Source organism: Microcebus murinus, chromosome 2 (genome assembly GCF_040939455.1).
Source record: "Microcebus murinus isolate Inina chromosome 2, M.murinus_Inina_mat1.0, whole genome shotgun sequence".
NCBI classification, from domain to species: domain Eukaryota; kingdom Metazoa; phylum Chordata; class Mammalia; order Primates; family Cheirogaleidae; genus Microcebus; species Microcebus murinus.
Genome location: NC_134105.1, coordinates 21,833,038 through 21,975,199, shown reverse-complemented (window position 1 = coordinate 21,975,199; position 142,162 = coordinate 21,833,038). Strand labels below are relative to the sequence as shown.

At 43.9% G+C, this 142,162-nt stretch overlaps 3 protein-coding genes and 2 pseudogenes across 5 annotated transcripts; 4 read left to right on the top strand and 1 right to left on the bottom strand.

Moving 5' to 3' along the window:
• Positions 1-27,941: 27,941 nt before the first annotated feature.
• FABP3 (fatty acid binding protein 3) lies at positions 27,942-39,901 on the top strand. Its single transcript, XM_075995972.1, has 5 exons — positions 27,942-28,033; positions 31,610-32,224; positions 36,166-36,338; positions 38,592-38,693; positions 39,659-39,901. Exons 2-5 carry the CDS (start codon positions 32,152-32,154, stop codon positions 39,710-39,712), a joined length of 402 nt encoding a protein of 133 aa, XP_075852087.1. The 5' UTR covers positions 27,942-28,033; positions 31,610-32,151; the 3' UTR covers positions 39,713-39,901.
• A 742-nt stretch (positions 39,902-40,643) lies between these two features.
• ZCCHC17 (zinc finger CCHC-type containing 17) lies at positions 40,644-98,774 on the bottom strand. Of its 3 annotated transcripts, XM_012765472.3 has the most exons (8): positions 98,665-98,774; positions 85,214-85,334; positions 76,653-76,710; positions 67,576-67,676; positions 65,669-65,760; positions 57,675-57,775; positions 55,714-55,859; positions 40,644-41,557 (listed from the first exon to the last, which is right to left on the bottom strand). In XM_012765472.3, exons 2-8 carry the CDS (start codon positions 85,277-85,279, stop codon positions 41,396-41,398), a joined length of 726 nt encoding a protein of 241 aa, XP_012620926.1. In that variant the 5' UTR covers positions 85,280-85,334; positions 98,665-98,774; the 3' UTR covers positions 40,644-41,395. The 3 variants fall into 3 exon arrangements, with proteins under 3 accessions (XP_012620926.1, XP_075852086.1, XP_012620928.1); XM_075995971.1 differs by lacking the exons at positions 85,214-85,334; positions 98,665-98,774 and adding an exon at positions 98,526-98,544; XM_012765474.3 differs by lacking the exons at positions 76,653-76,710; positions 98,665-98,774.
• Positions 98,775-98,890: 116 nt separating this feature from the next.
• Positions 98,891-126,897, top strand: SNRNP40 (small nuclear ribonucleoprotein U5 subunit 40). The gene is made up of 10 exons (XM_075995970.1): positions 98,891-99,130; positions 101,532-101,661; positions 103,032-103,125; positions 104,340-104,505; positions 112,399-112,521; positions 116,929-117,049; positions 120,024-120,106; positions 121,047-121,108; positions 125,275-125,378; positions 126,169-126,897. The coding sequence occupies exons 1-10, from the start codon at positions 98,987-98,989 to the stop codon at positions 126,216-126,218; spliced, it is 1,077 nt and encodes a 358-aa protein (XP_075852085.1). The 5' UTR covers positions 98,891-98,986; the 3' UTR covers positions 126,219-126,897.
• A 4,491-nt stretch (positions 126,898-131,388) lies between these two features.
• Positions 131,389-131,859, top strand: LOC109729276 (large ribosomal subunit protein uL14-like; annotated as a pseudogene).
• Positions 131,860-134,498: 2,639 nt separating this feature from the next.
• Positions 134,499-134,564, top strand: LOC142869816 (uncharacterized; annotated as a pseudogene).
• The last annotated feature ends 7,598 nt before the right edge of the window (positions 134,565-142,162 follow it).

Genomic DNA, 142,162 nt, shown 5'->3' with positions numbered 1-142,162 from the left:
ACCTCTCTGAGCCTCAGTTTCCCTGTCTGTAAAGTGAAGCTACATACCTCAGAGAGCTATTACAACACATGGTAGATGCTTGACAAATGTGAGTCCCCTGTCCCGCTGTTCCTTTTAAGACGCCAGCCTCACACTCTTCAGCCGCCCTCCCCTGCCTCCACCTCTTCAAACCTCTGATTCCTAGCAGCCTGTCCTACGGCACCCCTGCTCGGGGCCCATCGCTCCCCAGGGATGCCCACGCCCTGGTCCCTAGCCGAGGAGGTCAGGAGAGGTGAGTAGGTCACATTCCTGGCAGGTCGCCCCCCAGGGGTACGTGTAAGAGACCCAGAAGCAGGGCTCTGTCATTACTGTGCACTCACCCACCAGCCCTCTCTGCAGCCAACTCCGAGCAGGATAACGTGAGGGAAAGAAGGCTTCCTGCCTCGCAGCTGGCCCCAGGGCCACAGATGCGGCCCGACTGCATCCGTGGGTGATTCACGGAGTGCCAGGCTTACCCATTAATTGTGCCAGGACTGTTCCACGAACACACCCTGCACTTTCCCTCCTCCACACTTTTGCCCACACGATGCCTCCTCCTGAAAGTCCTTCTCCTGGTCCCTCTTTCTCCCCTTCCAAGCCTTGCTCACATCCCAAATCTTCTCAGGGAAGAGAACCACCGCCATCATCCACAACCCACTACCATGTGCGACCAGGGAGTAAAATTCTCCCAATTGCCCTGTGCCCCTCAAACAGCACGGGCCTCCCTTCTGGCCTCACAGATAACCCCAGCATGTGCCAGACTCTGTCAGCACATGGCACCAACCCAACCCCACATCAGCCCTCAAAAGTAGATTAATTTCCCATCCCACCCCAATTTACAGATAGGGAAACTGAGGCTCAAAGAAACAGTGACGTGCTAGACATAAACTCAGCACTGGAGACCGCTGGCTGTGATCACTGTGGTGGCTGTCACTGTTGCTCGAGGCCACACAGCTCAGAAAAGCAGAGCTGGAAGGCCACCTGGTCTGGCTTTGACCCTAATGTCTTACTGCCTCTCTTGGAAAGTGGAGGTGACACTATCCAGTCCACCTCTTTTTCTGTCTGGTAATATTTCAGTCCTTCCCTAGTCTGAGGCCCTTAGACATTGAACCACCTGATGGCTGTCCGGTCCCTGGCTGTCCCCCGCCTGCCCGGGCACAGCACGGGGCCTGGTGCACTGTAGGCAGTAAAGGCTTGCTGGCCGCGTCTGAGCTTTCCCCACAAGCCCACTTTCCTCATCCTGCTGTGACTGACAGTCTGATCCCCCAAACAGCCCCACACCATCACCTTCTACACAGTGACCCTCTATGCCTGACATGCCACCAAGCGGTCCGAGGTGAGCCCTCTGCACACCCTCCCAGCCCAGGGGCAGCAACCTTTGACACTTCTGCCGCAAGGGCTAAATTTCCCATCCCCCACCCTCCCTTCCCGTGACCTGGTACAGTAGAAAGCGCCCAAGACCAGGAGGAGCGACAGCCGGGATTCTCATTCTGCCACCGACTCCCACACCCCATGCTGTCCTGGAAGGCCACTTCGCCTCTCTGTACACCCATCCCTACCCTGAAATAGTGATGGTCCTTCCGTTTACCCTCACAGAACAATTGCAAGCTTCTAAGAAAGCACTCTAAGAAATAGGCAGTTATCTGAATGGAGTGAGAGATTAATATGACTGGCTGTGTGTATAAAGGGACAGCCCACTGGCTTTAGATTGAAATTTTCCAGAGCAAGGCAACATGCTGCCATTGTCCTGGCCTCCCCCCTGCCCAAGAGCAAGGCCAGCCTGGCTCTCACAGCCTCCTTCTCACCCTACACAGAGGGGGTAACTCACTGAATGGTTTGGTCCCGGTGATTCCTCCTCTCTCAGCCTCACGCTTCTCATCTGTGAAATGGAAAAAATTATTTTTGCCCCAGCAATCTCAGGGGACTATTGAGGAAATGAAATGACGAAGAAGATAAAGTCTTCATTTCTTGGTCCTGGCCAGCCTGTCAGCCTTTTCTTCCAGCCTTGAACCTCCTGCATGGGGCCCGGATAGCTCTGTCTCTCAGACCCCCCAAAGCAAAATCACAGTCAACAGCTGTGTGACCTAAGCAAGCCACTCAACCTCTCTGAACCTCCCTGGAGGGTTGGGATTCAGGATTCTGCTCTTCCACCCAATGCCATGGAAACTGTGTCCATTGAGAGAAATGTGCAGGGGTCATTTGGTTTGTCCCCCTGTGCCCATCACCCTGCCCAGACAGAAGCTCAACTCTGCAGTTCCCAAAGGAAGTGGGCTCTGGCTTCTTAGGCCACTCACCCCAAGGGTTCTTTAGTCTGATCTCATTAGGCCTCAGTTTTCAAATCTGCATTATAGGAACAAACCCCTGCCAAAGCCCCCAGCATCCTCCAATATCCTCAATGCATTCTTGTCCCACCCCCACTCACCATCCTCCCATCCATGAGGACTCAGATGCTCTCTGGCTCTGGGCCTCCTGTCCCCTGGACCTCACTCTCTGCACTGGCCTCCACTTCCTGCTTCTGACCCATTTACAGAGCAGGGCTAAGGCCATCCCTCATGAATATGCATGAAGGATAATGAGAGCCTGGGATTGGGAGAGAACCTGGGGAGAGGCGTTCACACAAGCACCATCCACCCCACTTCTCCCCATACACACCCCCAACCAAGGCCGCTCTTCCTCTCAAAGGGTGCATGGTCAAAAGGTTGAAGTAACAATAATAATGTCCACAGCAACTATTTTTAAGAGCTTACCACATGCCAGGCACCCTGCCAAGAGCATCTCCTGTAAGATGCATTTAGGGTAAGAACTATTTCCCCTACTTAGCAGATAAGGAAATTGATGCTCCCAGAAGGTAACTTGTACACAGGTCATATATATGTGGGACATGCACGGTGATTACGTGCAGAGCCACGATGGAACTTGGGTTTCCTTGGAGGGATGGAACTCTAGCACTGGTGCTGTAAACCCAGGTGTTGTAAACCCAGATGTTCAAGGCCAAGCCAGGAGCCCTGAGCTCGAGGGCACAGGGCCACTTCTAGATGAGCCTACCCAGGCCTTGTGACAGGCCCCAGGTCCTGGAAGTGACTCCATCTGGAAAGTATGGAGACAGGCAGACACAGTGCGTGTCCACGTTCAACACAGAGAAGCACGCTCGAGCATGCGCACACGCAGGGTGTTCTGTGCATGTGGGAAGCGTGTGTGCCGGGGGTGCCCTGTGGCTGCTCAGTGTATGCCCCTCAGCACCGCGCGTGTGCCTTTTTCACAATCAACGCTTAGAGAGGGCCGGCGCTGGGCCAGGGGCGGGGATGCGGCAGGAGCAAGGCAGACGCAGCCCTGCCTGCGCGGAGCAGATGGTCTGGGAGGCTTTGCTTTCCATAAGCAGTAACACTCCAGAAGGAATCCGATTCCTGTGTGGGAAGTGCCTACGGGGTGAGAGAGAAGACTGTGGTGAGAGTGGAAAAGGTGGGACATTCGGGACCGGGAGCTGCTCGGGAGGCTCTGGCACTTGCCAGAGATGTGGTGGGGGAGAGAGCCGGGACCTGGCACCGACTCCCAGAGAGTCACAGGTCTGAGGATCCCCGAAGGTCCCCAGATGCCTCCCTTACAGACGTGGAGGGTCTGCCACGTGTGCACACACGGGTGCGGGGGAAGGGTTAGGTTTGCTATGTGGACACATGTGGACATGCGCATGGAATGTACATGTGTGACTTTGGGGACTCGAGTACTTCACAGGTGGTGGGGCCCATGTGGTTTTACATGCAGGGGTGCGGGTGTGGGTGTGCCTGCGTGAGTAGCAGGGCCTGTTACCGTGGAGGAGGGGGAGAGAAGACAGCATCATTTGGCCCAGGCCTCATGTTCATAGGCCCCAAAAATGAGATGCATAAATGAATAAAGGGAGAGGGGGCACCCACCCTGAAGGTCCAGGACCAGGGTGCTCCTCTCCACTCCTCCCATCCCACCCTGCAGCTCCCCTTCCCCCTTTCCAAGGGGAAAAAACAGGGAAAGAGGGCTGGCTGGCTGGGCGGATGGCGAGACGGATAGAGGGTTGGATAGAGGGGTGGATATGTGATAAAGTAGATACCACAGACGTTCATTGCAGACTCCAGGTGGTGAGTGTGTGGATGTTCACTGTATAATTCTTTTTTTTTTTTTTGAGACAGAGTCTCGCTTTGTTGCCCAGGCTAGAGTGAGTGCCGTGGCGTCAGCCTAGCTCACAGCAACCTCAAACTCCTGGGCTCAAGCAATCCTCCTGCCTCAGCCTCCCGACTAGCTGGGACTACAGGCATGCGCCCCCATGCCCGGCTAATTTTTTCTATATATATATATTAGTTGGCCAATTAATTTCTTCTATTTATGGTAGAGACGGGGTCTCGCTCTTGCTCAGGCTGGTTTCGAACTCCTGACCTCGAGCAATCCTCACATCTTGCCCTCCCAGAGTGCTAGGATTACAGGCGTGAGCCACCGCACCCGGCCCACTGTATAATTCTTTCAACCTTTCTGGATGCTGACAACTTTTCACAGCACAATGTACACTCAAAGTGGGCCGGATGTCTACCCCAGAGACCAGGGACCAGACCGAAAGACAGAATGCTCATCATACCATTTTAAACTTGCATCCCATTGCCAGACCACACGGCGCTGCGAACACATACTTTTCTTAATTCCTGTAATTATCTTCTGTGTCTCTCAATTGCATTGCCTTGGATGTGTATGTGGGTTTGTGTGCATTTTAAAATGTTAATTTGCTAAATAAAAACAACGTAAAACATACCACAATTGTGACCATCCTGTTTAAGCCTTTCTTCATTTTTAACTTACTGGGAGCCTCTAAAAAAAGTGCTCTGGGCCTCTCTCTGCCTGTGGGAGCCCCTGGTATTCAGGGTGTGCGTGTGGGTTTGCACATATGTACACGTGTCCGGTATAGGAGCTCATGGGACTGGATCAGACCAATGCCCACCTGAGCGCTTGCACAGGGACCTCAGCCTCCTCCAAGCCTCCATGAGGCCAGCGCCATTCCTGGGACCAGTAGGATGCCCTGGGACTGAGGAAGGACAGCCACCAGCCCCAGGGCAGCCTTGGGGACCAGCAACTCTGTCATCTGAGGCGTGGACACGCTCAGGCCAAGCGGCGTCCCCTGGCAAGCAGTGAGAGTGTGGGAGGCTGAAACTGGGTGTGTCCTGGAGGACGAGGGGCGAAGGCAGGGCGTGCTGAGCCCTCCTGGATCGCGGCAGCTCCTCCCTTCTTCCCCGTGCATTCATGACCACTTGTCTGGGCCGTTCCTCTCCCCTGCCCAATGCCCGCAGGCCCAAGCTGCCGATACCCCCTCATTGTACACGGGAAACTGAGGCCTAGAGAGAATGCAGCTACTCGGGCTACACAGCAAGTCAGGGCAGGCTCAGATCCAGCCTGGGTTCCATTCTCCACACCTCCTGCCGGCACCTCTGCATCTCCCTCTTTCAGTCACTCACCCACTGGCCACCGCCTGCAGGGGCCCTGCCGGAGGGGGTCCGGGTCCAGCTGACCCAGTCGGGGAGGCCCAGGGTGCCCTCCTGCCTGTGAAGATCACACACAAGATCCAGGAGGCCAGGTGGGCACCAGAAACAGCACATGAGGCCGGGCGCCGTGGCTCACGCCTGCAATCCTAGCTCTCTGGGAGGCCGAGGCGGGTGGATCGTTTGAGGTCAGGAGTTGGAAACCAGCCTGAGCAAGAGCAAGACCCTGTCTCTACTATAAATAGAAAGAAATTAATTGGCCAACTAATATATATAGAAAAAAATTAGCCGGGCATGGTGGTGCATGCCTGTAGTCCCAGCTACTCGGGAGGCTGAGGCAGCAAGATTGCTTGAGCCCAGGAGATTGAGGTTGCTGTGAGCTAGGCTGATGCCACGGCACTCACTCTAGCCTGGGCAACAGAGTGAGACTCTGTCTCAAAAAAAAAAAAAAAAGAAAGAAACAGCACATGGCTGAGAGTTAGTGCCTGGGTTCTAACCCCAGCTCAGCCACGGACCCTGTCAGAGTGGCCCTGGACAGCTCCTACCCCTGTCTGGGCCTCAGTTTCCCTGTCTGTAAGATAAATGGGTCGAAGTACAGCAGTGGATTTCACATAATGTTTTGGAGCAGCAGCCCTAAGCAGCTCTGAGAGAAGCTGCCCTGGTGGGTGCAGGGAAGGCAGGTGTATCTCCACCACTCGGCCCCCCTCACCTTCCACCAAGACGCTCACCAAACAAAGTCCCACTGAACTGCAGAGCCAGCGGATAAGAGATCAGCCTGCAGTAGACAACCGGGACCCAATTCTGGCTGGGCCACTTACCAGCCGTGTGGACCAGGCAAGGCTCTCCAAGCCTCAGCTTGCTCATCTGTAAAATAAGAGTAACAATCCCAACCTCCTAGAGTTGCATGACAATTAAATGAGATAATTCATGTGCAGAGCCTGGTGCATGGTGAACACATTAAAACTCCAAGTAACAGTGACTATTCTTATTCCCAGATGAGAACCACGCATGAAAACACTAGCTTCATCATGAGTTGGATGTGTTGTTCCAGACCCCAAATCCAATGGATTTTGGCAGCTGCTACCCCAAATTTCTCAGCCCCGCCTACTTCTGCAGCTGCTGCAGAACAGCTGGGCATGCAGGGGCTGCTGCCAGCCCAGGCCTGCGCCCCAGGGAGGGGAAGCGCACGGCTCCCTATAATCAGGCCAAGCCTCCCAGCAAGGCCCATTTCATCTGGACACCCAAGCCCCGGGCAGGCCATCATTAATGTCCCACCCACACAGCACTGGCCTTCACCTGGCTGCTGAAGCCCTGCAGAGAAGGCGGCAGGTATTTAGCCGAAGCCTTTCATTCCCAGGCACCCTCCCAAGGCTCTCTCTCTTGGGGTCAGGGAAGGGTGTCTGGTGACACAAGCAGAAAGGAAAGTCTGGGCCAGGCCCAGGGCCCCCACTCACCCCACCAGGCAGCTGTCAACACCAAGGGCTCACAGAGAGCTGGCATGGAGAATCCCACAAGCTTGGAGCTGAAGGAAACTCAAAAACCATCTCATGTATATACATGCAATGCAATGCTATTCCACCTTTAAAAAGAAAGAAATTCTGACACATGCTACAATGTGGATGAAGCTCAAGGACGTTAAGCTAAGTACATAAGCAAGACACTTAAAGGACAAAAACGGCACAATTCCACTTACACGAGGTACTCAGAGTAGTCAAATTCACAGAGACAGAAAGTAGAATGGGACTGCCAGGGGCTGGGGGAGAGTGGAATGGGAAGTTATCAAAAACACAAGGGGAAAGACAGCCCTGGTGAGGATGTAGAGGAAAGAAAATGTAAATTAGTACAGCCATTATGGAAAACAGTAAGGCGGTTCCTCAAAAAATTAAAAATAGACCTCCCATATGATCCAGCAATCCAATCCCACTACTGGGTGGGATCCAAAGGAAATGAAATCAGTAAGTAGAAGGGGTATCTGTATTGCCATGTTAATTGCAGCATTACTCACAATGGCCAATAAGGAATCAACCTAAGTGTCCATCAATGAATGAATGGATAAAGAAATGTGATGTGTATACACAATGTAATACCATTCGCCTTTAAACAGAAGGAATTCTTGGCCAGTCACAGTGGCTCATACCTGAAGTCCTAGTACTCTGGGAGGCTGAGGTGAGGATCGCTTGAGCCCAGGAGTTTGAGGTTGCTGTGAGCTATGATCACACTCCTGCACTCCAGCCTGGAGTGCAGGAGCAAGTGACAGAGCAAGACCCTATCTCTAAAAAAAAAAATAAATTAAAAAAAGATATTTTAATATATCGTATTCTCATCTAATGCTTAAAGACTTTTTATTTTTTTTTCCCTTCTCCCATCCTTCCAAGATTGTTTTTCTGGTTTTTTTTCTTTTATTTTTTGTGTACTGCTGGCTCCCAGCACACAGTCCACTTCAATACACATCTGTGGAGGGCCTGGGGTGCCAGGCACAATTCTAGGCCCTGGGAGCACAGCAGTGAACAAAGCAGACAAAAGTCCTGCCCTCATAGAGCCTGCATTCTGGTGGGAAATGAACCAGTGATGGAATGAATGTAACTATCCCCTGCTGTTGGACATTTTGGTCAGTGCTCCTTAAATGTTCCCTCTGCAGTACCCCCAATGGACCACAAGGAGGAAATTCCTCTATTGTCTCATATTTTATCATTAAAATAAATGTAAAGTCTGACCAACAGACCGACTTATCCTGTTTTGCCTGGGACTTTTCTGGTTGTAGTACTGAAAGTCTCATGTCCTAGAAAATTTTTTCAATCCTGGGCAACCTGGGACAGTTAGTCACCCTAATTCTAGGCCATATCATATCCATAGTTATTTTTTTAAGTAGTTTATTGAAATATATTTCACATAAGATAAAATTCACCTATGTTAAATTGCACCATTCAGTGGTTTTTAGTACATTCACAGGGTTGTGAAATCACCACTATCTAATTCCAGAACATTTTCACCACCCCAAAAGGAAACCCCATACCCATTTAGCAGTCACCCCTCATTCACACTCCCCCCAGCTCCCAGCAATCACTCATCTACTTTCTGTCTCTATGCATTTGCCTGTTCTGGACATTTCATATAAACTGAATCATACAATATGTGGAGGTTTTCTTAAGATTTTTGCTTTAGTTTTTGGTTTTATTTTTAGAGCTGGGGTCTCACTATGTTGCCTAGGCTGGCCTGAACTCCTGGTCTCAAGCAATCTTCCTGCCTCAGCCTCCAGAGTAGCTGGGACTACACTGCTCTGTGTCTGGCTTAAAACATGGTTTTTTCCCCGTCTATCTTCTTTGAGCTAACATGATGTTTTCAAGGCTCATCCATGTTGTAGCATATATCAATGTATCATTACTTCATTCTTGTTTATTGCCAAATAACACTCCATGGGATGGATATACCCCACCTCTTGTTTATTCCATGCATCGCTGTTAAACATTTAGGTTGCTTCCACTTTGTGGCTATTATGAATAATGTTGCTGTGAACATTCGTATACAAGTTTTGTATAGACGTATGTTTTCCCTTCTCTTGGATATATACCTTGGAGTTGAATAGGTGGGTCATATGGTAGCTCCATGTTTATTTTTATTTTTTTTGAGACAGAGTCTCGCTTTGTTGCCCAGGCTAGAGTGAGTGCTGTGGCGTCAGCCTAGCTCACAGCAACCTCAAACTCCTGGGCTCAAGTGACCCTCCTGCCTCAGCCTCCCGAGTAGCTGGGACTACAGGCATGCGCCACCATGCCCGGCTAAGTTTTTTCTATATATATATTAGTTGGCCAATTAGTTTCTTTCTATTTATAGTAGAGACGGGTCTCGCTCTTGCTCAGGCTGGTTTCGAACTCCTGACCTTAAGCAATCCGCCCGCCTCGGCCTCCCAGAGTGCTAGGATTACAGGCGTGAGCCACCGCGCCCTCCATGTTTAACTTTTGGAGGAACTGCCGAACTATTTTCCAAAGTTGCTATACCATTTTATGTTCCCAGCAACAATGCATGAGGGTTCCAATTTCCCCACACCCTTGCCTATGCTTGTTATCGTCTGTCTTTTTTACTTTAGCCAGCCTAGTGCTGTGAAGTGCTATGTCGGTTTTAATGTAAAGGTTTGGTTCTAAATACTTATCAAATAAAATCAACCGTGCACCATGTCTATCATATGCCGAGAGCACCCCCAACACACCGCTCAGTACTCGTGAGGGCAAGGGTACCAGCCTGAAGCGTGTGGGTTAAAGCCATTTACAATGTTTTTATTGTAAATAACACTGTGATAACTAGCCTTGTACAGATTTGTGTGCCTTAGGAAAACTTCATAGGAATGGAATTATTTGATTAAGGGATACACATTCAGAGCCTAAACACATGACACAAAACTTCAAAGGGTGGTGGGGGGGGGAGTAAAGTTTCCTTCTTCCCCTCCCCCAAGGTCCCCTCTCCAGAGTCAACCAGGGACGCCAGTTTCTTAAGTATCCTTCCCAAAACAACTTAGGATGCACATTTTGAGGCTTTCGAAGCATATTGGCACCAGAAGCAGCACCAGCTAATTGATGAGCCCATTGCTAGTGGGGAAGTTTCCTTTTCACCATTTTCCTGCATTGTTCTTTTATTTTTCTTTTTGCCATAGTATTCTGATTGTTTTTGTCTTCATTTTTTAAATGACTAGTAAGGTAGAACTTCTTTTCATGTGCATTTTTATTTTTTTATATTATCATTTGTATTTTTTCATATGTTCATTATTTATGTATCTTATTTGGTGCCAGAATGATCTTTTTTTTTGAGACAGAGTTTCATTCTGTTGCCCGGGCTACAGTGCCATGGCGTCAGCCTAGCTCACAGCAACCTCAAACTCCTGGGCTCAAGCGATCCTCTACTTCAGCCTCCTAAGTAGCTGGGACTACAGGCATGCGCCACCATGCCTGGCTAATTTTTTCTATATATTTTTAGTTTAGTTCCAGTTAATTTGTTTCTATTTTTAGTAGAGACAGGGTCTCGCTCTTGCTCAGGCTGGTTTCGAACTCCTGACCTCGAGCAATCCTCACATCTTGCCCTCCCAGAGTGCTAGGATTACAGGCATGAGCCACCGCAACCGGCCAGAATGATCTTTTTTTTTTTTTTTTTTTTTGAGACAGAGTCTCACTTTGTTGCCCAGGCTAGAGTGAGTGCTGTGGTGTCAGCCTAGCTCACAGCAACCTCAAACTCCTGGGCTCAAGTAATCCTTCTGCCTCAGCCTCCCGAGTAGCTGGGACTACAGGCACGTGCCACCATGCCCGGCTAATTTTATATATATATATATATATATATATATTAGTTGGCCAATTAATTTCTTTCTATTTATAGTAGAGACGGGGTCTCGCTCTTGCTCAGGCTGGTTTCGAACTCCTGACCTCGAGCAATCCGCCTGCCTCGGACTCCCAGAGAGCTAGGATTACAGGTGTGAGCCACCACGCCCAGCCAGAATGATCTCTTTAAAAGAAAAATCTGGGCGGGTGGGAGGGGGTAGGGGGGCATGGGCAATATGCGTAACCTTAACATTTGTACCCCCATAATATGCTGAAATATATGTATATATTATCAAAAAAAAAAACAAGAAAGAAAAAGAAAAATCTGATCATGCCCTTGTTTAGCACCATTGGAGCTTCCCCACTGTCCATGAATGAAGACCCAACAACTCCGCAACTGGCCTACAAGGCCTCGCACACTCTGACTCCAGCTGCTCCTGTCCCTTTTTCTCAACATTGTCGGGACAACTTGCAGTTTCCAGAAATAGCCCTACGACTTCTCTCCTCCTGGCTTTGACAGTTGTAGACATCACCTCCTCGCTGACCACTTCCAGGCTCACCCCACCACACATCGCCAAGGAATCACTTGTTTGCAGGGCCAGCTCCATGGATGCCTGACCTTTGCAGAGGAGCCCACTGTCAGGAAGGGTCCCTGGCTTGGTTTAATGCTCTGCTGTCACCATTTTAAAAATTCATATTGATATTTGGACAAGGGGGCTCTGCATTTTCATCTGCACTGGGACCTGCCGATTATGCAGCAGGTCCTGCTGGCTGACCGCTGGTGTACCTTTCTCCTCTCACCCAGGAGGAGACACTCCTTGACCTCAGGGCCGGTCCTGCCCCCTCTTGCCTTCCCAGTGCCTGGCAGAAGCCAAATGAATGCCCAAAATTTATGAATGAATGGCTGAAAACAAAGAATGATCACATGAATAAAAGGAAGGACTCTGTTATTCCTTGAAGAGTAAGGCAGGAGGAATTTTCAATGTAGACAAAAATTACGAGGCCATTCCAAGTAGAGGGAACAGCATGGGCAAAGGTACCCATGGGCAAGAATTCACCATGGGGGCCTGGGAATGTGGTTGCATGGCCTCGGCTAACCTCCCAGGATTTGGGGGCAGTGGGGGTGCTGAGGCAAAGGCTGGAACTCCAGAAGGACCTGTTTCCCCAAGGATCAGGGAGAAAGCCCTGGAATCCAGAAGAGGAGGTGCTAATTAGTGCCCTCCAAGGGGACTCTCCTGTCCTTGGGGTTGGCAAGAGGCCAGACCAGGAAGTGGAGGGGCTGGAGGGCCAATGGGACAGCTTGGCATAAAGGCTTGGTAATCTTAATGACCCCAACCAAAGTGCCTTTGGCAACACCAGGCCTCTGACTCAGTGGTCAGTACTTCCTGCCCACCCACCCTGCTTCACCTTCTGGGCCCCAGACTTCCATCCCAGGCCTCCTCCATCCCATGTGGGAAAGGAGGTCATTAGGGTCCCAGGACCAGTGGGACCAGTGGGAGGTTGGAGGCAGTCCCTGCAGTGGGTGCCTCAGCCACCCGGGGATGGAGAGATGATGGCCTCTGGGGGTGTACGGGCACAGGGCTTGGCTCTGCCTGCACAAGGGAAGAGGCCCGATGGCTGCAAACCCCTTGAGGGGTTTTGTATTGCCAGTCTGCAACCCGTCTACTCTTCCCCTCACCTCCTGCCACTCTCTCCCCTCCACTCCTGCCCTCCTAGCCACAGTGGGTTCCTTTCAGCCTTGCCAATATCAACTCTGTGCTCATCTCAGCCTTTGCGCTTGCTGCTCTCTCTGCCTGCATCTCGCATCTCCCGATCTAGGCGTGGCCGCTTCTCGAAGACCACCTCCTCGCTGAGGAAACCAGCCCTTCCGTACCCCATGACCTTGCCTAATTTTCAGACAGCCTGTGTCAGAAGCCGACCTCTCTTAGCTACCAGCTTGCGCAAGTTACTGAACCTGTCTGTGCCTCCGCTTCCTCCCGCACCTATAAAACGAGCATATCAGCAGCACTTACGTTGTTACATCTTTGGAAGTCATAGGCGAGATGGCTCAGGGCCTGGCACATAGCGGGCTCCATACATGACAGGCACAATGACCGTCACTGTCTGCCCCCTCTAGGTCACCCTGAGAGAAGGGGCTGTGTCTGCCTGCTCATAGCTGTAACCTCAAGGCCTAGAACAGGGCTTGGTATATAAAAGGCTCTCCAGAAATATGTACAGAAGCAACTGAGCCCCTTGTTTCTCTCCGGGTCTTTGCCGTTTTCTCACTCTCCCCCTCCCAGCTCAAGCAGATGGCCTGTCAGGCTTCGTGGGGCGGGAGGGCAGGACCTGTGGAGCGAGTGGTAACTGCAGACAGTGTGGCCAGAGCCCAGATGGGGATGGACCAGAATGACCCCAAGCTACATCATGACCTCGACTCAGCAGAATGATTCTAGTACCTTCCAGTAATACCCAGAAGTACAGGGAGATGTCAGCCCCGGGAAGACCATTCAAAACAAAAAGGACAATGGGAGTTGAACGGTGACCCATTCAGACATGTGACCAGGAAGCACAGGGACTCACCAAGCTTTAGCTGTACAAACCTTTATCTCTAGCCAGGCGCAGTGGCTCACGCCTGTAATCCTAGCAGTCTGGGAGGCCAAGGCAGGAGGATTACTCAAGATTGGGAGTTCAAGACCAGCCTGAGCAAGAGCAAGACCTCGTCTCTACTAAAAATAGAAAGAAAATTAGCTGGACAACTAAAAAATATATAGAAAAAATTAGCCGGGCATGGTGGCACATGCCTGTAGTCCCAGCTACTTGGGAGTCTGAGGCAGAAGGATCGCTTGAGCCCAGGAGTTTGAGGTTGCTGTGAGCTAGGCTGATGCCATGGCACTCTAGCAGGGGCAACAGAGTGAGACTCTGTCAAAAAACAAAACTTTATCTCCCACCCCAAAGGAGACACAATCCCAGATTGGAGAAAAAGAAGGTTCTACTTCTTACAGCCTTGAGTCATGCCTGGCACTCAAATAGAAAGTTCCCTTGGTATCGCCCACTGGAGACCTCTCGAGCCTGTTCTGCCATCTGTCAGGGGGAGGCAGTGTCATCATGCTCCTAGGATGCGTGCTCGGGTTTCAGGCATGACAAAAAGTTCCCAAGGACTAGATGTGCTATCTCATTTAATCCTCTCAACAGGCCTGTGAGATAAGAACTATTCATATTAGCTCTGCTAATATGGATAAGGAAACTGAGGCACAAAGCAATTGTGTAACCAGGTCTGAGGTTGACTGGCTGGCCTGAGACTGGCCTGTGACAGTGTTTGGAAAACCACAGAGACCAGTGCTACTTGGGGGGTGGGAGGGAAGGCAGGGAGGATGGAGGACCCGGGACAGAGCGGGGATGAGGCGGGGTGTGGCTCAGCACCAGCCAGCGTCGGCGGAGCTGCAGTGCCAGGCCTGCCCGAGCTAGGCAGGGCCCTGGCTGATGGCAGTCCTCTAGGAGGGAGGGAGAAGCCCCGCCCCCACAGGTGGGGCGGGGGCACGTTCGGCCGCCCAGGCATGCACCTGGTGGGTGTCAAGAGGCCCAGGTCGAGTGCCAGCTCTGTCTCTAGCTCTCAGGGTGACCTGTGTCCCGCAAGTCCCTCTCCGCCCGGGCCACCCGTTTTCCCCCGCGGCCCAAGTGCGGATGCATGAGGGCGCGGAGGCTCGCGAGCCCGCTCTCCTGGCCCGGCCCCGTGGTGCCCCCCGGTGGACAAACTGGCGCATGCCGCCGTCTGCTCCGAGAAGAGGACGCGCGGGAATCGCCCTCCGCAGTCTCGACACCTGGCCCTGGGCGCGCGGAGCAGGCGCCCACAAACCTCATTTCCACAAGCCTCAAGAGGAAGGTGAAGATTCTGGGGAGATCTGGGTGGGCCAGGAGAATTCCCAGGCTCTGGCTCTGCCCTTGTTTGCTGTGTGAGTCTGTGCTCACCTTTCTCTCTCTGGGCCTCAGTTTCCCTGTCTCTAAGAAGGGAGTTAATAGGTTGAGTCCTGACATGGGAGGCATAAGACTTGGGTTTTAGTGCATTAATGAGATGCGTGAGTCTAAGCAAGTCCCTGGCCTTCCCTGAGCCGCAGTTTCCCCAACTGCACAGCAAGTTAATGGGACCAAATGCCCTCAGGGCCCCTCTGGCTCTGACACTCAGTAGTCCAAGTAGGAATTAAGTGTTAAGGGATGATTAATAGGAGGCATAAGGGATTCCAAGGAGAGTTTCTGGAGGGAAGAACTGGGTCAAAATCATTTCCCAGGGCTAATAGGAGGCCACGGCCACATAGCATTGAATATGCATTCAGATTTTTTAATCTTACATATTTATTGAGAAAACACTCAGTGCCAGGCTCTGTCCTTGGCACTAGCCATACAATAGTATACCAGACAGGCTGGGCAAGGTGGCTCATGCCTGTAATCCTAGCACTCAGGGATGCCAAGGCAGGAGGATCACTTGAGCTCAGCAGTTCAAGACCAGCCTGAGCAAGAGCAAGACCCAGTCTCTACCAAAAATAGAAAAAATTAGCTGGGCAACTAAAAGATGGAAAAAATTAGCTGGGCGTGGTGGCACGTACTTGTAATCTCGGCTACTCAGGAGGCTGAGGCAGGAGGATCACTTTAGCCCAGGAGTTTGAGGTTGCTGTGAGCTAGGCTGACGCCACAGCACTCTAGCCCAGGTGACAGAGCAAGACTATCCCTCAAAAAAAAAAAAAAGAAAGAAAAAGACCAAGAGTTTGTATATTGTGCTATTTGTAAATTGTGTGCCACACATCCTTTATATCAGTAAAATTTATAATAAACATATGTACATATATAATGTATACATCTGGATTTTTGAAGAACCAGTTGTCATTTACTCGCAGATAAGTCCAAGTTAAATAAAGTCCTTCCAAAGCAAATTTCTCCTTGGGGAAGCCATCTCCACTAGCAGCATTATTCTCAGGACAGAGAGACAGATGACCTCTTGCTTCCATTGGGGACACTCCCAGGACACTTGTTAGCTGGTGGCTTTGGAGTCTATCAGATTCAAAGATGACAATGAAAGCGACCTACACATTCAGGAGCTTTGTGGCACTTTTTTCCTTTTTTTTTTTCCTTGCTCTGTTGCCTGGGCTAGAGTGGTATCATAATAGTTTGCTACAATCTCAAACTCCTGGGTTTCTTCTTTTTTCTTTCTTTCTTTTTTTTTTTGACATTTTCTAATTTAAGCACCTTAAATAAAGCTATTCTTTGTTCACAACAGGCAGGAAAAAAAAAATAAGGCTATGTGACTATAAGTAACAGAACCTTTCTCAGGCTAACTGAAACAAAAAGCAGGAGCTATCCCAAAGGTGGGGGTGGGGAGCCATATGGCCCACAGCAGGAGGCTGGCCAGCTTCTTTGGCCCCATCCATGTCCCTCACCTTTACTTCTCTCTTCCTTGCCCCTTTAGATAGCTTTCTGCTTCTTGTGTGTGTGTGCAAACCACAGTAAAAGTGAAGGTGGCTGCTTTACAGTTGCCAGGTTTAACGTTCTCAGTTCAGGGACCAGCCCCAGCCAGAGAACAGGCCCTAGAGCAGGGATCTGATTGGCTTGGATCCGGTAGACATTCCTTGGCCAGTCAGTCAGGGAGTCACAGGATACAAACGTGGCCTCAGGGGCCACACCTCATGGGGAGGGCCAGCTCTCCGCGCAGGAGGGTGGGGCATGGGCCGGGCAGGGCAGGTTTATATTAAACTAGGTCGTAAGTGAGGCCCACTGGACACCCTGAACACACTGGCAGGGCGGGTTGCCCTTCATTCCAGCCAGTGAGGAAGTCCTCTATTTTTTTTTTTTAATTTATCATTCTAAGTAGCATGATGAAGAAAGTCCTCTAGACTGTCCATCATCTGACCACGTACACCGTTGGCAGCGAAAATGCCTTCATTACAGATTTGACAATTTTGTTTGTAAAAAGGTAAAAAAAAAAAAAAAGGGATATGTCTCTTGCACAGACATCTTCCAAATATTATAATTGTAATTAAATTAAGTCTCTCTGTGTCTCCAGTCTGGCAACCATCCTGGGGACCCAAGGGGTAGTCCATGCCCCCTAGTCAAGGTGATGCTGCATTAGAATAATCTTTTTTCTGCATTTTGCAAGAGGCCTGCAGGGGCAGCCCCAGAACCACTGGGTCCATAGTGCCTGACATGCCCCTGTGCAGTGACATCCACAACTGACAGAGCATACTCTGTCTGCTGCAGCAGACAACCCGGGTTCAAATCCCAGCTCCTCTTCTTACTATAAGAGCTGCGTGATCTTGGGCAAGTGATTTAATTTCTCTTCACCTCCGTTTCCTTATTCGTAAAATAGAATAAAAAGATGGCCGGGTACGGTGGCTCACGCCTGTAGTCCTAGCACTCTGGGAGGCCGAGGCAGGTGGATTGTTTGAGCTCAGGAGTTCAAGACCAGCCTGAGCAAGAGTGAAACCCCATCTCTACTAAAAATTGAAAGAAATTAGCCAGACAACTAAAAATATATATATGGAAAAAATTAGCCGGGCATGGTGGCACATGCCTGTAGTCCCAGCTACTCGGGAGGCTGAGGCAGAAGGATCCCTTGAGCCCAGGAGTTTGAGGTTGCTGTGAGCTAGGCTGATGCCACGGCACTCTAGCCTGGGCAACAGAGTGAGACTCTTGTCTCAAATAAAAAGTCTAAAAAACTAACTAAATAAAAAGATGGTACATACCTCATAGTGTTGTGAGAATTAAATGAGTTAGTATTTATACAGGGTTAGAACAGTGCCTGGCACATGGTACATTTCAACAAGTGTTGGAGGCCAGGTGTGGTGGCTCACGCCTGTAATCCTAGCATTCTAGGAGGCCGAGGCGGGCGGATTGCTCGAGGTCAGGAGTTCGAAACCAGCCTGAGCAAGAGCAAGACCCTGTCTCTACCACAAATAGAAAGAAATTAATTGGCCAACTGATATATACAGAAAAAATTAGCTGGGCATGGTGGCGCATGCCTGTAGTCCTAGCTACTTGGGAGGCTGAGGCAGGAGGATCACTTGAGCTCAGGAGTTTGAGGTTGCTGTGAGCTAGGCTGATGCCACGGCACTCACTCTAGTCTGGACGACGAAGCGAGACTCTGTCTCAAAAAAAACAAGTGTTGGGCATTATTATTATTACTGGTGTCTCATTCTCAGCTGGGCCCCTGCAGGCTGGCCACCAAATGGGTGGAGGGGCTGGCATTGCCCTCCCCTCCGCCCTCCAGCCCCTGCCCCCAGCAGGCAGGCTGGTGTGGATTGGGGTAGGGGGTTGCGCGGAGCAGGAAGGTGGAAGAGAAGTGACAGCCCAGGCGAGCGGTGAGTATAAGGGTACGGTGCCCACCCTGGCGGGGGCTTCTGGACCCACCCAGCTGGGAGGGCTCTGGCTCTGGGTCCAGGAGTGTGACTGTCTCTGGTTGCGTGTGTCTCTGGCAGGATGGTGTCTGTGGGACTGGGAGTGGTTGTGACGTGGTAGGGGCAGAGCTGATGTCACGGGTGTGAAACCACCTGCGCAGTGGAACAGCACCCTGCCCTCAGAAGGGCCCCGCTCTTGGTGTAAGGCTCTGTGTTGGAGACTAAGACCCTCCACATTCCAATGACTTGTCCTACGCACACGATAGCCTAAGACGAAAATAGCACTCAGCCCTCCAGCTATAGTTCCGAGAAGAATGCATACCATGACGTGCTTGCTCCATGGCATGCTACCTGCAATTGTTCCCGATCCCCTGCCAGGTTGGGGTTGAGTGATCAATCACAAACAGCTGCCGATGCCATTGGGATGCTGATTGAGGCTGATTGGCCCACATGCAAGCCTCATCATCCCCCCCCACTCTATTTTTCTGTTTCTACTTCCTTGTTTTCTGTATATAAAACCTACTAAAAATCCAAGTAAAGTAGACCTTGACAACCATTTGCTTGGTCTCGTTCCTTTCTCTCGCCCATCTCTTTCAGGCACGGTCCCCCTCGCCCCTCGAGAGTAACAAAAGGTCCCCAGGGCCGGGACAGTTCTGTTGTCATCATCCTGAAGTTCTTAATAACTGTTGAGCAAGATGCTCACATTTTCACTTTGCATTGGGCCCTGCCAAGTATGTAGCCAGTCATGCGCAGGGGATATGCGTGTATACGCCTGGGTGTGTGTATGATGTTCTGTGTGGTTGTGTGTATGTGCGTGTAGGGGCCAAGGGAGAATTTCCCCTTTGCCCTCTGAAGTTTCAATGAAAAAATCAACTCACAAAAGGCAGATTCATTGGAGAAAAGGAATACAAATTTCTTTAACATTTATACGTGGGAGCCTTCGGAACAAAGACCCAAAAATACAGGGAAAATTGTCCATTTTTAAGCATAGGTTCAACAAAGTATGGACAGCCGTATAGAAATATGATTGGACAAAAAGTGTATGATCTGGCCGGGTGCGGTGGGTTACGCCTGTAATCCTAGCACTCTGGGAGGCTGAGGCGGGAGAATCGTTTGAGCTCAGAAGTTCAAGACCAGCCTGAGCAAGAGTGAGACCCCATCTCTACTAAAAATAGAAAAATTAGCCGGGCATGGTGGTGCATGCCTGTAGTCCCAGCTACTCGGCCAGCTGAGGCAGATTTTGCTTGAACCCAGGAGTTTGAGGGTGCTGTGAGCTAGGCTGATGTCACAGCACTCTAACCCAGGCAACTGAACAAGACTCTATCTCAAAAAAGATTGAAAACAAAAAACGGTATCATCTGGCTGGGCAACGTGGCTCATACCTGTAATACCAACACTTTGGGAGGCTGAGGCAGGAGGATCACTTGAGCCCAGGATTTTGAGTCTGCAATGAGCTATGATCATGCCTCTGTGCTCCAGCCAGGCAACAGAGCAAGACAAGACTCTGTCTCTAAAAAAAAAAATAAAATAAAAAGGATATAGACTGAGTGGGGAAACCCAGCAAGGCCAGTCTGTCTAGATTTTTCTTGACCTCTCTGAGCAGCATTCCTTCCTTCTGGGTGTGGGGCAGAACAAGGTAGGATACGGGTCAGATAATTTCTTTATGGCCAGTTTTTACCCTGAAAGGCAGAGGGAAAATGAGAGTAATAATTTTAGGTTTTATGGCTGGATTTAGAGAAAAAGGGGCTTCTGGTTTTTATGACCTGCCTTGGGGAAGAGGCATTCCAGTTTCTATGTCTAGCCTCGGGGGAGGATGGGACTGAGACAAGAGGGCAGGAAAAGGCCAGAGGAAAACGTTTGCTTCTGAGGCTGCTTTTGAGGCCTTCCTTTTTGGGTATTGCTTTCTGAGCCCCAGCAATGTGCACGTCTTGGATGTCTCTTCTTCTGGACTGGGAGACCAGAAAATGCTGGTCTCCGAAGGGGTTCCGGAAGTTACAATAAGGCAAACTTATTCCACCCCTACTCCAGACACAGGGAGAATCACTATCCTCGGTTCCTCGCTGCACCTCCCAACCCAACCTCACGCCCCCATGCTGGGACCCCTTTGTTCCTGCAAAAGCCTGACCCCCTGACCTGCTGCCCCCATGGGGAAGTTGGGATGAACTGGGGACCTCTGAGATCACCAAGTCCTGAAGATCCACCATGCACAGAGGACAGGAAGGGGATACCATGCGCTGTGTTCTCTCTGTGTTCCCTGCGTTGTGTGCCCAGGATGGGGGGCCAGTCTCCCTACTCCCCAGACAAGGCTACTCCCCGCACCTCCCGATCAGGGCTGCCTGTGAGGAGGAGCTGAAATAGATTGTCCACAGTCTGGTTTTCATCCTAACTCTGTCCCCAACCCATTCTGGGACCCTGGACAACTGATTCCCCCATCAAAGTCAGTTTCCCCATCTGTAAAACAAAAAAAGTTGGATGTTATGACCCCTAAGTCCCTTCAGTGCTTGCATCCTACCTGACTCTTTGTTGTCCACCCTGACTTTGACAGCCACTCCTGGTTCTGCACCATGGGACCCTGGCCCTGGCCCTGGGGCAACTGCAGGCCTCTGCTCCAGTCTCTGACTCCTGCATCTGGTCCCTGTAGACGGCTGGAGAAAGTGTGGTCTTGAGAGGGGACAACACACACCAACTTAGTGGCTGAGCTCAGGCTCCGCGCCATGTCCTCCTGCCAACCCTGCCCTGTGCCTCCACTGCTGCGGCCACCATCATTGGCTCTAAACTATAAGGAGAATTCTGTCCCTCTTGGGAAACTCAGCCCCCACAGCACAATCTCTGTTCCTGTCCCCACCCTCTCTTTCTTCCGCCAGTCACTAATGAGAAAGGGTTTGAGGATATCATTACACTCATCTGTCATTGTATAGATGGGGAAACTGAGGCCCAGAAAGGTGCAGTGACTGCTCCAGATCACTTAGCCAGGTGGTATCAGGAGCCTCTGGACTCCAAATCCCATGCTCCACCCCCATTTCTCCTCTTCCTGGCCCCCTGCTTAGAACATTAATCCCTGCTAAGCACCCAGGGGCCCTAGAATCTGAGGGCTCTCTGGGGGTGGGACCCCTGTGTCTGAGTGGGGTGAGGCTGGGGTGTGTGGTGCTGGCTCCTGAGGATGGAAAGGCAACCCCAGGAGGGGTGCTGCTTGCTCTTTGCCAAAGCTGCCTGGACCCCCCCACCCCCAGACTGTAGAAAGAACATGCTAAGAACATGCTAACCGGTGGTGGGGACCGGAGAGTGGGCCATGGTGGGGCAGCCCGGCCTGCTGGGGGCCCAGAGAGCGAAGAAGGTCTTTAAACTGGCTTCTCTAGACTTGCTAGGGCCACACGAGTAGGTTCCAGGATCCTTCCTGGCTTCTAACGGTGCAGCTCCCTTTTATTTGTTGTATCTCCTGACTTCCACATAAGAATTCGTTTGAAGACAGGATTAGATGGTGTGGAAATGGCTCTCAAACCATAGCCCTACACTCACATTGTTCAGCTGGGGAGACAGCTCCAGAGGACAAGTGGTTTGTCCCAGGTCACACAGCAAGCAGTGAGGGTTGACCGGGATCCCTACTCCCACTGCCTTTCAGACCTGCCCCTCAGCAGGGCCTGGGTGGGGAGGCTTCACGAAGGCCCAGTGGGGGGCTGGGTCTGGGGTTCAGTCTACAGACTCTGACAGCACACCTGCTTTCAGTGGGGGCTTCTGCTGTGCCCTGGAGGGGACAGAGAGGTGAATAAGGCACAGCCCCTGCCTTCAGCAAGCTCCCCATCTGGGCCTAATATGGGGAGGGTGGGTCCCTCCAAAGCTAACTTAAGCTTCACCTTAAGCTTCTCCTTTCCCTGGCCTTGAGCACTCAATCTTACCATTCTGCCTTTTGCTTGAAGTTGCTATCCTCCCTCCTCCCCTTTCCTCCCACCCCAGTCCTTCTGGGCTCTTCTCTTCCTCCCTCATTACTCTCTTATCTCACCGGGTTTTACAACCAATTCCCTGGGGAAAGGAGCAGAGGTCAGATGAGGAGGCCACAGGTCAGATGAGGAGGCCGCAGGACAGGCCCGCCAGGCTCAGCTGCACGGAGCGGTGATGCTTGTCCTCCCCAGGAGGGGGCGCACTGTCATCTGTGGCCGACACATCCCTCCAGGTGCTCCACTCTGCAGGGTACAACCCAAGTCTGGAGACAGGACTGGCATCCCATCTTCACTATCACCTGGCAGGAAGTCAAAGGCAAGTGAGCCCCAGCTTCTAGAAGGGAAGACCAAGGTCCAGAGAGGGGCAGAGGGCAACTTCTGGGGCCCTCCTCTCTTGGGGCCCCAGAACCTCATCCACAAAAAAAAAAAAACAGAGAGGGGCAGTAGTGGCTGGAGGCCTGAATCACATACCAGCTATGAGTCTGAGCTCTGCTTTAGGTGACCTTGACTCAAAACTAGCCACTCCACCTTCTCCTCCCATGTCCTGGGAGATCTATTGTTCCATGAGGGGACAGGGCCCCAGGCTGGGCTGCCTCTGAAGCTCCTGGACCCTGGGGCATCATTTCTTGGGCTACTCATTCTTAAATTCCTTCTAAAATCAACCCTCCTTTCTTTTCCCAGGACCGCTGTGCCCTGCTCCCAGCCTCTTCTGCCTCAGCTAAACCATGGGGTTTCAAGCAAGGGGGCCACAGTGGCTTGTAATCTTGGCTGCCCTAGGCAGACACTTGCCCCCACGTGGGTGCCTCAACTCTACCTGGGGGGACTCGGACAACACCTGCTACCAAGTCCCCTTTCTCTTACAAACTGAAAACAGCTCTGGGCCTCACTATGTGCAAGGCTCTACTCTAAGCATTTGGTGTGTATTAACTCACTGTACCCTCAGATGAGGAAACTGAGGCACAGAGAGAGTAAGTAATTTGCCTGCACAGCTGGTAAATGGTAAGGCGGGACTTAAACTCAGGAAACCTGATTTCAGAGAAAGACTGTTTTTTTTTGAGACAGAGTCTCACTTCGTTGCCCAGGCTAGAGTGAGTGCCGTGGCGTCAGCCTAGCTCACAGCAACCTCAAACTCCTGGGCTCAAGCAATATTACTGCCTCAGCCTCCCAAGTAGCTGGGACTACAGGCATGGGCCACTATGTCCGGCTAATATATATATATATATATATATATATATATATGTATATGTATATGTATGTAATAATATATATATTATATATAATTATATATTATTATATATATTATATAATTAATTATTTATATATATTTAATTAATTATATATATTATTATATACATATATATGTATATATTATATATATATATATTAGTTGGCCAATTAATTTCTTTCTATTTATAGTAGAGACGGGGTCTCACTTTTGCACAGGCTGGTTTCGAATTCCTGACCTCAAGCAATACACCTGCCTCGGCCTCCCAGAGTGCTAGGATTACAGGCGTGAGCCACTGGGCCCGGCCCAGAGAAAGACTTTGAATCACTGTTTCAGAGACCTCCAGTCCCCTGATATCCATTCTCCCCCTTCTCTGGAGTAAAAAGCAGCCCAGAATAATTACTGTGGTTCCTAGTCTTGCTTGCAGCTAGATGTCACTAATAGATGTGTGCAGTGGCCAGGCCATGCCTTTAAATAGAAGTGTGTCCCCTTCCTGCTGGCTGCAGCAAAGGTGTGGGTGAGCCCTCCTGGGCCATTCAGACTAGGCCTGGGTGGCTGCCACAGCCTCCTAACCAATCTCCACTCCAGCCTCCACTCAGTAGCCAGAGAACTCATCCCATCATAGGAATCAGGTCGTGGAGCTCCCCTGCCCCAAACCCTCCATGACCCCCAACTGCCTTCAGAAGAAAGGCCAGACTTCTGGATGATGGATGGGCAAGGCCTTCCCGTGTCTGGCTCTAAACTAATTTTCCATTCTCATCATTTGCCATTTTTATCCTCTGCCCTCACCCCAGGGCAATCATCAGGAAAATCTCATTCCCTCAACTATTCCTTCTCCTCCGCCTTCCCAATTCCTCTCCCCACACCTGGTGGACTCCTTGTACCTATCCTTCAAGACCCAGCCCAAAGGACACCTCCTGTGTGAAGCCTTTCCTGAGTGGCAGTGAGTGGCTCCCTCCTCTGGTCCAGCCGTCTGTGATAGTGGTGGCCTTCCTGTACTGTCAGAGTTGTAGACACATCCACCTCTCCATCTCTCTATGGGGGCAGGGACCGAGTCTAGGTCATCTGTTTGTTGTCAGTCATCAGCATGGAGCCAGGCCAAACTAGTAGCAGTCAAGTTCAACGAGAGAGAGAGAGAGAGAGAGAGAGAGAGAGAGAATGTGATGCACGTATGTGTGTGCACACATGTGCATGTGAGTGGCCTGAACTGGCTGGAGGCCCCAGCCAAGGACACAGCGAGGACAACTAGAAATAGCCCCACCTCTGGGCCCCAGAGTAGGTAGGCCTGGTGCCCAGATAAACTGACACTAGGTGAAGGGTCACGGGCCCAGGATGGGCAGGAAGAGACTGGAGTGTGGGTTAGGAAGTGCTGTGGTCTTGCTGCCTGGGCCACCAGGGGGGTCTGTTAGCCAAGGCAGATGGGCCCTGCCTACTGGCAGGCAGCCCTGGCAGTCAGACCTCAGTGGCACTCCGGGACCAGTGAGTATTTCAGGCTGGGGCTGAGCATCACCTGCTCCCTTGGCCCCACTTATAGGGCAAAGGGGAGCCTGCCAGCCTACCCAATGATGAGGGGCAGGGACACTGGAAAAATTTGTCCTTTCTCTGCTCTGGCCCCACCTTGCCCTCTTCCCCACTTGGAAGTTCCCTTCCTAAACCATGGCCTGCCAGTAATTGAAGGATTAAAGAGATCATCTGGTCCAACCCCCTATCATGGAGTTGGGAACACTGAAGAAAAGAGACTGGCCCAAGGTCACAGAGCAAGGCGGGGTGAAGACTGTCACAGGGAAGGCCAGTATAGATTATTGGTTTAGCCATGAAAACACTAGAGCCAGTCTGCCTCGGTCCAGAATCCTGGCTCTCATCTGTAAATTGGGATGGGAACAATAATACCTACATCACTAAGTTACGCTCAGAGTTACATGGGTTTAAAGACAAAAAGCTGCTAAGTTCAGTGCCTGGTGGTTGGTAAGTGCTGCATCAATGCTAGCAGTCACCTTTTGCACCACACTTGACAGCATGCAAAGCCTCTCTACACTTCTCTACACCTACGATCTCATTGATTCCTTCCAACAACCTTGAAAGGTCAGACATTACTATCCTCATCACACGGAGGAGCACACTGGCACAGAGAGATGGACTTGCCCAAGTTCACACAGGTCTCATGTCTCCAGACTTCCCTGCCAGTGGTCTTTACACCTCCTCCCCCTTGCCCCAACAGATCATGAACTGGTTCACCAAATTGCAGGAGAGTGTGAGCGGGCTCTTGACTCCTGATGCCACCCCTGGGCTGTTCTCACCCCTGCACTGGATGGTCCCACTCTAGGGACAGGACAACCTGATGCAGCTGATCTCATCTCCTCCTGACTTTGATCCCATCCTTCTAACCTCTTAGTCATCCTACCTCCCACTTTTAAAAGGGGAAATTCCTCACCCTGGGGTCCAGGCCTGATCACCCCCAGACCACTCAGTCCTTCATGCAAATGGGCTCCTTTCTTTTCCTATCTGGTGTCTTTGTATACTACAGAGCCCAGGCGTGCGGCCCCACCAATCCCCCAGAGAACCCCCAGAGGCCCCAACAAAAGCCCAGGCCACACTGACAGCCTTGGCTCTGTACCTGTTTCCTGGATCACACCTGACACTCCTGAGGGCAAGATCCATTCCGTACCAGCCTCTGCCACAGTTTGCCAGCTCTCCCTACCCAGGGACACACGATGGGCATCTGTCCACATCAACCAGGCTTGTCAGTCCTCCTGGAACTGCCTGAACCCTTGCAGAATCTTGGGTGGCTGTTCCTGAATAGGATACACTCTGAGGGGCAGCTATTGAACTGTGTGGTGCCAGGAGAGGGGAAAGAGGCCAGGCCACATGTCACACGAACATGCAGAGACCTCAGAGTGGTGTGAAGTGCTGTTTTGTAAGCATTAAGTTTACCTGTCTAATTATACTTTACCTAATCCAGTATTAGAGGTTATGTACAGTTTTGCAGAGGCAACTTTTTCATGTGATAGAGGAGGAAACTGTAGTTTGGGGAGGGAGCCAGAGTCAGCCCCAAGTCTAAGGCTAGTTTAATTATTCCCTGGGAACAGCTATGTCCCTGCAGAAAGCTGCCAGTTGGGATCCAGGCTACACCCACGCATTCTGAAGGTCAGCTCTCACCTGGGAGAACTTGGGGCCCCACAACACACAGGAAGTGGCCCACTCTCCTGGCCCTGGGAAGGGAGTGAGAAAGAGAACACAAGACAGGATTCTTTGGCAGGAGGAAAGTTAAGAATAGTGGAGAAGGGGCAGATCCGAATTTCAAAATAGAGAACAGGAAGGAGAACAAGTGGCTTTCTTTGCTCTGGAGAGATGGTTCCAGCAGCAACACAGACAGGGTAAGTGCTACAAAAGGGAAGATGGGGCTACCCAGAGGCAGGACAGTTAAACTGCAAGCTGAAAATGAGTAGGAGTTAATGAAAGAGAGCAGGGGCTAGGGAGGAAGAGCATTGTAGGCAAACAGCAAGACAGAAACACGCGCCCCTTCCAGGTACAAAAAGGTCTGAGTGGCTGCAGCCTGGGAAGCTGGGAGAGGCAGGCCGGGGCCATAGCGTGTGAAGCTGAGGGCTGTTTCCAAGGAAGTGGGTCTTGTGCTGAGGGCCATCCAGGGGCAACCAGGGGAGAAGCCTGGAGGAGAACAATTAACCTTGGTGCAGCATTCCTCAACTTGGCCGGCCTTATGTTCTCAAAGTCCTTGGGAGATTGGCTAGGTGGAGATAATGACATGCTTTTATGCTTTTCAAAGATGAAGAAACTGAGACCCAAGGAGATCATGACTTGCCTCAGGTCACAGAGCTGGTATGTAAATTACAGGGCAAGGTTGGAAACCAAGGGAGTCTCACTCCAGAGCCCCTAAAACTAGAGGGAGATAGATTCACCCACTCACTCATTTGTTCATTCATTCATTCCCTATACTGAACCCTATTACTATCTCACTGTTCTTGGAACAGGATTTTAGTAGTAACTTAGACCAAGGAAACACATGAGACCAGGCTAAAGAGTTTAAGCAACAGGGGGATGGGCTGGTTTCTGGGAAGGCTGAGCTGAGCTGCCCCCTCCCTCAGGGCAGGGAGGGCCATTGTTCTTGGTCCCAGGAGCAAACTGCCACAGGCCACAGCTTCTCAGAAGCAAAGTGGTATTGAGCAAACTTTGACCTTCTGCCATCACTTGTTCTCAGACCCATAGTATCTAGAACTCTTGGGGAACAAGGAAGCAGATTTCCTAGTGGCAGAAAGAACACACCAGTCCACCCCCTGGGGCTGCAGTCCCTCTACATTGTGAGCTCAGTGAGGGCAGGGCCTGTGCTCCCCTCTTTACCCTGGGTCCCCACTGAGCACAGCAGAGCCGGGCCAGAGAAGGTGCTCAGTGAAGATTGGTAGATTTAAAGAGAAAGAGATGAGGAAACTTATCTGCAATATCTGAAGGCCACTCCATGACTTCAGCGTGGAGTTGGCCATACCCTTGGATCCTTTCCTACTGATTCAGGGTCATAGGGCCTTGGCTCATTCCAACTGTTCTAGGGAGGAGCCCTGGAAGGGGGAGCGGAGAAGTTACTATTCATTGATATTAAGCTTTCCATTTGTTACATGACAACCCTGAGAAGCCTACAGCTTTCCTCTATTTGGGAGGCAAAGAGACTGAGAAGGGAGAAAGGCCTGTTCCAGTTCTCTACCTAGTAAGTGCAGACCTGGGATTTAGAACCAGGCCTCTTTCCAAAGATTCTGCTCCTGATATACCATGAACCAGGAAGGGGTGTGGAGGGTACGGAAAGAAGGGTTGTCTAAGATTTGCTGATTCCATGGCAGGCAGAGTCAGAGAGAGCGCCTCATGGCCATTACTGGCAAAAGGGAAAAATCCCCAGTTGCAGGTATTAGGGGTGGGGTGGGATGAGGGTGGTCACATCTACAGACTTAGACCCCTGAAGGGCAAAAGGAGGATCTCCAAGTTCCTGGGTTAGTGAAGCTTCTAGTTCAGCTTCTTAGGCCTCTTTCTCTAGGCTCTTTGCTTGTGCCAGTGGTACATTCCCTAGGGAAGGCAGGGAGGGTCCAGGAAACAGCTGAAGATGCTGAACAGGCCTCCCTCTTCCCTCTCCCCATGGCCCCACGGATCATCCGGTGCTGCAGGCTCATCTCATTGGCTCACTCCTGGTTACTCATCTCTCTCCTCTTCTCCATCTTCCCAGCCTGTGGTTGCCATGGGAACATAGAACAGTGACATCACCATAGGGTGAGGGCTGGGGAGATGCTGCTCGTGGCAGGCACTGGTCCTCCTGCCTGCCGGATGTTGTATTCACATCTGAATCTGCCAAGGGCAAGCAAGAAAGGGGAGCAGGAACGGGTACAGGGCTCACATCCTCCCCCAAACTACTGAGTACAACAGAGCAGGAAGGATGCAGCTACTCAGAGGGCCAGGGAGAGAAATGTACATACTTAGAAGGGAGAAGGGAGATTTTCAAATCAGGTAGAAAGGAGATGGTGTTCGGCTTACGGGTCAACGTTGGTGACCTACGTCTGAGCGTAGTGGGGAGGTGGGGGAAGGGCAGTGAGGGGCGTTGGTTGGAAGTTTGTCTAGAGTCTCTCAAAGCCCCATGCTGCTCAACCTGGACAGGGCCCAAGATAAGGAGCAAAAGGGTTTTCTGGCAGTGCCCCCACCTCAACCTGTCCTGAACACCTCCGATAGCTCTTCTTCACAGCTGCAGCAGTTTCTAATCCTGTCTCAGAAATAAGAAAATTGAGGATTAGAGAAGCAAAGCAATCTGACTTGGGTGACTGGCCCAGCAGGTCAGAGGCAGAGCTCGGGTAAGGCTTTAGGTGTCCTACACTATCCAAGGAGATAGTAACAACAGCAGCATGAGGAGCAGCAGCAGTGGACATTTGCTAACTCAGCCATGCTTGGCAATTTAAAAAAAAATTTTTAAGGGATCTTGCTATGTAGCCCAAGCTGGTCTAGAACTCCTGGCCTCAAGCAATTCTCAGCCTCAGCCTCCCAAGTAGCTGGGACTACAGGCATGAGCTCATGTTCAGAATTTTAAATTATCTCATTTGACCCTCAAACTCCTCCATTTTAAAGATGAAGGCTGGGGCCGGGCACGGTGGCTCACGCCTGTAATCCTAGCTCTTGGGAGGCTGAGGCGGGCGGATTGCTCAAGGTCAGGAGTTCAAAACCAGCCTGAGCAAGAGTGAGACCCCGTCTCTACTATAAATAGAAAGAAATTAATTGGCCAACTGATATATATATAAAAAATTAGCCGGGCATGGTGGCACATGCCTGTAGTCCAAGCTACTCGGGAGGCTGAGGCAGAAGGATCGCTCGAGCCCAGGAGTTTGAGGTTGCTGTGAGCTAGGCTGATGCCACGGCACTCACTCTAGCCTGGACAACAAAGCGAGACTCTGTCTCAAAAAAAATAAAAATAAAAATAAAAAAATAAAGATGAAGGCCGGGCGCAGTGGCTCACACCTGTAATCCTAACACTCTAGGAGGCCGAGGCGGGCGGATTGCTTGAGGTCAGGAGTTTGAAACCAGCCTGAGCAAGAGCGAGACCCCATCTCTACTATAAATAGAAAGACATTAATTGGCCAATTAAAAATATATAGAAAAAATTAGCCGGGCATGGTGGCACATGCCTGTAGTCCCAGCTACTTGGGAGGCTGAGGCAGCAGGATTGCTTGAGCCCAGAAGTTTGAGGTTGCTGTGAGCTAGGCTGACGCCACGGCACTCACTGTAGCCTGGGCAACAAAGGGAGACTCTGTCTAAAAAAAAAAAAAAAAGATGAAACTGAGACTCAGAGTGTCTTAAGTGAATTGTTCAAGGCCACACAGCTAGTACCCAAAGAAATCCAGACTGGAATACAGATCTGTGAGCAGCTGTCAGCCTAGCCCCAGCTCTCCATCACTGCACTGTCCAGACCATGCAAGGAGATAGTTCTGGCCCCTGGGTCTCCGCCACTCAGTCCTTGAGAGGAGAGGCCCTCTGTCTGAAGGCTGTGACCCTGAGTCAGAAACCATCCCACTGCCCTCCTCCCCTGGCACCTATTCCAGCAGTGAGGTCACCAGGGCTCAATGCCGAGCCCTGAGGCCTGTCCCTATAGCTTTGGCAGAAATGGGCCTCTTAGTCTTCTGGCAACTGGACTGTCCAAGGGAATCAAGACCTTGGGGGGAGATGGGGCTCTTCCTCCCTGGCCTCCTTCCTGGAACAGTTGGGGGAAGGGAGGAAGGGACTTGCACATGGAGAAACAGATGCCCAGTAGGGCCCACCACACTGTGTGTGAGTGTGTGGGTGGGGGCAGAGCTGGCTGGCCCAAGTGCTCCTGTGCTGGCTCCTGAATACCCATCCTGGACAGGCCTCTGCTGGCTGAAGCTCAGCTCAGCACCACTCCTGGTGTGCAGGGCCTCCTCCTACGCCAGCAGTCCACTTCCTCCCGCCCTCTGAGAAGCTTCTCTGCGCCCTTAGGTCAGGCAGTCACCACACTTTAGTAAGCACACTTGTGTTTGGCTTCACAGAGGTGAGCTACTCAAATGTCTTGTTCCCTTTTCTCCAAAGCAGGGCTTGGCACAAAGTAGGTGCTTCAATAACTGCTAAAGTAATGAATGGGCTCCCTGGAGCCTCTGTTTGTTCATCTGTAACAAGGAATAATAATACAGCTACTTTGTGGATTTTGTTCCACAAATTCAAAGAGCCAATGTACTTAAAGCCCTAGGCATGCAATAGACATCAAAACAAGGTGGGTCTTTTTATTGAAAGTGCTTTGCGACGGTGAAGTGTCAAACTACTGCACAGTGGGCTCTTTTAAGGAGGTAGCAAGTTCTGTGACAGTGCAGGCTTGCTTGCGTGTGTGCAGAGGTCAAAGAAAGGGTAGCAGGTGGCCTTGAAGAGGTGACTGAACTGGCAGAATTTCTGAAGGAGGTTGAGGGGGAACAACCGGAGGGAAAGCTGTGCCAAAAGGCCAGAAAAGCCCGGAACAATTGCAGTGGCGGTGCGCGGGGACTGCGGGTGGCTGCGGGTGGCGGGGAGGGGGTGTGCGGGCTGGAGACATTCCGCAGGGAGGGGCAAGCACGTGCGAGGCGGCGCAAAGGGAAGGTCGGTCGGGCTTTCGTCCAGAGCAGGCGGTGGCACGAGCAGCTCAGCCGCACACCAGGTTCCCGGTGACTGTCCCCGCAAACAGGCAGTGGGAGTGGTGGGGGAGCTCGGGCGCTGAAGCCAGCTAGACCAGGCTTGCAAACTGGGCTCCACTTCACCCTCTCCTTATTTCTAGCGATCTTGTCAGCTGCTCTCTGGGCCTCCAGCTTCTCACCTGTAAAACCGGGGCAAGGGTAGCTGTGCCAGAACAGTCAACCAGAACTTTCTCCGCAGTGGCCACCAGCCCAAGGGCAAGGTCCCTTTCTCCTCTCATCTCCGCTCTGACCCCAAGCTCGGAGGACTGGGGGACTGGCTCGCAGGCGGGTGCCCAGCTGCTTCTCAGATTTCGAAGAGCGCCTTGAGGCCAGGGAAGAGAGCAAGTCTTGCCAGCCTGGGGCAGGGACTGGGAGCTCTCGCACCGCGCTGACGCTGACGCAGCTGAGCGGGCGCTACTGCCTGGTCCCCTCCCCCCTCGGTGGGTGGGGGATGGGCGATCAGCTCCTCGAGGGTGAGCCCCAGCCTGGGGCTTCCTATTTCGGGAGCTGGGGGCGTGGGCCACACGTCTCATCATGTGATGCGAGGGCTATTTAAAGCCGCAGCGCCGGCAGGGAGCCGCCAGTCCGGAGTCTTTGCACGCCTGCTCTCTCAGCTGCTCTTTCAGCCTAGCCCAGCATCACCATGGTGGACGCCTTCCTGGGCACCTGGAAACTAGTGGACAGCAAGAATTTCGATGACTACATGAAGTCAATCGGTGAGCAAGCGCGGGGCTCGGGATGCTGGGCTGGGAAGGGGATGGCCACGGGCTTAGCGGGAGCAGCGCTCCTTGCTCCTTCCGGATCAGAGCCCTGCACGCCTGCTGGGAGGGGGCTTTGCGGTCTGAACCTGGCAAGAGGGATACTAAGGTAGGGAGGCACAAGAAGAAGCCAGCTGTGCCTCTCCATATGGGAGACGCTTTCAAGGAAGAAGGGTATATGATCTGGAGGTAGGAGGGGGGTTTGGATAAAAGGAAAGCATTGATCATAGGCTAGCCAGGGAGAAAAATAGCAGGGGCATGGGTGGTTTAGAAATTGAAGACAACCCAGCAAGAAAATGGGGTGGAGAGGGAGTGTACTATGGCCTAAAGAAATAGGAATACCCCACAGGAGTGAGGTAAAAATGGTTAATCAGTAAATTTGATATGGGGAGGAGGTGAGACAGGGACCTGCAGTTAACAACAACCCCTGCCCCTGAGAAGGACTGCTGCTGGAGGACGCCCTCTCCTGCCACCCAGTCTTACCTTGCCCTGCAGAGGTATGTGACCATGCCTAATCACTGTCAATGAGCCTAGTGGTAGGGTGGGGCAAGAGGCCCATCATCAACTGGGCCTTTCCAACAGCCCATGGCTCAGCCACCTATGCAAGGGGTAGGGTGCAGAAAACCGTTGGACTTCTGGGGTGTAGTAGAGGGTCCCCGAGCAAGGTCAAAAGCTATTAAAGGCAGGGAAGGTCACCGCTCTAGGAGGGTGAGGATGGCTATTGTGGTGCTGGGATCGGGAAGAACAAAGATTCTAAGAATCTTACAGGTGAGGACCTTGGAGATAGCCATACCTTGCCTAGTTTGACAGATAGGGAAATTGAACCAGGAGAATAGAAACTTGTCTTATCAATTCCACAGTAGAGCTGTTGTGAAAACCTATGATTCCTAGATCTGTAACTCAAAGCTCTTCCACTACCCTGTAGGCCCTAGGAGTGAACTGCTTAGCTAATGACTGACCTCAGCCCTTCCCCTTCTGGTTTGGGCTTAGATGGAGAAGATACTCATTCTCTGAAATTCCCAGCTATGAGATTATCCTAGTCTCCCAGGCTGGGACAGGAAAAAATGGAATAGTGTTCATGGTTGAACTAGAGTACATGCCTTCCTCCCAAGAAAGGAGGGCTAGATTGTGGCAGATATGCAAAGGGGTGGGGAAGTCCACTCTACGTACCTCTCACCTCTGCACCTAACCCTTGCCTGAAACAGGGGCCACAAGTGTGGCTCTTGAGGCCCAAACTCTCAACTGCGTCTACCCTACCCTGGGCACTATACCCAGTGACTCCAGGTAGGCAGCCATTCTTAGAGAAGCAGCCCCCACCCCTACCCCCAGCAGCCATTGCGGAAGTTAGAATGCCCAGGTTTAGTTCTTTCCAAAGCAGACATTTGGGCCAAAGAGCCACGTCCATTGCGGAAGTTGGAATGCCCAGGTTTAGTTCTTTCCAAAGCAGACATTTGGGCCAAAGAGCCACATCTCTGACTAAGCTGCAAAAACCTTACCACCCTTGTTCCCTTATTCTTCCCCAACTTGGGCTAAGGGGCTGGTCTGCCTAAAGACCTGTTGTCTTTGGGCAGCTTACGTCAGGTGGCTAAGATTCCATCCAGCCTGCTTTTCTCGTACCGACAGAAAGTCTGAGGCCCACTGGAGAGAAAAGACCGTCCTCAGCTTTCGTTTCTAACATTTCTAAGTAGGACCTAGCTCTTCCTGAGTCTCCTAAATTCTGTTAGCCCAGTCTTTTTTAGGTTTCTTTTTTTTTTTGAGACAGAGTCTCACTCCGTTGTCTGGGCTAGAGTGCCATGGCGTCAGCCTAGCTCACAGCAACCTCAAACTCCTGGGCTCAAGCAATCCTCCTGTTTCAGCCTCCCGAGAAGCTGGGACTACAGGAATGTGCCACCATGCCTGGCTAATTTTTTCTATATATTTTTAGTTGGCCAATTAATTTCTTTCTATTTTTAGTAGAGATGGAGTCTTGCTCTTGCTTAGGCTGGTCTCGAACAACTGAGCTCAAACAATCCACCCACCTCAGCCTCCCAGAGTGCTAGGATTCCAGGCGTGAGCCACCACGTTCGGCCTTTTTAGGTTTTCTTGGCTCAGTCCCTCACTCAGCCCACAGTGGTTTCCTTCCCCAAACACTCCACACCTCTGGGTAGGTCCTAAGCAAATAGAGCTCTGGGGTGCAGTGACAAGGCCCTGCTCTGTGCTAGTGAGTGTGATTGGCCTCACTGATACCAGGGGGTAGGGCCAAGTCACTCACTGGCCGGGCAGGGTGGGCTGGCATCTGCACAGCTGCAGAGGCAGCCCCTGCCCTTCTTGCTCTAGACCGAGGGTTCACAGAGGACACAGAGGCTCAGCCTAGTACTAATAACCACAGGCACAACCGGTGGCCTTGGTGCTTGGATTGAGTATGTGCTGGGCAGAATGGCCTAGTGGGAATAGTGAACAGTTTTGGAGCCTAGATTCAAATTTAGGTCAATAACTTACTCCTTGTTTGACTTTAGACAAGATACTTCTCTTCTCATTTGTAAACTGGGAATAATAAAACCTACCCTTCGGGGCAATTAAAAGCATTAAGTAAAACAACCCACGTAGAGCATGTGCAAACTACCTAGCTTCCTAGAAGCACTATGAAGGCTGGCACATTCAGAGACTCTATACGCACCACCTCACCACACTGGGCTGCCTCCTGGCTCACTGTTGCCTTGGAAGATAGCTCCGCAAAGGCGGGTGGGGTTGGCCAGGGCAGTCATGATGAAACTCACTTGTAGGAAACTTAGGACTTAGCCCAGAACCCAGGGAAGCCATGCTTGGGTCAGGAGAGTCCCCATAGGGCTGGAAGTCAGGAGACCTGGGTTTGAGTCTTAACTCATTGTTGCTACTACTTTAGGCCTCTCCTAAATCTATACAATGGGACAAATATTCCTTTTGTACCTACCTCCTAGATCACAGATAAGAGGCTTTGAAAATGTTGGGTTGCCATATATGGGGGACAAGACCACTAATGCTTCTTAGGATTCAGGGCAAAAACTTCCAAAGGTGGAAAACTCTTGTTCCTATGGCTTTGGAACGCAAAGCCCACATTTCTTTCCTCACAGTGTCGTTTGACAGGGGCTCAGGTGCCGTTGAAGGCAGTGGGTGCTCCAGCGTTGGAGGGTGCTGTGGCTGAGCAGTTCAGTGAGCTCTGGAGTCAAACAATTTTGGGCTTCAATCTCAGATTTGTGACCCTGGGCTTTAACTGTATCTCAGTTTTTGCAATGGTAAAGTGGAGACAGTCTTCAAAGGGACAGGAGGACTGAATGAGATAACATATATATAGTTCTTATCGCATAAAAAGCATTTAGTAGTTTATTCTAATCCCAGCTCTGCCACTGACTTGCTATGGCATTGCTGGTCCTTAAGTTTCTCACCTGTCTGATGGGATCAATAGTCTCTGTTCACCCCACAGAACTAAGGGGAAGACTGAATTTAAAAACTGTCATACAGGCCAGGTGCAGTGGCTCACACCTGTAATCCTAGCACTGTGTAAGGCCGAAGCAGGAGGATCACTTGAGCTTAGGAGTTTGAGACCAGCCTGAGCAAGAGTGAGACCCTGTCTCTACTAAAAATAGAAAAATTAGCCAGGCGTTGTGGTGCGCACCTGTAATCCCAGCCACTTGGGAGGCTGAGGCAGGAGGATCGCTTGAGCCCAGGAGTTTGAGGTCACAGTGAGCTGTGATTATGCCACTGCCCTCAAGCCTGGGTAACAAAATGAAACCCTGTCTCCAAAAAAAATAAAAACTGCCATGCAAAGGCTTTGAAATCTAGTCTTCCTCTTCCCCACACCCAGACCTAAGTTATTCACTGAGCTCCTTGTATGATGCTCTCTGCTCCAGCCCATATACTCATAACTTTTCACCTGCCCTCAGGGGTGGGTTTTGCTACCAGACAGGTGGCCAACATGACCAAGCCTACCACAATCATCGAAAAGAATGGGGACACTATCATCCTAAAGACACAGAGCACCTTCAAGAACACAGAGATCAGCTTTAAGCTAGGGGTGGAGTTCGACGAGACAACAGCAGATGACAGGAAGGTCAAGGTGAGTCAGAGAAGGGGGCACTGGGAATGGTGGGTGCTGAGACTCCAAAGGGAAACAGGCTAGTAGTCTTGGTTCCCTCATACTGCACCCTGATGTGCAGGCTATTATGAGGGATTTCAGTGAAAAAGGTTAATAAAGCCTGTGTAGTGCCTGGTGGCCACAGGTACTAAACACATGTTAGTTCTGTCCTCTTGTTTTCTTCCCTCCCTTCTTGGGAAGCATCAATTAGCTGCCTTGGAATGGGCAGCACAGAGCCCAGATATCCTTCTGACCTCAGTGTCTACTCTAGCTCCAGCTAGGTGACCTTGTACAAGGTATGCAGAAGCTCTGGGTTTCTTTCCCTTTCCATAGATGGGGGAGTTATGTGGCTGGGCTGTGACCTGAAGTGCTTTAGGAAGGATGCCCAGAAGTCAGGGCACTCCACTGAGTGAGGTCATCCTGGCCTCCAGCAGCAAAGAAGGCAGCTGGGAACAAGAGGCTGAGACCTACTCAGATGCTTCTTCAACCTCCAACTCCTGGGCTTGGCCAATGACCCTGACAAACTATTTCCAGTGTTGCCAGTTGACAGGCATGAAGAGCTATGTTCCAGGATGGGACATTCACATTGTCATGTGTGTGTTTGCAGTGTCTTCCCACCAAGCCTTGGGCCCCTCTCCAATGGCTCTGTTACTCTGCAGTGGCTCTGTCTTGGCAAGTGGCCTCAGGTCTTGCAGCACTGGGCTGGGCACAGGAAAGAGAGAACTTAGGGGCTTTGACCTGTACATAGTGTCCCTATAGCAGTATCTTCTCCATTGTCATGCCATCATTCAGCCCCTCAGCTGTTTCCCCTTCCTCACAGCTATCCTTGGAAAGGGAAGGTAGGGTTGGTCTCCATGAGGAGGAAGAGGAGCTGAAGCTCAGCCCAGGATATCACAGGAGGCTGGCAGCAGAGTTGGGGGATGGTGCCCAAAGGTGGCAGCCTGCTTTGGATAAAGGTGGCTGCCCCACCACACATGTTCCTGTCTCCTTGGACTTGCCCCCCTTCTCAAGGGGCAAGAACCCCCAATGAAACACAATAGTAGCCCTCTGGGGACCTAAATATCTGCTGAGTATGCAAAAAAAATCAGGGGAAAGGAGAATGAGGAGTAAGGTAGTGATAAGAACAGCACACCAAGGAACAGGTCCCCTCTTCCTCCTCCCCAAACACACACAGCCTTCTCAGATTCATTTACTGAACCTGCTCAGTCAGGATCCTTTAGCCTAGTCTAAAGGCTGCAAATTCCTAGAAAAGAGAGACCTGGGAGAACTGCCAAGGAGAACCAGCTGAGGTAGGCTGGCTGCACCCAGAGCACTACGTAGGCAATTGACCCAGGGCTGAGGAACACTCCAAGGGCACCCAGTCCCAGGACCTTGTTGTTGCTGCCCTCTTCTCAGCTAAAGGGGTCACATGATGTGGACAAAGAAGAAGTGTAGGAATACAAGGCAGGAAGTCTAACTTTCTTTTTTTTTTTTTTTCGAGACAGAGTCTCACTTTTGTTGCCCTGGCTAGAGTGAGTGCCGTGGCGTCAGCCTAGCTCACAGCAACCTCAAACTCCTGGGCTCAAGCGATCCTCCTGCCTCAGCCTCCCAAGTAGCTGGGAATACAGGCATGTGCCACCATGCCCGGCTAATTTTTTGTATATATATATTTTTTTAGTTGGTCAATTAATTTCTTTCTATTTTTAGTAGAGACGGGGTCTCGCTCAGGATGGTTTCGAACTCCCAACCTCGAGCAATCCACCCGCCTCGGCCTCCCAGAGTGCTAGGATTACAGGCGTGAGCCACCGCACCCGGCCTAACTTTCTAGTACTTTCTATCACCAAGGGTCTTTTAGATATTATGTATGATAACCACAAGGCTGGAGAGAGATTCTTAGGACTACTCCGTTTCCTTAGCTAGTCTTTCACAGGGATGCAGACTAGCACATTCTAGGTGGGCATCACCTAGAACACAGATAAGTCTTAAAGGCTTGTGGCACTTCTCAGAGCCAGGCTGTCTGGCTCTACCATACTACCTGCCTCTCCCTACTTGCCTAAAACCTGAAGGCCCCTCCCCAGCAAGGTAGTAGGGGAGCAGAGGATGCAAGTGAACTAGACTGTAGGGCTAGGTGGGAGGTGGGTTGCATTCTGGTCCTCACCATCACTAGTTTGGGTCAGAGGCTATGTCCTCTATACCTCATCCTGCCCTTTAATCCTCGCTAAGACCACAGCTCAGCCTTCTACTCTCTTTCTACAGTCCACTGTGACACTGGATGGAGGCAAACTTGTTCACGTGCAGAAGTGGAATGGGCAAGAGACAACACTTGTGCGGGAGCTAAGTGATGGGAAACTTATCCTGGTAAGACGGACAATAACTATGGGGCCACATCTAATTGGTTACTACTGCAGCCCCTTAGCCAAGCCTGTTTTAAAAAGCTAAGGTTCTCCCCTGAGAGCCAAAGAAGCTGGGACAAGAGAGGTGGAGGTGGAGGCAGGGTCAGGGTCAGGGTGGTATTAGGTGGCAGTTTCCTCTTTAGTGGCTTTGGACTCACACAGGCCTCAGTTCAAGTCTCAGCTTATAGGCTGCATGACTTTGGACAAGTCAACTTCTCAAAATGCACCTGTAAAATGGGTATTAATAACACCAACCTGTAGGGCTGCTGGGAAGTTTGAAAGAGACAGTGTATACACGGCACAAAGCATCACTGAGGTGAGAGGAAGACAACAGGTGCTCCATGTCCTTAATTTCTTCCTCCTGTGTTTCCACCTTGCCTTGCCCCAGGAATAGGAAGCAAGTAGGGCCTGATCCCAGGCCCTCTAGGAGAGGCTCTCATCTCAGCATTCCCTTCCCCCTGCTCCCTAGGACTGCACTGTCACAGCAGAAGTAGGCTGGTGACTGGTGAGGCACTGCCCCATTCCAGTCCTACCTCCTCTCAGTGTTTTCTATGTCTGGGCTGCTACAAGGACATGACTATTGCCCGCCTAGAAGTTAACACAACCAGAGTGGCAGGTCTGTCTGTTTAGGGATAAGCTTGGTGGTTTCACTTGGAGAATGTAACTTTGACTGAATTCCTCCCAGATCCAGGGGTAGAGAGAGCAGCCAGCTGTGGTCTCTGCCTCCTAACTCTGTAGGGCCTCAGGTTTTCACTTTGGCAACTTCACCGCATACCTTCTTGAGTCAGAGTAACCTGCAAGATGCATTCTTGCACTCACATGGGACAAGGGAACCCTTGGAGTTAGGAATAAGGTGCCTCGCTTTGGTAGGGATGTGATAGGCAGGACCGAATTCTTACCACCCCCATCTGACTCTGTCTTTCCTTCCAGACGCTCACTCACGGCAGCGTAGTTTGCACTCGTACTTACGAGAAAGAGGCATGACCGGCCTGTGCCTTCGCTGACTGCTCCTCTGCCAATCGGCTGACCCTCGACTCAGAACCACATTGCCTCATTTTTCCCTCTGCATTTTGTATAAATCTGTCTTGGTTGAGGGATTCTTCTGGGGTCAGGTGCCACCATCCTGGATTCAGTTCCTGTTCCCACTGTGTGTGTGGCTTTTTTTTTTAAAAAGACTGTACTCAAAGGGTGCTCTGAGGTCAATAAAACAGAGCCAAGGGCATCCACTTTGGCCTTTGGTGACATAACTCTGGGAGTCTCAGTTTCCCCTGTGTGTCAGATAGTGGGCAGAAATGACTGCCTGAGGGTCATTCAGGAGGAAGCACTGATTGAGAGCCTGAAAGGGCCATTCTCAGGGACTGGCAATCAGCACACTACCCCACACATTCAGTAATGAAACAGCTGTACCTACACCTGGCCTTCCACTGCCCTTCCCCATGGTCAAGTGAGCTAGTCCAGTGAGTGGTGGGGCCTCCTTAGGCTTGGCTACAGAAATGTCACCCGAGGCCCGGCTCTTCTCTGTAAAATGCTGTGGTCTCTCCCTTTCCAGATGCAGGTATAGGACACAGGACCCAGTTTGTGCCATTGTGGTGGGAGAAAATGACCACTGGCTCAGATGACTGCTGAGCTCCCACTGAGGCACCAGCCTAGTATTTACTCATGGTTACAAATTCTTACTGCTTCTCTAATCAACCCTGGGGGAATAAGATGACCATTATAGGAGAGAGGGCTTATAGGTGATCTCCCAAGAAGGCTGTGGCATGCTCGGGTCTCTGGCTCTGTACCTCAGCTGGGCCTCTCTCCAAGGTCTAAGGTAACACATTAAACGTTTTTCTGTCACCTAATGCAGCTCAGTGGATTTAAATCTGTAAGTTATCCAGAAAGAAGGATTATAGGAATAAGAATTTTCAGTAAGTTTAAAACCAAACACACTTCCATTTAGTGCCAGGAATTTAAGCAGGGACCTGAAGTAGAATCAACTGACTTACACAGTAGTAAATACAAAGTGGAACAATGATCTTGGTTTCAGCTGTCCAGTTCAGTGGTCCGCTGGAATGTCATACACTAGCTAAGTCACACGGCAAATGATCGTTTTCTGGCTGTGGCCACTGGCTGTCCCTTCTAGCACAGAACCATGCTGGGGGATGGAAAGGGTGAGCACCACTTCTTAACACATCCTCCCTCTGGCTGCCAGTCTCTCTGCCTCTATGTTGGATGCAGCAGAGATCACACACCAGTCAGCCCAAACAGACCAATAGAAGGGGCCAGTCACTCTGTTCTCTAACTACAGCCAGACTTACCAACACAGCAGTCCCTGTGGCGCTAGCCTGGACTCCTGTGCAGGAATCCGGCTCTGGCAGTGGCCGCTGGAGAAGGTAATAGGACCTCCTGCTGAATGAAGGAAGCTGGATGAATGAATGTGTGAGCTGCAGGGGTCACTTGCAAAAGGACCAGGAGTGACAAGGAAACAACAACTCATTCAGGCAGCTACTTGTGACCTCTAACTCTCAAACCTGCCTGTTGCACGAGGGGACGCATCTCCCATGGGAGTGAACTTAATGGGGTGGAAAGCCATATTCTCACTGTTGAGTCTTTCTAGGAGCCAGGGCTTCAAGGCACAAGGCCCCTGGTTCCTACTCTCAACCACCCTCTGCACTCTTGCTACTCTCACTCCTTGTGCTTCTTCTTGTGCTTCTTCTTCTTTTTCTTCTTCTTTGCTGCCTTGCTGTCTTTTGATGTGTGCCTTGCCCTCTTGCCTGTATCACTCTCAGAGTCTGAGCTGTCAGAGTCAGACGACTTCCTGTCTCTATGTTTCTTTTTCTTCTTTTCCTGAAAAAAAATTAAAAACTCAACAATGTATGTATATATTTGCTTTTCAAAAATCATAGCACACACAATCAATAGGGAGCCACTTAATAAATTATAAGACATTAATTAAAAACAAAAAAGTAAATCTTTAAGTACCAACAAGAAAAAATAGCCAAAACAAGTAAAAAAACAAGATATTATATAGTATATATTGTAGATTGCAGTAGTATATATAACATGTTTATTTATATATACATGCATCCCATATACAGTGTAGATATTTACACATACTTGCATATATTTAATATAGACAGAACACTGGAAAGGGCACATCAAACTGGTAACAAGTGTTACCTTGGGAATGAACTGAATGGGGGGAAGCAAAGGGGGCTTTCACTTTTTCCTTCATATAATTCTGTCCAGCTTGATTAAAAAAAAAAAGCAAGCATCTGTTGCTTTCCTGTTTAAATACCTAGTCTATCTAGAGACAGTGACTCATATCAAAGATCACAAAATAAAAGATTTAGGACTCCTGACTCCCATTCTGGTTTCTATTAGACTGCTTCTAGGGAAAATACCTGCCATCAAATAATGAGCCTCTACCTGCTACCCTTGAATATTCATCATCTTTCACCTTCATAACAACTTCACGAGATTATACTGATAAAGAACAAAGCTCAGAAAGAAGTTACCCAAAACTATACCCACCATACCATGCTGCCAAAGTAATAATACAAACCCATATAAAGGATAGGCGACAGATTCCCAAGTTTCTATGGAGCAGTACTGGCAGTTTTTAGGCATTGCATAAACCTCTTCCTTGAATTTCAAATATCTATACTGCCTCAGTAAGGTTTTCAGAAGATGAAGAGACCATGAAAGGGAGAGAGCAAAAAGGGTGAGGCTCTGACTCCTACGGGCTTCCAACCAGCAGGGTCCTGGGAAAGTAAATAAGAAAATGTAGAGTCTGGAACCAGTTCCCTCCAAGTCTGGCCCAGCCTGGATAAATAAGTGAGGAGAGTAATAATACCGCCTTATACCTGAACAGACCTTTAGTTTATCAAGCTTTTTGCGCCCCTTATCTTATTATACTAATAATCCTGGTAGGCTCCGAATTCATGGCTTATTTCTATTTTACAGATGGAGTAACTGCAACACAAAACATAAAGTGAGTCAACCAAGGCTAAAGTTGCAAGGCTGTTATACTTTCTAACACAGAGTTTGGCACTATTTTACTTTGCTTTCTCTCAAAGATGTGGACTCAGGAGGGAAAACAAAAACAAATCACTGGAGAGCCCTGGCATCCTGGAACATAGACTCTAGCTAAATAGAAGGGCTCCGTGAGATGGCCTCCTTCTACACCTCAATCTTAATGCAAAAATGCTTTTGCAGCCTAAAAAAAAGACAATCCAGTTCTCCAGTAGGCGACATCATTTTCAGTGTGGGTTAGGTGCTTTGCACACATAATTCATTTAACTGTCACAACACATCTACAGAGTAGGCATAATTACCCCTATATTTTCAAAAAAGAAAATTATAACCTCAGAGAGGTTAACTGAGATGAAGTGACTTGCCCAAGTGGTAGAACCTGGATTTGATTCAGGCTGGATCACAAAGATGTTCTTTCTAGACCCAAATGCACTGATGTGGCTAGAAATCAATCAAGCAAACAAGCATTTATTCTTCAGAAAGGACTGATTCTCAAGAAATGAGTTGGTTTTCAAACTGATGCTCTAGGATAAACTTTTGGAAAATAGGATAGAGGTTGATTCCTAGTTAGAACTTGCCTACAAGGCACCAGTTTACTTGGGCTTGAAAAGGAAAAGGTAGTATCAGAGGAAAAAAGCTTATCAATCAATGCACAAATACTGAAATTTACTGCCTACAAAGCACTTTAGAGAGCCATAGTTACATACAGGGTTGCTTAGACGATAAAGAGAACACAAATGCTTAATATAATTCTGACAAATAGAGCACCTACTAGTACAAAGCATTCAGGTGCTAGGTGGATGCAAAGTAAACACACTCAGCAGCAAAGCGTGGCACCATCCCTCCAAACCTAAGCCAACTTTATCAAACAAGGGAAAGAAAAACTCCTTATCACCACACAGCAATTCATTCAATAAATATTTACTGAATACCTTCTATAAGCCAAGGATATTCATTAGTTAATTTGTCTTTTTATAATAATAGTTGAGTGAGGCCAGAAATCAGGGATCATAAGCCTTCAAGGAACAAAGTGTGTAGTCAGGGAGAAAGACTAATTAAAAATACTAGGTAGGCCATGGTAAGTGATGTATGAAAAGAATTAAAAAATGTGCCTTTATACACAAGGCAAATAATAATGTACAAGGAATCTGAGGATAGCTCTGTGAAGGATATACCATGTTTCGTGCTTTCAAGCATGAATATAGCATGGCAAGTGGAGTGGTGGTGGTGGTGCTGATGGAAGAACGGAAGTGAGCGCCTTCCAGTCAGGAGACAGGATAAGGCAAATGCATGAAAGCTTTCAGAAAGTAATCCTGACAAATTACCCTGTGTGGCTTATTTACTGTGCACTAGATCCCAATCATTCTCTCCTACTTAAAGACATTGGTCCAGGAATTGTCCCCTCTCTTCTGCATCAATTTTTCCCTCTTTATTAGGTCATTCTCAACAATTAACTAATATGCAATAATAATATCCACTATAAAAACAAAAAAGAAACCTAACCCTCCTAAGCAACTGTCATCAGGTTGTCACCCCACCACTGTACTGAAACAGCCTTTGTCAAAGTTACTAATGATGTCCACATGGCCAAATCTAGTGCTTAATTGTTGGATCTCGTTTACTTGATCAATTAGTCAATATGGACACAGGCCATCTTACTTAGAACATATTCCTTATCTAATTTCCCACTCTTACTTTTCCACCAACCACTTCGAGGGTTGTTCCTTTTCAGTCTTCTTTGCTGGTTCATCCTCAACTCCATAACCTCTAAGTGTTTGTTGAGCACTCGGGCTCAGTCCTTAAATTCCTTCTCTTCCCTATATCTACTCTCAAGTGATCTCACATAATCTTATGAATGTAAATACCACCTATATGTAGATGACTCCCAAATTTATATATCTTACCTGGGCCACTCCCTTGAACTCCAAACTATATATCACAGTCTACTCTACAGTTCACTTGGATATATGACAGCATCTCAATTCCTAATCCTTGCCCCCTCCCAAACCCAGTCTCCCCCAATTTTATTTCCCATCTCCACAGACAACAACTCAAAGTAAACTGATTGCTCCCACTGCCTTCTCCTGCATTCCTTCTCTTAACTCAAATCCTCCAGTTCCTTAGTCCAAAAATCTTGGCACCATCTTCACTTGGTTTCTTTCCTTCCTCACATTCAATCCCTCAACAAATTCTGTCAGTTCTACCTTCAAAATATATCCACACTTCAACTCCCTTATCATTTCTACCACTGCCATTCTAATCCAAGCCACCACCATCTCTCACCTGTATTATTACCTGTTAACTGGCCTATGGCTTCTGTTCTTGCTTTCTGACCACCTAAGCTTCCCCACAGTAGCCAGAATAATTCTCTTAAAAGGTTAAGTCAGATTGTCATTCCTCTGCTCAAAATCTCTAATGACATCCATTTCACTCTAAGTGAAAACTGAAGACCTCACAATCACCTATAAGGACCCCCACAATCTGGTTCCCTCTGATCTAACTTCCTCTCCTACCACTCTCTTTTCATCCACTTCACCCAGCCATACTGGCCTCCTTACTATTCTGTCCATAATCATGCCCAGCTCTTTCCCAACAACTGGCTATGACACTTACTTATCTCAATAGCTTGCTTCCTCATTTCCTTCATATATCCACTCAAATGACACTTTATGAGAGGCCTGCCCTTACCACCTGTCTATTAATAAAAAGGTAAGTTACCTGGCCCCGCATCCCCATTTCAGTACTCCCTATCTCCCACAACCAAATTAATTTTTCTATATAGCACTTATCACTACCTGATATATTATTACCATTTTGTATTTATCAGTTTATTGTCTGTATCTACACCATTAGAATCCAAGTGCCACGAAGAAAGGGATTTTACCTATTTTGTTCACTACTGTACCTGCAATGACTAGAACAGAGCTTAGCACACAGAAGCTCTATTAATGAATTAAGTTGAAATATAGTTGGGTGTGGGGGAGAGGGATTTGTGAGAGATGATGCTGGCATACTGCCCAGATTATAGAGAGCCTTAAAAGAAGTCAGACTTTATGCCATAGGAGAAAGGGAATCACTGAAGGCTTTTGAGCAGACTACCTTGGGCAACTCTCTCTGCTCTGTTGGAATGGAACTGGACTGGCAACCTTTCTCTAGATAGGCCCCAGAAGTTGTTCTCTGGAGAAAAGCACAGAGCGAGCACTATAGCCAAAAAGGATGACATTCCTATTTTTTTTTTTTTTTTTTGAGACAGAATCTCACTCTGTTGCCCGGGCTAGAGTGCCATGGCATCAGCCTAGCTCACAGTAACCTCAAACTCCTGGGCTCAAGCAATCCTCCTTCCTCAGCCTCCCAGGTAGCTGGGATTACGGGCATGTATCACCATGCCCAGCTAATAATATATATATGTATATGTATGTGTATATATATATATATATATATATTTTTTTTTTAAGTTGTCCAGCTATTTTCTCTCTATTTTTTTAGTAGAGAAAGGGTCTCGCTCTTGCTCAGGCTGGTCTTGAACTCCTGAGCTCAAATGATCCTCTTGCCTCGGCCTCCTAGAGTGCTAGGACATTCCTATTTCTTGTTCTTCTGTATATGGTAGAGCAAACAGCAATCATAGTAGTCAAATCAAAAGGAGAAAACTATATTCTGAATCAAATATAGCTAAAATTCAGTATTATGAGTGGGCAGCTTGATCCCCAAGGCACATGCTTCCTCACAGTACAGCAGTGATTCAGAAAGACCTACAATGGCATATGATAAGTGAAAGAGACCAACAAAGCACAGACCACAGGTTCATCAGAAGATTATCCAGGGATTCAGTACAAAAATGTCCATTCCTATTTTACCAACCACTTAATTTCTATTTGCAACACATAGTTTCCTTTTGTTCTAAGCATTCCCCCTAAAACTGACTTATAACATTCAGATACTAGGACAAAAATTGTCATGATACTGAATAGGTACACAGAACTAAACCGATGAATGCATCTTGGACTTGTGGATAAACACATGCACTCAATACACTCATGTTTTAATGAAAAGAGGTGGGGCGGGGGGCTCAAGGTTAGGAAGATCTCTTACTCTTGCCCCCGCTCCCTTCATTGCTACCCACCAGCAGTATTTGGAGTCAATCCTTATTATTTTCTAAACTTAGGGTAGGTCTCACTGAGTGAAAGAACCCAAGGAACTACAGATAGCAAAGATTATGAAGTCTATCTATTTAAAGGTAGTTAGTACATGTATGCCTATTATGTGACAGGCATTATTTAGAACAGCTGACACCCTTTCTTTACCCTGGGCCATTTTCCGGCTCCACAAAATGCCTAGTGTCTTCTCCTGTATTAGAGGCTTTTGCATTAAAACACTGTTTCCCATCAGACTGCAAAAAGAAGTGAGACAATGAAGCAGATTTATGAAGAAACAGAGATGAGAACCCAACAGCCTTAGTTTCTGACTTTCTGGTTCCAGACCTATGTGGCCTGGCTATACTTCATTTCCTGTGAGAGATGATGCTGGCATACTGCCCAGATTATAGAGAGCCTTAAAAGAAGTCAGACTTTATGCCATAGGAGAAAGGGAATCACTTAGGAGAAAGGGGATCCAATAACCTCTATGGAATGAGTTTCTGTCCTTTACCACCATATATACCTTAGCTGTTTATCTTCCTCTGTATGCAATCAGTTGCTTGAGTATAGGTGCTATAGTCTTGATTACACGAGTTGCTATCACACATGCCTTCTGAACACCAGGCATCCCTGCTATCCTCTGTCCAACTCAGCAGCATGGACTGCTAAAGGCATTTCCCTTCAGATGAACCTTCTCTGTTCTACATTTGGCTCCCCGTGCTGACTAGTTCTGGAACAGGTACCCATATCTGCCATTCTCACACACCAAAAAGTCCATCTCTGGTAGAAGTTTTTACTGGTAAGGCAAGCCAACCTCCAATTGGAATCTAAGATTTAGAGGGTAAAAGGAAACAGACAGGAGGCCTGGAATCTTGACTATGGTTGTGAACAGAAACACATCAACCGATACTAACACATGGCTGCTAAGGCACAGCTGGTAACAAAATCCAGCCAAAAAGCGACGTTATGAGTCCTGATATATCAACTACCCAATACAATGCTAGACATATATGAGGCAGATAATACATATTTGTTTAGTAAATGACTAATTGAAGAGCTAAACGAATGATTTAAGTGTGACATATAGGAAAGAATATTGTTAGTAATTTGAAGACGTGGGTTCTTATTTCAGTATTATCTCTTGTATTTGTGTGACTTCAGGAATCTCCATTTTCTTCATGTGTAAAATGGTGGGATAAAAATATTTGTTCTGGCTACCTCATAGGATTGTATGAGAATAGAAAGAAACAAAAGCTCCACCCTTTTCAACTCTCTAAAGTCCTTTTTTAATCAAAGAGGGCTCATGAATTAGAAGTTCATACACAAAGATACTTTAAGTGAGGTGTTGTGCACCTGTAGTCCCAGCTACTTGGGAGGCTGAGGCAGGAGGATCATTTGAGCCCAGGAGTTGGAGGCTGCAATAAATTATGATGATGTTAGCATACTCTAGCCCAGGGGACTGAGAACTTATCTCAAAAAAAGGAAGGAAAAAAAAAAGGGTACATGCCAAAAAGGTTGGGGACAAAAAAAAAAAGAAAGAAAGAAAAAAAGAAGGTATGATGACTATTATTGCCATTGTTCAGAGGCATATTAGACCATAGAGGGATGGTAGACCATCCCTCTACTAAGTGAAGGGCAATGGAGGGTAGGATAATAGGTTGACTAAGCAGATCATAAACAGCCTCATACGTAGCAGATCCTCAATAACTGGTTTGATGAACTGAAATATGTATCTCAAAGCAGCTTTAGAAACAAAGGAATAACTAATTATACTAGGTGTATTCCGCAGTCCAAAAAGAACTCAACCAAAGACCCATAGAAGTGAGATATCCATCCAACCACTTTAGGAATCTGACAAGTATCATTTACGTGCTAAAAGGTTAAAGAGAAAAAATAATCCTTGGAATATATAAATAGAATCACACTTAAAAGTCTAGATCAGCTAATGAAATAAAATTATTTTAGTTTGCAGACGACATGATCTTCTAGGTAGAAAAATCCTAAAAATTCCACAAAACTAATAAATGAATTTAGCAAAGTTGCAGGATACAAAACTAACATGCTGGCCGGGCGCGGTGGCTCACGCCTGTAATCCTAGCTCTCTGGGAGGCCGAGGCGGGCGGATTGCTCAAGGTCAGGAGTTCAAAACCAGCCTGAGCAAGAGTGAGACCCCGTCTCTACTATAAATAGAAAGAAATTAATTGGCCAACTGATATATATATAAAAAATTAGCCGGGCATGGTGGCGCATGCCTGTAGTCCCAGCTACTCGGGAGGCTGAGGCAGTAGGATTGCTTGAGCCCAGGAGTTTGAGGTTGCTGTGAGCTAGGCTGACGCCACGGCACTCACTCTAGCCTGGACAACAAAGCGAGACTCTGTCTCAAAAAAAAAAAAAAAAAAAAAAAAAAACTAACATGCTAAAATCAGTTGTGTTTCTATACACTAATGACGAACAATCCAAAAAGGAAATTAAGAAAACAATTCCAATAACAACAACATTAAAAAGAACAAAATACCTAAGAATAACTTAACTAAGGACGTGAAAGATTTGTATACTGAACTGCTGTAAGAAATTATATGACATAAGTAGACCAGGCATGGTGGTTCATGCCTATAATCCTAGCACTTTGGAAGGCCAAAGCAGGAGGATCACTAAAGGTCAGGAGTTCAAGACCAGACTAAGCAAGAGTGAAAACCCGTCTCTACTAAAAATAGAAAGAAATTAGCTGCACAACTAAAAATACAAAGAAAAAATTAGCTGGGCATGGTGGCGCAAACCTGTAGTCCCAGCTACTTGGGAAGCTGAGGAAGAAGGATTGCTTGAGCCCCAGGAGTTTGAGGTTGATGTAAGCTAGCCTGATGCCACGGCACTCTAGCCTGGGCAACAAAGTAAGACTGTGAGACTCTGTCAAAAAAAAAAAAAAAAAAAAAAAAAAAGGAAAAAAAGAAAAGAAATTAACTAGCACTCTGGGAGGCCGAGGCAGGAAGATTGCTCAAGGTCAGGAGTTTGAGACCAGCCTGAGCAAAAGCGAGACCCTGTCTCTACTAAAAATAGAAAGAAATTAATTTGCCAACTAAAAAAAATATATATATATATATATTAGCCAGGCATGGTTATAGGTGCATGCCTATAGTCCCAGCTACTTGGGAGGCTGAGGCAAGAGGATCGCTTCAGCCTAGGAGTTTGAGGTTGCTGTGAGCTAGGCTGATGGCCAGCACTCTAGCCTGGGCAACAAAGCGAGACTCTGTCTCAAAAAAAAAAAAAGAAATTAAATGACATAAGTAAATGGAAAGACATTCTATTTTTATGAATTGGAAGACTTAATAGTCCACACTACCCAACGCAATCTACAGATTCAACGTAATCCTTATCAAAATTTTTCTAAAATAGAAAAATCTATCCTAATGTTCATATGAAATCTCAAAGGACCCCAAATAGCCAAACAATCTAAAAAAAGAAGAACAAAGCTGGAGGACTCATACTTCCTGATTTCAATGCTTACTATAAAGCTATAGTAATCACAACAGTTTTGGACAGGCATAAAGACAGACACATAGATCAATGGAACAGAATACAGAGCCCAGAAGTAAATTGTCACATATATAGTCAAATGATTTTCAACAGGATGCCAAGACTATTCAATGGGGAAAGGACAGTCTTTTCAATAAATGGTGTTGGGAAAACTGGCTATCCTCATGTTAAAAATTTTGGACCCTGGCTGGGCGCAGTGGTTCACACCTGTAATCCTAGCATTCTGGGAGGCTGAGGCGGGCGGATAGCTCAAGGTCAGGAGTTCAAAACCACCCTGCGCAAGAGCGAGACCGTGTCTCTACTATAAATAGAAAGAAATTAATTGGCCAACTAAAATATACAGAAAAAATTAGCCAGGCATGGTGGCGCATGCCTGTAGTCCCAGCTACTCAGGAGATTAAGGCAGTAGGATCGCCTGAGGTTGTTGTGAGCTAGGCTGATGCCACAGCACTCTAGCCCGGGCAACAGAGTGAGACTCTGTCTCAAAAAAAAAAAAAATTGGACCCTAACTTTACACCATATATAAAAATTAACTCAAAATGAATCAAAGACCTAAATGTAAGAGCTAAAACTATAAAATTCTTAGAAGAAATTAGAGGAGAAGCTTATTGACATTGGATTTGGCAATCATTTCTTGAATGTGTCCAAAAGCACAGGCAATAAAAGAAAAACTAAGTAGGCTGGAATTCATAAAGATTAAATTTTTTTTGTGCAAACAATAGTATCATGTGAGTATACTCAACACTACTGAACTGTATACTTAAAAATACTTAAGATGGCAAATTTTATGTTATGTATTATCACAATTTTAGAAAAATGTAAATCTTAAGGGCAAAAAAAGGGGACATTAGCAATAGAGTAAAAAGCAGTCCAGATTATAGGAAAAAATATATGCAAATCATATACCTCATGGGATTGATATCCCGAACATACAAAGAACTCTAACAAATCAACAACAAAAATAAACAACTCTATTCAAAAATGGGCAAAGAAATTGAATAGACATTTTTCCCAAGAAGATATACAAATGGCCAATAAGCACATGAAAAGATATTCAACATTACCAATCCTTAGGAAAATGCTAATCAAAACCACGAGATACCATTTTATACCCATTAGGATGACTACTCCCCTCCCAAAAAACACAACCCCCAGAAAACAGGTGTTGGGAAGGATGTGGAGATATTGGAATCTTTGTGCATTACTGATGGGAATGTAAAATGGTATGGGAAACATCATAGTGGTTGCTCAAAATATTAAAACCAGAATTAACGTATGATCCAGGAATTCCACTTCTGGGTATACACCCAAAAGAAATGAAAGCAGGGTCTCAAAGAAGTATTTGCATACCCATGTTCACAGCAACATCATTCACAATAGACAGAAGGTAGAAGCAACCTGAGTGTCTATGACAGATGAAGGGATAAGCAAAATGTGGTATATACATACAATGAAATATTACTTGGCCTTAACAAGGAAGGAAACTCTGATACATATACCAACGTAGATGAGCTTTGAGGACATTATGCTAAGTGAAGTAAGCCAGTCACAAAAAGACAAATACTGTAAGATTCCACTTATATAATTTACCTAGAGTAGTCAAATTCATAGAGATAGGAAGTAGAATGGTGGTTGCCAGGGGCAGGGAGGAGGGGTGAATGGGAGTTAATATTTAATGAGTTCAGAGTTTCAGTTTGTCAAAATGGACGGTGGTGATGGTTGTACAACCATATGAATGTATTTGATGCCACTGACCCATACACTTACAGTCGTTAAGATGACAAATTTTATGCTATGTATATTTTATCATAACTTAAAAAACAAACAAAAAACAATACACCCAAAGGCTACAGATTTTGACTTGATCAAATGAGTGAATGTGATCCATGCACTAAAACAGGACAGAATGTGGAAGGAGCAGCTTTGGGCACAAAAATTAAGTTTTGGGGTGTATTAAGCTTGATGCCACCTAGGCAACCAGATGCAGATGTCAAGTGAGCAGCCCATTAACTAAATTTGGAGTTAGGGAGAAAAAGTCAGGGATAGAAATGCAGATTTGCATAAAAATGATACAAATACTTAACTTGGAGGTTATTAGTATATAGATGGTATTTAAAAACCACAGTACAGGCCGGGCACGGTGGCTCAAGCCTGTAATCCTAGCACTCTGGGAGGCCGAGGCGGGCGGATTGCTCGAGGTCAGGAGTTCGAAACCAGCCTGAGCAAGAGCAAGACCCCGTCTCTACTATAAATAGAAAGAAATTAATTGGCCAACTAATATATATATATACAAAAAATTAGCCGGGCATGGTGGTGCATGCCTGTAGTCCCAGCTATTCAGGAGGCTGAGGCAGAAGGATTGCTTGAGCCCAGGAGTTTGAGGCTGCTGTGAGCTGGGCTGACGCCACGGCACTCACTCTAGCCTGGGCAACAAGCGAGACTCTGTCTCAAAACAAACAAAAAAACAAACAAACAAACAAACCACAGTACAGAATGAGATTACTTTGGAGCACTCCAACATTCAGAGTTAAAGCAGAGGGTGGGATAAGAGGTTAAGAGCAACTATGGATTTTTTAAAACTCTCTAGGCTAGTTCAATATTCTGAATGTGAGAGATGTAAGGGGATAAACTACACAGTAGAAGTGGGAAAGAAGAGAATTTTGAGATATGTACCTAAAAGGTACCATTGGCAGGACTTGGTGACTGACTAGATGCAAGATGGAAAGGAGAGGAAAATAAATGACACATTGGTTTCTTTCTTAGGAGACTGGGAGGGTACTGCTGCCATTAAAATGGATAATACAAAATAGAAGGATAGAAACAGGGTTTTGGTAGTTGTTTGTGTGGTGGGGGTATGTGTATGTGACTAGTGGGGAGGGCTGAAAAAGAGATAATGATAGTCATAATGGTCAATTCTAATTAGGAAGTTACTTGTCAGTAATAATAGTATCAGTAAATTATTATCAGTCAGTAAAAATAATATCTATTTTGGGAAGCTGGGCATCCCTCTTCAAGGAACACTTTGTCATCAAAGATCACAACAAGCCCTTTGAAAATGAAGGAACTGAAGTTAGTCCAAAATTAACAGCTGGTAAATAGCACAGAAGGGCTTCAAACCTGAGTATGATAGACTCCAAGCAAAAGTTTGAGGTACCTGTGGGATGTGGAAGTCAGTAAGGCAGCTAAAGTCTCAGAAGATATAGTGTCACCCAGAGAGAGAATATACATATTAATAAATTATTATTCATATATTTGGCTAATTCCTATAATGGTATAATGAGCCCTTTTCCTCACTTAGAAAATAAAGACCTCAATTTCAGACCTCCTCACAGTCTTTGTATTCCTAGAGTTGCAATGCCTGCCACAAAACAACCACTCAACACAAGTTTGCCAAAGATTTAAAGGTCAGGTGCAGTGGCTCATGCCTATATCCCAGCACTATGAGAGGCTGAGGTAGAAAGATTGCTTGAGGCCAGGTATTTAAGACCAGCCTGGGCAATACAGTGAGACCCCATCTCTACAAAAAAATAAGAAAAACCAGTCAGGTATGGTGGTGGGAGCCTGTGGTCCTAGCTACTGGGAAGGCTAAGGTAGGAGGACTGCTTTAGCCCAGGAGTTAAAGGCTACAGTGGGCTATGTTCACATCACTGCATTCTAGTGTGAGTGACAGACCAAGACTTTGTCTCTAAAAAGAAAGAAATAAATAAAAATAAAACTCAATAATTGGCCACAGTTAGAACAAGCCTACGTGATAGGAGAACTACTTCCTGATCGAAATATAGCATAGTTCTTTTATTTCCTCTGTGTAGCATGCTACAAATGCACTGTTTCTTTCTGCACCACAATGTCTGTTTTGTGAATTGCTCTGCTCTAAGTAGTAGATAGGAGACAGAATTCAGTGTGACAGGTACTCTTACACACTGCTGAGGACAGATAAATACTTTCTGGAAGGCAATTTGATAAAATGTATTAAGAGCCTTAAAGCCCTAACTCATTAATCCTAAGAATTTATCCAAAAGAAAACAATAAAGTGTAGGTTGAAAGTAATATAAAATATGCAACAATAGGAAAATAATTAAATAAAACATCATTCAGCCATAACGTAAAATACTATGCTGTTCTTTTTTTTGAGACAGAGTCTCACTTTGTTGCCCAGGCTAGAGTGAGTGCCATGGTGTCAGCTCAGCTCACAGCAGCCTCAAACTCCTGGGCTGAAGCAATCCTACTGCCTCAGCCTCCCGAGTAGCTGGGACTACAGGCATGCACCACCATGCCCGGCTAATTTTTTCTATATAGATTAGTTGGCCAATTAATTTCTTTCTATTTATAGTAGAGACAGGGTCTCGCTCTTGCTCAGGCTGGTTTCGAACTCCTGACCTTGAGCAATCCGTCTGCCTCAGCCTCCCAGAGAGCTAGGATTACAGGTGTGAGCCACCACGCTCAGCCCTATGTTGTTCTTAAATCAAGTTTTTTAAGAATATTTAAGAATACTAGAAAATGCTTTTGATAAGTAAAATGAAAAAAGAATATAAATTATATCTAGTATGATCAATCATAATTTTGTATTTGTATGTGTAGCTATATATATATATTTATTACTACCTAGAAAAAAAGATTAGAATATACCAAAAATACTAATAAAAGAGTCTCTCTGGGTGGAAAGATTATAGGATACCTTGGTTTTTTTTCTTTTTATGTTTTCCAGTCTTTTTTTGTTTTTGTTTTTTTGAGACACAGTCTCATTCTGTCACCCTGGGTAGAGTGCAGTGGCATCATTATAACTCAATGCAACATCAAACTCCTAGGCTCAAGTGATCCTCCTGCCTCAGCCTCCCAAGTAGCTGGTATTACAGGCGTGGGCAACGACACCAGCTAATTTTTCTATTTTTAGCAGAGACAAGGGTCTCTCATCTTGCTCAGGCTGGTCTTGAACTCCTGAGCTCAAATAATCCTCCTGCCTTGGCCTCCCAGAGTGCTAGGATTACAGGTGTGAGCCACTGTGCCTGGATTATTTTCCAGTATTTCTAAAATTTCTACAAAAGGCACATTTTCATTACAATTTTTTTAAATTTTTAATTTTTAGAGATAGGGTCTCCCCAAGTTTCACAGGCTGGAATGCAGTGCTATTCACAGGTACAATCACAGGGCACTGTGGCCTAGAACTCCTGGCCTCAGGTGATCCTCTCACATCAACCTCCAAAGGAATTGGAACTACAGGCATTAACCACCACACATGGCTTTTCATATTTTCATTTTAAAACTTGAAGAAATATAATAAATAAAATAAAATAAAACAGCAATTACCTTCTTTCTTTTTCTAGAAGAATTCTTCATGGGGTCAGGCTTCTCAACTTCTGCTGTCTTTGCTTCTTCCTTCTCCTCTTCCTCATCAGGTATCAGAGAGTATTTGGTCCCACCCGGCTGCATGAAGCAATCTTTTGCAAAGTGGCCTGTAGAAGAGAAGTAGAAAAGGTAGGGAAGGAGGAAGCGGGTCTTTCCTCCCAGCAGGTGGATCTTCCCCAGAGGCTCCTGAAAGGGTCTGGTTTAGGAAATATTATTGAGATCGTTCAGAGTAGCTGTTTGATCCAAGGAGTTTTTCCATCACCTCAAGATGGCATTGCTCACTCAACCAGGCCAGACTAGCAGCTGGTCTTAGAGCTGTGGGAAACTCAGTCTTAGGGCTGTTCTGGAAATGAAAGAGGATATGAAGATGCAGGCTTACGTACCATTAGTAATCGGGCTTATTAATTTTTAAAGATCTATTTTGGAACTTATTCCTGACAGCGAAAAGCTGTTCCAGAGAGCAGGATGCTTAGCAGAGAGAGCCAAGTGGTTCGCCAAGCCCTAAAGGAAGACAGCTCTTAGGCAGCTGGCAGGAAGTAGGCACTTATATCCAAGGTAACACATGGAGAGACAGGCACAGTCACCTAAGGGTACTGAACATTCACAGATTGTCAGGTCTGGCAAGGGCCACAGAGATCATCAAATCCAACAACCTACATTTGCAGAGACTATGAAGGCCCAGAGTTGAGAAGTAGCTCAAGGTCACATAGCAGAACTAAAACCTATCTCAGGTCTCATGTCTCTCTGCCCTTTTGCTCTTTCTGCTACACCAAAACCAACTATACCTTTGGCCTAACCTTTTCTGACTGAGACAATTCCACCTCCCATTATTCTTCTCTGTCTTAAGTAATGCCTAGTGAACACAGGTTGAAAGTAAGAAAGCCCACCATCCCTGATCCTATAGTGCTACTGAGGGGTACTTTAACAGATGCTATGCTCTATAGCTCTAGTTCTGTCTGAGCTTGTAGTAAATCCTGTCTCAGGGGCACAGAGGAATTATGCGAGATTATAAAAAAGCTATGTGTTTGTAAACTACTTTATACCTCTGAGTCCAGAAGCTGGTTAGTGCCTGGAAGGGGAATACATCATAGAGTTTTCCAAACATCTGGAATGCTCCCATAATTCTGCTGAGGAGGTATTCTTTCTCTCAACTTTATTTTTCCCTTCCTCCCTCTACATTATGGTATGTATGGGCTTAAAACCCACAACTTCAAGCAGGGCACAAATCTGCTAGCAGTTATGATAGAAAAATAAACAGAGGAGGATGCATGGAAGGCTAGGGAGAAGGGGTGACAAATTGAGGTCACTCTGAAAATGAGAAGCTGGCAATCCCTTTCATCACAGCTGCAACAAGGGAAGTTAGGCTCAAAGAGCTTTTTAATATTTGAGTAAGACTAGAGGAAACCTGAGGAAATAGAGCTAAAAGGATGTGACTAGCTTATATTCTTTATTAGTAAAAGGCTATTGTATTCAGAACTCTGACATTAAAGAGAGAAAGCCCAGGAAGAAAGAGCTTAACATGGAACATTAAGGAATACATTTCACTCAAATTAAGTCACTTAATTTGTGCAGAACAATTTTCCTTGGAGATAAAACTTAAGAGTGTTAATCATAATCCAACACTGATATCCCTCCTGGCATGGTTCACGGGGACCTTGCCCAGGCAGGGCATGAGCTGGGGATGGGAGGGTAGTGATAGTGGTATATTATCTGGCAGAGCAGCATTCAGAAAAGTAAACAGAAAAAGCATCAAGCCACCAACTCTTATGTGCACCTGGCTAGAATAATAGCATGAACAGGTGAGGCCATCAACTTGGCTTAAAAACAGCGTGAGCTACATTCACATTGGGCTGCCTCCTTCGTCCAGTAAAAGGTACATCCACAAGGAGAGAAAGATGGAAATGGCAGAGGCTTCACCTTACCTTTACAGCCACACTTCTTGCAGGTAGTGTTCAGGACAGCCTCGAGGGTGATCTTTTGCCCAGTGTAATCCTGGAAGGAACGCCTCCTCCTCTCTTCTTGCCTATAATGAAAAAGATACTGACTGCTGGCCCCCTTAAGAGATGTGGACAGAGATACTACAAGGTAATGCTGCATGTTGGTTTTTTGTTTTGTTTTTGGCAGTGAAAAGGTAGAAAGAAGGAAAAGTGTTAAGCAGAATAAGACAGGCACTGAAAACAATGATGTGAAATAGCCTAATTTTTTCATTCAGGATAAGGCTTGGAATTAACAATTATGAATGAAACTAGGCCTCATCTTAGTAATACACAGAGGATGAAAAAATATTAATACTCACCATGCTAAACACCCTACAGCCCTTAGCAGGTCACTCATGGGTTAAAAGACCTTCAAAAGCTTTCTAAAAAAATCAAATCCAAATTCATACCTCGGCATTCAAGGCCTTCCCCAGTCTGTCTCTAATTTACTTTTCCAGCCTTATCTTTACTTATACAATATGCTCTGGCAAAACAAAACTATTTTTCCTTCTCCAGATGGTTCAGCACTACTGTTCAAGCAGTTCCCTCTCTGAGATGCTCTGCTTGCCCTCTTTATTCCCACCTTACCACGTCACCACATCCAAACAGTTCAAGGCTCAGCCCAGTTACCTCCTCTGTTTCTATCAAGTCTTCTTCCATGAGTCCCTCAGCCAGAATTAAACTCTTTGTTCACATTCTCAAAGCATTTTTTTAAAAAAATTCTAAATTTCTGACCAAAGTATAATATGCATATAGAAAAGTTTTTATCATAAGTATATAGCTCACTTGATTTTCACAATTTAAACATACTGATATTACCAGTACTTAGATAAAGAAACAGAACATTACCAGCACCTCAGAAGCCTATCTCATGCTCCCTTCTAGTCATCATGCCTCTCCCAAGGGTAATCACTATTTCTAACAGCATAGATTCCTTTTACCTATTTTTGTAAATTATATAAATGGAATCATAGAGTATGGACACTTCTGTGTCTTGCTTCTTTTGTTTGTGTCATTCATCCATATTGTTGTGTTCAGTTAGGAATCATTCATTTTCATTGCTATATTCTATAATATATTGGGGGGTACTTGAATAATTTCTGTTATGAACAGTGCTTCTATGAACTTTCTAGTACATGTCTTTTGGCAAACATATGCATGCATTTCTGTTCGGAAATCACTAGCTCCACACAGGAGCGGAACTGCTGGGTTTTAGGGCATCAGCTTTAGCAGACACTGCCAGTTTTCCATAGCACATTTACCAATTTATACTCCTATCAGCAGAGGATAAACATTCCAGTTGTCATAGCTTTTATTTTTCACCTTTATTATAACACACAGTGCCTGCAGAGTAGGTACTCAGGAAATATTTAACTGAAGAGCATCACCTTCAATCACTCTCTTTTTCAAACTTTAACTGAATCCTGTACACACTGTATTCCAAGCACATATCATACTTTACTATATTATGTTTCTTCTCTAGAGAGTGAGCCCTTAAGTTACAATATCTTACTTGTGTTTGTTCTCCAGCAGCTTAGCCCAAGGCTTGACACACAATAAGCATCAATTGTCTGTTCCAATTTCTTTGCTCTTCATCCAAAAATATTCATTCTTTACCTGAATCTCTTTAAGATCTAACTCTCCCTTCACCTAAGACTTTCTAACCATTCACCAGGTCTCTACAGTCCAGCAAAACCAGAGGAATATTCTGTCAAATCAGCCATATTATCCAAAGAAATGAGGGATAGCTATATAAAAGCAGAACAAAGCTAACCACTTCACATGTATAGTTTTTCAAGCTGACGTTATGAACATATCATGTCACATATTTTACCCAACAGACATGTAGGCTCATGAGAGGAAACTGAAGGACAAAGATACTCCGTATCTGTCCCATTCATTGAACTTGAAACTTCTTCAAAGTTCAGCTCAAATACTGCATCTTCTATGAAATGCTCCCTGATACCACAGGCAGAGATAATTTACTCTTTTGTGTCACCACAGTATTTCACTCTCTGATCATTTGGTTAGGTTTGTTTACATTTTGCCGCACTCTCCGCATCATAAGCAGAACCTCAAGAAACAAACACTGCCTAATGCATTGTTCTCCAAAAGAATACAATGATGGATATGTTCTGTAAATCTGTAACTCTGCACTGCCCAAACATGTGGCTATTAAGCACTTAAAATGTGGCTTCTAGGCTGGGCACGGTGGCTCACGCCTGTAATCCTAGCACTCTGGGAGGCCGAGGTGGGCGGATTGCTAGAGGTCAGAAGTTCGAAACCAGCCTGAGCAAGAGCGAGACCCCCATCTCTACTATAAATAGAAAGAAATTAATTGGCCAACTAATATAGATACAAAAAAAATTAGCCGGGCATGGTGGCACATGCCTGTAGTCCCAGCTACTCGGGAGGCTGAAGCAGGAGGATCCTTTGAGCCCAGGAGTTTGAGGTTGCTGTGAGCGAGGCTGACGCTATGGCACTCACTCTAGCCTGGACAACAAAGTGAGACTGTCTCAAAAAAAAAAAAAAAGTGGTTTCTAGGCCAGGCACGGTGCCTTACACCTGTAATTCCAGCACTTTGGGGAAGCCAAGGTGGGAGGATTGTTTGAGGCCAGGAGTTTGACATTAGCCTTGACAACACAGGAAGACTCTAAAAAACTTCTTAAAAAATTTGATGGGGGCAGTAGCTCATGCCTCTAGTCCCAGCTATGTGGGAGGGAGGCTAAGGCAGGAGGATTCCTTGAGCTCAAGGAGTTTGAGGTTAAAGTGAGCTATGATTGTGTCATTGCTTTCTAGCCTGGCTGACAGAGCAAGATCATCTCTTTTTAAAAAATTTTTTCAAAGGCAATCATTCTAAATTAAAAAAAAAAAAAAAAAAAAAAAAATTTTTGTAGGCCCGGCACGGTGGCTCATGCCTGTAATCCTAGCACTCTGGGAGGCCGAGGCAGGCTGATTGCTTGAGGTCAGGAGTTCAAAACCAGCCTGAGCAAGAGCAAGACCCCGTCTCTACTATAAATAGAAAGAAATTAATTGGCCAACTAATATATATAGAAAAAATTAGCCAGGCTTGGCAGCAGGATTGCTTGAGCCCAGGAGATTGAGGTTGCTGTGAGCTAGGCTGACACCATGGCATTCACTCTAGCCTGGGCAACAAAGCGAGACTCTGTCTCAAAAAAAATAAATAAGTAAAAAATAAAAAAATTTTTGTAGGGATTGGGTCCTGCCATGTTGCCCAGACTGGTCTCAAACTAGTGGCTTCACCCAATCCTTCCACTTTGGCCTCCCAAAGTGCTGGGATTACAAGTGTGAGCCACCGCATCTGGCCAACACTCTGTCTCTTAAAAAAAATTTTTTTTTTTAATGTGGCTAGTGAGATCCAGGAATTGGACATTAAATTTTATTTAATTTTGATTAATTTACATTTAAATAGTCACATGTGACAAGCAGCTACCCACTTGGACTGTGCAGACAAGTATATCATTTAGGTTCTGAAAATATATGCTCAAATTCCTGGCTTTTGCCTTAGAAGAATCCTACTCAAAGATGGGGGGTGGTCCTTGGGTTACGGGAGAGGGTCCTTTAAAAACACATAGTGAAGCTTGAGTAACAAAAACCAAGACAGATACCTAGAAAGTTTGTTGGCAGGGTAAAAATAAAAAAAATAAAATAAGAAAGAAAGAAAGAACAAAAACCAAGGCAGAAACTTGGGAGACTTAACTTGAACAAATCATAAACTCCATGGCTTTCAGGTGCCCTTGTTCGTAAAGCTGAATTTCAAGTGGCGAATTTCAAGTGCTTAAGCTATAGCTTAAGCAAATCCTCATTATAATCAATTCCAATACTCTGTGGATTCTAACATACTACAAGCCAAATCATACCTCCCAGCTAACACTCAATTCAACAAATGTGTCACTCATCCAGATGTCTCTCTTTCTGTCCTCATTGCCATCATACTATAATAGTTTAGGCTTTATCACATTTCATCTAGAGAGTAATAACTCTCTCACTGGTCTCCCTGCCTCCAGTTTTTCTCCTCCAATCCATCCAGTACACATTGTCAAATTAATCTTTCTTTTTGTCAGTTCAACTAATAAGTGGCTAGTGTTGTGCTAGTAGTAAGTATGTATATGAAAATGAATAGGACATGGTCCTTTTCCTCAAGGAACTCATAGTCTAGCAGCAGTGGGAAACAAATAAACAAATAACTATAGTGTGGTGAGTCATAAGTGTTCTTTCTGAAGACAATACTATGCTGGCTACACCTAACTGGAAACTGCCTTTAGCCCCTCTCTATTTGCAGAGTAACTTATTAGATGGCCTTGTTAACACTTTGGGGCTGAGGGGATAAAATATAAGACCTAGATTTTGATGGAAAATGAAAGGTGGCTAACAAACTGTGGGTAGCTGGAGACAGCATGACAATATTGAGCACAACAGGGTGAGGCCAGACAATGGGGTACCTGGGTAGATTAATCAGATCAGAAGCCTTTCCCTCTCAAAAGCTTTTTAAAAAATCCATATTATTCTTTGACTGATATTCAAGGCTCTCTGCAATCTGACTCCAACATACTTTCAAGCCTTACATTCTAGTACTTGACCATACCCTCTCATTTCCTTGAACACTCCCGAATGTGCCCTGTGCTTTCTTGCCTCATGCCTTTCCTCAAATGATTTCTTCTGCCTGGAATACTGTTCCTTCCCCTATTGTCTGATAAAATCTTCTTTGTTCTTCAAGACCTAGCTCAAAAGCCACCTACTCTCTGACCATCATGGCATGAAATCAACTATTCCTCTTCAAGCTAATTCCTTAAACTTGTTCCTTTTTTTTGAGACAGAGTCTCGCTTTGTTGCCCAGGCTAGAGTGAGTGCCATAGCGTCAGCCTAGCTCACAGCAACCTCAAACTCCTGGGCTCAAGCAATCCTGCTGCCTCAGCCTCCCAAGTAGCTGGGACTACAGGCATGCGCCACCATGCCCGGCTAATTTTTTCTATATATATATTAGTTGGCCAATTAATTTCTTTCTATTTATAGTAGAGACGGGGTCTCGTTCTTGCTTAGGCTGGTTTCGAACTCCTGACCTAGAGCAATCCGCCCACCTCGGCCTCCCAGAGTGCTAGGATTACAAGTGTGAGCCACCGGGCCCAGCCATTAAACTCGTTCTTTAAACCATTCTTGTAGCATTTATTACACGTTGCCTAATATTTGCTGAATAAACTAGTAAGTGAATGCTACCCATCAGGCACTATGGGAGATAAGACATGGCTCCTGTTTTTACACCTTTTCTTTCTTTCAAAAGAAAAGGTGAGGCCAGGAGCAGTGGCTCACGCCTGTAATCCTAGCTCTCTGGGAGGCCGAGGCAGGTGGATTGCTCAAAGTCAGGAGTTCAAAACCAGCCCGAGCAAGAGCGAGACCCCGTCTCTACTATAAATAGAAAGAAATTAATTGGCTAACTAATATATATAGAAAAAATTAGCCGGGCATGGTGGCGCATGCCTGTAGTCCCAACTACTTGGGAGGCTGAGGCAGTAGGATTGCTTGAGCCCAGGAGTTTGAGGTTGCTGTGAGCTAGACTGACGCCACAGCACTCATTCTAGCCTGGGCAACAAAGTGAGACTCTGTCTCAAAAAAAAAAAAAAAGAAAAAAAAAAAAAGAAAGAAAGAAAAGGTGAGATAATCTCAGATATTAGAGAAAAAACAAAGAAGCAATTAAAACAACGATTACAAGAAGCTGCATATATTAAATGTCTATCATAGACTAGACACTAGGCTGGTTCCTTACAAATAAGATTTCACTGAAATCATTCCATCATTTCTGAGATACCTCCAGAATCTCAGATGGTATCATTATCTTCATTTTATAGTGAAGAAGCTGAAGTTCAGAGAGACCAAGTTATCTACTGAAGGTCATATACTAGTTTGAGCGGAACTAGTACTCTTTCTTTTTTATACATATACACTCTATCTAATTCAAGTGTAACTCTAAAACCAATAATCATTCCACTATGCCATGCTTCTTTCCTGAGAGCCATAGACATAGTTTACAGAAGTTACTGTTTCAGCCACTTGGTTATTACTAGAAATAGCCCATACATAGAGACAGGTACAGAGCAAAACCAGGGAGTCCTTTATCTTCCCTACCCTTTTTCTGAAAAACAGAGACAGTTCTTTAATCTTACTTAGTTTATATTTTATTACTGTAAGGATGGCTTTGGGAAATTTTCCTGCTTTTTAATGAGTCTGTATATCATTCTTTGGAACAGAAGCAACTTATTATAATGCAATCAGTAATCGCCAGAGTTAAATAACACGGAAAATGTTTTGTCAATAATCAGCCCTACAGGCCGGGCACAGTGGCTCACACCTGTAATCCTAGCACTCTGGGAGGCTGAGGTGGGAGGATCACTCAAGCTAAGGAGTTCGAAACTAGCCTGAGCAAGAGTGAGACCCTGTCTCTACTAAAAATAGAAAAATTAATTGACCAACTAAAAATATATAGAAAAAATTAGCTGGGCATGGTGGCACATGCCTGTAGTCCCAGCTACGTGGCATGCTGAGGCAGAAGGATTGCGTGAGCCCAGGAGTTTGAGGTTCTGTGAGCTGGGCTGATGCCACAGTACTCTAGCCCGGGCAACAGAGTGAGGCTCTGTCAAAAAATAGTAATAATAATCAGCCCTACAAATGTCAATATTTAAGGAGTAAACTACAGAAATATAAAAAACTCTAAGTCACATGCAACAGCTAGAAGGATAATGTGGTGAAAAGTACATTAGCTTTAAGGTCAAAGAGACCTAGGTTCAAGTCCCTGATATTTGCTATGTAACCACAAGCAAGTTACTTAGCACCAAGCTATAATGTAGAAATATAAAGTAAAATGGGGATAACGCCCATTTTGCAGGTTGTTAGGAGAATTACACACACTAATGCACATAAAATGCCTTGCATAATGCCTGCCAAGTAATATGTATCCAATAAATATTACTTCCCTTCCTGTTAGATAAAAGTCCTTCATATCCAAAGTAATTGTGTCCTGAACTATACACAAAAGGGTTTCCAAACATTTCACCAACAAGATCCCATTCAAATAACATTTATCATCTTTTTCTTATTTTTTTTAATTAATCAATGACACCTAATTAGCAAGAGAGAAACAATGTGATATTTTATCATCTAAAACAACAAAATAATAGCATGGTTAACCTGAGGATAAATGTATGATTTTGGAGGGCTTTCTAAAACACTAAAAGCAGTTAATAAACCCTCCAAGATTCCTTCAAGTGATCTTATGGATCCAAGAACCCCTGCTTAGAAGTTCAAAAAAGACTCTGAGACAAACAGAAAATTCCCCATATTACCAGACATTAATTTACTAACTTACATGGATAGAAAATCTTCCATTCCTAAATGAAAGGTCAAAAGAAACAATGAAAATGAGGTGCTGTTTCAAAACACAGAGTATCCCAAGATGTGGGAGTCTAAACCCCACTGGAGTTACTCCTAGATTCCCTAACCCCCTGACACGGTCTCATTAGAAGAGAGATATAACAGTACTTCATGAATGCTTATTGGGCTAACTGGTTAAAGGGCAGAAACAGAAAGAGATTAAGGGGAGGGAAACAAAACTATTGATGGAGCACACTCCTATGCTAGGAGGTTTTGCATGTTAATATTTCATCTTAGAACTCCATGCAACATTCAGCAAAACACATACTTTCATTGGTTAAAAAAAGAAAAAGAAATTAAAAAAAAGAAGAACTCCATGCAACAAAGTGTTATCTACACTTTATACCTCTAAAACCCAAAGATCACAAAGGTTATATAACTCATCAATACCACAAAGTCTATAAACGGTAGTTCCCAGTTCAGCCTGATTTACCACAGCATTCTATGGTTTCTATGGGATACAGAACGATTTCAGCCTTTCCAAACCTTTTACCTACTCAATGATAACGTTGTTGGGATCAAGGTCTTTCCCAGTCCCTTGGTTGACAACTTTCATGGAGAGGGATACTTTTATCCTATCATTTTTCATCTGAAAAAGATAAAAGCAAAGTCACCAAAAACTCTAAGTACATCCCTCAGACTAACAGTCTAAAATTATCTAACTAAGAATCAAAACTTGCATTGTCATAACATACATTGAGTTCCTCTAATGGACTAAGTTCTGTTCTAGGAACATTGAAGGTACAAAGAAGAATAATAGGCAAACCCTAACACAGAAGAATTTTAGGAAACAGTCTTTAATTCCTCTCCCTCTGGGAGAAAGAAATGGTTGCTCAGAAATCTAAGGCCTATGGAGGTAGCCTGGCAGAAATAAAACCCGTTTCTTCCAGGTAAGTTCAGCATAGTGATTGGTTCAGAGATTTATAAACCCCGAATGGGTTTTAGAACCATTTTAGGAGACTAGATCTCCTTTTGGACTTGGTCTAGAGCTCCATCCAGCATGAAGACACTTGTTGAATGTCTTGGTCTTTTGCTTCCTGTAGCACATAAAGCCTTTCTCCACTTCAGGGTCTTTGCATCAGTTATTTATTCTCTCTGCTTAGAATGTTCTTAACCCAACTCTTCACATGACTAGTTCCTTTTCTTTTGGGTCTTAGCTCATATACCATCTCTTCAGACAGCCCTTTCCTGACAACTTTATCTAAATCTACCTCCAATATCATTTGAACCCAATATAGCACTTACTGTAATTTGCAGGTTTGTTTTGTTTTGTTTGAGACAGAGTCTCACTCTGTTGCCCAGGCTAGAGTGCTATGACATCAGCCTAGTTCACAGCAACCTCAGACTCCTGGGCTCAGGCGATCCTCCTGCCTCAGCCTCCTGAGTAGCTGGGACTACAGGTATGCGTCACCATGCCTGGCTAATTTTTTCTATATATTTTTAGTTGGCCAACTAATTTCTTTCTATTTTTAGTAGAGATGGGGTCTCACTCTTGCTCAGGCTGGTTTTGAACTCCTGACCTTGAGCAATCAGCCTGCCTTGCCCTCCCAGAGTGCTAGGATTACAGGTGTGAGCCACCACTCCCAGCCTAATTTGCAATTATTTTATGTATATGTTTGTTTACTTGTTAAAAATTTGTCTCCTCCACTTATATTCTCTCTCTCTCTTTTTTAAGAAATGGGGTCTTTGCTTTGTCATTGAGGCAGGAATGCAGTAGTATGATCGTAGCTCACTACAGCCTCAAACTCCTGGGCTCAAGCAATCCTCCTGCTTCAGTATCCCAAGAGCTGAAGCTAAAGGCACACACCACCATGCCTGGCTAATATTTTTCACTGTTTGTAGACACAGGAGTCTTTTTTTTTTTTTTTTTTTGAGACAGAGTCTCACTTTGTTGCCCAGGCTAGAGTGAGTGCCGTGGCGTCAGCCTAGCTCACAGCAACCTCAAACTCCTGGGCTCGAGCGATCCTTCTGCCTCAGCCTCCCTGGTAGCTGGGACTACAGGCATGTGCCACCATGCCCGGCTAATTTTTTTTATATATATATCAGTTGGCCAATTGATTTCTTTCTATTTATAGTAGAGACGGGGTCTCGCTCTTGCTCAGGCTGGTTTTGAACTCCTGACCTTGAGCAATCCGTCCGCCTTGGCCTCCCAAGAGCTAGGATTACAGGCGTGAGCCACAGCACCCGGCCTGTACCACACTTTTATAGTTCACACCATTCCTTCTGACTTTGCAAAACAGCCAGAAGGTTTAAATTCAGGACATATTCTAGTGAACAGATTTAAAAATAAGATTATCAGTCATAATTAACAACATTTACATGCTCACTATCATAAAATAGCAAGAAAATCCCAGCTCTTCCTAATCCTTCTTTCTAACCACATGAAAGTGGCACAGAACTTTACCTCTCGGCCAATAAGCTTCACCCACACTTTGTCTCCGACATCTACTATTTCAGAGGGCTTATCCACCCGACAGGATGACATATGAGTTCGATGGACCAGACCTGGGCACAAGAAGGAGAAATAAAATAAAACAGAGGGCATGACTGGATAAGGAGAAGAAATGGGGAAAGCAAGGGAAGAATGAAAGTTTCCAGTGAAAAATATTTGTTAAAAGAGCAAATTAAACCAATTTGAGATTGTTTTTCATACCTAATCAACAAACAAACATTCTTAAAATAATGCTAAATGTTATTAAGATGTGATAAAATAACTATAATCATATAAGACTGATAGAAATATCAGTTGGTAAAATTCTCTGAAAGCAAAGGCATAAAGATGTTTATGCCTTTCATGCAAGAATATTATCAATGACATTTTTTTCAAAGGAAAAACTTAATAGAGGCAAAAACCTATTGGCATAAAATACGTGTATTATCATTACCTACAAATGTTAAAAAAAAGAGAAAAAAAAAGAGGCCAGGCAGGTGGCTTATGCCTGTAATTCCCAGCACTTTGGGAGGCCGAGGTAGAAGGATGCTTGAGGCCAGGAGTTCAAGATTCGACTGGGCAATATAGCAAGATCCCACCTCTAAAAAACTTAAAATGCTAGGCGTGGTGGCGCATGCCTATCGTCCCAAGTACTTGGGAGGCTGAGGCAGAAGAATCGCTTGAGCCCTGGAGTCTGAGGTTGCAATGAGCTGTGATTGTACCACTGTACTCCATCCTGGACAATAGAGCAGGACCTTGTCTCTTTAAAAAAAAGTAACATGAAGAATTATAAAACAGCCTAAATGATCAATAACTAGAAAATATCTTGGTAAATTATAGCAAATCTGTCAAATGAAACAGTAAGCAGCCATTTAAATTACAGTTACAGAAAACAATTTTTATCACAAATGTTAAGTGAAAAAAGAAAATACAAACAAGGTACCATTTTTAATCAGTTACATTAGCAAAATATATATTTTTATAATTTTCATTTTTTTTTTTTTTTGAGACAGAGTCTCGCTTTGTTGCACAGGCTAGAGTGAGTGCCGTGGCGTCAGCCTAGCTCACAGCAACCTCAAACTCCTGGGCTCAAGCAATCCTTCTGCCTCAGCCTCCCGAGTAGCTGGGACTACAGGCCGAGTAGCTGGGACTACAGGCATGCGCCACCACGCCCGGCTAATTTTATATATATATATGTTAGTTGGCCAATTAATTTCTTTCTATTTATAGTAGAGACGGGGTCTTGCTCTTGCTCAGGCTGGTTTCGAACTCCTGACCTCAAGCAATCTGCCCGCCTCGGCCTCCCAGAGTGCTAGGATCACAGGCTTGAGCCACCTCGCCCGGCCAATTTTCATTTTTTTTTAAGAGGCAGGGTCTCACTCTATGTTCTAGGCTGGAATGTGGTGATATAATCACAGATCACTACAACCTCCAATTACTGGGCTCAAGGGATTCCCCTGCCTTAGCCTCCCAAGTAGCTGGGACTATAGGCATGTAGCACCATGGCCAACTAATTTTTTTTTTTTTAGAGATGGGATCTTGCTATGTTGCCCAGGCTTGCCTTGAACTTCTGGCCTCAAGCAATCCCCCCAGCTTGGCCTCCCAAGTAGTTGGACTATAGGCACATACCACCACGCCTGGCTAATTTTTTTTTAGAGGTTGGGTCTTGCTATGTTGCCCAGTCTGGTCTTGAAGTCCTGGCCCCAATGATCCTCCAACCTTGGCCTTCCAAGGTGCTGGAATTATAGGTGTAAGCCGCTATGCCTGGCCAACAAAATATTTAGAAATAACAATACCCAATGTGGTGAAAGTATAGTAAAATAAATAATATTACTAAGGCTAGAACAAACTTGAAAATATCTCAGCAATGGTTATCAAAAAGGATAAAATATTTATAATATACTTGATATTTAATAAATATAATTGAAATTTTAATAATTTAATAACATTTAATAAAATGTTCATAATAGACATTCTTTTCCTGTCTGTCCAAGTTCCTTTCCTTGGGAGAACTATCTCCCTAACTTATATTCTAAAGCAATCTGGTCAGTCCATGTAATTTGGCTGGAGCTGACCTAACCCCCAACTGTGGGCACATGACACAGGCTTAGCCAATCAAGGTAGTTCCATTCTCCTGGCCACAAGATAACTGGTTCAGGGGCGGACACAAGAAACCAGCTAAATCAATCATCTTTCTTAAGACATTTGTCAGGATTATAAACTACAAAAAATTACCAATGCTTATCTTTACCACCAGATGGCAAGAGTCTGCCAGGGAGAAGCGAAGAAGAGCACAGGGAAACAGACAAACAAAGCCTGAGGGTATAATCTGAGCAACTATGACAGCCAAGGCTGAAGCCGGATTTATCCTGGAAGCCCCTTGCAACCTAGAATCTAATAATTAATTTGATCCATAATCACTTCTGAGAATCTATCCAAAAAATAATAATCTTATACATAGGAAGAGCTACATCCTTCAGGAAAAGTCATCTACATAAAAATATTCAATGTATTTTTAAGACAGGAAAATTCAGAAACAATTCATTATCCAACAAAAGGGTAATAATTAAGTCAATTACGGTATAGTTATTTGGTAGTCCATTCAAAAGATTATGTAAAAACATGTTAATAATTCATTCTGTAGTAAGTATTTATTGAGTGCCTATTATATGTCAAGCATTGTACGCATCTAGCATTTTTCCCATGCTAAATAACAAAAGCAAAATGTGAAATTATATAGTATGATTACAAATGCTTAAAATACATTTAAAAAAATAGAAATGACCAGAAATGTTAACAATGATTATAACATTACAGGTTAGCCTTTTCATTCATTTTCAAATGTTTTAATAATAGAGAAGATTACTTCTAGAGAGAATGAAAATAAATAATTATTTTGAATGACGATAAACCAGGAATCACGTCTAAAATAACTGCTCTCTCTACATTACATACATTATATAGGCTTTTTAAATTTTAGATCAACATATAATCTCCAAATTGGATAAAAACCATATAGCTGGGTTTTATTTGTTCCCGTATGATGATATAATGAAGCGACTAGCCTAATTGGAAAGTCTGAAGAGGAAATTCAGATCTCATGAAGGGAAACATTTCTTTTTTTCTTTTTTTTTTTTTTTTATGTGATCTAAAACATTTGTATGCCTTGACATTTCTTTGGCTTCAACTGTCCTCTCATAATTAAAATTCACCTCTTTCCTCTATTGCTAATGAAAGTTATGAAGGAAATTAATGTTGAACCTAATACACTTGAGAGAACATAATTTTTCTTCCCTAAAACAGGTCTATTTATTAGATAAGCAGAAAGAAATAATGGTGTCAACAATTTTTCCCACCTGATGCCAAAGTATTATTTTTTTTTCTTAGTCCAGGCATCTCTCTCCTGGATAAATATGACATTTCCAGAAGCTTTAACAGCGAAAAATTGGAAACAACTTAAAATGGTTATATGGGGCATCTGAATGACAGACTAAAGCCATCATATGTTTTTAAAAAGTGGCTCACACCTATAATCCTAGCACTCTGGGAGGCCAAAGCAGGATTGCTTGAGCTCAGGAGTTCCAGACCAGCCTGAGTAAGACCAAGACCCCATCTCTACTAAAAATAGAAAAATTAGCTGGTGGAGTAGCCCAGGCCTGTAGTCCCAGCTACAGGAGAGGGTGAGGCAGAAGGACTGCTTGAGCCCAGAAGTTTTAGGTTGCAGTGAACTATGATAACTGCCACTGTACTCAAAAAAAAAAAAAAAAAAAAAAAAAGGTTACCTTTACCTTTGGTTTGGGGAATCTGAATTCCCTCTCTAGAGTCTTCAAGTCAGTCATCTCCAATCAATGGTATATGACAATAATGTAAGCGCATAAGTTAAAGTGCTTTCACACCCTTTGTCTTATTGAGATTATAGATTCATTCAAACATTTACTAAACATTATATTGTAGGCAAAAATGGATCCAAGGATGAATGAAACATGCTTGCCTTTTTTGATTCTGCCAAGTCAAAAAACTCACAGCCTAAAATATACAAATCATTCCCATTTCACAGATTAGGAAATTAAGGCTGAAAGACTAAGCACTTTACCCAAACCAAGAAGCTAATAAATGGTGGGGCTGGGGCCAGAATTCATTTAATAAGAATTACTAAACACTCACTATACCTTAGGCACTGTACTAGGCCCCAACTCATCCAAACAACCTAACTATTCCACAACTCAGTGGATTAAGTGCAACCCCACTCATTTTTATTAGATGCCATTGTAATTTGTTTACACCTCTAGACTGTGAACAATCTGAGGGCAGCAGGGATTATGCTTTTCTTACCTCTGTGCTGCCACCAAAAAAAAGTTACAAGAGAATAGAGCTCAATAATTATTTGCTAAACTGAATCCAGTGCCAAACATTTGAGCTTCTACCATAAGAGCAAGGAACTCTAAAAGTATAACATTAAATAATCTCTGCTTTCAAAATTTCAAAGTTTAGTGCTGGAGGGCAAAAGACAGTAGGGAAAAAAAAGAATTGTACACTTGCATAGACAACTTCATTGTCTAAGATGCCCACTAGCCACATAACTGTTTTAAGTTTAAATTTAAATTAGTTGAAATAAATAAAATGAAAAAAGTCAGTGGCTACTGCAATGGACAGCACAGATGTGATACAATATAAAAATAAATATTTGGTCTTTGTCCCTGTTCCTGGCAAAGAACTCTTAAAACTCCTGGGATTTCCTGAGTGATAGGAGTATATTTTATTCATAAGACCCTTTTGATCACAACTGAGTTTATGCTAATGAGGTGACAGAATGAGGCCCCTAGATGATAATCTGTATTTGCAGCCACTACCCAGTGCTAGCACCACCACCTCAGCTCCACCTTAGATCACTGGGCATTAGAAACAAAGTCCCACTACATTGCCCAGGCCAGACTCAAACTCCTGGGTTCAGCGATCCTCCTGGGACTAAAGGCACGCACCCACCCAGCACAGAGAGTAGGAAGTTTTAGTCCCACCCACCAACCCTCTATCTCCAGGAAGGGGAAGGATGAGGCCTGGAGATTGACCTCTAGAAAAACTCATGAATCTGTAGAGTTTGGGGGTTGGTAAACACATCGTAGGGCTGGGAAAGTGGCATACCAGAGAGGGCATGAAAGCTCCCCACCACAACTTACCCTACTCCACTCCACCTATACCTTGTCCAATGCATCTCTTCCATTTGGCTGTTCCTTGGTTACATCCTTTATTTTAAACTATATAATTACAATATACTGTAATAAATGTCATCATGCACTGTGGCTGTAACTTACAGTTTGAGGTACAACAGCAAAACTAGCACTAATTTCTGGGTTTTTTTGAGACAGAGTCTCGCTTTGTTGCCCAGGCTAGAGTGAGTGCCATGGCATCAGCCTCGCTCACAGCAACCTCAATCTCCTAGGCTCAAGCAATCCTTCTGCCTCAGCCTCCCGAGTAGCTGGGACTACAGGCATGCACCACCATGCCCAGCTAATTTCTTCTATACATATTAGTTGGCCAACTAATTTCTTTCTATTTTTATAGTAGAGATGGGGTCTCGCTCTTGCTCAGGCTGGTTTCGAACTCCTGACCTCGAGCAATCCGCCCACCTCGGCCTCCCAGAGTGCTAGGATTACAGGTGTGAGCCACTACGCCAGGCCAGCACTAATTTCTTTAGCCTTCTTAACCATCTCACACATACAAGATTCGTTCTTACTGTAGATCTTAGTAACCCCAGCATAGAATTTTTTTTTTTCTCCTTATTGAGAACTTTCAACTTTTCCCTTAAAGGAAACACTTTGGCATATCTGAATTGCAGTGTCACTACTGTATTTTGGAGTCATAAGTAAAGTAAGGCTTTCTTGAACACAAGCACTGCCATACCAGACAGTGGTGCCAATAATCAAGAAGGCTAAGGCCGGGCGCTGTGGCTCACGCCTGTAATCCTAGCTCTTGGGAGGCCGAGGCGGGCGGATTGCTCAAGGTCAGGAGTTCAAAACCAGCCTGAGCAAGAGCGAGACCCCGTCTCTACTATAAATAGAAAGAAATTAATTGGCCAACTGATATATATAGAAAAAATTAGCCGGGCATGGTGGCGCATGCCTGTAGTCCCAGCTACCCGGGAGGCTGAGGCAGAAGGATCACTGGAGCCCAAGAGTTTGAGGTTGCTGTGAGCTAGGCTGACGCCACGGCACTCACTCTAGCCTGGGCAACAAAGCGAGACTCTGCCTCAAAAAAAAAAAAAAAAAAGAAGGCTACTAAGTGACTAACATGAGCATAGCATATACAACATGGATACACTGGACAAAAGGATCATTCATGTCCCAGGTGGGATGGAGCAGGATGGTGAGAGATTTTATCATACTGCAATTTAAAACTTATGATTATTTCTGGAATTTCCCATTTAATAATTTTGGATCTCAGTTGACCTAGCCTAACTGAGACCACAGAAAGCCAAGCCTCAGATAAGGGGCTCCTAATGGTGAATAAAAAAAAATTTTTTTTCTTTTTTGAGACAGTCTTGCTCTGTTGCCTAGGCTAGAGTGCCGTGGCATCAGCCTAGCTCACAGCAACCTCAAACTCCTCAAGCGATCCTCCTGCCTCAGCTTCCCAAGTAGCTCAGACTATAGGCATCCACCACCACACCAGGCTAATTTTTCTATTTTCAGTAGAGACAGGGAGTTCTTGGCTCAGGCTGGTCTCGAACTCCTAAATTCAAGTGATCCTCCTGCCTTGGCCTCCCAGAGTGCTGGGATTACAAGCGTCAGCCACCACGCCCAGCCAAAAAAATTAAAATTAAATTTCCAACACTAGGTTATTAATAGTGATCTTTTAAAACATTTGTTAATCTCAAAGATTTAATGAGTGTTTTAAGTCACTTCTTAAAAATCTGGAATTACAGATTTATATGTACTCAAAAGAAACACTGTAATGTGTTTTCCTGAGTTCTGTAAGCTATTCTGGCAAAGTCTCAAACTTAAGGAGGGGCTTGTGGGAACCTCTCATTTACAGCTGGTGGGTCAGAAGTACAGGTGGCCCAGGACTTGTGACTGGCTTCTGAAGTGGGGGCAATCTTGCAGGACTAAGGCCCTTTAACTTGTGAGATGTGATGTTAATTCAAGGTAGATAATGTCAGAATTGAATGGAATTATTGGACATCCAGTTGGTGTCCAGAGAATTGGTGTTAGAAAAACAAATCAAAAAAGATATAGAACATTTCTATTATTGCAGAAAATTCTACTGGACAACACTATGAGAACAGAGGGAAAAATCTAGTTTAGATTTGAATACTAGGAAGAAGTCTTCGGCACAGTAGTGGCTAAAGAATTCTGAGAAACTAACTCAAATTGGAGTTTACTTTCCTGAATCAAAGATGTTAGGATCTAATCAGATCAGAGTTATTTTCCAACTCAGTCCTTTCAGGATGAGACTTAATCTTCCTCCTTTACAGGCAGAGAAGCTAAGATACACTGTAAGGAAGTCAACTGTTCAAGTTATCCAATAAACCAACAAAAGATCCCAGGATTGGAACTCCCAGAGTTTCCACCTAATTATTTGGCTCCCTGAGTTCTCCCTCTGAGACTTGTTTCAGCACAGCTGTCAGACTGACAGATTCACTTGTAACCTGTCAGCCCCAATCAGAGGCACCACCTGATAGGGTATGGACACAAATGAGATGAAGACTGACTGCTGAAAGGTCACAGCCCTCTAATCCCCACATAGTCCCCAAAATGTCACATAAATGTCCAAGCAAAAACAAGACTCTCAGGCACTGGCAAGAACACTATCAAGAAAATCTGTCCTCAGACAAAAAGAAGCATACACCCCATGGGAGCAGGGGGATGAGTTCCACCTCATTAAATCTGAGACAATATAAAATAAGAAACTTAATTCCAGGCTGCTGACTGCCAGCTTGAAAACTACTGGTAAGCCATTTCTAATGCAAAGATGCAATTTGCAGCATAGTAGTCTTCAAGGTTGGAGGCACGGTTTGGGGTTTTTTTTGTTTTTTTTGTTTTTTTTTTTTTTGAGACAGAGTCTTGCTCTGTGGCCTGGGTGAGAGTGCTGAGGCATTGGTCTAACTCACAGCAACCTTAAACTACCAGACTGAAGTGATCCTCCAGCCTCAGCCTCCTGAGTAGCTGGGACTAGAGGCACGCACCACCCCACCCTGCTAATTTTTTCTATTTTTAGTACAGACAAGTCTCACTCTTACTCAGGCTGGTCTTAAACTCCTGGCCCTCAAGCAATCCTCCTGCATCAGTCTCCAAAGTGCTGGTATTATGGGTGTGAGCCACTGTACCTTTTTTTTTTTTTTTAATGTTAACATCTTTAATAAATCTTTAACTTTTTTTAATATGAGAAGTTAGCAGGTTGAGTCTTTGGATCCACCAGAAGTGTAATATAGTAGAAAGCCCCCTGGGCTAAGATTCAGAAGCCTCGGATTCTAGTCCCAGCTGTGCTGTTACCTAGGTAAATCACTCTGGGCAGGCCACCAGTGTGTGGAACCTGTCTTTTCTACATAACACAATTATTTTGAGAAATAAATAAGGTTATAGACATAAAAAGGATTCTCCAAAAATGCTCAACAGACCTATATTGACAAAGAAAACTTTAAATACTATATATAATATATATTTGTATTGTTTACAATACTATTTCCATTCCATGTGCCTTATACTAGAAAACTTACAGTGTCAGCCTCAAAGAGAAGTAGCTTGTCCTCCCCAAAATCCTATGCTCACAGAGGTCAAGTGACTTGCCTAGGATCACCAGTGAAGCCTAGGGAGAAGCTCGTTCCAGAAATGAACCCAATTAGCTATACCCTAGCCCTCCTGTAAGTCTTAACGCCATTTTTCTGATAAGACCTGCCAGCTAAAAATGAACCATCATTACTTGTCTATATTCATACCTAGACAGAAAAAACAAACAAAAAATTACTGTCTGAAAATTATACAGCCTATAATTAGGATATGGTGAGGGTGATAGCAGAGAGTTGAAATGGAAGGGCTAAATTTCAAGTTATAGGGTCCCACCTTGCTTCCGACAGCCAGGGATTTTGATAAATGCTCCATAGTCTGTCACCATAGCAACCTATAAAGACAAAAAAAAAATCAACATCACACAAATGAGAATCTTTCTTCCATAGAACTTAACCTAATCTCCCTGAATTACTACTTGGTACCGACTGCCTCTGTCTAATACAAAAGCTGCCTAAAAATGAGGCTCTGTCAAATATTCTTTCTGTTCTTTTGAAATTTAGACTGACAGATATGTGTGTACACATTAATAACACTGGTGAGATTTGGAATGTTGTCACTTGGTATGATGGTACCAAGGAATGTCCAAATGTCACAACTATTGAAATCACCAAAGCAAATTCATGAACAAAAGTAACAGCAGAAAACCAGCAGAAAACTAAGTATTGGTATCACCAAAGGAGTTTCATGAACAAAAGGAACAAACAGCAGAAAACCAGGTAATAAAGTTCCACTTTATATTGGCTGGGACTGAGGCCTCTAATCCCAATACAGAAAACATTGATAATTTGGGATTGATCATGTAGAACATCCCTTATTCCTAAGCTTCAAATCAAACCAGACCATACAGCATACTATATTTCACTCCAAATCTTAGTCTTGGGTTTTATCAAGACAATTATATAAAAAGTCAATATACACAGGCCGGGCGCTGTGGCTCACGCCTGTAATCCTAGCTCTTGGGAGGCCGAGGCGGGCGGATTGCTCAAGGTCAGGAGTTCAAAACCAGCCTGAGCAAGAGCGAGACCCCGTCTCTACTATAAATAGAAAGAAATTAATTGGCCAACTGATATATATATATAAAAAATTAGCCGGGCATGGTGGCGCATGCCTGTAGTCCCAGCTACCCGGGAGGCTGAGGCAGAAGGATCACTCGAGCCCAGGAGTTTGAGGTTGCTGTGAGCTAGGCTGACGCCACGGCACTCACTCTAGCCTGGGCAACAAAGTGAGACTCTGTCTCAAAAAAAAAAAAAAAAAAAAAAAGTCAATATACAGACATCTGATAGAACCTCAAAAGATGTAATCAGAGAGAAAAAGAGTTGTCCCCAAGTCTTTTACAGAATTGGCCTAAGACAGAAAAATTAGAGGCTTGATGAATCTAGTACAGCCTAGCAGCAAAGCCAGGTATAGCACACATATTGGGTCTATGTAACAGGCAACTAATAAATGTTAGGGGAGAAAGGTCCAGAGCCCTTGTCAGATAAATCATCACCTCAGGCTCTACTTTTCTCCCTTCTGCCCACCCCACCCCCTATCTGCAGATTGGGGGTAATGTCACTATAGATTGAATTTATCACTAAATTTATTATTATTTGTAAAATATTTGATACACTCTTACACATATATATAGACATTATTCTTTTCAGTGCCTTTAATTAGGTGCTTCATCTTGGGCAATCACTGTTGTAGCTTTACCACAACTAAAACAGGAGAACTGAGTAAGACAATTCCTGCTGCACTGCTATTCACTAATATATACTGAATACTCACTATATGCGAAACTATACAAAATGCTTTGCATAATCCTCATGTCACTGTATGAAGTTGGTATTATTATTCCCATTCAACACATGACAAAATAATGCATGAAGAGATTAAATAACTTATTCAAAGTCCAAAGCTAGTAAGTAGCACATCTGGGATTTGAACCCAGAGTGTCTTAACTACACTAGAGCTGCTCATGGGTTCTCTTTAATTATAAAACTCTAATGGCCAAAAGCAACGTGATATCTGATATCCTATCTGTTCCTGGCAACAATCCTAGAAAGTATATCAGGTAGGTCCCTATGTTGCAGATGAGGGAGAATAGTATAGATATAGCAGGGCACAGTAGCCCCAACTACTCAGGAAGTTGAAGCAGGAGAATCACTTGAGCCCAGGAGTTCCAATCCAGCTTTGGTAACACAGCAAGATCCTATCCCTAAGAAAACTTAAAAAAGAAAAAAAATTTTTTTTTTCAAAAAGAGAATAGCATAGTAAGTGTTGAAAGAGCACAAGCTTTAGAGTGAAAGATGTGTCTTCTTATCTCAGCTATGTTATGTCCTACCTGTGGGATCTTGAACACAACTTGCCTTTCAAGGCCTAAGTTCTCATTTGTTCTCACTGTGCTGCTGCAGATAACAAATAATGTATATAAAGTGTCTAGCACTGGCATCTGGCACATACTGTACATTCAATAAGGTACAGCTTTTTAATAATTTGCAGTCCAAGATAACGAAGTACAAAAGGATTAGTGACTGGTAAGAAGGCACAGAACTAACTCAGACAGAACCTGGGTCCCTTGACTCCTACTCCAGTGCCTCCTACTTCACCAAATATTATCATCACTTGCTTCAATATTAGGATGGAAATAGAGAAAAACTTTTATTTTCCTGATTTTTTAATGGGGATATTGGAACAGAGCACTTGAACTAACTCTCCAAGACATAGCATGAAGAATACATTACAACCCAAAAGTTCTATACTCCTGTTTCACACTGATGAACATGCTATAGTGGGGGAGAGTCCCAAAGAAACAGTACAATCACATAGATACTTAAAATCAAGGCAAGATGGAACCAAAGGAAAGACTTTAGAGATTAGTTGATGCAATCCTGTCATTTTTGAAATGAGGAAAATGAAAATTAGAGACACAAAGTGTCTACTCAAGTTCACAAAGCAGTTTGTTTTGTGTAAAAGAGGGTCACATAAAAGATAAGTGTTTCTATTTTTAATTAAATCAAAACAAATTCCATCTTTCTGGACCAACTGAAGGCCCTCTGTTTGGCTTTTGTACCAGGGTTCTAGAAGGAGGGCTGAAAATTCTCATGTTGTGTAACAACATTATTAAAGAGCATAATTATCTAACAAACTTAAAAGTAGCATCTGGCAGTTGGAGTTCAAATCACCTTGCTGCTGTGATTAAGACAATCTCACTTTTCAATCCCAAAGCTCCAGTGTCACGTTATAGTCTTTATAGGTAATATAACAGACCTTAATTTGGCCTCTCCCAAAAGGAAAGGTTAATGTGCTCCAGAATTGATGCACTCAACTGTTCAGTTAGGAAAAGGCATTCTTTCCAATTCCAGCACCAGGTGTTTCCATCACTGTGTCTCCTAGGGTGCAGTCAGAGTTGAAATTAACAGGATGGCACCTGCCATAGATGATCCCACAATCTGCCTGGTGTCCAAAGAACAATTAGTCAAACAGCTCAGGGAAAAAAATTCAGTAATTATCTCAACTGAATTTAGGGCTTGGGTAAAATGAATTTCCCATCTTCATATTAGAGGTGGCACTGGCCTTGAAACTCATTATCCCCATAATGTAAATGAGGAATTTGAGGCTCAGAGATATAAGTTACTCATGCAAAGTCACAAAGTTAGAAAGTAGCACAAGGTATAGCACAGACATTTTTTTGACTTGTAGTCCAATGTTATTTCCACCTTGCCAACACCAATCTCCCTTCAGCATTTCTTTGGCAATGGCAAGCCTGAGCCAAGTCCTAACTCCCATTTCTATGTTTGTACCTCCTATCGTGTTTAATGGACTCTGGCACCCACATGCCTCTCAGAGGATAAGGGAAGGATGCATATTGGCTTCTTAGCTATGTAATCACTCAGCTCCGAATCCCTACTGAGCCCACTAACTGCTAGGATATGGGCTGCACCACTAGTTTCTTCAAGGACAACCAGTCCTATGAGGCCTGGGGTCAATTTTATTCTAATATTTACTAAGCACCTACCATGTGCAAGATACCGTATCAGGTACTGTGAAATAACTTTGTAATTTATTAATCATTGGGTGATTACTAAACTTCTGAGAAGAGTTTCCTTATCCATTAAATGGGGATAATAATTTCTTTGGATAGATTCAATAACATAAAATGTATGGAAGTACCAACAGACGTTAAGCTAAAAAATTTTTTGAATTTTAATGTAACTTGTCTTCTTTGTAAATATTAGGCACTCATTAAATGTTCATTGGATGAATATCCTGAAAATATTTTCTTCTTTCCAATTTATCATAAAATTTCTCTTTTTCTAATTCCAAGTCACTTCTAAACCATCCTTTTGCAAAATGTGCTCTTGAAATAGTGAGTTAGAACTATAAAGTTTTCTCTGAACATTCCCACAGACCATCATTTCTTGATAGTAATATATAAAACCTACACTAATTCAAGCTCCATCTCCTTAGAAAAACCTGTAGGTCAGGAGCTACTTTACTAGAAATCTGAGTCAGTCTGTGGAAGACAGAGCACTCTTCCTCTTTCTTTTGTGCAGCACCTGACAAATGAGTGCTTCATGATCAGAAAAATAATTTTTTTTTTGAGACAGAGTCTCACTTTGTTGCCCAGGCTAGAGTGAGTGCCATGGTGTCAGCCTAGTTCACAGAAACCTCAAACTCCTGGGCTCAAGCAATCCTACTGCCTCAGCCTCCTGAGTAGCTGGGACTACAGGCATGCACCACCATGCTCGGCTGATTTTTTCTATATATATATTAGTTGGCCAATTAATTTCTTTCTATTTATAGTAGAGACGGGGTCTCGCTCTTGCTCAGGCTGGTTTTGAACTCCTGACCTTGAGCAATCCGCCCACCTCAGCCTTTTCACCTCTAGTGTTACCACTTCCTTTTTCTGGTACCTTACTAACCTTTGGGGATAACATGAGCCATAAAGAAAAAGGACAGGCCGGGCACGGTGGCTCACACCTAATCCTAGCATTCTGGGAGGCCGAGGCGGGCAGATCATTTGAACTCAGGAATTTGAGACCAGCCTGAGCAAGAAGAGCGAGGCCCCGTCTCTAGTATAAAATAGAAAGAAATTAATTGGCCAACTAATATATATAGAAAAAATTAGCCTGGCATGGTAGCGCATGCCTGTAGTTCCAGCTACTCGGGAGGCTGAGGCAGGAGGATTGCTTGAGCCCAGGAGTTTGAGGTAGCTGTGCGCTTGCTGACGCCATGGCACTCACTCTAGCCTGAGCAACAAAGCGAGACTCTGTCTCAAAAAAAAAAAAAAGAAAAAGGACAGAGCCTCTGAAGAGCAGAGCTGTTTGCTATTTGTTGAAATGTTATTATTCTTTGTATTTTGGCTATTATATTACAAGTTGGGATCAACTTAACAGAAGCCAAAAACTACAATTATCTATAACCAACTTACAGTCACAAAGTCTACCCTCAAAGACCTCACATTATTAGGAGGTAAAACTTTTGTCAAACATAAAGCAAGTATGAATGCCAAATATGAATGATACTGTTAAAATACTATAGGTACTCATAAGACACTGAATATAATTTTTAGCTTTACTTTCACTTCATGAGTAGGGAGAAAATGTTAATGAATTCCTATGTCTCAGGCATTGTAATCTTGTGGAAGTAATTATTATTTCCATTTAATGAGAAAACAGAATCAAAGAGATTAAGTGACAGTCCCAAAGAACATACAGTAAGTAAAGAAGCTGGGACAGAATACAGATTCTGTCTGGTTCCAAACCCTTTGCTCTCTAAATAAATACAATGCCTTTTCCTTCAAAGGTTGATCATTCAGTCATCAAAAATGTATCAAGCATCTACCATTTTCTACCTACCCACCTAAGATTGAGATATACAATATTAGGCTGGAGGTAGGAGTTCACACCTGTAATCCTAGCATTTTGGGAGGCCAGCCTGAGCAACGTAGTAAGACCCCCTCTCTACAAAAAATAAAAAAAATTAGCAGGGTATGGTGGCACACTCTTATAGTCTTAGCTACTCAGGAGGCTGAGGCAGGAAGATCACTTGAGCCCAGGAATTTGAGGTTGCTGTGAACTATAATGGTGCCACCACACACTAGCTTAGCAAAACAGCAAGGCTCTGTCTCAAAAAAAAAAAAACAAAAAACATATACAACAAAATAGACAAAGTTCTACTCTCATACAGCTTTGCATCTTATGAAAAACACAGACATTAAGCAAGTACACAATTCAATACAGGATGAACCCATTTATTTACGATGGATAAAAAATCTCTGAGTAGACGTTAGGGCTGAGACCTAAAGTGGGAAAGTGGATAGAAGGAACAGTGACTTAATCCATTCTTGCTGCTATAACAAAATACCATAGACTAGATATCATAGACAGAGCACTCTTCCTCTTTCCCCATAGACTACATAATTTATAATAACAGAAGTTTATTTCCCACAGTTCTGGAGGCTGGGCAGTTCAAGATCAAAGCACCAGAAGATTGGTGTCTGATAAGGGTTCATTCTCTGCTTCCAAAATGGCACCTCATTGCTATGTCTTCACATGGCAGAAGAAATAGAGGAGCCAGGCAACTCTCTGAAGCCTCTTTTATAAGGGCATCCCATTCATAAGCACAGAGCCCTTGTAATTTAATCACATCCTCAAAGGCCCCACCTCTTAATCCCCCAATGTAATGATATTAAGAGGCGGGTCCTTTAGGAGATGATTAGGCCATGAAGGCTCTGCCCTCATGAATGAATTAGTGCCTTATAAAAAGGGTTTATGTTTGCTCCTTCTGTCCCTTCTGTCATGTGAGGACATAGCAGTTGTTCCCTCTGTAAGACGGAGCAGTAAGGCTCCATCTTGGAAGCAGAGAGCAGCCCTTACCAGACACCTAATCTGGCAGTGCCATGATCTTGGACTTCTCAGCCTTGTAGAACTGTGAGAAATAAATTTCTGTTCTTTATAAATTACCAGTCTCAGGTATTTTGTTATAGCAGCACAAACAGACTAACTAAACTAACACAAACAGCATGTACAAAAGTCCAGAAGAGAAAGTAAGAGCTTACAAGATTCAGAGCTATAAGGAGGCCAGTGTGGCTGGACTATGAGTGGGGTAGAACAAAACAACATTATCAAGCAGAGGCCAAGTCATGGAAGGGCCATGAAAATGAGTTTGTATTCAATTATGAGAGGCCTCTGAAGAGCTGTGAGAAAGCAGTATGTCCAATCTGGGGTTTTAGAGTTTTTTTATGTGCCATAAAATGATTCTGAACCAATCTGTTTTTAAAATGTTATTCTGGCTTTAATGTGAAGAACAGATTAGAGAAGGGTTATAATAGAAGTAGAGATCTCAGTAAGGGCCAGGCAAGAGATGGAGAGCTTGAACTAATGGGTGCCAAGGGGATAAAGAAATACATAGGCTGGAGATAGAATTAGGATTTGTGGATAAACTGAAGGGGAAGGGAAAATCAAGATGAGATCAAGAAGAGAAATCAAGGATGATACTCAGCTGTCTAGCATGAATTCCTGAACAGATAATGGTTCTATTTGGCTGGGCACGTGGCTCACGCCTGTAATCCTAGCACTCTGGGAGGGCGAGGCAGGAGGGTTGTTTGAGCTCAGGAGTTCGAGACCAGCCTGAGCAAGACTGAGATCTCATCTCTACTATAAATAGAAATTAGCCAAACAACTAAAAATAGAAAAAATTAGCCAGACACAGTGGCACTGCTTGGGAGGCTGAGGCAGAAGGATTGCTTGAGCCCAGGAGTTTGAGGTTGCTGTGAGCTAGCCTGACACCATGGCACTCTAGCCCAGGCAACAGAGTGAGACTCTGTCTCCAAAAAAAAAAAAAAAGAAAGAAAAAGAAATGGTTCTATTTGCTGAGATGGAGAAGAATAGAATTGCTGGGTGTCTTTGACCATTTGAGTTTCTATAACAGAATACCAGAGACTAGATAATTTATAAAGAAAAGAAAATTTATTCGGCTCATGGTTCTGGAGACTGGGAAGTCCAAGACTGAAGTGCCAGCATATGGCAAGAGCCTTTTTGCTGCATCATCCCATGACAGAAAGCAAGAGGGCAAGAGGAGAGCAAGAGATAAAACTTACAACCTCGAGCCCTTTTATAATTAGCATTAATCCATTCATGAGGGTAGCTAAACACCTCCCTTTAGGCCCCACCGCCCAACAATACTGCATTGGGAATTAAGTTTCCAACATGTGCTTTTTAAAGTAAACATTGAAACCACAGCGGTGAGAAAATGAACAACTCACTTTAGAACATAAACTAGAGATGCCATGAAGTATCCAAACGAAGATGTGAAATATGCAGTTAGATGTTTGGAGCTTAGCAGAGCTGTAAGTGGTAGCCAGATGCTCCACTAGCCCTTCCCATTTAATCTATAATGCTCAACAGAGTCTCAAGTGGACAGGGGCATCAAATCCAGCTGCTTGGCCAGGCGCAGTGGCTCACGCCTATAATCCTAGCACTCTGGGAGGCCAAGGCGGGCGGATTGCTCGAGGTCAGGAGTTCAAAACCAGTCTGAGCAAGAGCGAGACCCCGTCTCTACTATAAATAGAAAGAAATTAATTGGCCAACTAATATATATAGAAAAAAATTAGCCGGGCATGGTGGCGCATGCCTGTAGTCCCAGCTACTCGGGAGGCTGAGGCAGAAGGATCGCTTGAGCCCAGGAGATTGAGGTTGCTGTGAGCTAGGCTGACACCACAGCACTCACTCTAGCCTGGGCAACAAAGTGAGACTCTGTCTCAAAAAAAAAAAAAAAAAAAAAAATCCAGTTGCTTTTCACTCTCAATCTATCATTAACATAAATGGCTTTCAAAGCACAAAAGAACATACCTCTCCTTGGAAAATAGTGTAGAGAGCAGGCAAGTTTTCCATGGTCTCAGGCCTTCCTGAATTCATCCTTAATGTTCTATGGCTCCTCCATTTCTCTTCTGCTAAAACTAATTCAAGAGTCCTATCAAAAAGAAATTAGACAACAATGAGAGAGATATCTGCATTAAAGAAAAAATGAATGTGTAGACAGTCCACAGCCAATCTTTAAGGAATAACAGCATTAGATTTAACACCATGTACTTTTATCCAAATTTCTTTTGTCTGTTCTAATTGTGGGGAGTTTTAGAAACCTTGATCTTACTTCTTTACAATTTGTTACTTATTCAAGGCTATCAAACCACTGGTTTTATTGTTTGGTTTTTTTATTGCTATTTTTTATTTTATTGTTTTGCCATGGGAAGAATTTTGGGGGAGTTGGGGGAGGAGTGTGTATAAATGAATCTTAAAAAAATGGAATAATAGTAATAAGGGCTAACATTTATCATGCACTTACTATGTCCAGGCACTATGCTAAGCACTGGACATGCTGTGTCTCATTTAATTCTCAAAACTCTCAAGATGTAGTTTCTGTTATTATTATATAGAAGAGAGACCAGAAGTCAAATTACTAAGCCTATGTCAAAAAGCCAGCAAATGGTAGTAAAATCCTGGCTGTCTCCAGAGTCCATGCTCTTAACCACTACACTAGGCAGTAGTAATAAATCCAAAGTGACTTCAAAAGACACAGAGGAGGCCAGGCACGGTGGCTCACACCTGTAATCCTAGCACTCTGGGAGGCCAAGGTGGGAGGAAAGCTTGAGCTCAGGAGTTGGAGATAAGCCCCAGCAGAAGCAAGACCCCATCTCTACTAAAAATAGAAAAATTAGTGGGGTATCATGGCACACTGCCTGTAGTCCCAGCTACTTGGAAGGCTGAGGCAAGAGGATCACTTAAGCTCAGGAGTTTGAGGTTGCTGTGAGTTACTCTGATGGCACAGCACTCTACTCAGGGCAACCGAGTGAGACTCTGTCTCAAAAAAAAAAAGACAGAGGAGAGCTTGTTTTTTTCCCCTATAAAATTAAAACACATATTTTTTTTTTTTTTAATTTTTTTTTTTTATTTTTATTTTTTAGTCACACAAGCCTTCCAGAGATAAAACACATATTTTTAAAGTCCAGGTAATACATTAATAATGAAGAAACTAAAATCATCCACAATTCAATTTGGTTTATATTCTTTCAGATTTTTTAATACATATAAGTGTTTTTTTAAGGGAATCATGAAATCATTAATCATTATTTTCTTAATATATTATGATCAAACCATACACACACACTTTTTTAATGCCTACATAATAATCCATTGTTGGATGTACAAAATTCATTTAACCATTTATGAATTATGTTAAAATGCAGATTGCAGTTCAGTTACCTGAGGTGGTACCCAAGATTGTACATTTTCAACCAGCTGCCAGGTAATGCTGATGCTGCCTAAGAAGCAAAACTTAGAGCTTTGAAGTTGTAAGGGTCCTGACAGACACCCTTGCTCAGCCTCCTGCTTGTAAACAGAGAGGAAGCTAGCAATCCAGTGGCTATTAACCACATCCCTTTACTCTGATGGTAAATCACTGCTAGATAAAGATAAACCTAAGGGTACTATTCTTAGTTCTCTTTTTCCTCCCAATTACACTTGGCACCAATAAGACCTGAAACTACTTTTCTAAGGTTTTCATAGGCGAATATTTTCTTCTCTCCTGAACCCCCACTGCTCCCTCTTACTTTCAGATGATGATTTTGTGTCCTACTGTTCGCAAGTCTTCCTGATTTACGATGACCATCCATTAAGTGGACAGCCTCGCTTGAAACAGAAATGAAAGAAAATCCTGTCAGACTTCCAAACTCTTGTTCTAGTATCATCCTATGACCCCAGGAACATTTCTTTCTTCAAGTTCCATAAGAAAATCTTGTATCCTTATGATAAACTAGCCCTTTTCTGCTTAGGTCAGCTAGAAGTGTCTTTTTATTACTTTATTAAAAGTACATAGAGAGAATAGAGGCAGATTTGTCAGTTCTTGAGAAATGGCTCATACAAATCCTGCTTCTGCCACTCCCCAGCTATGCAGTCTCATCTCTAGCCCTTCCCTTTCTCTGCCCAGCATCCCTCACCTCCCATGCTAGAACAGGAGTTATTAATCTGAGGTCAATGGTTCTATCAAGAGACCTTTATTATTCCTCCAATACCTGGAACCTTAGTGAGGTACAGAATCCAGAGGCACCAGCAGCTAGGGCATATGAATTGGGCTCAAACATCTCAGTCTATTATCTGTTCCTCTCCACACTAAGGTCATGAAAAGAGCAATAAAAGCAGAAATGAACTTATTTGTTCCTTTCAGACTTCTGCTGTGAAAAGCATATAAAAAGCTATGTTTAAAGCTCCCCCGTTTACTCCTCTAGTATAACAGTAACCTGAGAAGCCCTATGCAATTATTCAAGAATGAAACTGGCATGCAGTTTTGATACAAAACCTAAAATATAACAGTATAGTAGTCCCACTTATCCACAGTTTCACTTTCCAGGGGTTCAGTTATCCACAGTCCACTGTGGTCCAAATATATTAAATGCAAAATGCCAGGCCAAGCACAATGGCTCATGCCTGAAATCCCAGCAGTTCAGGAGGGTAAGGTGGGAGAAGCACTTAAGGCCAGGAGTTCAAGATCAGCCTGAGCAACATAGACCCCTCTCTACCAAAAATTTAAAAATTAGCCAGGTATGGTGGTACATACCTGTACTCCCAGCTACTCAAGAGGCTAAGGTAGAAGGACTGCATGATCCCAGGAGTTGGAGGTTGTGGTGAGCTATGATTCTGCCACTGCACTCTAGCCTGGGCAACAGAGCAAGAATATGTCCTCAAAAAAAAAAAAAGAGTCGGGGTCCAGTGGCTCATGCCTGTAATCCTAGCACTCTGGGAGGCCAAGGCAGGATGATCACTTGAGCTCAGGAATTTGAGACCAGCCTTAGGAAGAGTGAGACCCCATCTCTACTAAAAATAGAAAGAAATTAGCCAGACAACTAAAAATATACAGAAAAAATTAGCCAGCCATGGTGGCAAATGCCTGTAATACTAGCTACTCGGGAGGCTGAGGCAAAAGAATTGCTTGAGCCCAAGAGTTTGAGGTTGCTGTGAGCTAGGCTGATGCCATGGCACTCTAGCCCGGGCAACAGAGCAAGACTCTGTCTCAAAAAAAAAAAAAAAAAAAAAAAAAAAAATTCCAGAAATAAATAATTCTTAAATTAAAAAATACACATTGTTCTGAGCAGCATAATGAAATTTCGCACCATCTCACCTTGGCCTACCTAGGAACATGAATCATTCCCTTATCCAGCATATCCATGCTGTATATGCTACCCGCCCATTAGTCACTTAGTAGCCCTCTCGGTTATCAGATTGACTGTCATAGTATTGGAGTGCTTGTTTTCAAGTAACCCTTATTTTACTAAATAATAACCCCAAAGCCCAATAGTCATGCTGGCCATTCAGATATGTCAAAGAGAAGCTATAAACTGCTTCCTTTAAGTGAAAAGGTAAAAGTTCTCAACTTGAAAAATAAAATTGTATGCTGGGCTTGCTAAGATCTACTGCCAAAACAAATCTACTATGTGTGAAATTATGAAGGAAAAAGAAATTCATGCTAGTTTTACTGTTGTGCCTCAAACTGCAGATGTTACAGCCTCACTACATGATAAATGCTTAGTTAAGATGGATGGCTGGGGGTGGTGGCGCACGCCTGTAATCCTAGCACTCTGGGAGGCCGAGGCGGGAGGATCGCTCAAGGTCAGGAGTTCCAAACCAACCTGAGCAAGAGAGAGACCCCATCTCTACTAGAAACAGAAAGAAATTAATTGGCCAACCAAAAATATATAGAAAAAATTAGCTGGGCATGGTGGCACATGCCTGTAGTCCCAGTTACTTGGGAGGCTGAGGCAGGGTTGCTTGAGCCCAGGAGTTTGAGGTTGCTGTGAGCTAGGCTGATGCCACAGCATTCTAGCCTGTGGGCAACAGAGTGAGACTCTGTCTGAAAAAAAAAAAAAAAAAAATGGAAAAAGCATTAAATTTGTGGGTGGAGATATGAACACAAACATATTTATACTGACAGCAATCGGGTTCAGTCCCATCCAGTTTCAGGGATCCACTGAGGTCTTAGAACATATCTCCCCCAAACAATAGACTATTATAACAAGTTTTACATATCAGGAAAGTAGATGGTTGCCATTTTAAAACATGGTATTTAAATCTTTTTTCAAATTATGTTCTGTAGAAACCTAGGATTCTATGGTGGTTATCAGAGGCTCCTCAGTTAATTCAAGTTTATTTTTTAAATGTCAACTCTGAAATATCTAGGTCACCCTAGGGTTCAAGAAAACCAAAGAGGCTGGCTCCTAGGCTGGCTAATGAAACAAGAGCCTCCATACCAAAACTGGAGGGAGCAGAACCCCTAAAGAAACTACAGTTGAGGGAAGTCCCACTCAGAGCAGTTGGGCAGGTAGTATCTTCTCCACAGTAATTAGGCAGAGGTCGATTAGTGCTGATTCCCACTGACCCTCCCAGCCTTGGGGTAGGCCATAGTGGCAAAAGGAGAGAGATGGGTGGGAATTACCAGACAGGTGCCTACTATAACATGTATTATGCCTTGATCCAGTTTACATATTAAGCTTCTGTGTAAGATTTCATTTGGGGAAAAAAAGGAGTTCTGCTACATTCAAAAAGTTTATAAAACATTGAGATAAATATAGTCCAGTCGGATAGCACCACATTCGTAGACTTAAAAGAACAAGAAAATTGACGAGGATTGAGGTATACCATTTGGAGTTGCCTTACAATTGTCCTGAAAGCAGAATACAAGGGCTTCATTTCACTTGAATGTTTTAAACAATTGTTTTGTATAGGGAAGCAATAAGGGGCCAGTTACTAGCCATTCTCTTCCCAAAATGAGGGGCAGAGCAAGGAAAGTGGGGGTGGAAGTGGGAGGCACAGCAGGGCAAATGGTGGGCCAGAGTGAAGTCAGAGCCTACTCTGGGGTAAGGAGGGAATCTGCAAAGAGTGTGAGGAAGAGTAGGGTGATAAAGGCATCCACACACTGGAGCAGTCCCGCCAAAATGGGGACTCAAGAATGGAGAGGTGGGGCCTGAGGATTAGAAAAGTAATACAATAATAATTTTATGATTATTGTGGTTATGTATGAGAATGTCCATGTTTGTAGAAAAACAAGAAGTATCAGGTCAACAGTTTAACTCAAATAATTCAGAAAAAAAAGTTATTTATACTTCCATAATTTTGTGACTATTTCAAAGTTTTTTAAAAAGTGTTGGCCAGGCATAGTGGCTCAGTCCTGTAAGCCCAGCACTCTGGAAGGCCAAGGCTGGAGGACTGTTTGAGCTCACGAGTTTGAGACCGGCCTAAGCAAGAGTAAGACCATGTCTCTACAAAAAATAGAAAAATTAGGCAGGCATGGTGATGCGTGTCTATTGTCCCAGCTACTCAGGAGGCTGGGGCAGGAAAATCCCTTGAGCCCAGGAGTTTGAGGTTGCAGTGAGCTGCAATGATGCCACTGCACTCTAGCCAGGGAAATAGAGGAAGACTCTATCTCACACACACACACACACACACACACACACACACAAAGCATGCATGCAATTGGGGGAAAAAACTCCACACAACCTGTCCTCCCATCCCCAAGCAATGAGAAGTTTAAAGAACAATATTAAATTGGCACGATACTTTATAGCCTTTGGAACTTCATTTAATGTGTCACCTTACCAACCTGGTCAAGATTTTTATTGTTATTAAGTTTATTTGGATAATTGGCTAAATCTCTAAGGGAGTTAAGGGAATTTTTATTTATATTTCATCTGTGTCACAACTGAAAGTAAGCTAATTAAAAATACTAGGATTATGAACAGACACAGAATAATGACTCCAGAGCCTACATTCTTTTTTTTTTTGGAGTCACAGTCTCACTCTGTTCCCCAGGCTATAGTGCTGTGGCATCAACCTAGCTCACAGCAACCTCAAACCCCTGGGCTCAAGTGATCCTACTGCCTCAGCCTCCCAAGTAGCTGGGCCTACAGGCATGTGCCACCATGCCCAGCTAATTTTTTCTATATATTTTTAGTTGGCCAATTAATTTCTTTCTATTTTTAGTAGAGATGGGGTCTCACTCTTGCTCAGGCTGGTTTCAAACTCCTGATCTTGAGCAATCCTCCCGCCTAGGCCTCCCAGAGTGCTAGGATTATGGGCATGAGCCACTGAACTGGCTCAGAGCTTACATTTTTTTTTTTTTTTGAGACAGAGTCTCACTAGGCTAGAGTGAGTGCCGTAGCATCAGCCTAGCTCACAGCAACCTCAATCTTCTGGGCTCAAGCGATCCTACTGCCTCAGCCTCCCAAATAGCTGGGACTACAGGCATGTGCCACCATGTTCGGCTAATTTTTTCTATATATTTTTAGTTGGTTAATTAATTTCTTTCTATTTTGGGTAGAGATGGGGTCTCGCTCAGGCTGGTTTCGAACTTCTGACCTTGAGCAAACCGCCCGCCTCGGCCTCCCAAAGTGCTAGGATTTCAGGCGTGAGCCACTGCACCTGGCCTGTATATATATTTTTAGTTGGTCAATTAATTTCTTTCTATTTTTAGTAGAGACAGGGTCTTGCTCAGGCTGGTTTCAAACTCCTGACCTCGAGCAATCCGCCCACCTTGGCCTCCCAGAGTGCTAGGATTACCCCATTACTCTTAATTCACTGAAACTGAGGCTAAGAGAAGCCAAGTGGTTTGACAAAGGCTGCTCACAGTTAGCAACAATGGTACTAGACCCCAGGACCAGTACTTACTCTACTACTCCACACTACTCTTTCCGTCAATTATCCCTAAGGTCTTTTCAAAGTCCCATAATACTAACTGCTAATATTTGAGTGCTTCATATTTGCCATGTATTAATCTAAGAGCTTTACTTGTCTTAACTAATTTGTCTTCTTGATCACCCCATAAGATGGACCTTATTAATGCCATTTTAAAAATGAAGACACTACTCTGACAGTGGATTTAAAAAAAGAGAGAGAAAAATAAAAATGAATGTGGGCACGGTGGCTCAGGCCTATAATCCTAGCACTCTGGGAGGCTGAGGCGGGAGGATCACTTGAGGTCAGGAGTTCGAAACCAGCCTAAGCAAGAACAAGACTCCATCTCTACTAAAAATAGAAAGAAATTAATTGGACAACTAAAACTATATAGAAAAAATTTGCCATGCATGGTGGCACATGCCTGTAGTCCCAGCTAATCAGGAGACTGAGGCAGGAGGATCACTTGAGCCCAGGAGTTTGAGGTTGCTGTGAGCTAGGCTGACACCATGGCACTCTAGCCCAGGCAACAGAGCAAGGCTTTTTCTCAAAACAAAAAAACAAAACAACAAAAAAAACCCCTATTCTACAAAGTAGGTTATCCTGTTTTACAAGAATGAAATAACTTGTCCAAAACCACATAGCTACAAAAAGACAAAGACTTAGACCATTCCAAGGGACACACACACTTGCCACTAAACCACTCTTTTCAATATAGTCCCTATCCTCAAAGACTTCTTGGTCTGGTAGGGATAATGATGACCAATTACACTACAGTGTCAAGCCAGAAAGCTTAAGAGATGACAACTAAGTAGGTTCTTTTAGGATAAACGGAAGTCTTCTAATAGAATACAGTTCTTTGATCTCATTAGAACCCTGATCTATTGGCCTCTATTTTTCTTCCACTCTATCAGCCCTCCTCTTTTTCTTCACTTTTCTAATTCAGTTTAGATTCCATAATCCATCATTCCAATAATACCCTAAAATTCCCTTTAACTCTGTCTTTAGAGCTTACCTCTCTGGCAATACCTCTAGCCTGGTGGGGGACAGTTGCAGACAACAGAACCCACTATAGTTAGGTTATGCAGAAAGGGATTTATTGCCAGGTATTATGTGGTTTCCAAAATTATTGGAAGCACTATAGTAACAGACTTTGGCAGAACATCCAGGAACAACTCCTAACCCACAAAATAACACTGCCTTTGCCATAATCCAAGAAAGTTATGACTTCCACCTCTCACCAAACCAGGAAGCTGTTGACTAGAAAAACTAAACACCATAATATTTGCCAGCAAAACTGGATTTCTCATACCCTCCTTCTTTCCACGTTTAACTCAGTTCCAAATTCAGTTCTCCTCTAAAGTATAAGGGAGTGTAAAAAATGGTTCTTAGCTTCCCAGATTCTTCAGTAAGAGAGGACACATTAGAGGGTATAGAGTGTGTTTGAAGCTACAAAGCCAAAGCCACAGTCGTTCCTATACCTAGACGGATATGTATCGTATTTCCCCCAAAATAAAACGGGGTCTTATATTTATTTTTCCTCAAGAGGACACCCTAGGGCTTATTTTCAGGGGATGTGTTATTTTTTTTTAAGTACGGTACAATAACCTACATTTATTCAAATATAGTTAAGCCGCCTTCTTCTGGAACATCATTATAACTCTCCAAATCCCGAATTCCATCCTGAATTTCTTGTGACTGTAATTAGAACCATTGGCCCCAATCTCTCATGTGGAGCAATAGAGCACTCATTAAATGAGTAGCTCTTATCCATGTAACCTGTTCGGAGTGCATTGGTAACAACACTGTCAGTGATTTTATCCCATGAATTCTTCACCAAAATCACAACCTCTTGCAGGCTAGGCTTCACAAAGTTTCCATGCTGATTTCTTGTCATTCTATTTTCAATGTAGTTGTTAATTTCCATGAGCAAATGGTCTTTGAATAGCTTGTTTATTGCAATATCAGGAGTCTGCAAATAGGCAGTCATTCCTGCAGGAATCATTATTTGATCTTGTTGGGAAAATATGATTAAGAAATTAATGAGATGTGGCTCATAAGATCATTATTTTATTATATAACCCTATATTACTATATTAAAGACAAAAACAAAGGTTTACAGGGTTTTGCCCTAAAAAAATATGTAAACTCAACAGTTCACTTATTTAGAGGCTGCTATCATGGGAGAGCTCTCAAATCTCCAATAGAGATGGTTTCCAAAAAGGCTTCCCGATATCTCAAAATCTATAAGCTTGCCTGTGTCTTAAAAGACATGACAAGGTAAATATGGCCCACAGGATGGGAGCCAGAGACAATAAGTGCACTTTGCCCAAAGATGCGCCCCGATAGTTATAAACAACCTATTTATTAAAGATAGGTTTCCTGTTCTCTCCTGTCTGTCTACCTTTAAGTCCACCATAACTAATCAAAAAATATAAAGTCACTATACCTCTTTTGTTATACATTTGTTAATTGACAACTACCTCATAAAACTTAAAATTTAGCCCCTAAAAGACTTTATACCTGTTTGTTCACCTAGATAGATTAAATGCCCCTTAAAAAGACTTTTGACCCCAACCCATTACCTATATCCCCTAACTACTGCATTCCCTGATATGCAAATATGTTATCCTGACAACTGGTAATTGATATCTATAATTATAAAAACCTATATAAATCTAACCATATAGCTGGCATTTATAAAGATATACCAATCTCCTAAATACCTTGCTATGTTATATCTAATCTTTTTATATATAAAACAATAAACTATACCTTAGTCTCTATATATTCTTTTATTCTCTCTGTTTCCTATCAATTTCCTTATCCTCTATAGCGACCCCTATCTTAAAAGACTTGTCTCCATTTTAAAAAAAAACAGCTGATCTCCTCACGGGCCTGCCTCCACTACTCTCCCTTCACATGACCTATTCTTCTCTCTGCAAGGAAGTTCTTCATGTCTTTAGCACGGCGAGCACTGGCTGAATCCCAGACTAGCAGACCTCTTTGGCCACCTTGCAAAACAAGTGGCAGCATTAAATCAAACCACTTCCTTATAACTGCTTGTGTGCACCAGGCTTTTTTGGTTTCAAGAACATAAATGTTGGAAACACGTTCAATCTTATCTTTCTTACCCTCAGTGATGATAAGAGGTGTGACTTTCTTTCCATCCAGACAACTGCCAAAATACAGGTAATGAGTGAGCTTTCATGACCAGTGGAGGGAACAGATTGAGGAGGCACCGCTCTGTTCAATTGTTTGGGCTCCTTGACCCATAAACACTGCAGTTTCATCCATAGCAATCATGTTGCAAAGTTGGTATTTAGAAAAGTCAATGCCATCAACAAAGGACTTGAATGCAAGTGCTCACTTAATAACTTCAGCATTTTCCAACAGTGTTGTCGATTTTCTTAGAGACAGTTCATATGGCTGAAGGAAGCCATCCAGCCAGTGTTGTGATGCTTTGAAACCTTCTGGGGATATTTCTAATTGTGGTGCCATTGCAAGGGCAAATCTTTGAATATCAGCCTTGCGCACAACCAAAGCATTTGCTCTCCTGTCAGCAATCCATTCACCAATCACGTCTTCCAGCTCGGGAAAGAAAGGTTGACGACCTGAACCACACTTGCACTTCTTAGCATTTCCTCTATCCACACGTAGACTGAAGTTATCATATTCTGCCCACCATTTTCAGACCATTCGGATATCCAACTTCTCTTTGTAGAAAGCCGTAAGATTCTTGCCCTTGGAGTCCTCCACAATTTCTTTCTTGTACTCAACAGAATAGCTCTTTCTTTTTGCACTCATCTTACCTGGGAGTACAGATACTCAGGAAAAGCAGATATAGGCCAGCAAAGCTGATGTTTAAGGGCTGACTTATTTATCAGAGATCCGGTGAGCACTGGGTCCAATCTGCACAGTGGAGCAGAAATGATCTCTCTGGGTGCAGTAGGAGACCACTTGCTGAAGCTTTCCCCCTATCCCCTGGTGTTTGTGGGGAGTGAGAGAGGCCCACAGTGCTCAGTAAAATGGCAGCCACAGCTTTCCTTCTTCTCCCTGGGGACACACAATACCTAAGGCAGAGCATCCCACTCCTCACTTCACTGAGGAGACTTTCCCCTCAAAGCCTCAGCTTGCAGCACACACAGGATGACTGGGACCTGACAGGGGGAGCCGACCTTGTTGGTGGGGCTGCCCGCACCTTTCCAGTCACCTCTGGGATAGTAGCTGTCACGATGGGGCAGATGAGAAGGGCTGCTGTTCTTCTTTACCGCTCTGTGACGAAATGCATGGGTGGTGCAGATACACTGTGTAGCCACGCCCATCACTAGGGGGTAGGGCTTACATTGCTCAAAAGCTTAGAAATCCTGCTAGGGCTTATTTTATGGGTAGGTCTCATTTTCAGGGAAACATGGTACTAAAGTGTCTAATGTGCTGGAAAAAATTTTTGATCCTCAAATGGGCCCTTAACTCTGTCCAGCAGTACTACATTTCTCTAGTAAACTCATTCTCTCACATTCCCCAATGACTTTCACATCTGCAGTATTCTCAACTCTCACTTCATGATCTCACTTTACAGAGAAAATAGAAGTCATGGGAAAGGAACTCATCTTACCAATATTAAACATACAAACAACCTTTATCTATAGCCTTCTTCACTTCTGTTTAATGGAGAAATTGTCCATCTTCCTCAGGCTGATCCCTCTATCTGTACTTTGAATCCCATCCATTCCTATGTTCTCAGATATTTTATACTATTGATGACCCAGTTTCTCATATATTCAACTTCTCCATTGCTCTCTCAAGTGGATCCTAGACAACCCCTCATCCCCATCAGCTACCACATCCTCTCTTCCTCTTTACAATATATCTATGAAAAATACTGTCTAGGTTCACTGCCTCCATTTTCTTGCCTGAATCCTTGCCTCATATCTGGCTTTTGGACCAATCACACCAACAAAATAAAACTCTTGCTAAGGTTACCATGAGCTCCATAATAATAAAGTGAACAGAGAATTTTCAATCCTCAAGTTATTTAAATTCCAGGAGTTTCTATCACAGACTACTCTTTTGCTTCTGAGACATTCCTCCAGTCCTATTCCCTAGCTCTTCTGTTTCTCCTGTAGGTTCATCCACTTGTTCTTTCCCATTAAATGTTAGAACTACTCAAGGTTCTAATTTAGGTGACCTTACCCACACCTATGGCTTAATTATGTGCAAATTGTCCCCAAATTTATATTTCCAACACAAATCTCTCTTCTGAGCATCAAAACTGTATTTCAAGCTGCTTCTTGTATGCCACAAATGACCCCACACACATACCCCCCCCCAAAAAAAACCCCAAACCACAAGGATAAGCCAATATATAAGCTAGAAACCTAGGAGTTATCTTTGATTTCTCTCTCTTCACTCCTTGAATCTAATCCATCACCAAGTCCTCTCCATTTTACTTCCTGTATATCCCTAGAATCTGTCCAATTATCTGTTGTTCCACCAATATCTCAGTCTTTGTTGATATCTCTGACTAGGATTACTGTACATCCTCCTAAGTGGTCTATCTGCATCCACTAGGGCTCCCCCTCCCCAATCTGTTCAGGAGGGATCAAGACGTCTCCTCTATCATACCCAAAGGGCAGGGGGGCCTCAGTGGTGTCCCATCAGTTTTAAAGCAACAGCTACAAATTCCTGTCAGGTCTGACCTCTATTGCATCCAGCTTCATCTTGTACCATACTCCCCCTCATTCTCTTTGTAGCAGCCACACTGGCTCTTTGTGACATTTTAGTCATTTTCCTCCCAAGTGCAGAGTCTCTGAACATGCTGTTCTCTATGGAATACTCTGCCTTTACCTCTTCACCTAATTAATTAGAATCCTTCCTTCAGATATCAGCTCAGGCATCTTTTTCTCAGAAAAACCTTCCTGCTTATTTCAAGCACTCATAGCATCAGGTATTTCTCCTAGGGGGCTCTTCCATTTATTAGTGACATCATAGTTTAACACGTTTTCCCCAACAGACTCAAACCCGGGACCATGTTTGTTCACAATCTATCCCCAACCTTCTGCGCAATAAATATTAGTTGGACGATTGAGGAAAAGGTCTGGCTCATGTGTATGAGTCTCACATTTCTCAACAAGACTGTGCTCTGGAGAAGGAATCGGACATTTCCTTCATCACAGTCTCTCTCAGCGGTACAGACTAGGTCCTTATAAAAGACTGCAGAATCAGTGACACAAACAAGGCGGCCTCCTCAGCCAATCGGGGCACTGGTAGGGGCTGGGAGACAGGCCTTCTCCCTGGGAAAGCCTGGCACAGGGCTGGATACATCAAACGCTTGTTGAAGGAGAGAGCCGCCAAGGGCCCCAGGCAGCCGCAGGGGCTGAGTCCTGCCGCCAGAGACCCCAAAGATGTGCTCCTGCCTGGAAAGGGAACCCAGGCTACTACACACCCGATCTGGGGACACGAAGCCCGTTTCCCGCCCCTTGCTATCAGCACATTCAGCTGAGAAGAGAAGGCTCAGACTGCACAACCAAGACGTCGACTCCAGATTCATGCAGCCAACCACCCCCTCTCTTCCTCACACTTACGCGGCGTCAGCTTCAGGTCTCCCAGCCGCAGCATCGTGCGATAAAGCCAAACCCAGTCAGCGCGATTCCACCCACAAGACCCAGCGCGCCTAGGAGGGACGCCAGCTCCGTCCACCAATCCTGGAATCGCACTCTCGTGACGTTAGCGCGATAAGACCAATAACAAGAGACTATCCAGAGGGCGGTGCAGAGGGAAATATTGAAAGTCGATTGGTCTCTCCAAGCCGGAAGTTATGGAGGAAGAGCTTAGTCGGAACCAATTGCGTGGCGCCTGAGGGTGTCGGCGCGGTCCGCGGGGGCGCTGAAGAGAGCGGTTACCGCCATGATAGAACAGCAGAAGCGTAAAGGTCCGGAGTTGCCGCTGGTCCCAGTTAAGCGGCAGCGGCATGAGTTGCTATTGGGAGCGGCGGGGTCGGGCCCGGGAGCGGGGCAGCAGCAGGCGACGCCGGGAGCTCTGCTGCAAGCGGTAAGTGAAGAAGCTGGCGGCGTTGGGCCCTCAGCTCATCTTCCTCTCCCCTCAGAGCGCTTATCAGATAGATGATCCGGCACTGGCCCATTCCCGCATTGCCTGGGCGGAACGAGAATACTTACCTGGGTTGAAAGCAGATAAACACTGTAAAAGCGCCCGATATCCTGCGGATGCTCTGTACAGGTTTCCTATATGGCACCGGTTTTCAGCCTCTCGACTGCCCTTATAGGTAGCGCTAAAATTCGAGTTAAGAACCTTGGGCTCAAAACCGAGACCAGGCTCACGCATCCTAAATCTTCCAGGGATCCAGCATAGAATAAACATTTAGAAAAGTTTGTAGAGTAAATGAATGAATGAGAGGAGGAGGAAGGGAAATTAATGATGTTGGCTCGCCTTCGGACTTGGACAAGTTGCTTTTCCCTTTATTTCTCTGCACTAGTATCATTAATAACTGAATAATAGCTAACGTTCATTGACCCTTGTACTAAGTGCTTTTATATGAAATCTCCATTAATCTTGTAAGTTAGTAACTGTTAACTAGCCCATTTTGCAGATGGGAAAACAAACCCTTCTCAACTCCTCAACCAGTCTTTCAACAAATCCTGCTGGCACCCGTCAAAATATATCCAGAATTTCTATCACTACCTCATGGTCTAAACGATTATTATCTCATCTGGCATTATTGCAATAGGGTGCTAACTGGTCTTCCATTTTCTGCTCTTGTATTGAAGTCTGTTATCAATCCAGCAGCCAGAGGAATCCTTCTAAACATGAGATCACATAACCCTCTGTTGAAACTTTCCAATGGCTTTCCACTTAGAGTAAAAACCAAAATTCTCATAATCTTTTGGCCCTCATTCCCTTTATCTCTCTGATAGAAAAATTTTCCATTGCTCACCTGGCTCCGGTCACTGTTTTCTGTGCTCCTGCCTCAAGGCCTTTGCATTTGCTGTTCCCTCAGCTGGAATCTTCTTCAAAATGTCCACATGGTTTATGCACTCAGTTCCTTCAAATCTTTACCCACATATCACTTTTTCAATGAGAGCTTTCATGACCACTCTATTTCAAATTGCAATACCCCATATTCCTACTTCATTTTTTTCCATAGCATATACCACCATTCATATATTTTGCGTGTTTTCTGTCTCCCTCCCTGTTTCCCACTGAAATACAAGCTCCATTGTTTATTTTCTTCAGTGCTGTTTCCCTAGTGCCTAGAACAATACCTGATATATAACATTTTTCTGAATAAATGAATTAGCTGGAAACTACTGAAGAGATTTGGATATTATGGTTAATATACTTGTTCTTCCTATTTGACAAGTAAGAATATAAGCCCAGGCTTAGGTGAATTGCCCGAGTCTAACCTAAGTGTCCAAGATCATAATCAAAACCACTTTGACCAATAGTCTGTACCATGCAGAATTGTTGGGAAGGTCAATTCAGTCATTCAGTAAATGAGCCAGAGACTGGGATGACAGTGTTGAATGATGTAGGCAGGGTCTCTGCATTCATAGAGTGTCAATTCCCTGGGGAAAAAGACAAACTAAGCAAGTGCATGAAGAAGGTAATTTCAGGTAGTGATAAATGCTATGGAGGTATACATATAATGCACTACAGGGGAATAGGTGGGATGCTTACTGAGTTTGTGTGATAAAGCAAGGCTTTCTAAAGAGAGAATATTTGTGTTTTTTGTTTGTTTTTGTTTTTTTTTTGAGGCAGAGTCTCACTCTGTTGCCCTGGCTAGAGTGCCGTGGCGTCAGCCTAGCTCACAGCAACTCAAACTCCTGGGCTCAAGCAATCCTTCTGCCTCAGCCTCCCAAGCAGCTGGGACTACAAGCATGCACCACCGTGCCTGGCTAATTTTTTCTATTTTTAGTTGTTTGGCTAATTTATTTCTATTTATAGTAAAGATGGGGTCTCACTCTTGCTCAGGCTGGTCTCGAACTCCTGAGCTCAAGCAGTCCTCCTGCCTCGGCCTCCCAGAGTGCTAGGATTATAGGCATGAGCCACCGCGGCCGGGGTAGGAAGAGGGAATATTTGAAAGAAGCCAAATCCAGGTGGAAAGGGTTCCTGTCAGGGGCAACTGTTAAGTATAAAGATCCTGAGTCAGAAATCACTTCAACAAGTTTGACCAATCAAAAGTTGACTGTGAGACAAGAGCAAGAGAGAGGGAGGAGGAGAGTTGGTATAACAGTATATCCTGGAAAGTTGAGGACAGTGTCAAATTGGAGGCAGATTAGATTTAGAGAATGGAGAACACCTACCATTCTCTAAATCAAATGAAATTCGCTCAATCATTGTTTCCATGATCTTTTTCCTCCATACTCTACTTCGCCCCCCAATTTCGCAGCCTCCCCTGCCTGCAGTGGCTACCCTGTACTTCTGTTTTGTCTAGGGACCTCCAAGGTGTTCCTCCCTTCAAGCCCCAATCATGCTGCTCTCAGGACATGAAGGGGAAGTATACTGCTGCAAGTTTCACCCCAATGGATCCACCTTAGCATCTGCAGGATTTGACCGACTGATACGTAAGGCATAGTTTTTTGATCTGAATAATTGTTCTCTCCTAGATAGTGATTATTTTTTAAAGTCTTGTGTGCCACAGAAGTTATCAGTCTTAAGTTGCCAACATAACAAACTACATAGCTAACATGCTAAAATTGGGGCATGAAAATGCTGAATGATCTTGGGTGTAGAACTTGGTGTCTATGTAGTAAATAAAGAAGGAAGGAATTTTACTGATTGGAACATGAGTTGCTCTAGTTTGAAAATATCTTCTTCATAGAGGCAAAGCTTGAGCTGGTTTAGCGAGACACTAAGCATTCTAGGCTTAGAAGGTTAATGGGAGTAATGAGAGAGATAACCTTTATTTTCCCAAAAGTATGAGATCCTCCTCTTGATCCATTCCCAGGATTCTAGCATATGGGAAAGAAGGAGGGGATCCTAAAATGGCAACTCGCTTAAATAATCTACCTGTTCGTTATTAGGATCTGCTACCAGAGTCTCAGCTATCTAAGTCAGGAATACTCATTTTTGAGAAATGAGTAGAAAAAGTCATTTTGGGAGAGTCATGAGAAAAAGCAAGAGAGGAGCTAACAGAAGCTTCTGACTTTTTTTCTTCTGGTTTCATGTGCTGGTTATGAGATGAAATGAATTCTTTGGCTCTTCTCTGTTAACTTTGAACATCAAGGTGGATGCTATCTGTCTTCAGTGCCATTTTGATTTGAATGTTCTAGCTCTATGATCCTTAAGCTTATAAGTGGCCAAGCATCTGGAAGGCTTAGAGATCTTTGCAGAATATATGAGTTATTAATTTCATCGAACAAACTACAGTTTTCTCAGCAGAAAAATAATTATTGTCTATATGTACATCTTATATATGTAAGTGATCCTTATTAGTGCTTATCAGACCTCGCTGTTTGCTAGACCATGTTCCCTGCAGATAGGAACCATGTCTACTCATTTATCCCAGCACCTGGCATGTATTAGGCTCTTAGTACATGTGGAATGAATAAATGTAACATAAAGTCATTGCCATGTGACCTTTAAGTTGTGGCTTTCTAGGTTTTATGTAAGTGCCATCATTCTGTAGTCTGCTTATAGACTAAGTGCAGACAAGTAGTGTAGGTGCCAACTCTTTTTAAATTATAGGAGGAAAAAAATTAAGAATTTAAGAAATTATATCCATCAGTTTTTTTACCTTATGAATTGTAAAAATATTGCCATTATTTTTATTTTTGTGTCAGGAAAATTAGTCCACTTGGTACAACCAGTAGTGTTCCAAGGGAGTATAATTTGAGAACTGTTGTTCTGATAAATTCGTAAGTACCCTTTCCACAGCCAGTAGTGAGTTTTCTTTTGTCTAGTAATGCTCACCGAACCCCTTTCTCCCTAACAGTATTGTGGAATGTCTATGGTGACTGTGATAACTATGCCACATTGAAGGGACACAGTGGAGCAGTGATGGAACTGCATTATAACACAGACGGCAGGTGAGTATCCTGCAAAATGGAATGACAACTGCTTCTCATACTAGTTCTTAGCATCCTTTCACCTTTCAACCTTGAGTTTCCTCTTTCAAGAGATGTTGCTGTCAAAAACTGCTACATTTGGGTAGCTACTTTATTATCCTTATCACTGTTATCCCAAGTGGGTGTTTATTATCTGTTAGGCAAATATGTCATCCCTGTCATTTAACATTTCAACAGCCTAGACAAATTTGTTTTCTTAAGATGTAAAGCAAAATGTAATTTTTATACGTAGAAGTTAGCTATTTGTATTATAAACATAATAAGATAATTTATTTTGAGAAACCAAAAAAAGCAGAAAGAGGAAAAGAAAGACCACATTCCTACCACTCCAAAAGTAATCACCGTTGATTTTGTATTTTTCTAACACCTTTTTTCTACTCAAAACTATTTAGGTTTTTACATATTTATTAGAATTATACGTACAATCTTGTCTGCTGCTTTTTTTCTCTGAATATTGTTTAGAGTGTTCACTGAACCTCTTCTGGTTCTGAGGGCTGCCCAATTTTTTTTAAAAAAGCATTGTTTGGGTGAGGTGGCTCAGGCCTGTAATCCTAGCACTCTGGGAGGCCAAGGTGGGCGGATCGTTCAAGGTCAGGAGTTCGAAACCAGCCTGAGCGAGACCCCGTCTCTACTAAAAATAGAAAGAAACTAATTGACCAACTAGAAATATATATACAAAAAATTAGCCAGGCATGGTTGCGCATGCCTATAGTCCTAGTTACTCGGGAGGCTGAGGCAGAAGGATTGCTTGAGCCCAGGAGATTGAGGTTGCTGTGAGCTAGGCTGACGCCACAGTACTCACTCTAGCCTGAGCAACAAAGTGAGACTCTATCTCAAAAAAAAAAAGAACATTGTTTATCTAATATATTTTATCATAAACATTTTAATGACTATAAAATTTTAGAATGTCTATGATAATATGGAAATTTGGTTGTATCAAGTTAATTAATTTCAGACTTCACAGGGTAGACCTTATAACTGGGCCTACAGCACAAGTAGAATTTTGGTAGGTAAGGTAAAGCATTGCAGCATCATGGGCCAAACTGGCAGAGCAGGACAGGTCAGTGATCTTGAAGAACTTGGCACATTTTGGCCAAGTAAGAAAGATACATTGTTATTGCTCATTTGTTATTGCTCGTCTTTGCTTATTTCTTTTTCGTTCTTCCTCTTTCTAGTATGCTCTTCTCAGCATCCACCGATAAAACTGTGGCAGTGTGGGATAGTGAAACAGGCGAGAGAGTTAAAAGGCTAAAGGGGCATACTTCCTTCGTGAATTCCTGTTATCCAGCTAGGAGGGGCCCCCAGCTTGTCTGCACTGGCAGTGATGATGGTACAGTTAAGGTGAGTATTCTCTGTCTGTGTTGTAGTTTCTTTTTTTTTTTTTTGAGACAGAGTCTCACTTTGTTGTCCAGGCTAGAGTGAGTGCCGTGGCGTCAGCCTAGCTCACAGCAACCTCAAACTCCTGGGCTCCAGCGATCCTTCTGCCTCAGCCTCCCGAGTAGCTGGGACTACAGGCATGTGCCACTATGCCCGGCTAATTTTATATATATATATCAGTTGGCCAATTAATTTCTTTCTGTTTATAGTAGAGACGGGGTCTCGCTCTTGCTCAGGCTGGTTTTGAACTCCTGACCTTGAGCAATCCGCCCGCCTCGGCCTCCCAAGAGCTAGGATTACAGGCGTGAGCCACAGCGCCCAGCCTGTGTTGTAGTTTCTGAGGTGACATAAGGTGAACCTTATTTTTGCCTTTCCACTTGTGCTATACCTTCCTTTGCACAACTTAATTTTAGTATTCATTTACTAAAACAGACACCTGAAAATTTTCCCTGTTTAAAATAGTGTTTTAATTACTATACAGAATAATATTAAAACTATACAATAAATTGTTACTTGAAATAAAATGGACTGTGTGGGTTTGATTGTTGGATCAGCCGTTAATTGTGTGACGATGGGCAGTTTACTTTTCTGAGTTTCTTAATCTTTAGATCAGTGATGGTAATAAGTATGTCTTACAAGGCTGTTGTGAGTATACCTACAAACGAGACAGCAAAAAATGAGATTACACACAATAAATAAAATGCTCAGGGCTGGGCGTGGTGGCTCACCTATAATCCCAGCACTTTGGGAGGCTGAGGTGGGTGGAGCCCTTGAGGTCAGGAGTTCAGGACCACCCTGGGCAACATAACAAGACCCCATCACCACCAAAAAAAAATCATAATGAACCCCAGTTCATTACATGGTGGCACATGCCTATGGTCCTGGCTACTTGGGAGACTGAGGTGGGAGGATTGATTGAGCCCAGGATTTTGAAATTACAGTGAGCTTACACCACTACAGTCAAGCCTGAATGACAAAGTAAAACCTTGTCTCTTAAAACAAACAACAAAAAAAAACCCTGTTTTTAGTTCTATCCCGTTGTAAAACAGTATAGAAACTTAAATATCTTTTAGTTTGATGGTTTCCAACCTGTCTGTAGAGAGAATCACCTGAAGAACCTGTTAATAACCCAAAGATTCTGGTTCAGTGGGTCTGAAATAGGAATCAAAATTTTTAACAATACTTTCCATTGCCCCAAAGTAAAAAAAAAAAAATTTTAACATGTTCTTTAAATGATTTGTGATATAGCAGGTTTGACATTTTGGGAGCCACTGACCTTGTCCAACATCCTCATTTTACAAATAAGGAAATGAGGCCTAGAAATAAAGCTCAGAGGCACACCAGGAAAAGCTGCATTGTGGTACCAACCATTTTATTCTTCCTTTGGCACTAATTTTGGACTCTGGGTTATATTTTAATGATTAAACGGGGAGGGACTTCAAAGAAATACATCTGGGAAACCATACTAAATTTGTGATTGTTGGTTTTTTCTTTTCTGTCTTTTCTTTTCTTTTCTTTCTTTTCTTTTCTTTTCTCCCTCCTTCCCTCCCTCCCTCCTTCCCTCCTTCCCTCCCTCCTGACCTTCCGCTGCCCTGGTGTCAGCCTAGCTCACAGCAACCTCAAACTCGTGGGCTCAAGCAATTCTGCCTCAGACTCCCAAGTAGCTGGGACTACAGGCATGCGCCACCATGCCTGGCTAATTTTTTCTATATATTTTTAGTTGTCCAATTAATTTCTTTCTATTTTTAGTAGAGACGGGGTTCTCGCTCTTGCTCAGGCTGGTTTTGAACTCCTGACCTTGAGTGATCCGCTCACCTTGGCCTCCCATGATTGTTGGTTTTTTAAATGAATTTGGTTTTTTTAAGTGAAACTGGTGATACTGACATATTGGGTTATCTGCTTTGAGATGATTTTCTACTGCATGGTTTTTTATGACTAATCGGTTGGGCCCCTTGATTGGTTGGGAGGAGAATCAGTGGCCTAGGTCTGGTTTTAAGCCTAGAGCTCCAACTTACCATAGTTAGAGCATCTTAACAGTAACTAATTTGCTAATTGGCATTTCAAAATGTACTAAAAGGTGGAAATGCCCTAATGTATTTTGTTAAACATTATTCAGGGCCTGCTATAATAAACGTCTAGGAACTTACTCTTGTTTATTTCTACCTTTCACTTTACCCTCACTTTCATTGATTTTGTCTTTTCTTTTTTTTATCTCTGTCCTCATGTTTATCTTTCTCTCTATCCTTAACTACTAGTAGTAGGAAAAAAAATATGTCCTTTCTCTTTTCTTTCAGTTTTTTGATTCACTTTTCCTTTAATTAAACATGATTTCAAATAGTTATTTTAACTTTATTACTCAAGGTAATAAATTTAATGAACAGTGTGTCACGTTACCTAAAGATGACCATTTTGGGCTGGGCATGGTGGCTCATGCCTGTAATCCCAGCACTCTGGGAGGCCAAAGCAGGAGGATTGCTTTAGCTGAGGAGTTTGAGGTTGCAGTGAGCTATGATGAGACCACCATACTCCAGCCTGGGCAACAAAGCAAGACTCTGTTTCAAAAACAAAAAGACAATCTTTGTTTATTGACTGTAGTTTGTAGTAGTAAGGCTTGAAAAATATGTTGGAGCCAAGTTATTAAGCCCTTAAATTCTAAGCTAAGAGGTTTGGACTTGATTCTATAGCCATAGGGGTTGTAGAAGGGGGTGGTGTTGGGGCTATAGAAAAGTGAAGTAATCTTTTTGGACCATTTATCTGAGTGACAAACTAATTTTTAGTTGATGTTGCCATGAACAAAGTAGACACTGCTTTTCATCCTAAACCATGAGAGTTGAGAGGAAGAGGCATCTTGGCACAGGTCCTCTTGCTCAGACACTACTTGTTACCCAGAGGACTGAATTTAAGCCTATGATTTTTTTTTTTTTTTTTTTTTTTTGAGACAGAGTCTCGATTTGTTGCCCAGGCTAGTGTGAGTGCCGTGGCATCAGCCTCGCTCACAGCAACCTCAAACTCCTGGGCTCAAGGGATCCTCCTGCCTCAGCCTCCCAAGTAGCTGGGACTACAGGCATGCGCCACCATGCCTGGCTAGTTTTTTTTTTTTTTTTCTATATATATTAGTTGGCCAATTAAGTTCTTTCTATTTATAGTAGAGACGGGGTCTCGCGTCTCGCATCTCGCTCTTGCTCAGGCTGGTCTCGAACTCCTGACCTCAAGCAATCCGCCCACCTCGGCCTCCCAGAGTGCTAGGATTACAGGCGTGAGCCACCACGCCTGGCCTAAGCCTATGACTTTTTAACTAAGATTGCATGGTTGATTCCTTTCTTTTTGATGACAGCCCTTTAAAACTTGGAACACATTCACTCCAAATTCTTTTTCTTCTGAATAAAATGACCTATACTCATTTTCTCCTGGTTCATCTTCTCAAGTCTCTCAGTCATTTATTGAAACATCTCTGGGCCCTCTATATTATCCACACTTTTTTTTTTTTTTTTGAGACAGTCTTACTGTGCTGCCCAGGCTAGAATGCCATGGCGTCAGCCTAGCTCACAGCAACATCAAACTCCTGGGCTCAAGCAATCCTTCTACCTCAGCCTCCTGAGTAGCTGGGACTACAGGCATGCGCCAACATGCCCGGCTAATTTTTCTATTTTTAGTTGTCTGGCTAATTTCTTTCTATTTTTAGTAGAGATGGGTCTTGTTCTTGCTCAGGCTGGTCTCAAACTCCTGACCTTGAGCATTCGGCCCGCCTCTGCCTCCTAGAGTGCTAGTATTACAGGTGTGAGCTACCACATCCAGCCTATCCACACTTTTAAAATGTAGAACCACAGTGGTTATGTTGTTTTGTTTTTAAGTACACCCAAATTGCCTAGCTAGAGTATGGAGTTCTTGAATTGTTATACCTAATCTTCCTTTCCTTTCCTCCTATATTATTATCAGGTAGCCATTAAAAATGAATACATGTGTTAATTTCTTTTTTAAAAACGCATATATTATTAAAAATTTGCACATATTTTAATACTTTTAAATTAATATAATATTGGTATGATGGAATCAGACAATATTAAATTGTAGTCCTTGTTTTGCTATTGACTTGCTGCTGTTCTTCATCAAGTCAGTTTCCACTTTGAGATTTAATTTCCTTATCTGTAAAAGTTGAGGTTAAAGTAGATCTACACAGTGGCTTTTAAACTTTCTTTTTTTTTTTTTTTTTTTTTTTTTTTTGAGACAGAGTCTCGCTTTGTTGCCCAGGCTAGAGTGAGTGCCATGGCGTCAGCCTAGCTCACAGCAACCTCAAACTCCTGAGCTCAAGCGATCCTGCTGCCTCAGCCTCCCAGGTAGCTGGGACTACAGGCATGTGCCACCGTGCCCAGCTAATTTTTTCTATATGTATTAGTTGGCCAATTAATTTCTTTCTATTTATAGTAGAGACGGGGTCTCGCTCTAGCTCAGGCTGGTTTCGAACTCCTGACCTCGAGCAGAGCAATCCGCCCGCCTCGGCCTCCCAGAGTGCTAGGATTACAGGCGTGAGCCACCGCACCCAGCCTAAACTTTCTTTTAATCACAGCTCATATAAAGGAATAGGAGAGTTATCCAGAAAGTATCCAGCCATGTAACTGTTCATGTGTGTGTGTGTTTTTTTATTATTTTTATTTTTATTTTCTTTTTTAATTTATTATTTTTTCTTCAAGTCATATGGGATAACTGTTCATGTTAACAATGCCTCGATACTTTCTGGACAACCTTCGTTATATTTTATACTGTAACCCACTAGACACCCCTAGTATGTCTGTTTCTATTTATGAACCATCCCTTTCTGCATGTGATGTTCTCTGATTATCTTCTTTTCTATGATTTTTTTAATTGTGAGGTAAAGTTTAGGTAACAATTCACCATTTTTAAAAGTGTACAATTTGGTGGCTTTCAGTACATTTAGTGTGTGTAGTCATCACAACAATTCAATACCAGAACATTTTCATCGCCTCAAAAGAAACCCCAAACCTATTAAGCAGTCAATCCCCTACCTTCCAGCTGTTGGTATCCACTAACCTCCTTTTTGTCTCTGTAATTTGCCTATGGATATTTCATATAAATACAGCCATAAAATATGTGGCTTATTGTGTCTTCTTTCACTTAGCACATTTCCAGGCCCATTCATGTTGTAGCATGTGTCAATACTAGACTCCTTTTAATAGCTGAATATTCCATTGTATGGCTATACAGTGTTTTGTTTATTCATTACTTGATGGATATTTGAATTCTTTTTGGTTTTTTAGTTTGAGACAAGTTCTCACTCTGTCATCCAGGCTAGAGTGCAGTGGTGCACTGGGCTCAAGCGATCCTCCTGCCTCGGCCTCCCAGGCAGCTAGGACAACAAGCATGTGCCACCACATCCAGCTAGTTTTTACTTTTTTAGTGGATATGGAGTCTTTCGATGTTACCCAGGCTGACCTCAAACTCCTGCCTCAAGCAGTCCTCCCACCATGGCCTCCCAAGTAGCTGGAACTATAGGTGTGTGCCACTGCACAATAGTTAATTCTCTTTTTTGGAGGTGAGATCTCACTATGTTACCCAGTCCAGTCTTAAACTCCTGTCCTCAAGCCATCCTCCTGCCTTGGCCTCCGAAAGTGCTAGTATAACAGACGTGAGCCACTGCTTCCGGCCTACTTTAACTATTAGGATTAATGCTGTAGTGAACATACATAAACAACTTTTTGTTTTCACTACTCTTTTATATACACTTGGGAGTGGGATTGCTGGGTCATGTGGTAATTTTGTATTTAACTTTTTGAGGAACAGCCAGACTTTTCCACAGCAGCTGTACCATTTTATATTCCCACCAGCAATTCATGAGGGTTCCAATTTCTCCACGTCCTTATCAACACTTCTTAGTTTCTGTTTATTTGGGGTTTTTAGTAGCTATCCTAAGGGATGTGAAGTAGTATGTAATATTTTGATTTGCATTTCCTTAATGACATGATGTTAGGCATCTTTTCATGTTATTGGCCATTTTTATATCTAAGAAGAACTGTTTATTCAAGTTCTTTGGCCATTTATTAATTGGCCTGTTTGTGTATTTGTTGTTGAATTAATAAGAGTTCTTTAGTCTGAATAGTATACCTTTTTAATTTTTTTAATTTTTATTTTTATTTTTTTGAGACAGAGTCTCACTTTGTTGCCTAGGCTAGAATGAGTGCCATGGCGTCAGCCTAGCTCACAGCAACCTCAAACTCCTGAGCTCAAGTGATCCTGCTGCCTCAGCCTCCCGAGTAGCTGGGACTACAGGCTTGCTCCACCATGCCCGGCTAATTTTTTCTATATATATTAGTTGGCCAATTAATTTCTTTCTATTTATAGTAGAGACGGGGTCTCGCTCTTGCTCAGGCTGCTTTCAAACTCCTGACCTGGAGCAATCGGCCCGCCTCGGCCTCCAAGAGTGCTAAGATTACAGGCGTGAGCCACCGCGCCTGGCCTCTTTTATTTATATTCTTAATGAGCTTCTTTTTTAGACATCATCTAGGGTAGGGGTTTACCTTCATCCTTTTGCTTGTGTTTATCCAGTTGTCTCAGCACCATTTGTTGAAAAGACTTTTTTTTCCTTCTATGTGGACTATATTTTCTTGCTTCTTTGCATGCCTCATAATTTTTTGTTGAAAACTAGACCTTATAATGTGGCAACTCTGGAGATTAGGTAGTCCTCAGAGCTGTCGTTGCCACTTGTGTGTGTGTGTTTGTTTGTTTAGTGACTTTTGAACTAACTTTTTAAAGTCTGTATTTGTCCTGTGTAGGACAAACTGAATTCTTGTTCCACTAGCTTAATTGTCAGCTAGTGATTGACAAGAGATTTTTTTAATCACCTAGAATAACAATAACAAAAAACTTCACCCAATCTTTGAAGATTGTCTCTGTGTTATGTTGGAGGCTGCCTTCAACTCTCGGTTATGTAGCTTACAACTCTGCATTACCTGTTACTTATCCTTGTGTAGAGCCTCCACGTCAACTAGAGAGCTTACTAAGGTCTTTTCTAAGCATGTGTGCAGCCCTGGGCATGCAGGTGGCCTTCTAGATTCCCAGGAATGTGTCAGAACTTTTCAAAGCTTATTCCTCAAATTGTCTCTTTTTTCAGCCTTTCATCCCAAGCTTTTTTGGTTTGTCTATTAATATTATTTGCCCCAACTGTTATCCTTTGCCCCCAGCAGCAGAGGCTAATGCATTTGCCTTTAAATATTTTCAAGGAAAGTTCCAAATTGGGCAAAATAAATGCAAGACCTTTAAGCTCATCCTTTAGGGAGCCACCAGACAGATAAAAACAAACAACTGTAATTCTTTGCGAATAAAGAATAAGGCCTGTTCTGTTTCCTCTAGTACTAGGAAACTATACTGGGAATGTTGGCTGTTTTCAAACAAACCCTTAACTGAGCAGGGAATGGAGCCAGGCTAGATTAAAACACTATGAAAAGCCGGGCGCGGTGGCTCACGCCTGTAATCCTAGCTCTCTGGGAGGCCAGGGTGGGTGGATTGCTTGAGGTCAGGAGTTCAAAACCAGCCTGAGCAAGAGCGAGACCCCATCTCTACTATAAATAGAAAGAAATTAATTGGCCAACTAATATATATACAAAAAAGTTAGCCGGGCATGGTGGCACATGCCTATAGTCCCAGCTACTTGGGAGGCTGAGGCAGTAGGATTGCTTGAGCCCAGGAGATTGAGGTTGCTGTGAGCTTGGCTGATGCCACGGCACTCACTCTAGCCTGGGCAAGAAAGTGAGACTCTGTCTCAAAAAAAAAAATGAAAAAGAGTATACTGTAGAGTTACTTCTTAGAGTAATGTTACTAATACATTCTTCTGTTCCTCTGTTTCAGCTTTGGGACATCCGGAAGAAAGCAGCCATTCAGACATTTCAGAATACATACCAGGTGTTAGCTGTGACCTTCAATGATACAAGTGATCAGATTATTTCTGGTGGAATAGACAACGATATCAAGGTATGTTTGATGTTTATGTTATAGTTTCCTTCATCTAGCTTCACTCATAGAAGCAAATCTTTTTAAATTTCAGAGATTGTGATAACTTTGCACTTAATACCAACTAAAAGAAAGATAGTAACTTGGAATTTATTGGAACTTATTTTCTTTCTCTCCTATGCTCATTGACATCCTAAATCAGAGGTTGCATTGCAGCCCCTATAAGTACTGTCAGGAACCAGGGAGTTAATGTGAAGTCTGAAGTCCCTGGGTAAGGGGAACTGTGTACGTTTCTGTAAAAATTAGAGACAGTAATAATAATAGAGAAAGTGGTAAAGATGTTACCAACCATATGGCAGTACAGTGTAGCTCAAGCTTTCAAGTAATTGACTTGGATTCTAATCCCAGTTCCAACATTTTCTAGTTTTATGACTTCAAGTGAGTTCTTTAACTTCTTTAAACCTCTGTTTTCTCCTGTGAACAGTGAGGGTGGTACTAACAACAATAATACTGTCTACCTCATAGGGTTGTTATAGAGGGTAAATGAGCCTAATGCATTAGAACACCTAGCAGAATTCCTGGACATAGCAAGTGCCAGTAAAAGTGAAGTGTTATTTGGGAACTACAAAATTCGTATCTACCTTTATTTATTGGTTTCCTTAAGGATCTCAAAGACTTTGGCATTATTTTCTGCCTTGTCGTGAGAATAGTAACTGTCAGGCAAATACTTAACTTCCTGTGTTGTCCCAACCTAGAAATTGAACTGTATTCCCATCTCTCCTTGCCTACTTTGCTGTTACTATGGATGAAATGTTCTTGTTGTATCTAAAGGTAGTCCTTTAAATGAAAGTGTTTCAATCCTTCTTCCCTTCTTTTAACCTCTTTTCTGCTTTTCTACCTCTCATCTAGATTTCATCATGCTTAGGTCTCTTCTCTATGGCAGGCGGGCGAATGTTCCTTCAATTCCACATTTTCTCTTGATACTGCCCTGTGAGCCTTCTCCTTTACAGCCAAACTTCTTGAAAAAGGATGATGGTGATGTTGTCATCATACTTTTATGTCAGGTGTCATTCTCAGGGCTTTATATCATTAATCCATTTTATCTTAACAACAGCCTCTTGCAATTTTTTTTTCCTTGAGACAGAGTCTTCCCCTGTTCCCCAGGCTAGAATGCCATGGTGTCAGCCTAGCTCACTGCAACCTCAAACTTCTACGCTCAAGTGATCCTCCTGCCTCAGCCTCCTGTGTACCTGGGACTATAGGTGCACATCACCACACCTGGCTAATTTTTTCAGTTTTTAGTAGAGATGGGGTCTCACTCTTGCTCAGCCTGGTCTGGAATTCCTGACCTCAAGCGACCTTCCCACCTCGGCTTTCCAGAGTGCTAAGGTTATAGGTGTGAACCACCGTGCCAAGCCAACCTCATGAAATATTAATAAATACTGTTAATGCCATTTATAGATGAAGAAACTGAGCCAAAGGAGGCACAACAACTTAGCCTAGGATTACATAGCTAATAACTGATGGAACAGTTCAAAACCCAGAGTTTGTGTGGGGTGCAGGGGCTGTTGTTATACAACAACAAAAATAAAAACAAAAAACCTTTAGCAACCTGATTTCAAATATTGTTGCTAACTGCTGCTGCCAGAAGACAGTCAAGACAGCCTGTACCCAAAATCAGAAACATGCTTATATTTACTTACTTACATTCATTCATTCATTTATTTATTATAGGCAGAGTCTTGCTCTGTTGCCCAAGGTAGAGTGCAGTGGCGTCTTCATTACTTCATAGCAACCTCACATTCCTGAGCTCAAGCAATCATCTTGCCTCAGCCTCCTGAGTAGCTGGGACTATAGGCATGTGCCTCCAGGCCCAGCTAATTTTTTCTAATTTTAGTAGAGACAGGGTCTCACTCTTGCTCAGGCTGGTCTCAGATTCCCAGAGTGCTAGGATTACAGGCATGAGCCACTGTGCCCAGCCTCAGTTCCCCTACTTTTAAACCCTTCTGCAACTCCGCAATAAGAGAGATAAATTCCAAGCCAGGCATTCAAAACCTTTTTGTGAGCTTGCCTCTGCCTAACTCACAAGCATTATCTGCTGCCTCTTGGTGCCTAGTTCCCTACAGTCCAGCAATTTTTTCATGCCTCTGCTTTCACACATGTACCTTCTCCTGGAAATACTCTTCCACTTTGTTAAAGTGTAAAAAAAAAAAAAAATCTTTTCCTTCTTTGAAACTCTGCTCAAGTGCTTTATTCTCTGTGAAAGCTTCCCTTTCTGACTCTCATCCCTGTTCACAAGAGACTTAATCCCTCTGCTGTCTTTGTTACTGCACCTCGTATAGGCCTCTCATTGTCTCTTTTCTCTGTGAAACTGAACAGTCCTTGAGAACAGGAATTGTGTCTTTTTTTTTTTCCTTTTTTTTTTTTGAGACAGGGTCTCACTCTGTCCCCCAGGCTAGAGTACAGTGGCATCATCATAGCTCACTGCAACCTAAAACTCCTGGGCTCAAGTGATCCTCCTGCCTCAGCCTCCTGAGTAGCTGGGACTATGGGCACACGCCATCATGCCCAGCTCTTTTTTATTTTAAGAGATGGGGTCTTGCTATTTTGTCCAGGCTGGTCTTGAATTCCTGGTCTCAAACCATTCTTCTGCTTCAGTCTTTTTTTTCTTTTTTTTTAAATCTCTAACAGTGCCTGCCAATAATCAGTTGCCCGAATTGTCATTGAACAGCTAGTTAGTCTACTTGCAAAATATTTTGCTTAAATTAATGCTATACTCACTCGTTTTGTGCCAAATCCTGGGTACTTTTTGGCCCTGCACAAACAGGGTATACAGTCCTCAAGGAGGAAAGTCTGGAGATAGCACACAAGTGCTCTGAGGGGTGACAAAGTGCATTCATTCTCTCCTAATTGTTACAAAGCTAAAGATTTCAACAGTGCCTTCACTGAGGAAGAGGAGTAACAAACAGTTTGAACAAAATGTCAGCTATTTCAACCTTTCCTGATTACTGAGGCAGCAAACATCTTGACACAAAAAATGACTGTGTGTAATGTTTGTATTGGGCTCCACACTTGAAAGAGTTACTGACTGAGCAAGTGGAGTTGTCTGCCCTCTCATGTAACACCTAACTCATTTCTGAGGGTATGAAGGAAAGTGTCTTGCTTTAAGAAATAGCAGAAATTTTATTCATTTAGAAAAACTACATGGCAATATGAAATAAAATTTGAGGGAAATGTTGTATAATAGCGATGACCTTAACAAAATTGCTATTTTAGGTTCTCAAAGTGAAGATAAAAAAAAAATTTGCTCTTATTTTTCCATATGACATCCAGACTATTTCTGTCAGCTTGAATATATATTTTACATAGTTGCTGTCTGTCTAAATATAAATGCTGTTTTGTGTTTTCTTTTTTTGCTTAATAGCTTATTATGTAAATATTTTTACATTTGGTCTTCAGAGTTATTTTTAGGAGCTGCTTTAATAATAGGTACAAATTATTGAGAGCCTACCATGTGAAAAGCATATGCTAAGCACTCTTTTTTGTAATCCTTACAACAAGCATAAAAAGTAGATAATGTTATCCCTATCTTTACCAACCAGGAAACAGGCTCGGAAAGGGTTAGTAGCCCAATGACACATAACTCTGAGTGACAGAGACTGGTTCATTCTGACCCTACGAAGTCTCCACTCGGTCATGCTGTCTCTTGTGTGAGAACTCATAGTGTTGCAGTGTGCTTGTGAGCCGTAACTTAATAAACCATCTATTTACCCTGTTTGACATTTAGTTCATTTTCAGCTGAGCTGTTTATCTTACCTTTCCTATGTGTGCAATAGTGAATCTGCAATTTAATTTCTTTTAATAAATGTGCTTTTTTATGGTATATGTGTATGTATATACTTGTATACATAAACATATTATGTGTATGTACATACTGTGACATTAAATGAAAAATTTTAAGCATATATATTTATGCATATTGTTTCGTTATATACATTTTACATGCCTTTTTCACATGTCATGTTTACTCATTTTTATGTAGTTCTAATAATTTTTTTAGTGGCTAAGAATTTCAATTTAAGCATTTTAAATGCTATTCAGTTATTTCTTTAATGCCTAATACATTTTGTTATGTTTTGAAAATAACCTCTCTGATTCTATTATTTTTTATTTGGAACTTTATCTTAATATTTGACACTCATTAGTTTATATCTATCTAGTCAACATAGTGACGTTGACTCCCTTTATAGAAAGATAAGAGTTTTTTTCTCTTTGACAGAAATTCTGTATTTTGTGCTAAAATAATACATGGCTCAGAAAACCATTTTAAGAAGAGATACCAGTATCTCTGGGCAGTTAACTCTTGAATAATTCTGTTTCTCTGCTGTTATAAATTTGATTTATGGGAGCACCTTTTTGTTTTTGCAGGTTTGGGACCTGCGCCAAAATAAGCTGACTTACACCATGAGAGGCCATGCGGATTCAGTGACTGGCCTGAGTTTAAGTTCTGAAGGCTCTTATCTCTTGTCCAATGCAATGGACAATACAGGTAACTTTGGGCAGGAAAGATTTCCCAGTGCCCAGTCACTGTGGACCCTAAAGGAAGTTGGCATTGGATGCTAGAAATGTATACTGGATAAGTGAGGGTCCAAGGAAAAAATTGAGGGTGCCTCACAGATTCCACCAGGCAATTAGAACATGTTGTAATGGGAAAGGTTTAGACGAAGTAGTCGAGAATCTAGAACTCTAGTCCCAAATCTGCCATGTAGTCTCTGAGCAACTTTGCACATAGCATTTCTTCTCTCTGAGCATCAGTTTTTACATTGATAAGAGACTTTACCTTTAAGGCCCATTTTGCCTCTGGTATGCTGTTAATCCAAGCAGGAGAGAAGAAACTCTGGGTGATTAGTTTAACAAGAAAAAAGTGAGTCTAGAGGTCCATTTTAGGCATTTCTCAAGCGTTTCAGGGAGTGCCAAGCTTGAGTCAACAACAGACCTGTTGTGTTCTTTCCTGCTTATATATCTTCCTCCACACTCTGAAAGCATTTGTGTGTGTCTTCTCATTGAAACATCTCAGCATTCTAGATTTACACAAAGAAGAACTCTTGCCCTTTCTCTTTGCTTGTTCTGAGTTTGTAGGGTGGAAGAATGGGTTTACTATAGCAAAAAGCAGGAGACTTGCTGGATTATATGTTTGGTATTGGGAGAGTTTGGAAATGCCCTGGTATACAGTTCATAGACTTGTCAGGAACTAAAATGCTTTCAGTGATTTTTTTGTAATAAAAATTATATCTGATACACAGTAAATATTTGTTGAATGGTCATGTTTACCTTTTGACTATATTCTCATCTTCATAACAAACTTTCATGCATACCTTTGCCTTTTTTGCCTGTGTGACTCCAAGGGTTGGCATTTTTTCACACTCAAATAAAATTACATCACTCAAATTCTGTTATAAGGTATAGTTTCAGTTACAGTGGCTGTAACTATTACTTACAATGGATGTTTATACATGTATCCTGATTTTAGTGGATTTATCACTGATTCTAACTCTTTTTTTTTTTTTAATTAGAGTCTCACTAATCCTACTTTTTTGCCCAGATTTGTCTCAAACTCCTGGGCTCAAGCAAACTTCCCATCTCAGCCTCCCAAGTAGATGGGATTATAGCAGCATGCCACTGAACCTGGCTAATTCTAGCATTCTTTATAGTGAGGAACAGTGAGGTTCTCTAAATGGTTATTAAAATAATAGCAAAAGGCCAGTTGTGGTGGCTCACGCCTGTAATCCTAGAACTCTGGAAGGCAGAAGCAGGAGGATTACTTAAGGTCAGGAGTTACAGCCCAGCCTCAGTAAGACCAAGACCCCGTCTCTACTGAAAATAGAAAGAAATTAGCCAGACAACTAAAAATACATAGAAAAAATTAGCCTGGCATGGTGGTGCATGCCTGTAGTCCCAGCTACTTGGCAGGCTGAGGCAGTAGGATTGCTTGGGCCCAGGAGTTTGAGGTTGCTGTGAGCTAGGCTGACACGATAGCACTCTACCCGGGGCAACAGAGCGAGACTCTGTCTCAAAAAATAAATAATTAATTAATTAAAATAATAATAAGAAAAAAGTAATTAGATGATAGTAGGAAGAATTTCTTGTTATGGCTACATAATAAAATTATAGATTCTTTATTTTTCTTTATTGCCTCTAATTTTTAGAACCTTTTCACATACATCATTTCATTTGATTCTTAAAATAGTTCTATGAAAAAAGAACAGATAATTATATATTTTGAAATAACTAAAAGAGTTGAATTTGAATGTTCTAAAGAAATGATAAATAGTTGAGGTGATAGATACCCCAGTTACTCTGATCTGATTATTACATTGTCTTCCTATATCAAAACATTACATATAGGACAGATGTGATGGCTCATACCTGTAATCCCAGCACTTTTGAAGGCCAAGATTGGAGGATCACTTGAGGCTAAAAGTTTGAGATCAGCCTGGGCAATAGCAAAACTCCGTCTCTACAAACAATATTAATAAAAAAAATTAGCTGAGCATGATGGCATGTACCTATAGTCCCAGTTACTTGGGAGGCTGAGGCAGGAGGATCGCTTGAGCCCAGAAGTTTGATATTGCAGTGAGGTAGGCTGACACCACAGCACTCTAGCCGAGGGGACAGAGCAAGACTCTTGTCTCAAAAAAAAAATTTCAAGAGGTTGTCATAAAGATTAAATGAATTAATGATATAAAGCTCTGAGAATGACACCTGACATAAAAGTAAGTACTATGTGTTAGATGGTGATGACAACAACATCACCATCATCCTTTTGGCTATGATCATGCCACTGTTCTCTAACCTGGGGGACAGACTGAGACTCTGTTTCAAAAAAAAAAAAAATCACATGTACTCTATACTCAATAAGTATGTACAACTATTATGTACCCATAATAATTTTAAATTTTTAAAAATTAATTACAAAAAGAAACAGATAATTTTCTCCTCATTTTACAGAGTGGAAAACCAAGACACAAGCAATATCACTATTTACCTGATGTCATCCATATATATAGCAGAGCTAGAATTAGAATCGAAGTTTACTTTTTCTTATTCTTGGTACAGTGCTCTCTTGATTTGAAGTTTGGTTTTATATTATGGATTCAATGTCACAGTAGTCTGTGGTATTTAAATTGTCCCTCAGCTTTGCTGAATGTGACTCTGAGTTGTTGGAAGAATCATTTACAGAATGTTTTTTTAATTAGTGTCATACCCAACTGCATTCTGTTGCAAATCCCCAACAGTGTATTTGACATTTCTCTTTCCTACCTTCTCAGCTAGCCTCAGTTAATGGGACTTGGATGCATTTTATTCCTGCTAGAAAAAGAAAAGATCCTTAACAGGTAGCAGTGTGTCATACTGGACCTCCTCCACCCAGGATATCATCTATCATTGACAATAATCTTAGCTGGGTGCTCAGGAAGTCTCTGGCTGATAGTTATTTGGTTGGTTGATTTGGATTTGTTTTGCAGTTCGTGTCTGGGATGTCAGGCCATTTGCCCCCAAGGAGAGGTGTGTGAAGATATTTCAAGGAAATGTACACAACTTTGAAAAGGTGAGTTCTGCATGGCAAAAGAGTTTTACTGTCTATCTAATTTAAAGAAACATTTAAAATGGTGCTAAGGATAGAGAGCAATAACTCTAAGAATGGACTGCGTTTCAGTAACACTGTTCTTCATCAAAACTCTTCTGTTCCAGAAATGAAACTAATAGACGTGTAGCAGAGAAAGTCACACAGCCCAATAGTGATGGGGCCAACTCTCATACTGAAGACTTCTCACTTCAGTCCACCCTCAACAGGATAATCCCAGCCTTTTCATTACTTGGAAATTTCACCCTCTTAGATCAGTGTTCCATATGGAACCCAGGATCCCTTTGCTGGGGATCCATTATCCAGACGGTCTCCTTCCCCAATCCCTCCTGAGGAACCATTTGTCAGAGCCCTGAGAATACATCTCTCACCTCAGTAAGCACCACAGCCCAAGTACTGAGAGAGAAGAAATTTTTTTTTTCAAGCCTGCAAATTTTCAGGTCAACTCTGTTGAAAGCAGCTTTTCCCCTCAGAGAATTTGTTAATAGAGATTAATGGGGTTTTTTTGAGAGCTTGTTCAGATTCAGTTTCACTTTATAAATCAAATCCTATTTTTTGTTCGGTTTGGTTTTTATTTTTCTTCAAGATAAACAGAAAAAAAATTTAATAAGGATCAAGATAAATGGAGCAAAGTGAGCTTCTATTTGTAGGAAGAACAAAATTTTGTTGCCAGGTTCAATCTAATTAACCGTAAATTAAGCATTTTTTACAGTTTCTATATGGTATAAAATAACAAAGTATGCTGTTTGGAGCCACAGAGTATATAAAGTAATTAAATACTGATCATCTTTCTGGGGAAAATAATTAAAACTCTACTTAGGAAACTTAAAGTCAGTGGTTCTTTAGTATAGCAGTGAGGAATTCAGTATGTTACTATTCAGTGGATTTATATTTATCATTGTAGAATCTTCTGAGATGTTCTTGGTCACCCGATGGAAGCAAAATAGCAGCTGGCTCAGCTGACAGGTAAGGATTACTGGGTGTGAGGTAAAGAATGATGTAGCTATGCAGCTATCTTCTCATGTTTAATACATGAAATGTAGATATGGAGCCAGAGCAAACAGTTACAGCTATGCTCAGAGATGAAGCTGTGTGCAGTATGGTTTAAAAACCATTGTTAGATAAATACATCATTTCCAACCTCTTTGGATACATTTTAGACCTGGAGGGTCAACAGCTTATTTGACTCTTGAATTCCCTTTGCCATCAAAATAAAATTTAAACTCATAATCTATCTCTAGTCTCCCTCATCAGATTTTTCTCCCATGCTTCAGTTCATTTGAATACATATTTAGTACTTACCTCCCCCACCATCATCACAGTGCTTCTCACATGGAACGCTCCTATTAACCTCCACTGTGCATTCTCATGTCCAAGTTCTCTCTCGTGTTCCCTCTTCTCCACCATCCAAACTTCCATATCGCTATAGTAACCACCTCTATATTATCTATAAACTTTCCCTGGCCTTCCCTCTCTTTCTGTCTCTCTCTCTTTCTCTCTCTCTCTCTCTCTTGCCCGCACCTCTGCAGTTTAATTGTACTTTGTGCTATAGTCACACTTCATACATCTCATCTTTATTAGCATTTATTAGATATTACAGTCAGACAAACATAGTGAGTCACTAAATTATTTGCTCCTAGACATCAAGGAATAAGCCTTTGTCATCTCTGTGAACCCAGGGCAGTGCTTGTCAGTGCTTGATCTGTTCTAAGCACTTAGTGAATATTACATGAATGAATTCCTAGCTCGAGGATGGCAGTCACATTTTACCCTACATGTCAGCTGAGCTATTGGTAATAGCTGCCTGTGTTGAGGATGATTCAGAACTGGATCTGGGTTAGGGGAAGCGTGATGATTGCTAGGTAAGGAGTATAACATCATGTGGACCAGGTAGTTCCACCCCAGTGCTGAATTAATAGACTGAGGCCTTATGAAATGTGAATCTAAACTGTCTCAGGCATTATTTGCTGAATGAGAAGCAGAAAGGAGAGAATTCTTCTAGCAATTAAGTTTGTTGTATTTGGTACGTCCGTGGTGACCTGTATTTGGGAGGGAATCAGAGATTAATTAGGCATATCCAGGTGTCAAGGCTGATGGGCTGCAAATGTGGACTGGTAAAGAATGGTGAGACCCCCCTAATGGCAAATTCTAGATTTAGTTCCCATTGGGAGATGTCTTGACCCTTTTTAGTTTAACCCCATCCATTCTTCTTCCCATTAGAGATTGTCCTCCTACCCTACTGAAACAAACACTATTGTATAAATGGGAAGCCTTTCCTGGACTAGCCTGGACATTTGGCATATTCCAAGGTTTTCCACTATTGGGAGACCTGGCACTGGTCTGTCCTGCACCTTTCTGTTTGTGAATAATACTGACTACACTTAAATTCTAGAGTCTACTTTTTTTTTTCCCTGACAAGTTGAATACCAGAAAAAATGGATGAGTATTCAGGTTTCTGGAGGAAAAAGAAAGAGTCCAGGTGAAACAGTGCCACATTGATGATTTGAGTCCAAGTGGTTTAGAACAGCAGTCCCCAACCTTTTTTGGCACCAGAGACTGGTTTCATGGAAAACAGTTTTTTCTCAGAGTGAGAGGGTATGGAAAGGGGAAGCTCAGCAAGCGATGGGGTGAGGCTGTAATTACAGAGGAAGCCTCCCTGTATGATGAAGCCTCTCCCCTCCTGCTGTGCTAACAGTCCATGGACTACTGGTCTGAGGCCCAGGGGTTGGGGACCGCAGGTTTGGAAGAAAGCTGCCTTGAATAGGGAATCTAGGCGATTTTCAGTTGTCAGGTTACTAAAGACCTTAAGAAACAGACTAAGGTATCTTGCATTCCAGTAAGAATCATTCCAAGTGTTTTTACATAATTTTCAGCAGAGATAATTTATCTTTCCTTTCTAATTAGGCTTTCAAATTATATTTGAATTAAGTATTTTTTCTGATGAGCAGTTTGCTTCTGACATTGTCCCTTTCTGACTTGTAATGTCCTCTCTTTCCTCCTTCCATCCCCACTGTTCCTTTAAACTTTATATGTAGAAGCATAGCTCTGACCTGAGGAAAGCCTGCCTCTACCTGCTGGGGGTTGGCCAGATTTTACAGGCCACCTTGCCAATTAGCCCCAGGTCAACAAGCAGCTCCATGACATAAGGAACCTGGTTCCTGCCGAATGTTGCCAAGCCAAAGTAAGGAAAGGACAAGGAACCCCTCTAAATTTATCATCTTGGCAGCCATCAAGAGTGAAGCCTTGAAGTAAACCCTTGGAGACCTGGGGTTCTGCTGTCTTTTATGTGCCTGGGAAATGTATCCTTCCTTCTCAGAAAATTGCTTTACAACTTGGCTTGGATGTGGCAAATTTTCCTTTCTGACTTACAAATCACCTCCTCGTGTTCAAACTTAAAACCCTCAATGGTCCCGTCAAGGACTCCAGGGGACTGGCCAATCTCTCAGCCAAGAGTGATTTATTCAACCTCTTGACTTCATGAGATTCTGTTTTGATAATGAATGTAATCATAATAACAATAGCTATAATTACATCTTATATTCCAGGCATTTTGCATACATTATCTCATTACTCTTCTTAACACAGCTGTCTGATCAATATTTTTTTCTTCCCTTATAACTAAGGAAAGAAGCTCAGAGAAGTTAAATAATTGTCTAAGTTTACTTAGCTAATAAATAGTTACTCTGAGAATTGAACCCAGGTCTTTCTCTAGACCTAGAGGTCTTTCTCTTTCACTACATCACACTGCCCTTAGCTGGATTAATGAGAACCAGTTATTTGTGCATGGTAGGAAAGCAGACAGTAGGGAGGGCATGAGTATTAGAGCCATGTCTAGACAGATAGGGTTCCTGCTTCTCTTTCATCTCGCTTGGAACTTTCATTTAGTTCCTATGGAGTCTAGCCCATGAAAAACAAACAGTATAATTAAGAAGCTGTTGTTTATTTGCATTTTAGACCAAAAGTATAATGTTGGATCAGAGCTAGGAATTTTATAATCCAGTACTGGTGAATGTACCCTTTTTGTAATCAAGTACTGGTGAGTTGCTCTTTCTGTTTATAGTAGAGACGGGGTCTCGCTCTTGCTCGGGCTGGTTTCGAACTCCTGATCTCAAGCAGTCCACCCACCTTGGCCTCCCAGAGTGCTAGGATTATAGGCGTTAGCCACCACGCCCAGCCTGAAGACAATAACTCTTTGTTTTAACTCAGGAAAGGTTCAGAGTCAAAAGAACTGTTTTGTATTTTGGCCCGGATATTTGAGAGTGGTAAGAGAAAGGAAAGTACTGGAATATATTAAGAGTTCTATTTTTAGTTCTGCCACTGATGAACTGTGTCACCTAGGATAAGTCACTATACACTAGTTTTCTTGTGTATAAAATGAGAGTTTTAGACTAGCTGATTTCTGTTTGCCCCTTCCCATTCTAGATTTCAGGATTCTTTCTGCCTATTAATTCTGTGGAAAATGGGGCTCAAGTGACTATTTGGATAATGTTTGTACAGCAGAAGCTTCCTATCCCTTCTTTGGGCTCTGTTTGAATACAATACTAAGAAATCCACCTGGATCTACAACCTAGGCTCCCAACATGCCATGAATTGGGTTACCTTTTAGACATTCCCGGATGATTAGGAGGTTAACTGTAGACTAATTCTACGAGAGCCTCCTTAAAGAAGGTTTTTGTGTAGAGTCCATATGAAAAACTGTTTCTTCTCCATGGCCTTTCCCATTTCAGAAGCTTGTGTTTGAAAAAAAACAGTGATAACTTCATTTTTAGCTATTCTTATTTTTCTACCTAGTTGCTCATGGGCAGGGTCCATGTTGTTACTCAGACTCTTAGTTTCTTTTTTTTTTTCTTCATTTTTGGTGCTGACAGCCAATAAACTCTTAGTTTCTAAAAGCTAAAACACAGTTCAGTAAATATGGGATGAATAAATTACTTCTAATCCCAGCTACTTGAGAGACTGAGGCAAGAGCATTGCTTGAACCCAGGAGTTCAAGTGCAGCCTGGGCAACATAGTGAGACCTTGTCTCTTAAGTAGATAAATAGTTGTTGCTTCCATTTCCCATAAAAAGCCATGCCTCTGCCCTATCCATAGCTCTAGAAGGCTTTACCCTTGCTCTTCATGATACCTTGCAGGTTTGTGTATGTGTGGGATACCACCAGCAGGAGAATATTGTATAAGCTGCCGGGCCATGCTGGCTCCATCAATGAAGTGGCTTTCCACCCCGACGAGCCTATCAGTAAGTCTGGCCTGACTATGGGGAAAGGAGAACTGGAAATCTCCCATGAGGGGCCCTGGGAATACAGAAGCAAAAGTGGGTATCTATTTTATGTGAATTTCCATGCAAACAGTCTTTAATGGGTATCAATTAAGTGGTAAGAGTAAGAGCAAATTTCATTTTCTTCTCCATCTCTAAGGGAGGTTGGTTACTCCATTTATTCCTAGTTCTTTTTAGTTTACTTGCAGCAAGTCTATGCTTCAATGATGTGTTTGGATAAAAGAATATGTTTCTTTTATCCAGATACAAGTTCTATTTAGATATAAATTTGAACTAAAACCTTTTTGGCTAGCTAAACCAAATAATTTAAGACTTGAATTTCAGGAGAAAATGTAACATTCTCCAGGGCTAAGCAGAAGCACATTTACAAAATGACTGGCACAGACATAGATTCCTCTCTTCCAGAATGACCAAGAAGGTCTTTCTCTTGTGGTTTGACTGATAAGAGATATCAGGATTTAGATACTTTCTCTTGCTTATGGATGTAAAAATAAAAAACAAAAAAATGATTTAGGGCCTAATAATGTATTTCCCATAGCACAGTCAGTCAGGGCTTGAATTGAAATTTGAGAGGGCTTGAATTGAAAAGCCAGGCTACAGTTTCCTGTGGATGGCGTTTAGAAGGGGAATTCAAGCTAAATCCAATTGCTCTATTATACCAAAATCGACTCTTGACATAAGAACCCTTGAGCATCAAGTCTCCTTAATCCTACATTATTTCCAGTTATCTTCTCTGTTTTTTTTACCTCAGTTCTCTCAGCATCCAGTGACAAGAGACTATACATGGGTGAGATTCAGTGAAGATACGGGGTGGAAGACTACAAGGCTGCTTGACGGTGAGACCTCAGACGGCACAAGTGGCGTCACATGTTGCCCAGGCGAGCATCCTCCCTTGATATGACCGTCATGAACAAGAAACAGGAGGCAGTGGCCATATTCCAAAAAACACTTCTATCCCATTTCACCAGGAAGCTCCCAGTGGCCTCTAAAAACCACCTGTCAGATTTCAGGGACTTTTTTTTTAAATATGTTTTCTTCAAAGGGACAGATATTGATTGGTTTGTAGTTTCCTGTTTTCTAATCCAGGCCGAAGACAGGGAATATGACAAATCTGTTGGTTGGGATTTTTTTTTTTTTATTCAGCATCTGGCTTGTATGATATGTTCTTTCTGTGTTTCTTTGAGTCATTTTATATTAAAAGCCAAATAGATGTCTTTTTACAAGAGCCATGTGGATTGAATTTATTGCTGTCTTTTCTTTAATGCTTGATTGCTGTAAATCAGAGTGGGACATGACGTGGCCAAGGGATCAGATAGATTTAAACTTCCAAGAAACTGTTCTCTTGGGGTTTTTTTCCCCCCATTTTCTGTGTTTTCAGGTTTACTTCCATGAAAATAACAAAGAATAATTATCAGTAACAAATACTTTTCTCCTACTAGAAGCAGAGCAGCCAAGAGGCAATAAATAAAATCTGAAAGAACCTGATTCTTGTGTACTTTGCACACACTCCTTAATGAAAAGAGTCTGTCTATTCTGCCTTCTGCCAAAAGTACTTTCTGAGCCACGGTCCTGTGCTCAGGCTCCTGAGGTGAGCAGATGCGGAACAGTCTCAGCTGGTAGAAATGACACTTGACTAGAGTGCTACAACAAACTCAAATAGAATATGGGAATGTTTTGGTGGAACTTGGTCATGGCGCTATCTGAGACTTTTTTATGATTCTGCTTACTTGTCTGTCTTTTCATAAACTGACAAGGACATTAAAAAATACTTGTAGTTGCCTTCCACCACTAAGACAGGTTACTGTCTCCCTGGATTACTGGGTAACTCTGCCCAGCACACAAACAGGCACTAATGAATTCCATCTGGCACTGGAAAGTGGTGTGTGTTTTTTCTGAATCTCCTATCTCAGAACAAAGTGGTCCTCACAGCTCCAACCTGTTCTGAGCATGTTTGGTTTTATTTATTTATTTTTTTCATGTTTGGTTTTATATTTTTAGCTCACAAACCTGAATCATCTATTTAGCTTAAGGTAGAGGGAGGATATTACCCTGCGTTTGGGACATAATCATTCAACAAACACACCAACCTCTGTTATGTGGCAGGCATGGTAATTGTTGCTGAGGACACAGATAAATAAGGTACTGTCCTTGCCATCTTGAGAAATGCACAAACCAATAGAAAAGACCAAGTCAAATTAATTACTTTTTTAAGTGAGCACATGCCAAAGATTTATTTAACTCATTAATGAAGGAAGCAGCAGGATGGTAAAGCTCTGAAACCAATTACTTTCAATACAGTCAATGAAGTTTGAATAAAGTGTACTGGGAACACAGGAGGAAGCAATTTATTGTGCCTAGGAGAGTTGAAGTTTCACAGATTATGTGATTATACTTAGATTGGGACTTGGGGAATGAGTAGGGCTTTCCAGGTAGACAAAGAGCATTCCAAGAAACAGCAGGCACAAGGTTGGAAGTGTGGCACATTGCATGAACCAGAAGAACTTGAGTGTGGTTAGAGGTGGGGAGCAGCAAACAGTACAGTTGCAGAATTAAGTAGGAGCCACATCCTGGAGAGCTTGTACTTCCTAAACGTAGTCCTGCAGGTTTAGGTTTCCTAAAGCATATTCCACAGAACACTGCTACCCAGATAGTTTGTTAGGTAATTTGGGGCATAAAGGTCCCATGCTCAACCCAGTTTGAGAAAGACTGGTTAGATAGAGTGAAGCTGGTTTCTCTACTGCAGGACTGCTTAGAGCCATTAATGTACAAAGCATGGTGTGAACTCCACAGGGAATGGTGACTCAGATTTCTGACCTGAGCAATATTTACACAGACAGTTATGCACTTTACCAGGAGAGATTTGACCAAAGGTGGCATGCAAGCTGCTCTTCGTGCCTCCAGCACTATCACAGGTGACTTCCTGATCCCTTTTAAGCACCAGGTCCACATGCAGGTACCATCCCTAATATGGACGGGCTATGGGTATAAGCTATATGTGAAGCGTAAATTTTATGTTTGGATTAGGAATGCTAATCTGAAATCCACAATGTTCAGAGCTTGGAACTTTTTGAGTGCCTACATGATACCACAAGGGGAAACTTCCACGCTTGACCTCATGTAAATCGTTGCAGTCAAAACTTGTTTCATGCGCAAAATTATTTAAAATATTGTGTAAAGTTGCCTTCAGGCTATGTGTATAAAATGAATTTCATGTTTAAACTTGGGTTCCATCCCCAAGATAGTCTCCTTGTGTATGTGCAAATATTCCAAAATGCAAAAAAATCTAAAATCTGAAATACTTCTGATCCCAAGTATTTCAGGTAAGGAATACTCAACCTATAATTGAAAATTGGTCCAGGCTGGGCGTGGTGGCTCACGCCTGTAATCCTAGCACTCTGGGAGCCTGAGGCGGGAGGATCACTCAAGGTCAGGAGTTTGAAACCAGCCTGAGCAAGAGCAAGACCCTGTCTCTACTAAAATTAGAAACAAATTAATCGACCAACTAAAAATATATATACAAAAAATTAGCCAGGCATGGTGGCACATGACTGTAGCCCCAGCTACTCAGGAGGCTGAGGCAGCAGGATCGCTTGAGCCCAGGAGTTTGAGGTTGCTGTGAGCTAGGCTGACGCCATGGCACTCACTCTAACCTGGACAACAAAGTGAGACTCTGTCCCAAAAAAAAAAAAAAGAAAGAAAGAAAATTGGTCCAGTCCCTCCAGACACCCTCATCTTTCTTGCCTTGGGTTAGAACAAAGTTTGAGCCTCAACACTGCACTTTTTTTTTTTTTTTTTTAATTTTTGGTGGGTTTTTTTTGTTAGCCAAAGATAGCAGTGGAGAAAACACTGCACTTTTAAAAGCCTACCAGTCCCTTGAGAAGTTTGCAGTGATTGGGAAGAACCAGGGCCCTGGAGACTGCAAGGGTTTTCCTCTAACCTTCACCTCTTCAATCTTCCCAAGTGCCTTCAAGAGGCTGAAGCCATTAACAGGAAATAGCAGCACCACTTAGAACTTGAAGAAAATAGAAGCCCCAGCCTGGGGAATAAAGATTTGAGTATAAAACATCCTCAGGGGGTACAACTCCTATTCTCACTTTGGGAGAGATAGATTGCTCCTGAATGAGTAATGGCATCTCTGGTTTTCAGTTAATTTCCCTTTATGACTTCCACAGTCTCTAGCACTTAATACTGTTGGCACTTAAAGAGCCAAATTTCTGTTTTCACTGCATGGCTGAGTTTTGTAGGCTGCATTTTCAGGGTGGTGGATTTTCAGATCATTTTTCAATTTGGGGGGCCTCCCTGACATAATTATTTTTTCTCCAAGCCTGTAGCCCTAATCCCATCCACTCGTAACCCCCTAAACAGTTTATTTACAAGCCAACCCATCACAACACAACATGGTGCTGTCTTCCCTTACATGCAGGGATGGTTGACCCCTTTTCAGGCGAGAGAAGATAATCCTCAGAGACCATGGGCCTAGTGGAGTTATATAAGGGTGAGTCTTGTAGGGAGGCAGGTCAAGGCCTCCCGACATTGTCTACTGTTCCAGGTAAACAGACAATAGGCACAGTTACTGGTTTCAAAGACAAGAATAATCTTTTCCAGGGACTGAGTCTAGTTAACAGCTAGAAAGGACAGGTCAGGGCTCTTGTCAGTTGCTTCTTCACAGCAAAACTACAGAATATTTGCTTCTTTACTCATAGAGTCTGCTGCTCATTAATATCTCAAGGTGGAAGGATGGGAAACTGAGTTAAAAGAGCTCTGAGCAGTTTAGAGCTGTGGGCAGTTGAGCCTTAGAGAAAGACTGTCAGGCCATTTGGGTTAGGACAGTATTGCTTTTTCCAAGAGACTTTGGGGTTTGACAGCTGATGATCCAGGATGAAGTGAGGGGCCAGACTGAAAACTGACAGCTCCTGTTCCTGCAGCACCAAATGAAGCCACATCTGAGCTATGAGCCTGCCTTCTGGTCAGTTTTCTCTGTACACCAATCAGAGTGTACAGATGATCCTTCTCTGAAAGAGTCCTGCCTGGACGCCCACCCTCTGCATCAAGCCCTAGGCTATACCACACCTCTTTTCTTCTAGCTTCAACTTCTTTTCTTCACTTGACGCTGCAACCCACCTAGACACTTGCATTCTTCTTTAACTTAGATCCTCTAGAGCAGTGATTCTCAACCTTGTATAACTTTTCCTGCTGGGGCATATTTGACAATGTTTGAAAATATCTGGTGGAGTGCTGTGAGCATGCAGTGGGTGGAAGCCAGAGATGCTCAAAGAAATAACTGCTCCCAAACGTCATCAGTGGGGCTGTTGAGAAACGCACTCTGCAGCAATAATTCTCCAGCTGTGGTTCCTGGCCCAGCAGCATCAGTATTACCTGAGAACTCACTGGAAGTGCAGGTTCTAGAGCCCCTCCAAGAACTATTGAATCTGAAACTTTGGGGGAAACGAAATGTTTAGCAGTCTGTGTTTAACATGTTCTGCAGGTGATTCTGATACAAGTTTGAGAACCATTGTTCTACACAGGTTCAGAAAGTTTCAGTCTTCCCTAGGAAAGCCACAGAGCCTTCCCCTGTTTACTCATTAATAATTGTCTTTAACTACTAGCTGTTCTTTTTGGCTTAGTGCTAGCCATGGATTATCTCACTTGATTCTCACATGTGGGGCAACAGGTTCAAAGAGAAGTAACTTGCCCAAGATCATCCAGCTTTCCCCAGTACCACAGCATAGGCCTTAGTGGCTTTTAGATTTGAATTCACATTAGAATCGTGTGAGGAGCTTTAAAACTCCAGATGCAGCGTCGTGGTTCACACCTGTAATCCTAGCATTCTGGGAGGCCAAGGCCGGAGGATCACTTGAGCTTAGGAGTTTCAGGTTGCAGTGAGCTGTGATGATGCCACTGCATTCTACCCAGGGTGACAGAGCAAGACCCTGTCTAAAATAACATAAAATAAAATACAGCTTTCTCTCCTTTTCCGGCGTTCAAGATGTCAGAGCGAGGACGTGGTGGGTCCTCCGGTGCGAAATTCTGCATTTCCCCGGGTCTTCGGTAGGAGCCGTGATCAACTGTGCTGACAACACAGGAGCCAAAAATCTGTATATCATCTCTGTGAAGGGGATCAGGGACGACTGAATAGACTTCCTGCTGCTAGTGTGGGTGACACGGTGATGGCCACAGTTAAGAAAGGCAAACCAGAGCTCAGAAAAAAGGTACATCCGGCAGTGGTAATTCGACAGCAAAAGTCATACTGGAGAAAAGATGGTGTGTTTCTTTATTTTGAAGATAATGCAGGGGTCATAGTAAATCATAAAGGCGAGATGAAAGGTTCTGCCATTACAGGACCCGTTGCAAAGGAGTGTGCAGACTTGTGGCCCAGGATTGCGTCCAATGCTGACAGCATTGCATGATTCTCCAGTATGTTTGTAAAAAACATTTAAAAGTATTTGCTTTAGAATCTGAGGGTATTTTGTAAAAAATTAAAAAAAAAAAGTATTTGCTCGTAAAAAAAAAATACAAAATAAAACAATAAAATGTTCCAGATGCTTAAGCCATACCCTAGACCAATTTTCTTCTTTTTTTTGGAGACAGTGTCGATCTGTTGCCCAGGCTATAGTGCCCTGGTGTCAGCCCAGCTCACAGCAACCTCAAACTCCTGGGCTCAAGTGATCCTCCTGCCTCAGCCTCCCGAGTAGCTGGGACTACAGGTGCACAACACCAGCTAATTTTGTGTATCTTTCAGTAGAAATGGGTGTCTCACTTTTGCTCAGGCTGGTCTTGAACTCTTGGCCTCAAGCGATCCTCCTGGCTCAGCCTCCCTAAGTGCTGGGATTACAAGCATGAGCCACTGTGCCCAGCATATTAAAAGTTTTTAATGCTGCCTTAGGTGATTCCAACATGCAATCAAGGTTAAGAACACTGGTGCTGACCATGGCTAGAACTACAGCAAGGAGGATAGCATAAAACCAAGTTAACTTCCCCTTCAATCCTTTGTCTCTGAAGGAAACCTCCTGCTGTGACACATGCTCTGTGTGAGCTTCAGAACACTTCTCCCAAAGCCCCTGGTTGAGCTTAAATTTAGAATTGGGAAGGCTGGGCTCCCCCAACTTTGGGCTTGGTGGCTCACGCCTGTAATTCTCTAGCATTCTGGGAGGCTGAGGCAGGAGGATTGCTTGAGGCCAGGAGTTCAAGACTAGCCTGAACAAAAGCAAGACTCCATTTCTACTAAAAATAGAAAAAGTTAGTCAGGCGTGGTGGTGCACACCTGTAGTCCCAACTACTTGGGAGGCTAAAGCAGGAAGATCATTTGAATCCAGGAGTTTGAGGTTGCAGTGAGCTATGATGATGCTACTGCACTCCAGCTGGGATGACAAAGGGAGACCCTGTCTCAAAAAAAAGAAAGAAAGAAGTTGGGGCCAGAAAGCAGAGTGGATCCCCTGTGGTCATCTCTGCCTGGTAGAACTGAGGAACTTTGTGTCCCTAACTTTCCTTTAAAGCCCCGGGTACAGGATCCGAAGGTACTAGAACGAGAAAGGACCTTATAAGTCCCTAAGTCATCTAATCTATCCTCACTTTGTGAAGGGGAAACAGAAGAGTTTTCCCAAAGCTACATGCATATCAAGTTAATGATTTTGCTCATTCAGGGAGCATTTATTAAACACTCTTCTATGACAAAAACTGTGCTGGTCTCTGAGAATACAGAAATTACTGAACCATTGCCTCTTCTTTGGGGACTCAGGCAGAAGTGGGGCAGAGCAGATGGTGGAGTGAAGAAAAATTCAGGAGTTCTCACACTTTTCTCCATACAATGTCCTTAATGGCAGAGAAGAAAGAACTGAGGCAGGAGGGAATCCTGAAGTTAATCTTATAATCTTACCTTGAATCTGCAATTCTCCCTCCTCCAACTTTTTATTTTCAAAATTTTCAAACACAAAATTTGAAAGATTAATATACAGAACAGGCCAGGCGAGGTGGCTCACGCCTGTAATCCCAGCACTCTGGGAGGCTGAGGCGGGCAGATCGCTCAAGGTCAGGAATTCGAAACCAGCCTGAGCAAGAGTGAGACCCTGTCTCTACTATAAATAGAAAGAAATTAATTGGCCAACTAATATATATAGAAAAAATTAGCCGGGCATGGTGGCGCATGCCTGTAGTCCCAGCTATGTGGGAGGCTGAGGCAGCAGGATTGCTTGAGCCAGGAGTTTGAGGTTGCTGTGAGCTAGGCTGACGCCACGGCACTCACTCTAGCCTGGGCAACAAAGCGAGACTCTATCTCAAAAAATATATATATATACAGAACACCGGCTGGGCGCCGTGGCTCACGCCTGTAATCCTAGCACTCTGGAAGGCCAAGGTGGGCAGATCACTCAAGGTCAAGAGTTCGAAACCAGCCTTAGCAAGAGTGAGACCCCATCTCTACTAAAAATACAAAGAAATTAATTGGCCAACTAAAAATATATAGAAAAAAATTAGCCAGGCATGGTGGCATGCGCCTGTAGTCCCAGCTACTGGGGAGGCTGAGGCAGTAGGATTGCTTGAGCCCAAGAGTTTGAGGTTGCTGTGAGCTAGGCTGATGCCACAGCACTCTAGCCCAGGCAATAGAGTGAGACTCTGACTCAAAAAAAAAAAAAAAAATATATATATATATATATATATATACACAACACCTATATTAATACATAAAATTTACATCTATATTCCACTTAGATTAAATAACTCAATGGTCTTTTCTTTCACACATGTACATATATACTACAACTTTTTTTTCCTCAAACAGGATCTTGCTCCATCATGCTGGCTAGAGTGCAGTTGTGTCATCACAGCTCAGTGCAACCTCAAATTCCTGGGCTCACGAGATCCTCCTGCCTCAGCCTCCCTGGTAGCTGGGACTACAGGTGCATGTGCTACCACACCTGGCTAATTTTTCTGTTTTGTGTAGAGATGGAGTCTTGATATTGTCCAGGCTGGTCTTGAACTCCTAGATTCAAGTGATTCTCCCACCTTGGCCTCCCAAAGTGTTAGGATTAGAGGTGTGAGCCACCATGCCCTGACCTACAACTTTTAATGACCATGGAAAGTAAGATGTACTGTTAGCTCTTTTAGAATTTGTCTAGCAGAGCTGGGTGTGATGGTGCACACCTATAGTCCCAGCTACTCAGGAGGCTGAGACAGGAGGATTGCTTGAGCCCAGGAGCTCAAGGCTACATTGAGCTATGAAAGTGCCTCTGTACTCCAGCCTCAGCAACTGAGCGAGATCCCATCGCTTTGGTTTTTTTTTTTTTTTTTTTTTTGAGACAGAGTCTCACTCTGTTGCCCGGGCTAGAGTGCCGTGGCGTCGCCTAGCTCACAGCAACCTCAAACTCCTGGGCTCGAGCAATCCTGCTGCCTCAGCCTCCCGAGTAGCTGGGACGACAAGCATGTGCCACCATGCCCAGCTAATTTTTTTCTATATATTTTTAGTTGGCCAATTAATTTCTTTGTATTTTTAGTAGAGATGGGGTCTCACTCTTGCTCAGGCTGGTTTCGAACTCCTGACCTTGAATGATCTGCCCGCCTTGGCCTCCCAGAGTGCTAGGATTACAGGCAGGAGCCACCTCGCCTGGCCGAGACCCCATGTCTTAAAAAAAAGAAGAAAAATTTTCTAGCAGGTTTATAGGTGGAAAAAAGTTTTAAAAAGAAAGAAAGATGCAACACCATACTCATAATTTTTGTTTTATTTTTAGAGACTATGTTGCCCAAGCTGAGCTCAAACTCCTGGGCTCAAGTGACCGTCCCACCTGAGCCTCCCAAGCAGCTGGGACTACAGGCACATGCCACCATGCCTGGCTCATATATCATAATTGTTTATCCCAAATATTCTTAAATACTCCAGCAAGCATCTCCTAAGAACATTCTCCTTCCTCAGCATTATTACACCTAAGAAAATTAACAGCAATTCCATAATGCCATCTAATGATCATATTAACATTTCACTAGTGTCAAAAGTGTCTTTAATAGCTATTTTTCAATCTGGAATCAATCAAGTTTCATGTATTTAGCTATTCTCTCCAGTGTCTCTTAATCTAGTACAGTAGTACCCCTACCTTTTCCCAGTAAAATTGACTATTTAAAGGTATGTGGTTTTGTATGCTGCTTCATAATATAGCTGTGCTTGTTTTATGCTAATAAATGTTTTAAATGACTGAGTACTGGGCCAGGCGCGGTGGCTCACGCCTGTAATCCTAGTACGCTGGGAGGCCAAGGCAGGAGGATCGCTTGAGTCAGGAGTTTGAGACCAGCCTGAGCAAGAGCAAGACCCAGTCTCTAAAAGGAAAATTTTAAAAAATAGATAAATAAAATAAATAATAAATAAATGACTGAGCACCAAGTAAAATCGGCATCCTAGGAAGATGTAGCACATTTATCCTGTATTTTGTGTCTTCTCATGTACTCGTTTTAGACCAGATATCAATAAACAATTCAAATACAACCTAATCCATGCTGTCAAAGGCATACCTGCACACCGGGAGGCAGTGTCTGGGGAGGAATTAGGCAAAGTTTCACTGAGGAAGTAACACTTAAGGTGACCTTAATGAAGGACCAGAAATTGTGGAGAAGGGAAGAAGCTGGGAGTGGGGGTGAAAATCACAGGGGTAGTGGAATAAACACGGACAATAGCACAGATTGCCAAAATTGGTGTGTTCAAGAAAAACACACACATGGCCGTGACAGCATGTTGGGCGAGTGACAGATGAGTAGGAGCCTTGGAGAGTGTTGGACCCAAATTGCAAAGGGACTGGAAAGCCACATTGGCAGTTGGGCTTCATCCTGTGGAAAGGGAGCCACCAGCAGTCGCTTGGTGCTCTGCACACCAGGTCAGCTACACCTGAGGATGCTTTTAGTTCTGGCTGCCCCCTCAGGAAGTCATGCGGGGGCAGTCGTAGGCCCCAGGGAAGACAGGAAGGATCATTGTCTCCAAACATCAAAAAACTACCTTGGAAAAGAGGGGGAACACTCTTATTCTGGGATGCCTCAAAGTGCAGCGCCAAAGCAAAGTGAATTACAAGGCAGCAGATTTACTCTGAACAGAAAAAGAGCAACAATGAGAGCTGTCCACAGAATGGTAGGGAGTTCCCCATCTCTGGAGGTGTGCAAGTGGAAGCTGGGGGACCATTTGACAGGAATTCCCATTGGATTGATTCAGAGAATTAGAGCTGCTCATCACAATCCCTGGGGAGTATATTAACAATACGCATAACCTGGGCTGCACACGGTGGCTCACACCTGTAATCCTAATAGTCTAGGAGGCTAACATGGGAGAATTGCTTGAGGTTAGGAGTTTGAGACCAGCCTGAGCAATATAGCAAGACCCCATCTCTACAAAAAATAGAAAATTTAGCTAGGTTGTGGTGGCACATGCCTGTAGTCCCAGCTACTTGGGAGGCTGAGGCAAGAGGATCTCGTGAGCCCAGGAGTTTGAGGTTGCTGTGAGCTATGATGACGCCACTGCACACTACCTGGGGCAACAGAGTGAGATCTGTCTCAAGAAAAGAAAAAGAAAAAAAAATACCCTAAGCTGGTCCCACCTCTGGAGATTTTGCTTGCGCTGGGCTGGTGTGGGGCCCTGATTCCAGGAGGTCTCTGAGCTAACATTTGGGGACTACTCCATTAGAAGTCCTCCTCGGTCCCTTCACTCTACTGTAACATAATTTTAAGATGACTGTTATCATCGGATTCTAAGACGGAATCTTGAGAGTCTATCAACTGTTAGCTGAGAAAAGACACTTGGGTGAGGGCCTGCAGAAAATGACATGACAAGGGGCAGGGAGCCAGCAGGGAGTTGGAATCCCATCAGGGCATTTGGGACCTGCAAGAGGGGCCAGGCTGGAGCTGTCCCCATCTGTCCCCCTATCCCCAGCTGGCCCCTGGACAAGCCCAGTGCAGCATAATGAAGGCCCAACACAGTATGAGGCCGTGCGGAGAGAGGCCATCTTGCCATCTCTCTCTCAATGTCCCCAGCTTGGCTGGCCTGAGGGCAGACTTGAGCTGAAAGCCCATGTGGCCTCCAAGGGCTGGTGGAAAGGGAGATTTGTCTCAGCTGTCAGCAGATTCTGTGCCTGAGACTCAGGACCCCACAGCCCAGACTAGGAGAGGAAATTCTCCATACCCTTCTCTGCAGTCACAGCCGTTCAGGGGTCCCTGCCTGGACCCTGCCCGTTCATAAGCACTTTCTTCTACCCTCTTCCTTTTCTCTCAGCCATCCCTTGTTTTTTTCCTTTGAGGATTTGCTCTGGACCAGAGATTTTGAAGGATATTATTTGGAGAGGGGCAGTGGCAGTAAGGAGACATTAGGAAGTAAAAAGTATGGGCAGGCCGGGCGCGGTGGCTCACGCCTGTAATCCTAGCACTCTGGGAGGCTGAGGTGGGAGGATTGCTCAAGGTCAGGAGTTCTAGACCAGCCTGAGCAAGAGTGAGACCCCGTCTCTACTATAAATAGAAAGAAATTAATTGGCCAACTAAAAATATATAGAAAAAATTAGCCGGGCACAGTGGTGCATACCTGTAGTCCCAGCTACTTGAGAGGCTGAGGCAGAAGGATTGCTTGAGCCCAGGAGTTTGAGGTTGCTGTGAGCTAGGCTGATGCCACGGCACTCACTCTAGCCTGGGCAACAAAGTGAGACTCTGTGTCAAAAAAAAAAAAAAAAAAGTATGGGCAGAGGTTAAAGCAAAGTGGGATCACAGTTCCTAAACAAGTGTGTGTGGAAGTTAGACACTTCTGTGTCTGCATGTCCTTTCCATCTGGCAACCTTTCAGGCATTGTCTTTGCTCTGAAATTTTCCATCACTACCTAATCCCAAGCAAAGTTCATTGTTTTTTCCACCATGCTGTTCTGTACCTCACAGACACTACCGCCATCCCATGCATCACCCCTAATATCTGTTTATATGTTTTGCTTCTGGGCAGTCCCAAAAGTCACAAACTCAGACACCATCCAGGGGCCAGAGAGGAAAGACAAGTGGGTGAAGCTGCTGGGTTTAAGAGAATAAGCACGCCAGCTACTTGAAAGGCTGAGGCAGGAGGATCGCTTGAGGTCAGGAGTTCAAGACCAGCCTGAGTAAGAGTGAGACCCTGTCTCTACTAAAAATAGAAAAAATTACCCAGGCATGGTGGTGCTCACCTGTAATTCCAGCTACTCGGGAGGCTGAGGCAGGAGGATCAATTGAGCCCAGGAGTTTGAGGTTGCTGTGAGCTAGGTTGATGCACTCTAGCCTAGGTGACAGGGAGACTCCATCTCAAAAAAAAAAGAAAAGAAAAGAAAAGGAAAAAAGAAAAAGAATTTTTTCTTTCTTTTTTTTTTTTGAGACAGAGTCTCACTTTGTTGCCCAGGCTAGAGTGAGTGCTGTGGCATCAGCCTAGCTCACAGCAACCTCAAATTCCTGGGCTCAATTGATCCTCCTGCCTCAGCCTCCCGAGTACTGGGACTATAGGCATGCACCACCATGCCCGGCTAATTTTTTGTATATATATTTTTAGTTGGTCAATTCTTTGTATTTTGGCCGGGCGCTGTGGCTCACGCCTGTAATCCTAGCTCTTGGGAGGCCGAGGCGGGCGGATTGCTCAAGATCAGGAGTTCAAAACCAGCCTGAGCAAGAGCGAGACCCCGTCTCTACTATAAATAGAAAGAAATTAATTGGCCAACTGATATATATATAAAAAAAAAAAAATTAGCCGGGCATGGTGGTGCATGCCTGTAGTCCCAGCTACCCAGGAGGCTGAGGCAGAAGGATCACTCGAGCCCAGGAGTTTGAGGTTGCTGTGAGCTAGGCTGACGCCACGGCACTCACTCTAGCCTGGGCAACAAAGCGAGACTCTGTCTCAAAAAAAAAAAAAAAAAAAAATTCTTTGTATTTTTAGTAGAGACGGGGTCTTGCTCTTGCTCAGGCTGGTTTTGAACTCCTAACCTCAAGCAATCCACCCGCCTCGGCCTCCCAGAGTGCTAGGATTACAGGCGTGAGCCACCCCGCCCAGCCAGAAAAAAAATTTTAAATGAAGATGATTATAATAGTACCTACCTCAAAGGATTGTTGTGAGGTTTAATGAGTGAATAGAAATGTTGCTCTAGCCTGGGCAACAAAGTGAGACTCTGTCTCAAAAAAAAAAAAAAACAAGAAATAAATAGAAATTTCTCAGAGCAGTGCCTGGCACATTGTTCTTCATAAGTGTTAGTCATCGTAGAATAACACAAAACATATTTGGTCTTTGTCCCCGGTTCTTGGCACAGAACTTATAAAATCCTTGGAATTTCCTGGGTGATAAGAGTGTCTTTTTTTATTCATAAGCCCCTTTCTATCTCACCTGAGTTTGCCCTAATAAGGTGACTTAGGTGGGGCCCCTAGATCCTGGGATAGGACTGGTCACTGGAAAGACCAAGCGACTAGAAGGTTTGAACTTTCAGAGCCACCTACTGACGTCTGGAATGGGGCTGCTGAAGACTGAGCTCTGTGAATACTCTTGAACATTGAGGTCCAGAGAGATTCTGGGCTGTGAACACATCCAAGTGCAGGGAGGGTGGCGCACCCCGACCCCACGGGGACAGAAACCCCTGAGCTTACAGCTCTTCCAGACCTTGCCCTGTGTACCCCTTTGTCTGGCTGTTCATTTGTCTCCTTTATAGTAAACCCCAACACATAAGTAAAGTGCCTTCCTGGGTTCTGTGAGCCATTCTAGCAAATCACCAAACCTGAGGAGGGGCTTGTGGGACCCCCAATTTATAGGCCCTTGGTCAGCAGTGTGGGAGGGTGGCCAGAGACTTGTGAGTGGCATCTGGATTAAGGGCAGTCTTGTGGGACGGGGCCCTTAACCTGTGGGGTCTAAGCTAGGTCCTGGTAGTTAGTGTCAGAATTGACCTGGACTGTTGGCCACCCAGCTGGTGTGAAGGGTCGGCTGATGTTAGAAAACATCCCAGAGGCTGTAATTAGTGAGCGTGTTCCGTGCTCTCACTTGAAAGAAGGGGAAATTATTAGGTTTAACATAGCTATCTTACGAGTGAACTTTCTCAGAAGCCGTCTGTGTTTTAACCCGCAGAGGGACTAACGCTGGGAGATTCATTCACTGACTAGCCCTGGTTTAGGGGGGAGGAAGGGGACTGGGACTTCTTAACACCCCATAAATCTCATCGCTTCAGCAGCACCTACTGTGCCTCTGTCTAGGGCCGACCATGATCCTGCCTTCGCACTCAGGAAGCGTGGGTTTGCTCTGAATCATCTCTGTCCTTTCTTTCTAGATCCTGCTTCATTTTGCCCACAGCCTTTCCCTGGTCCAGGGGTTAGTCATCCTTCATGGTGACTATTCCAAGTCCCTCCTGATGTCATCCCCTGCTACCCACCCCCCCAAACTTCTTGCCAGAGATGTTTCTATCTGTTTCTATGATTGGGTTGCTTCCTCCCTTAGAACCTTGACTTTCGGCCCCGCGCGCGGTGGTGGCTCATACCTGTCATCCTAGCACTCTGGGAGGCCGAGGCAGGAGGATCGTTTGAGGTCAGGAGCTCCAGACGAGCCTGAGCAAGAGCGAGACCCCGTCTCTACTAAAATAAATAGAACCCTCCTTGACTTCCGAGGGGTAAAGAGGGCACAAGAGATGCTGGACCCTGAAGCCAGGAAAAGGGATTGATGGCTGTACCATCATTCATTCACCATGCATTTGCCGATTCCTGCCAAGACCTAAGCCCTGTAGCATATAGAGATAATTCACAGATAGTCACCATCCTCTTAGAACTCAGTCCATTGGAGGAGACAAAGTCATACAAGTACAGCAAATCCTACTGAAAGCTATCCACAGAAGTAACACAGGCTGCGTGTGAGCCTAAAGAAGAGCCACCTCCCCCAGGTTGCAGTGTCAAGGAAGGCCTCCCCGGGGAGTGACAGCTGAGCTGAGATTTGAAAGATGAATGGGAGTTCTGCAGGCTGCGAATTTGGATGGGAAATGCATTCCAGTCAGAAATCACAGCATGCCGGAAGCCTGGAAGTGTGAGACAGCATGGTGCGTGCATGAATTCTTCCCCCTAGGACTTGAGCCCAGTGGGAATGACCCAGGGGCAGAGGTTAGTTCTGCTGAGGCCAGACAGGACATCCCTGGTCTCATAGGACAGACTTTCTAGTAAGTCAGCCTGGCCTTGGAACAGGATGTTACCGGCATGACGTGACATAGTCAAGAGCCTCGCAGGACTGGTCACAGCCCCAGCAGAATCCACTGTTGTTACAAGGATTACGTGAGATAATGTATGTCGAGAGCCTGGCTCAGAGTAAGCACTCAGTACCTGGTGGCTATTATTATTGTATTGTCATTGAATTGCATTGTTAGCTCTGCAGAGGGAACTGGCAGAGATTCTACCCAGAAAGAGGCCCTGCAGGGGGTCTGTTAGTGAACGTTACATCTGGGCTGAGCCTTATTCTTTTGTGGGAAATGGACTCTCCGGAGAATCTGATGAAAGCTGCGGACCCTCTTCCCAGAAAAAGGCACATCTGCTCACACGACACTTTGCATATTATTTTGGGGACTTCACAGGCTACTGCAAGCCTGTCTAGTCATGGAACTTGGTTGGACACAGCTGTTATATGCCAAGCATGGCTGAGAAAAGTTCCCACTGTTACCTCAGTTTATTATTCCAAGTGTAAACTTCAGCACATGGAGGATATTCAACTCTGAAAATATCCTGTGTGTTTTAAAATACAAAGAGGCATTCTGAGTCAATGGGTGGAGGAGGGAGACC

What these genes read in the sequence shown, in the direction of transcription:
- SNRNP40 (XM_075995970.1), top strand. Translation starts at nt 98,987, where the DNA reads ATGATAGAACAGCAGAAGCGTAAAGGTCCGGAGTTGCCGCTGGTCCCA. An exon ending in CGGGAGCTCTGCTGCAAGCG is followed by an intron (nt 99,131 to 101,531) that starts GTAAGTGAAGAA and finishes TGTTTTGTCTAG; the next exon opens with GGACCTCCAAGGTGTTCCTC. An exon ending in ATGTACACAACTTTGAAAAG is followed by an intron (nt 120,107 to 121,046) that starts GTGAGTTCTGCA and finishes TTATCATTGTAG; the next exon opens with AATCTTCTGAGATGTTCTTG.
- ZCCHC17 (XM_012765472.3), bottom strand. Translation starts at nt 85,279, where the DNA reads ATGAATTCAGGAAGGCCTGAGACCATGGAAAACTTGCCTGCTCTCTAC. An exon ending in CCCTGGCTGTCGGAAGCAAG is followed by an intron (nt 67,677 to 76,652) that starts GTGGGACCCTAT and finishes TCTTGTGCCCAG; the next exon opens with GTCTGGTCCATCGAACTCAT. An exon ending in CCCAACAACGTTATCATTGA is followed by an intron (nt 57,776 to 65,668) that starts GTAGGTAAAAGG and finishes TTTTCATTATAG; the next exon opens with GCAAGAAGAGAGGAGGAGGC.
- FABP3 (XM_075995972.1), top strand. Translation starts at nt 32,152, where the DNA reads ATGGTGGACGCCTTCCTGGGCACCTGGAAACTAGTGGACAGCAAGAAT. An exon ending in CAGATGACAGGAAGGTCAAG is followed by an intron (nt 36,339 to 38,591) that starts GTGAGTCAGAGA and finishes CTCTTTCTACAG; the next exon opens with TCCACTGTGACACTGGATGG. An exon ending in GTGATGGGAAACTTATCCTG is followed by an intron (nt 38,694 to 39,658) that starts GTAAGACGGACA and finishes CTTTCCTTCCAG; the next exon opens with ACGCTCACTCACGGCAGCGT.